This window comes from Saccoglossus kowalevskii, chromosome 11, assembly GCF_978046115.1.
Source record: "Saccoglossus kowalevskii chromosome 11, keSacKowa6.1, whole genome shotgun sequence".
Classification (NCBI taxonomy): Eukaryota; Metazoa; Hemichordata; class Enteropneusta; family Harrimaniidae; genus Saccoglossus; species Saccoglossus kowalevskii.
The window spans coordinates 26,610,810-26,719,836 of NC_140651.1; the positions used below are offsets into that span (position 1 = coordinate 26,610,810).

The following is a 109,027-nucleotide window of genomic DNA, read 5'->3' on the forward strand; positions in this document are numbered from 1 at the left end:
TCGCATGTTACTTTATTTGGTACTTTAAAAAATAAGCATGGCTATTTACGCTAAAAATTTACTATTTTTTTGATTTATTTATTTAATATTTATCACATAGCTTCTACATAAAAAGAAGACTAGATAACCATAACTAGTCAACAGAGATTATCAAAATGAGAGCAACATGCAAGCCAGACAGAGGAATCATTTCCCTAGACCACCCTCCCTTAAGATAACTACAAGAAGTTATAAGGATTGATCACACCACATATTTGAAGTATTCTAATTTACAAAGCATTGCTGACTGGTGTGAATAATGGTCTACATACAACTATAATCACAAGAGTCTCTCACCAGTCACAATTCAGAATTAAACATATACAAATAATTAAAACATTAACTACACTTCAATCCTTTTCATGCCATGGTATATTTATTTACAATAAAACCTTCCTATTAATCATAAATAAATATTTTATAAATCATACTGTAATTGTACAATTTTACCCCCCCCCCTTTTAAAAACAGGACAAAAACCTTCGAATCACCAAAATATCAACTAGAAATATTACAATATATTGTTTTGATTGGGCAGATGTTTCTCTGCCAATCAGGTTACAGAACAACATGGGAATAACATGCATGTATCGACATGTATCGATTGGTTAATGTAACGAAATTCTAATACTTTGAGTGAAAATTGAGAAGTAACAGAAAACCTGATACAAATAAATACTGACATTCTGAGACCACATAACCCCTTTATAAATTGTTGACCATATAAAAGCTTATCACAGTTGTTTAAACATCCTGGTATTTTGGCTCCCTAAAGGTCAAACATCCTGGGATATTGGCTCCCTAAAGGTCAAACATCTTGGTATTTCAGGTCTCTAAAGGTCAAACATCCTGGTATTTTGGCTACCTAAAGGTTAAACATCCTGGTATATTGGCTCCCTAAAGGTAAAACATCTTGGTATTTCAGGTCTCTAAAGGTCAAACATCCTGGTATTTTGGCTACCTAAAGGTTAAACATCCTGGTATTTTGGCTCCCTAAAGGTCAAACATCCTGGTATTTTGGCTCCCCAAAGGTCAAACATCCTGGTATATTGGCTCCCTAAAGGTCAAATATCTTGGCATTTCAGGTCTCTAAAGGTCAAACATCTTGGTATTTTGGCTACCTAAAGGTTAAACATCCTGGTATATTGGCTCCCTAAAGGTCAAACATCCTGGTATTTTGGCTCCCCAAAGGTCAAACATCCTGGTATATTGGCTCCCTAAAGGTCAAATATCTTGGTATTTCAGGTCTCTAAAGGTCAAACATCTTGGTATTTTGGCTACCTAAAGGTTAAACATCCTGGTATATTGGCTCCCTAAAGGTCAAACATCCTGGTATTTTGGCTCCCTAAAGGTCAAACATCCTGGTATTTTGGCTCCCTAAAGGTCAAACATCCTGGTATTTTGGCTCCCTAAAGGTCAAACATCTTGGTATTTCAGGTCTCTAAAGGTCAAAAATCTTGGTATTTTGGCTCCCTAAAGGTCAAACATCCTGGTATTTCAAGTCTCTAAATGTCAAACATCCTGGTACTTCTGGGAATACAAATTCACAATAAATATTATTTTCATAACCATTTTCCTAGTTGTAAGTCAAGTTCAATAATAGTTACACATGGCAACAACTGAGGTATAATTTTCACTGTTATAGAACAATACCGGTACCCCAACGAAACACCAGGATGTGTGACCTTTGTAGATCAAGCATAAATTTAATATTTCGGATGCACATAAATTATGCACAAGCAAAGATAAACTATAATTCCCAAAGATTATAATTATTGTAATGAGTTGAATGACACCTTGTTTGAAAATATATGTCACCATGAACAATCTTAAGATATGATGGAATACTATCACCATAGAAACCAATGTAAAAATAAGTATGCAAGAACAAATCCTACTATTTCCATTTCCACTCTTTTACACGACAGCATTTTATCAGCTCTAGGCAGCAATAATGACCATGTGAACATTTTTTGCTTGAGCTGGCTTTAGTCAATTGTGATAACAATAAACCTGCAGGGTTGTACTATGACAGGACTGATGAGCCCTGACAATTTCAGGTTAAAACAGACTGAACTTAAAACTACATTCTGCTACAAAGTGTATAAATGCACAAGAAATAATCTCCTGTTAATCGGTAAAGCGCAGCAATATTTCAGCTCAGATAAAATGCTGTCGTGTAAAAGTAGCAATTATGTCTATACAGTGCAGCATTTAATGCATCAATAAAATAGTCCTTTTATCATATCCAAGATCTGTCTTATTAAACATCCCTTTAATGACAACCACGTTCATAATCATACAAAGTTAACAACGCAACTCCAACACCTGATTGCTAACATAAACTGAAGATTTTCCAGTCTCTTCTTGTCAATGCTAGTCAGTTACAAGGTGCCAGGCAATAATATGTGTATTATGGATTGAAGTAAAATAGCAAACTTTACATTGTATAGTTTAACTATATACAATGGATGCTAATGCAATCGATAAACATGTGTTGTGTGTTAAATAATATCATCGATATTCTATATTTAGATGCTCTGTTTATTTTATTTTCTTGGATTTTACAAATCATGATACTATTGATCAGAAATCTTGATAATGACTGTAATAACCTGCATTCAGTTAAAACAGTAGACGTTGCCTTTCTGTAATGATAATAGTACCTCCTGTTTATACAGAAAGTGTTTGTTGTAGAAATGAATGCTTGTGTGCATGCATGCATGACTGATATATCAAGGCATACAAAGATTTCTACTAATCAAACCACCCATATACCATATGACAACATGGTAACACACCCTTCTTTTAACTATATTCAAATACCACAGAAAACCAGGCAATGAAACACCTTATCAATGGATGTAATAGGTTTGCTTATACAAATATATCTCTTAGTATTAAATGTCTTTCCATCCAATAAAATGAAATAATCAAAGAAAGCTTAGAAAGAACTCCCATGTGCTGAGAGTATTGGAGACACATTAAATATAATTTGAAATTACTTAGCTGAAAACTAATTATGCAAATCAGAAAATTAACATGAACAGATTTGATTGTAAAACTAATGAGGTCTGCGCAATGTAACAAAAACTCTATGTACCAAGTTTAATTGAAATGTGATTAGAACCAAAAAATTATGAATTATTATGCTAATTGGGGAAATAATATGAACAGAGTTTTACCCCAAACTAATTAGGTTTGTACATTGTCCTAGAGCATCTTTGTACTAAGTTTCATTAAAATGGAAATTAGTACTTTAGATATCAGTGTGAAAGCTTAAAATTGGTTAATTATGCAAATTGGGTAATTAATATGTACAGATTTTAACCCACAATTATCCAGGTCTGTCTATTGTCCTATAGCATCCATGTATAAACATTCATTGATATGTGATGATTACCGATAGTACCCGAGATATCAGTGTGAAAGTTGGAAATTGGTTAATTATGCAAATTAGGTGATTAATATGCACAAATATTTACCAAAAACTAATTGGGTCTCTGCATAATTTTAGATTCATTGAAATGTGATGATTAGTACTTTAGATATCAGTAGAAAAGCTGAAAATTAATTATGCAAATTAGGTAATTAATATGCACAATTATTTACCCTGAAACGAATCAGGTCTCTGCATAGTCCTAAAGGATCTATGTACCAAGTTTCATTGAAATGCGATGATTAGTACTTGAGATACCCGTGGAAAAGCTGAAAATTAACTAATTATGCAAATTAGGTGATTAATATGCACAAATATTTATCCAAAACAATCAATCTCTGCATAGTCCTTGAGTATGTAAGTACCAAGTTTCATTGAAATGTAATGCTCACTACTTATATCAAAAGCTGAAAATTAATTAATTATGCAAATTAGGTAATTACATGTACTAATATTACCATAAAAACTATCAGGTCTGTGCAGTGTCATATGACATCTATGTATCAAGTTTCATTGAAATGTGATGATTAGTACTTGAGATATCAGTGGAAAAACCGAAAATTGACTAATCATTATGCAAATTAGGTAATTAGTATCCACGGATTATTACCAAAAACTAATCAAAACCTAGCATTAATTCAGAAAATCTATGTAAAGAGTTTCATCAATATCCAATGAGTGGTTGTTTAGATATCAGTGGAACAGTCATGGAACCACTAAAAAATAGCTAATTATCATGCAAATTAGGTAATTAACGAGCATGGATTTTAATCAAAACCTAATCAAAACCTAGCATTAGTTCAGAGCATCTATGTATCAAGTTTCATCAAAATCCAATGAGTGGTTCTTTAGATATCAGTGGAACAGTCATAGAACAGCTAAAAATTAGCTAACTATCATGCAAATTAGGTAATTAACGAGCATGGATTTTTACCAAAACCTAATCAAATCTGTGCATTGGCCCAGAGCATCTATGCACCAAGTTTCATCAAAAACCGATGTATGGTTCTTGAGATAGCAGTGGAACAGTCGGACACACATACACACACCCATACACATACACATACACACACACACACACACACACACACACACACACACACACACACACACACGTACAGACACACTAACTGCAAAGACTCCCATTTTGTGCTTCGCACATGGGAGTCAAAAATGTGGTACATGACCAATGCTCTGTTTCTATAGTACACTGGTGATAATGATATTTTTATTTTTTACACAACCCAAAATATCTACTAAAGTTGTAACTTAATGTAAATGTTTTACTGCGTCTCATCTTCTAACATTTGGTTTATTTCATCCTCCCATTGTTCATTATCACCAGTGCCTTCTCCTTCAACAACTTCATATTCCTAGAGATGTGAATGAAGAACAGAGTTGGATTAATAACAAAACTCACATGTCTGGTTTTACAAGTAACTGAGACTTGTCATTAGTGTAAAGTTGTCTTTACAGAAATTATCACAAACACAATTATGTTTGGTCTGATTGACATAATTTTAGTTTATTTATTGCAAATATTTAAATCTGTGAATGTCACATAAACTTTGATTACTATTCACAAAGACGAGCCATGCATGGCACAGTCCCTGTTAGTTAAAAAATTTAAGGTATACAGTTTTGTTTATAGTAATTTAGTTGGAACATAAATTTGGATCCAGAAGAAAATGCTTGATTTCGATGATTTTTTTAACATTAAAATGATTGACATTCAGTCATCTTGTATCTGATCATCAAACGAGTACTTGTCCATATTGACAGATATTGCTCTGGAACATGATTAAAACAAAATGGCCACCGATCGGTCATTTTGAATACATCTGTATATCTATGACATGATGTACAATGAATATACAAAATATATAATTAGTCAAAGCATGTTAGGGAAATGGCACTAGAACCGCATTCATTAAAACAAAATGGCCACCTGTCGGCCATTTTGAATACATCTGTTCATCTATGACATGATGTATAATGAATATATAAAATATATAATCAGTCAAAGCATGTCAGAGAAATGGCACTAGAACCACATTCATTAAAACAAAATGGCCACCAGTCGGCCATTTTGAATACATCTGTTCATCTATGACATGATGTATCTAGAATATATAAAATATATAATCAGTCAAAGCAGAGAAATGGCACTAGAACCACATTCATTAAAACAAAATGGCCACCAGTTGGCCATTTTTAATCCGATCTGAAAAACAAAATGACATACATCAAGGACCATGAAGTACAATGTATGTACCATATTTGAACAAAATCCATCTGTAAACAACCGAGAATGCCAAAAATGCTTTATTTCGGTGATTTTTCAGTACCATGGACGTACTAGAGATGAACGCTGCACAGTATTTACTTGTTTTGATGTAAGTGCGTTGCCGCTCAGTTCATCTTCGTTTTGTTTCAAGCGCCCCAACGATCTGTTGCAACCGTCAAGAGAAAAGAAAATGGCGACGAACAGGCAACAGAGAAAGTTTGGTTTCGGTTGTGATTTTGTTGATCCCGACATTTTAGAACTAGACTATAATGATTTTGATATTGAAGACATTGAAACTGTCGACTCAGCCGTCCCCGAAGAGGACGAACAACAGTATTGTTTCTCGCGAGAGCCCACCATGAACGTGAAAGCTAATGTTAAAGAAGTCCTTGTTTAACATCGAATTATGGCGGCCGAACTTTCCGAAAATTTCAAGCTTTGTGCCATCTGTAAATTTCACTCGAATTGAACATCGCAAAAAAAAATCGTCATCCGTTCACACCGGGTTTACTGGCAATATTAAATTAAAATTGCTAACAAGTGCAGAAGATCGGTACAAACATGCTCGTAAACTTGCCTAGAATATACTTCGTTTCACAACTTAACATTGCACCAGCTCTCGGGCAAGGTCTGTATTTTTTTTTTGGACCCAATATAATATAAAATTTAAGATTCAAATCTTGTCGTGAAATACCAAAACTAAGATCGGGCAGTAACTCAGCCAAGATGAAAGTATGTCTGCCTATTCATAAATTTAAGATGAGTACAATAGAAAGACAATGCGTCTTATCAGGTGTGAATCACCATGCAGCGTCCATCTCTAGTACGTCCATGGTATGACATATGTGTGAAGTTTGAATGTAATCGGTCCTGGCATGTCTAAGATATAGGTCTGAATGGAGACACAGATCAACACATGGACAAATAGACACACACACAAAGACTAATCCATAAATCTCTGTTTTTGGACTGCGTCCCAACAGGGACTACAATTATGCCTGATGACATGAACATAACTTTTTGTTTTCATAGTTTTTTGAATTTTCATTTTGATCTGCAACTAGTAGGAAATTATGTTCATTTGATTCAGCAGTAAAAAGAATTTAGAAACAAAACTTGAAATATTATTTAATTATTATTTAAATTATTTGGAATGGAATGACTGAACTCACTTTGCATTATACATAATTGGGTATTATCAAATAGAGGACAGCGCCCTCAGAAGGCAAACGAGGAGATGTGTTTTCACTTCCAGTAATTTAAACGTTTCACAGATTATTTAAATCAGTCATTGTATGACATAAACATAGTAAACTATTAGGAGTTCTTCGCACTGAATGAATTATGACGATATTAATTCATCTAACCTGCAATTCTTGTTGTAATTCTTTTTCCCATTTCGGCACTTCATCTTCCGCATCTGTGGAAAAATATATTGTATACTGTTACCATATACATTACCCTGGGTAAGCTAGAAACATGTCTAAACCAAACATTTATCGATGTCAGTCCATGTCACCTCCAGGAATTTATTAATCTAGAAACTCTAGCTGTTGGAAAAAATTAGATAACTAGGGACACATCAATTTCCATGTAGAATCCCTAGGTAAGTGTAGAAAGATTCACAGCTAAGTTCACTGGTTTAATCGGTATCACAGTTATTTACAAAAACGGTCAATTTGGAAAAATAAAATGTAAAAAAAATGATAAAATAGTTTTTGGTAACTGAATCTTTATAGTCAGCATATAATGGCCAATTTCCTACATTTCTATTATTAGTAAACCAATGATATCTTGACAAACGACCAAATCAAGAATAAAGACAGTTAAATTGTATTCTTCTACAAACAGTATTAAGAAAAGCAGACGGCTATTAAGTCATTATGGACAGTAGTAGATGGCTAATTAGACTACAACCACCTTCTAATGAAAAACTAGTTGAGACACTCCTGAACAGAGTATCAAGATTACTCTATACATGCAACATAATATAGAAATTCAAATTTGTGCTGAGAGGTGTAAGCTAGTTAACTCACCATTCTGTCCTTCTGTTTTCTCCATTCTGATTTGTATTATTCATTTCTGTATATCACCATTGTCTAGATCAGAGTTGAACACAACACTTAATAAATTCATTTGTAAGGCTGTCTGCTGGTAACATGTGTCTTCTTCCTTATCTGTCTTGCTTTGTTTGTTATCATCACCAACAATGTTAACTGCTTGTGATTGGCTGGAATCTGAACAAATTGAATAACAAAATTAAGCTTCTACAAAGTTTAGCATAGAAAATTCAACAGAACCCTGTAAACCAGAAACTTGTCTAAACAAACACTTTTACTTGTTTCTTCATTCTTTGATAAGCTTATATAAACAAACTTTAAGGACTGAATATCTGTAGACAGAAGTCATATTGGTTTTCAGTTAAGACAGGTTTCACTAAATGTAATAAATATATTTGAATATGAATCTAATACACACATCTTTAGTATATCAGTGAACAGGAAAACATTATTTGATATCAAAACTTTATTGTAGTTACACTGTAATGTCCTTATTTATATGCAGGGTTATCAGTGTATTTAGACTATTCAATGTCATCAAAATGTCACACTCACAAGTTCAAGTGCTGAATTTGACGAGAGCTCATGGCCAATAATCCAACAGCCACACACATTGCATTGTGTGCAATGGAATTGTTTGTTAATTATTTCCACCAATCAGTGCGCCGTTGACCAATATAAAAGATTTGAATGGGATTTATATTGGGCATTGGGTCGGATCTATGTTTGCCATTCACAATTACCAAAACTTTAAAAACTATCAACAAACAAAAAATAGATCAAAATAAAATAAATAAAATAAAATAAAATAAAATAAAATAATAAAATAAAATAAAATAATTAAATTAAATGAAAAAAAGACAAAACTAGGATCTTATTTTAATTAGACTTGTTATTAACGAGACATAAATTTCGGAATATTTTGAGATATCAGTAAAGTGAGTAATGCGAAAACAAAAATACATTGGAATTTCGACGATTCAAAAGTTAAAAAAATTAAAATGAAGAGACGCATTTATAAGTCAAATTAGCATTTGAACTAATACTGATGAGATGAGAACACGATTTTGCTCTATTCCGAACCACCATTCAATTCAGGGCAAAAATTTCGTTCGGGGCGAAATGTCCGCCATTGAAATTTGACATGTCTCCGAAAAAGGTCCCTGTCGTACGACACTTGCAACACTGAAATGTGAACGCCATAAATCATACTACGCGGGTAGATTATATATAACCACATCCATGGACTACCTGTAATAACTGCTGCATAGTATAGTATTGGCACGTCAATAACATCGTACAGTTTGGAGGGACCTCAAGACATTCCAAGCATACTTCGGACTGTGAGGTTTTCATTTTTACTTACCCTAACAAACAGCTCGATCGATTTATTGGAATTATTCATATCACCCATTTTCACTGGTTATAGTCCTAAATATTGTCAGTGAACGTCGAAATATCCAGAAGCAAATCAGCAAAATGTTCCAGATAATTAACCATGTGCAGATATATCGCGCATGCGTCTGCTACGCATCGGGTGTAAAGCTCGCCACCTGAAGACCAAATTCGGAAGTATTTTCTTTTTTCAACAGCAACCGCTCCGATATACAACCGCGGGTCGCTTTCACTTTTTTTTTTAAGTTATCGGAATCGGTATCGGGATCAAGCAGCCCAATACCGAATTTTATGGACGTCGACACTTATTTACTTTACGAGACAGAATTCTTTTTAGTATCAAGATATTGCCATGATATAAAATAATTTAGCCTATGCATTTACGGTAATTTTTGTAGTATAATTCTACGCACAATCACAATGTTATCCTAGTGAACATCGAGGGCAGATCGTACCTTGTACTCAAGTATCGGAGAGCGCTTTCGATTCTGGGGAAAATCATTGTATCAACACAAATGTCCAAAATGTGTGACGCTACGAAGACCTGGTCTAACATTGAATTGGGCAACTTTAATTTCTTCTATTATCACGATTGTAAATGTTACCACAGGGGGTACCAACAGGTGTACTTGTTACGTAACTATGCCAAGTGACTCAAAACTTGCTATATTTTAATAGAGACATTAAGATGCGCATACGAGAACGGAACGAGAACGGATACGTCACTGCTTTGTGCATGTTCTCCGCGCGAACTAATGACGTCATCGGTTGCCTGGTCGTACGACAGTCGTTTTGAACGTGATAAAGGTGACTGACTCGTAGTTGATTTCCGAGAGCTTTTCTCGCTGTCAATTTTGATTAATTTTCACTGACATTGATACAACGTTTTATATTGGAGTGATTTTGTATATTTATGATGAAATAAGAAATATTGGATGTATTTTAGCTGATATTTATACCCACTGAAAACGCATGACATTGATCTGCTGAAAGAGGATTAGGCAAACAGGCCTAGGACCTCAGCAGAGTGGGTGGAAATAGCGAGAGCTCTGTCAAATGTCTTGGAACTAACTACTAATTCAGTTTCCGGACGTGAAATGACATAACAAATTTTATTGGATAGATGGTTGCCAAATGAGAGATGGATTGACATGGTTCTGTTTCAGTTACGTTCTCGTTGTGGACGCTTGTACTTAATCGTTTTCCGACACCCGAGAACGTAACGCAAACGAAATTAGAACAACACGTTACGTTCCCGTTACGTACGCAAATCTTAAACTCTCTATTGTACACAACCATACGCAGCAATATACGCAGCAAGCCAGGCAGACTGTTAGATCACGCGCGCGTCTTTGGAACTCACGTGAGGACGCGCGATATTTTGCGAGACTACGTTATGTTTATTACGTCACGGTTGCTATGATTGACGTTTCATTTGTATCACAAACCTTACTGTTACTCTGTCGCCGAACACTTCATTTGAACTTTCTCCGTCACGATTTAACGTTTAAAATGGGCAGATTGAAAAAAGCGTTTAGAAAACTGCTGTGTTGTAGTACTTTTCAGGATGAAGGTAAGTCAGCAAACATATATAGTTGTACAGTTGTTTCCAAATGTGACTTTTTGGAGAAGGTTCTTAGCAGATGAAGTTGAAACAGACCGTGTAATCAATGTAATGTATTTATTATGTTTGCTAACGTAAGAGTTTATTCGTATATACTGTAACAATGGTAGGCTTCAGTGGAATACATCAACTATACATTCACTTTCCGTTATCAACATTTGATTTGTTTTTGACAAATGAATTCGGAATTATATAACAATATTCATATGTAGAGAAATATATTCCATACGGACACAATAATAATTACCGATTACACTTAAATATTGAAAGAAAAACATGTCATATTTTTGAATTTTAGTGTGTCAGAAACGAAAAGTCTTTATCATAGTAATTTTTTTTGCCATTGTGTGTATTATTCTGTATATTTTTATTTGCTGAGTATGAATACGCTAGCCGATTGAATCGTAAAGAACACATCGTCATTTACCACGGAATACTAAAAGTTTCAAAACCAAATACGTCAAGGTTGGGGTTAGGATAATATATTTTGCTTTTCGTTGTCTTTACAGATCCCATCACTACGACTGGTACAGTCGAAGCATGTACATCAAAGAGATTAGTACCCGCTATTGTGGTTACGCCTCCACCAAAACCCACAACATCAAAGACAGCTATTGACTTTGTCTCTGGAAGGACCATACCATCAATTGTGGTAACGCCTCCACCAAAACCCACAACATCAAAGTCAGACATTGACTTTGTCTCTGGAAGGACCATACCATCAATTGTGGTAACGCCTCCACCAAAACCCGCAACATCAAAGTCAGATATTGACTTTGTCTCTGGAAGCACCATACCATCAATTGTGGTAACGCCTCCACCAAAACCCACAACATCAAAGTCAGACATTGACTTTGTCTCTGGAAGGACCATCCCATCAATTGTGGTAACGCCTCCACCAAAACCCACAACATCAAAGTCAGACATTGACTTTGTCTCTGGAAGGACCATACCATCAATTGTGGTAACGCCTCCACCAAAACCCACAACATCAAAGTCAGACATTGACTTTGTCTCTGGAAGGACCATACCATCAATTGTGGTAACGCCTCCACCAAAACCCACAACATCAAAGTCAGCTATTGACTTTGTCTCTGGAAGGACCATACCATCAATTGTGGTAACGCCTCCACCAAAACCCACAACATCAAAGTCAGCTATTGACTTTGTCTCTGGAAGGATCGTACCATCAATTGTGGTAACGCCTCCACCAAAACCCACAACATCAAAGTCAGCTATTGACTTTGTCTCTGGAAGGATCGTACCATCAATTGTGGTATCGCCCCCACCAAAACCCACAACATCAAAGTCAGATATTGACTTTGTCTCTGGAAGGATCATACCATCAATTGTGGTAACGCCTCCACCAAAACCCACAACATCAATGTCAGCTATTGACTTTGTCTCTGGAAGGACCATACCATCAATTGTGGTAACGCTTCCACCAAAACCCACAACATCAAAGTCAGATATTGACTTTGTCTCTGGAAGGACCATACCATCAATTGTGGTAACGCCTCCACCAAAACCCACAACATCAAAGTCAGATATTGACTTTGTCTCTGGAAGGATCATACCATCAATTGTGGTAACACCTCCACCAAAACCCACAACATCAAAGTCAGATATTGACTTTGTCTTTGGAAGAATTATACCATCAATTGTGGTAACACCTCCATCTCACCACAAAATATCAATGTCACCAATGCTCGTAACTCTTCCTCTTGCTGTTCAGCGACGTGTTACAAGTAAGTTATACATTTATGCGAAACTTTTTTGTTTGTCGCACTCGTGAATATATGTCCCTTGTTACCAAAAATACACCTAAACATTCTCATATTGCTTTGCAGAACCGTCTCACAGAGATAGTTTAGATCAAAAAAGGAAGAGGTTGCAGGAATTGCGCATAAAGAGAGGTGCGTAATTATAATAGTCATTTTTTGGAAGTTTGGGAAATATGTGTTCATGCGACACTAATATATAGGCATGTCATTGTTGTAAACATTTAATTATATATGTGTATTATATTTCACTAAATACTACTTTGCCTCATCATGTTATTTGTTCTCCGTCTTATATAGAGCCAGTCAAGACCAGCACTTCAAGTGTTGTTACAAACACTTGTAATTCAAGTTTCACAATGGAACCTCTTCCTCCGGCAAGCAAGGCCCCTGCTGGAAGTATGTAAAAATTGAGTCTATTGTTTTATGGTGTTTTATATTCTCAGTCAAGATGTCCATTCTTACTGAGTTACGCTTGATATTTGGATTAATTTTTATGCCACGTGACTTTAGATATGACATCATAGATATATATCGCCGTTCGATTTTCGATAGTCATACACTAGTCATACACATTCAGTACATACTTGCCCGACGTACTTCTAGACATATTAGACTGATTCTGGTCGTTTGTATCTTGCAGTATTATCCGCCAGGGATGCCTTGAAGGAAAAGAGGAAGAGGCTGGAAGAGCTGAAGAAAAAAAGAAGTGAGTATTGTCCATCTCCTGGTTAACACAACATATGTATCTAATGAATAAGTGAAAGCTCTGACTAATAATTATAATGACTAATGTAGATTCGTTGTAGTGTTACACAGTTTAAAGTATTTACGTATAGGATGGTTTTCTGTTATCAGTTGATATTTAAAGTAATAATTTCTGTTCGACATTTTGCAGATTTATCGTTGACTGGACCTCCATCTAAAGGTGACTCTGTAAAAACAAAGAAGACGCCCACAAAAACTGCTATAATAGTAGAATCACCAAACATAATTGAGCATCTTCCTGTGCCAGGTAAATTCATTATATTTTATTTTATAGCAACAAAATAAAGTCGCCATTAATATCCAGACAATAATCATATCTTGTGGTGGCCTTTTCACAGCTTATGCACACGTAAAGTGCGCCACGACATGGCAATCCACATATCAAACTTAGCGATTACGTCATTATTAACAACAAGATAAACTACAATTACTGACAAAGTACTGTCATTTTCTTTTTCTTTTCAGCTGCCATTCGGCCAGTGGTTAATTTTGACCTTGACCGAATCCAGATGGATAAGAAGATTGGCGAAGGTAATTTCGCGAATATCCATCTGGCCAAGGTCAAAGGTGAATTGGTGGCAATAAAACACCATAAGCCACCAACCACTGAGTCGGAGAAAGTAAGCGCAAGGAAGATGTTCAAAAATGAAATCAATATAATGACGTAAGTCTAATTATATGTTAATTCCCAATAATATGTAAATAATATAGTTTATGCAAGTGTCGAACCACGTCACGAAGTGTCGGCAAAGCGATTGCAGCTGGGAATAGTAACCCACATGTATTATATGGCTTAACAAACATATATTAGAAAAATATACACACGTTTGTGACAAGTATTCTATTTTGCTTGGCCAACAATAATCATGCTAAAGTTCCCGTATAAAACAATTAACTCTCAGTGATTTTATTTATCAGAATCGTGAATGTAAATATAATGATATCATGTTTAGCTCCATGCACGAATTATCGACACATTACTCAAACATGTACCAATAATTGTTTTTTTTTTCTTACAGTCTACTTCGTACTTCAAGAAGTTCCTGTATACAACTAATAGGTGTTGATGACGTACACAATGCATACGCAATGGACTACTTTCCAGGTCATGATCTCGAAAAACTGGTGTATGCTAATATGGTAAGTACTATTTGACTTGAAACTTGTCATCCATATGTAACCATGGTAACAACTTGATTATCGTCAAGCCTCTTTATCATCTTAGTCGTATTTTATATCCATATTAACGGCGGATTTATTGGTTTTGATATTTATAATTTCATAGACGATAATTAATTGCGATCTTTCATCAACGGTAAAGTTAATATTTCACATTTTTTGTTTTCATTTCACTAGCTAACTAGCCACCAGTTAAAGTTGGCATTATTGGCGACCCTCTCTGGTTTACAAAGATTGCATGATCTGGGAGTAGTCCACAACGACTTCAAGCCATCCAATGTTCTTGTAAGTATATATGTAGTAGTAGATGGACAAATAGTAAATAGACAATTATAGAGTATGCACAATGTTGGGTAGAGCCTGTCAGAAATATACTAATAAATTTTCAATATTTATTACGTTTTTGTACCAAATAACGACCAGTGAATTGAATATAATTTTGATGAGTTCGGGTGGAGTGTTTATTCAAACAATGGCCTCGTTGGATTAGTAGATTTGTTCTGCTTGATGTTTGTAAATAGTATCTCGCACATACAATATGGTTTACATTTGAAACATTATAAATAATATATGCAGAATGGTAGTGGGTAATCGTAGCCCTTGGAAATTATTCCATACAATTAGATGTTTCAGGTAATGGCCCTTTCTCGGAGTAATATCTTATTATAATCTGTGGTTCAAATTTGGTTCCTTTGTTTGATTCACTATATAATGTTCATAACACTCAGTGGGGTAACACTGATTTTTGATTATTTTTTTGTAGGTGAAAATCGAAAATGACGGGAAACCAAGCTGCCGCATAGCTGACTTTGGCGTCAGTGTCACCATCGGAAGCAGTGACTTCTCAGGTGCGGGCACGGTGGTGTACATGGCACCAGAGGTTATTTGCAAAAAACCTCCACCGTGTCCTGCCAAAGACATTTGGGCACTTGGGTGTTCCATGGCTGAGGTGGTGACACTGCAGCTTCCACATCTATGCGGTACGTTAGTTGGTTTCATTAAACGTATAAGAACAGATGTCGCGGCCGGTAAGGTCATCACGCCCATCAACATTAGGCATCTAGGAAGAGGAGTATATAAGGACTTGTGTATGGCTTGTTGTGCTATGGAGCCATCGTCGCGACCAACAGCTGGGGACCTTATTGATGTCATCAGGAACATCTCTCCTGATGACATCATTCAAAAACTGTAATAAATTATGTTAAAACTATAACATTGGTGCAGTGTCTTATATTTTAGTTAATGGTATCCCAGAATACATTGTGATATTTCTCCAAGTAATAAGACTATATAACGAATTATTTATGATATATACACACGACTTTTACGTAATAATGATTTTAATAATGATATAATCGTTATTCGTTTCTAATGGTGAAAACCATAAATTCCTTTTTGTTTTCTATATTTCGTAATCTTCTTAGTTACTCAGGAATAGGTCTCGCATGTGTTCGAGGGATTATCCGGGTATTTTCACCGCCTGGCAACAAACACCTGTGAACTGGAAAACAACCGTCGAAAACCTTCATAACATTTTACTTAGGGCTAGTTGTTGAGAGTCTTTGACTCTTTACATGTGAAACATATATCAATTTGATTATTAGGGATTGTTTAAAAGTTGGAGTGGTGATATTTTCACTGGCTCTTCGGCGGTCGAATAATAAATAAGTTCTTAGACTATATATAATTTTAAATCGTTAAGGGACGAATGTACCATGATATACACAAAAACCAACGAACATTGTCGTGCGATGTATTTACAACTTTATGAAAAAAAAACACATATAGGTAGGGTTCTCCCTTAAGAAGAAATGGGAGTCAAAAGCTGCATGAAAAACCGCACCGCAAGCCATACACAAATGCTGTATGATTACGTAGTGATAGTCGTGATCTGCATTGGAAAATATTTAAGTTATAACAATACATCACCAAATAATAACTTTACCATGTAAAAAATATGACAAGCATGCCAAATCAATTTCTCAAAGATATGTATGTCTTCTAGCTCAGTGATTTTTGACCGTGACCGTAATTTTCATTTTTCTCATCATGATGTTTCTTTTATTCGCCCTCCTGGCTCGTTCTGTCTTTATCTAGGTTTTCAGCGGGGCTGTAAGCAGCATCACAAAATATCGGGAATATAAATTTGCTGCAGTTGACGAAATAACTGACATAATATACATATACGAAGATACACTTTATGATGACGGCCATACACTGTATTAGCAAATCATTCTGATAATTCCCGACGTTGAGGGCGGTGATACAATTGTGGCGAAGTACTGAGACTGGGATGTGGGATTTTTATCAGGCTGTCTTAGGTGATGCCACCTCGTTCTCGCGAAATTCGCTACACAAGCGGGACGGGATTAAATTTGAAATGAAGTAAGATTGACTATGGAAGCAGCACTCGAATTTTGTATTAAAATAATGAACAAGAACAGTTTTGTTCATCTATATATCTTCATTTTTATTCGTAGCAAAATCAACTTTCTCCAAAGTAATTTGAAAAATTAGATACTTTAGAACACACAGTATGTGGTTGTTGTCACATCACAAACAGGGAATCACAGACTGAGGAGTCTGAAATCAGACCGTGAAATTTACTCCCCCAAATTAAATCCAAATCATTCGTTGCGTAAATCTATTATAAAGAACGCCATCACAGGCGAATTATTTACGTTATTTCAAGAAGGGCGTCATCTCAGTTGGACTACATATTAATGTGTCTCTAGAAAATATAGTTATTAATCGCCATAAACCTCACTAAAAATATCAGTATTAAATCTTATAGTTAAAAACTAGTGAATTTAGTGACAAACTATGTCTAACCTGTCACTAATTGCAATGAAAATCGGATCACAGTAACATGTCACAAAATAGGCAAGTAGGAGGGAGGTCATCAAATAAAATCCCGTAATTTTCTAATATTTGCTTCAATGAATGAGAAAAAGTGAGTTGTCGGCCCGTGGTAATAATATCTGTCCAACCAATGGTGAGAAAGTGCACTTGTTTGGTTATAAATGTTACCATGGCAGCCATGCATAACAAATGTATCAGGTCCCTCCTTATTCAAGTCATGCTGGTGTAGAGCAGATTTTCCAAGTTTTTATTTTCACTGTATTTCTCATCGCATGTTACTTTATTTGGTACTTTATATCTTTAAAAAATAAGCATGGCTATTTACGCTAAAAATTTACTATTTTTTTGATTTATTTATTTAATATTTATCACATAGCTTCTACATAAAAAGAAGACTAGATAACCATAACTAGTCAACAGAGATTATCAAAATGAGAGCAACATGCAAGCCAGACAGAGGAATCATTTCCCTAGACCACCCTCCCTTAAGATAACTACAAGAAGTTATAAGGATTGATCACACCACATATTTGAAGTATTCTAATTTACAAAGCATTGCTGACTGGTGGGAATAATGGTCTACATACAAGTATAATCACAAGAGTCTCTCACCAGTCACAATTCAGAATTAAACATATACGAATAATTAAAACATTAACTACACTTCAATCCTTTTCATGCCATGGTATATTTATTTACAATAAAACCTTCCTATTAATCATAAATAAATATTTTATAAATCATACTGTAATTGTACAATTTTACCCCCCCCCCCTTTTAAAAACAAGACAAAAACCTTCGAATCACCAAAATATCAACTAGAAATATTACAATATATTGTTTTGATTGGGCAGATGTTTCTCTGCCAATCAGGTTACAGAATAACATGGGAATAACATGCATGTCGATTGGTTAACGTAATGAAATTCTAATACTTTGAGTGAAAATTGAGAAGTAACAGAAAACCAGATACAAATAAATACTGACATTCTGAGACCACATAACCCCTTTATAAATTGTAGACCATATAAAAGCTTATCACAGTTGTATAAACATCCTGGTATTTTGGCTCCCTAAAGGTCAAACATCCTGGTATATTGGCTCCCTAAAGGTCAAACATCCTGGTATTTTGGCTCCCTAAAGGTCAAACATCTTGGTATTTCAGGTCTCTAAAGGTCAAACATCCTGGTATTTTGGCTACCTAAAGGTTAAACATCCTGGTATATTGGCTCCCTAAAGGTCAAACATCTTGGTATTACAGGCCTCTAAAGGTCAAACATCCTGGTATTTTGGCTACCTAAAGGTCAAACATCCTGGTATTTTGGCTCCCTAAAGGTCAAACATCCTGGTATTTTGGCTCCCCAAAGGTCAAACATCCTGGTATATTGCTCCCTAAAGGTCAAACATCTTGGTATTTCAGGTCTCTAAAGGTCAAACATCTTGGTATTTTGGCTACCTAAAGGTTAAACATCCTGGTATTTTGGCTCCCTAAAGGTCAAACATCCTAGTATATTGGCTCCCTAAAGGTCAAACATCTTGGTATTTTGGCTACCTAAAGGTTAAACATCCTGGTATTTTGGCTCTCTAAAGGTCAAACATCCTGGTATTTCAAGTCTCTAAATGTCAAACATCCTAGTACTTCTGGGAATACAAATTCACAATAAATATGATTTTCATAACCATTTTACTAGTTGTAAGTCAAGTTCAATAATAGTTACACATGGCAACAACTGAGGTATAATTTTCACTGTTATAGAACAATACCCCAACGAAACACCAGGATGTGTGACCTTTGTAGATCAAGCATAAATTTAATATTTCAGATGCACATAAATTATGCACAAGCAAAGATAAACTATAATTCCTAAAGATTATAATTATTATAATGAGTTGAATGACACCTTGTTTGAAAATATATGTCACCATGAACAATCTTAAGAAATGATGGAATACTATCACCATAGAAACCAATGTAAAAATAAGTATGCAAGAACAAATCCTACTATTTCCATTTCCACTCTTTTACACGACAGCATGTTATCAGCTCTAGGCAGCAATAATGACCATGTGAACATGTTTAGCTTGAGCTGGCTTTAGTCAATTGTGGTAACAATAAACCTACAGGGTTGTACTATGACAGGACTGATGAGCCCTGACAATTTCAGGTTAAAACAGACTGAACTTAAAACTACATTCTGCTACAAAGTGTATAAATGCACAAGAAATAATCTCCTGTTAATCGATAAAGCGCAGCAATATTTCAGCTCAGATAAAATGCTGTCGTGTAAAAGTAGCAATTATGTCTATACAGTGCAGCATTTAATGCATCAATAAAATAGTCCTTTTATCATATCCAAGATCTGTCTTATTAAACATCCCTTTAATGACAACCACGTTCATAATCATACAAAGTTAAAAACGCAACTCCAACACCTGATTGCTAACATAAACTGAAGATTTTCCAGTCTCTTCTTGTCATTGCTAGTCAGTTACAAGGTGCCAGGCAATAATATGTGTATTATGGCTTGAAGTAAAATAGCAAACTTTACATTGTATAGTTTAACTATATACAATGGATGCTAATGCAATCGATAAACATGTGTTGTGTGTTAAATAATATCATCAATATTCTATATTTAGATGCTCTGTTTATTTTATTGGATTTTACAAATCATGATACTATTGATCAGAAATCTTGATAATGACTGTAATAACCTGCATTCAGTTAAAACAGCAGACGTTGCCTTTCTGTAATGTTAACAGTACCTCCTGTTTATACAGAAAGTGTTTGTTGTAGAAATGAATGCTTGTGTGCATGCATGCATGACTGATATATCAAGGCATACAAAGATTTCTACTAATCAAACCACCCATATACCATATTAAAACATGGTAACACACCCTTCTTTTAACTACTCTCAAATACCACAGAAAACCAGGCAATGAAACACCTCATCAATGGATGTAATAGGTTCGCTTATACATGTACAAATATATCTTTTTGTATTACTTTCCATCCAATAAAATAAGATGAAATAAAAATGTGGTACATGACCAATGCTCTGTTCCTGTAGTACACTGGTGTGATAATGATATTTTTTCTTTTTTTACACAACCCAAAATATCTATTAAAGTTGTAACTTAATGTAAATGTTTTACTGCGTCTCATCTTCTAACATTTGGTTTATTTCATCCTCCCATTGTTCATTATCACCAGTGTCTTCTCCTTCAACAACTTCATATTCCTAGAGATGTGAATGAAGAACAGAGTTGAAGTAATAACAAAACTCACATGTCTAGGTTCTACAAGTAACTGAGACTTGTCATTAGTGTAAAAATGTCTTTACAGAAATTATCACAAACACAATTAGGTTTGGTCTGATTGACATAATTTTAGTTTATTTATTGCAAATATTTAAATCTGTGAATGTCACATAAACTTTGATTACTATTCACAAAGACGAGCCATGCATGGCACAGTCCCCGTTAGTTAACAAATTTAAGGTATACAGTTTTGTTTATAGTAATTTAGTTGAAACATAAATTTGGATCCAGAAGCTAATGCTTGATTTCGATGATTTTTTTAACATTAAAATGATTGACATTCAGTCATCTTGTATCTGATCATCAAACGAGTACTTGTCCATATTGACAGATATTGCTCTGGAACATGATTAAAACAAAATGGCCATCGATCGGTCATTTTGAATACATCTGTATATCTATGACATGATGTACAATGAATATAAAAAATATATAATTAGTCAAAGCATGTCAGAGAAATGGCACTAGAACCGCATTCATTAAAACAAAATGGCCACCTGTCGGCCATTTTGAATACATCTGTTCATCTATGACATGATGTATCTAGAATATATAAAATATATAATCAGTCAAAGCAGAGAAATGGCACTAGAACCACATTCATTAAAATAAAATGGCCACCAGTTGGCCATTTTTAATCCGATCTGAAAAACAAAATGACATACATCAAGGACCCATGAAGTACAATGTATGTACCATATTTGAACAAAATCCATCTGTAAACAGCCGAGAATGCCAGAAATGCTTTATTTCGATGATTTTTCAGTACCATGGACGTACTAGAGATGAACGCTGCACAGTATTTACTTGTTTTGATGTAAGTGCGTTGCCGCTCAGTTCATCTTCGTTTTGTTCCAAGCGCCCCAACGATCTGTTTGCGATCGTTAAGAGAAAACAAAATGGCGACGGCAACAGAAAATGTTAGGTTTCGGTTGTGATTTTGTTGATCCCGACATTTTAGAACTAGACTATAATGATTTTGATATTGAAGACATTGAAACTGTCGACTCAGCCGTCCCCGAAAAGGACGAACAGCAGTATTGTTTCTCGCGAGAGCCCACCATGAACGTGAAAGCTAATGTTAAAGAAGTCCTTGTTTAACATTGAATTATGGCGGCTGAACATTCCGAAAATTTCAAGCTTTGTGCCATCTGTAAATTTCACTCGAATTGAACATCGAAAAAAAAAATCGTCATCCGCTCACACCGGGTTTACTGGCAATATTAAATTAAAATTGTTAACAAGTGCAGAAGATCGGTACAAACATGCTCGTAAACTTGCCTAGAATATACTTCGTTTTACAACTTAACATTGCACCAGCTCACGGGCAAGGTCTGTATTTTTTTTTGGACCCAATATAATATAAAATTTAAGATTTAAATCTTGTCGTGAAAAATCAAAACTAAGATCGGGCGGCAACTCAGCCAAGATGAAAGTACGTCTGCCTATTCATAAATTTAAGATGAGTACAATAGAAAGACAATGCGTCTTATCAGGTGTGAATCACCATGCAGCGTCCATCTCTAGTACGTCCATGGTATGACATATGTGTGAAGTTTGAATGTAATCGGTCCTGGCATGTCTAAGATATAGGTCTGGATGGAGACACAGATCAACACATGGACAAATAGACACACACACAAAGACTAATCGAAAAATCTCTGTTTTTGGACTGCGTCCCAACAGGGACTACAATTATGCCTGATGACATGAACATAACTTTTTGTTTTCATAGTTTTTTGAATTTTCATTTTGATATGCAACTAGTAGGAAATTATGTTCATTTGATTCAGCAGTAAAAAAGAATTTAGAAACAAAACTTGAAATATTATTTAATTATTATTTAAATTATTTGGAATGGAATGACTGAACTCACTTTGCATTATACATAATTGGGTATTATCAAATAGAGGACAGCGCCCTCAGAAGGCAAACAAGGAGATGTGTTTTCACTTCCAGTAATTTAAACGTTTCACAGATTATTTAAATCAGTCATTGTATGACATAAACATAGTAAACTATTAGGAGTTCTTCGCACTGAATGAATTATGACGATATTAATTCATCTAACCTGCAATTCTTGTTGTAATTCTTTTTCCCATTTCGGCACTTCATCTTCCGCATCTGTGGAAAAATATATTGTATACTGTTACCATATACATTCCCCTGGGTAAGCTAGAAACATGTCTAAACCAAACATTTATTGATGTCAGTCCATGTCACCTCCAGGAATTTATTAATCTGGAAACTCTAGCTGTTGGGAAAAAATTAGATAACTAGGGACACATCAATTTCCATGTAGAATCCCTAGGTAAGTGTAGAAAGATTCACAGCTAAGTTCACTAGTTTAATCGGTATCACAGTTATTTACAAAGACGGTCAATTTGGAAAATTAAAATGTAAAAAAATGATAAAATAGTTTTTGGTGACTGAATCTTTAAAGTCAGCATATAATGGCCAATTTCCTACATTTCTATTAGTAAACCAATGATATCTTGACAAACGACCAAATCAAGAATAAAGACAGTTAAATTGTATTCTTCTACAAACAGTATTAAGAAAAGTAGGCGGCTATTAAGTCATTATGGACAGTAGAAGATGGCTAATTAGACTACAACCACCTTCTAATGAAAAACTAGTTGAGATACTCCTGAACAGAGTATCGAGATTACCCTATACATGCAACATATAGAAATTCAAACTTGTGCTGAGAGGTGTAAGCTAGTTAACTCACCATTCTATCCTTCTGTTTTCTCCATTCTGATTTGTATTATTCATTTCTGTATATCACCATTGTCTAGATCAGAGTTGAACACAACACTTAATAAATTCATTTGTAAGGCTGTCTGCTGGTAACATGTGTCTTCTTCCTTATCTGTCTTGCTTTGTTTGTTATCATCACCAACGATGTTAACTGCTTGTGATTGGCTGGAATCTGAACAAATTGAATAACAAATTTAAGCTTCTACAAAGTTTAGCATAGAAAATTCAACAGAACCCTGTAAACCAGAAACTTGTCTAAACAAAACACTTTTACTTGTTTCTTCATTCTTTGACAAGCTTATATAAACAAACTTTATGGACTGAATATCTGTAGACAGAAGTCATATTGGTTTTCAGTTTAGACAGGTTTCACTAAATGTAAATATATTTGAATATGAATCTAATATACACATCTTTAGTATATCAGTGAACAGGAAAACATTATTTGATATCAAAACTTTATTGTAGTTACACTGTAATGTCCTTATTTATATGCAGGGTTATCAGTGTATTTAGACTATTCAATGTCATCAAAATGTCACACTCACAAGTTCAAGTGCTGAATTTGACGAGAGCTCATGGCCAATAATCCAACAGCCACAGCCACAGCCACAGCCACACACACACACACACACACACACACACACACACACACACACACACACACACACACACACACACACACACACAAAACTAGGGAACTCATCAACAGAGAGCTATTGGTGGATACATTTTTTTTTAAATGGCTGCCATTCGGCCATCTTGAGTCAATTCACCATGAATCAAATGCATGTGATTATATATATATATCTGATATAAAGTTCAAGCCTGATAAGTATAAGCCATAAGTTCATGTTTCCAAGAGAACTAATAACACATCTTACGATATTGTGAGTATAGTACTTGTGTGCAATCTTTCAAATGAGTAAGGTGTCATAATAGTGGGCATCTGAAAAAGACATAAACAAACACTGATAATGCATAGTCCCCATTCAGTATTAGCTGTAGTCGATGTAAATGTTCAGCACAAGTGACATGTAGAAATGAAAGATCCATGTTTTTCTAACACTAACACAGATTATAGATTGTGTCAGTATAGTAACTACATAGAAACTTTTAACTGAATTGTACTATACATGTATCTTACAGAAGAAATAGCATGAAAGAAAAACACAGCCATTGTTGTTCAAGTCTCTTCAAAAGAAATATGACTTGCATTGTAACCTAATTATGCATGATCACCATACAAAGTTGGATTGAAATCGCCCTGTTCATCTCCAAGAAACAGTTTCGGACATGTTACAGAATGATATTTTATGTTTTTTTTGACAAAATGGACACCATTTCAACAAATTTGATCAAATCTCAAGACAAAACATGTTGTTGTGTTACCTTGTAGTATACTACCTCTGTATAAACTTTGAACTGAATCAGGAAAAATATCTTTCAGAGGAATCAGCACAAAAAAGAAAAAACAAAATGGTCGTGAGTCGGTTCAGAGTTAGAAAAAAAGTGTGACGTGCAACTGTAATCCAATATACATGATCGTCATACAAAGTTTGATTGAAATCGCCCTATTCAGCCCTGAGAAACAGTTCCGGACACGTTACAGACTGATTTTGAGATATTAAATAAATGGTAGCCATTTCGACAGATTTGATCAAATCTCAAAACAAAACATGGTGTTGTGTTACCATAAAGTCTAGTACCTATGTACAAAGTTTGAATCTGAATCTGGCCATATCTTTATGGAGAAATCAGCACGAAAAGGGAAAAAAAAAATGGCCGCCAGTCGGCCATCTTGGTCTGAATCTTGAAAAAAAGTAACATGCACTTATAACCAAATATGCATGATCACCATACAAAATTTGATTGAAATCACTCTGTTCAGCTCAGAGAAACAGTTCTGGACACCTTTAAACATCAAAATGGCTGCCAGTCAGCCATATTTAATCATATCATAACGAAAATATGATTACATATGTAGATCATACATTGTCTGTAAGCCAAGTTGGAACAAGATCAGTCAATGGGTGTCTAAAAAATGGCTCTGGACGGACAGACAGATGGAACCCAAATTAATACGGTAGTCCCCGTTTTCCAGTTATTAAACATAGTCAATGGCAAGGAGATTTTTGTCACCATAAATACATTGGAATCGTAAACTCTACGAGTGTGTCAAAGGATTCTTAGTGCATTTAATAGCATTTGCATATTGACCACTCTTCTTTGAATAAAGTTTACTGTCTGATTTGGGGGGAAATCAATATATTTATGGTTTTACAGACACATAATAACATTTTACTAATTATCAATGGATTTTTACACATTTTATGAGAATTTGGCCACCAGTACATTGGGAAAGCCAATCCTATACACTGCTAAGTTTGGATAGGGAGAATAAAAAATAGAAAAGTCTATATATACAAGGAATTGAGATGAACGTCTGAAACTACCAGAATGCAGCACAAACATAATTTAATATTTCCAAATTGTTATTTAAAACAAAATTGCCTAGTCATCATACAAGTGATGTTTTGGTATCTTTGAAGATTATGTCACAATTTTGAAATGAGTTCAACAACCAATCAGATCATCAAATAGCCCATTAGATATTGTAAATTTTTTTTTTTTTTTTTCGTTTGCAATTTATTATTGCTATTTCCGCTGATTGAAAGAATTAGTGAAAATAAATTCCACCAAAAATGTTTTACATTCAACTCAAAATGTATTTTCAGGAAACATGGAAACATGTCCCATGGAACAGACATGATACATGGCATAAACTGTAATATAACACAATTTATTTAAAAAGTGACAAGAAATCATCTAAATATGTATTCTGTTATTAACCAAGCTGATTAAAATCTGCATGGCGTGTATTTTATTTAAAATATTTATTTTACTTTTACTAGTCTTTTTCAATTATTTTGTATTTTTTATGTTTTTTTTCTGTACTTGTGATTCAATATACTTTTAACTATTGCCACATACATCTGAAACAATGCCTATGGAACAAGATTTCAACAAGACCTCCTCTGACTGGTTTAGTCAACGAATCACAGACCTCCTTATATAGCGCACGTGATGACATCACCGGTCAGAATCAGGTCACAAACACACTAAAAAAAATGGTTGATAAAAATGATCGGCTTTTCGCTAAGTTTGTCATTGTCAAATGCAACGAAAGTCATCTATGATTTTTATGTTAATAATGTGGCTTAAATGGTTCCAGTTTAAGTCATTATTTTGCATAATTATTCCGGGAGTGATGATGACGGGTGATGTTTTGTTGACAAACTCATCTACGGTATTGAAGCCATAGCTTTAAGAATTCATCAAAATGTATCAAACTTTTTGTACACAATAACTCTTTATAAGTAATAGAGCTGATGATTTGGACTGGAATAAAATATTTTCTATTTGGAACACATTGCAATTGATGAGGAAATAATTGTTTGCTCCAATATTCTGCATGGACTCCTTGCGCCGGTGACCGGTTTACAATTTAAAATCAGTTTGCATTGTTTACTGTAGCTTTTTACACTGTTTTAATCATTATTTACTTATTTTTCAGTTTCCATTCTACCGGTAGATAATTATGCTCAGTGTTTGGTGTAAAATTGAAGCGATGACTGAATAAACGAACCTTGGCTAGCGAAGATGCATCAGGAAGTGTACACATTTGTTGGATATGAAAAAATATTCAATGTAATTACAATCAAAGAAAGCTTAGAAAGAACTCCCATGTGCTGAGAGTATTGGAGACACATTAAATATAGTTCGAAATTACTTAGCTGAAAACTAATTATGCAAATCAGAAAATTAATATGACCAGATTTGAGTGTAAAACTAATGAGGCCTGCGCAATGTAACAGAAAATCTATGTCTCCAAGTTTAATTGAAATGTGATTAGAACCAAAAAACCAAAAAATTATGAATTATTATGCTTATTAGGAAATTAATATGAACAGATTTTTACCCCAAACTAATTAGGTTTGTACATTGTCCTAGAGCATCTTTGTACTAAGTTTCATTGAAATGGAATAATTATTACCGTGAAAACTCCAAAATTTCGACCCCTCTAAAAATTCGATCGCCTATTTATTTGCCGGGTTTCGGTGTTTTATTTACCTCCAAATTTTCGACTCCACTAAAAATTGCCGACTCATTCTTATTCGAAAATTACGACCAGTTTTAGTTTTCCCCCAAACGAAAAAACACACGATGTGAGCGTTCAAACGGGACCTTCCTCGAAGGCATGAATCCGGGTTTCTGATTGACTGAGAGATTTTTATTTTATTGGTAACGAAAATATATTTTAAATAAACGAAGTTTCAAATAAAAATGAACACAAAAATCTCGGCATGCTGCGTTTCTGAATTGTTGATTATTACTGTACTCAGTAGTGATTATAATAATGTACACAAAATAAATTTGTTGAATGGTTATGAAATACAAATAAAAGTCAACTTAGTTTCATCGTAAGCGAATGATTCCGGTCTCGTATAAACGTTTGATGCTGTAGGATATCCGCCATGTTCTCTTAGGTCAAATAGGTCAAATCGCTAATTAACCAATCAAAAAGCTGGATGATGCCAACGTGTTCAAATTACCATAGCTTATTTAAATATGTTAATGTTATTGAACGCAATGCGGAAGAGATTGATGTTGTAGTACGATATTTTGGCTTGGATTTTGATGCGAAAACGGCATGATTTTTTTTAAATAAAAAAATTAGTTGTTTTTAAAAAATAAACTGGTCATCTGAAGAATAATTTAACATTGTTCACAGTGATAACAGCTCATTCTCGAAAGGAAGCTTACCCGCTCACGCTAGTCACGATAAAAATCATACACGTGTACTCTTGAATAGACAAACGTCAATGACTACGGTAAAACTTAGACTCTATTTTAGCCGGCAGGATTGATTGAAATGTCCGAAAAATGACGCCAAAATACACCTTAAAAGTCCCATTTTATTTTCTTAAATCCCATTTTATTTTTTAATCCAAGGGCGAATTTACGGCAGAATTTGGTCCCTCAAATAACGGACACGTGAGCTTTGATTCTAACCGGATACATTGCACTGGGTCGGGGAGATAGTTTGCTAAACTTCCATGCATCTTTTGTCCAATGGGTACCTGTACTTCGAACATTCGCAAGTTTTTCTAGGTAGTGCGAGACAGCTTTGTCTTTTGACCTATTAGTTTTGTGCTGACCTCTTCTCCGCGTCTTGATGTTTTGTTTTGCTTGTCATAATACTCACTGATTGATGACTTTGTTTAGATTTTGAGTTACAACTCGGCCACGACCTTTGCTTTTTCCGTGAAACATGAGGAAGTTTACGTCAATTGACGGACATTGCATTTTTTAAAAACTAATGAAGCACACTGTCTATCATCCTCATTTTTTCATTTGCTGATTTCTATTCTGAAAAATTCGACCGTCCGAAAATGCACCTTAATTTTGACTCTAAAAACACGTCACATATCTAACACCAATTATTTAAAACCGGTCGAAATTTTGGAGTTTTTACGGTTCTTTAGATATCAGTGTGAAAGCTTAAAATTGGTTAATTATGCAAATTAGGTAATTAATATGTACAGATTTTAACCCACAATTATTCAGGTCTGTCTATTGTCCTACAGCATCCATGTACATTCATTGATATGTGATGTATAGTACCTGAGATATCAGTGTGAAAGTTGGTTAATTATGCAAATTAGGTGATTAATATGCACAAATATTTACCGGAAACTAATTGGGTCTGCATAATTCTAGATTCATTGAAATGTGATGATTAGTACTTTAGATATCAGTAGAAAAGCTGAAAATTAATTATGCAAATTAGGTAATTAATATGCACAATTATTTACCCTAAAACTAATCAGGTCTCTGCATAGTCCTAAAGGATCTATGTACCAAGTTTCATTGAAATGCGATGATTAGTACTTGAGATACCCGTGGAAAAGCTGAAAATTAACTAATTATGCAAATTAGGTGATTAATATGCACAAATATTTATCGAAAACAATCAATCTCTGCATAGTCCTTGAGTATGTAAATACCAAGTTTCATTGAAATGTAATGCTAACTACTTATATCAAATGCTGAAAATTAATTAATTATGCAAATTAGGTAATTAATATGTACTGATATTACCATAAAAACTATCAGGTCTGTGCAGTGTCGTATGACATCTATGTACCAAGTTTCATTGAAATGTGATGATTAGTACTTGAGATATCAGTGGAAAAACCGAAAATTGACTAATCATTATGCAAATTAGGTAATTAGTATCCACGGATTATTACCAAAAACTAATCAAAACCTAGCATTAGTTCAGAGCATCTATGTACCAAGTTTCATCAAAATCCAATGAGTGGTTGTTTAGATATCAGTGGAACAGTCATGGAACCACTAAAAAATAGCTAATTATCATGCAAATTAGGTAATTAATATGCACGGATTTTTACCAAAAATTAATCAAATCTGCGCATATGTTCAGAGCATCTATGTACCAAGTTTCATCAAAATCCAATGAGTGGTTCTTTAGATATCAGTGGAACAGTCATAGAACAGATAAAAATTAGCTAATTATCATGCAAATTAGGTAATTAACGAGCATGGATTTTTAACAAAACCTAATCAAATCTGCGCATTGGCCCAGAGCATCTATGCACCAAGTTTCATCAAAAACCGATGTATGGTTCTTGAGATAGCAGTGGAAAAGTCGGACACACATACACACACACACACATACACACATACACACACACATACACACACACTAACCGCAAAGACTCCCATTTTGTGCTTCGCACATGGGAGTCAAAAATTGTAAAATGCTGTGGAATCACTTTTGTAAATATAAAATATACTTGTAATAATGGTTTATGCAAGTTAATTTATTTAGCCGATTACATGAATTGATGGGCAAAATATAATATATACAGGAAGAGAGCTACACTGAAAAGTATGAAAATACACTACAGCGAGAAACTTTCGTGCACCTCATCTACACTTGATTATTAATTTGTGAGAATTATCAAAGGGCAACAAAGATTTGTAAGAAAATGCATGGGAGAAACAAATTACCACCAACACCGATGAGAACATGAAGTCTTGTCAAACTGCGTAAAGTATGCGCTTTGAGGTGCGAGTGCAAATTAAGTACGCAATAAATTCTTTTTGCCGAAGAAATGAAAATTTTTGGTGTCAATCGTAGCCACCTCCACCATCCCTCAAAAATAATTCCTGCTGAACAGGGCTTTGTGATCAGCAGTCAGCTGCACATTTAGATTGCCGGAGCAATGACGATCCAGAAAGCTACAAAAAAATATTGTCAAGAACACGTCAGCAAACGGAAAAATTAAATAAATTGTCCATCACAGTACACAACAGAACATGATTTTTTAGCTTTCAAAGTCAAATAAAAAATTTATCCAAGTATCTAACCATCTTTTTCCGGGCATTTTCCCTGGCTAACCTTTGATTGGGATGATTGTCTTCAAAATAAAACCCATGCGACGCAATACGATCTTTTATTGTGTGCAATGGAATTGTTTGTTAATTATTTCCACCAATCAGTGCGCCGTTGACCAATATAAAAGATTTGAATGGGATTTATATTGGGCATTGGGTCGGATCTATGTTTGCCATTCACAATTACCAAAACTTTAAAAACTATCAACAAACAAAAAAATAGATCAAAATAAAATAAATAAAATAAAATAAAATAAAATAAAACAAAATAAAATAAAATAATAAAATAAAATAAAATAAAATAAAATAAAATAAAATAAAATAATTAAATTAAATGAAAAAAAGACAAAACTAGGATCTTATTTTAATTAGACTTGTTATTAACGAGACATAAATTTTGGAATATTTTGAGATATCAGTAAAGTGAGTAATGCGAAAACAAAAATACATTGGAATTTCGACGATTCAAAAGTTAAAAAAATTAAAATGAAGAGACGCATTTTTAAGTCAAATTAGCATTTGAACTAATACTGATGAGATGAGAACACGATTTTGCTCTATTCCGAACCACCATTCAATTCAGGGCAAAAATTTCGTTCGGGGAGAAATGTCCGACATTGAAATTTGACATGTCTCCGAAAAAGGTCCCTGTCGTACGACACTTGCAACACTGAAATGTGAACGCCATAAATCATACTACGCGGGTAGATTCATATAACCACATCCATGGACTACCTGTAATAACTGCTGCATAGTATAGTATTGGCACGTCAATAACATCGTACAGTTTGGAGGGACCTCAAGACATTCCAGGCATACTTCGGACTGTGAGGTTTTCATTTTTACTTACCCTCACAAACAGCTCGATCGATTTATTGGAATTATTCATATCACCCATTTTCACTGGTTATAGTCCTAAATATTGTCAGTGAACGTCGAAATATCCAGAAGCAAATCAGCAAAATGTTCCAGATAATTAACCATGTGCAGATATATCGCGCATGCGTCTGCTACGCCTCGGGTGTAAAGCCCGCCACCTGAAGCCCAAATTCGGAAGTATTTTCTTTTTTCAACAGCAACCGGCAACCGCTCCGATATACAACCGCGGGTCGCTTTCACTTTTTTTTTAAGTTATCGGAATGGGTATCGGGATCAAACAGCCCAATACCGAATTTTATGGACGTCGACACTTATTTACTTTACAAGACAGAATTTTTTTTAGTATTAAGATATTGCCATGATGTAAAATAATTTAGCCTATGCATTTACGGTAATTTTTGTAGTATAATTCTACGCACAATCACAATGTTATCCTAGTGAACATCGAGGGCAGATCGTAACTTGTACTCAAGTATCGGAGAGCGCTTTCGATTCTGGAGAAAATCATTGTATCAACACAAATGTCCAAAATGTGTGACGCTACGAAGACCTGGTCTAACATTGTCATTGAATTGGGCAACTTTAATTTCTTCTATTATCACGATTGTAAATGTTACCACAGGGGGTACCAACAGGTGTACTTGTTACGTAACTATGCCAAGTGCCTCAAAACTTGCTATATTTTATTGTACACAACCATACGCAGCAAGCCAGGCAGACTGTTAGATCACGCGCGCGTCTTTGGAACTCACGTGAGGACGCGCGATATTTTGCGAGACTACGTTATGTTTATTACGTCACGGTTGCTATGATTGACGTTTCATTTGTATCACAAACCTTACTGTTACTCTGTCGCCGAACACTTCATTTGAACTTTCGCCGTCACGATGAAACGTTTAAAATGGGCAGATTGAAAAAAGCGTTTAGAAAACTGCTGTGTTGTAGTACTTTTCAGGATGAAGGTAAGATAGCAAACATATATTGTTGTACAGTTGTTTCCAAATGTGACTTTTTGGAGACGGTTCTTAGCAGATGAAGTTGAAACAGACCGTGTAATCAATGTAATGTATTTATTATGTTTGCTAACGTAAGAGTTTATTCGTATATACTTGTACTGTAACAATGGTAGGCTTCAGTGGAATACATCAACTATACATTCACTTTCCGTTATCAACATTTGATTTGTTTTTGACAAATGAATTCGGAATTATATAACAATATTCATATGTAGAGAAATATATTCCATACGGACACAATAATAATTACCGATTACACTTAAATATTGAAAGAAAAACATGTCATATTTTTGAATTTTATAGTGTCAGAAACGAAAAGTCTTTATCATAGTAATTTTTTTTTGCCATTGTGTGTATTATTCTGTATATTTTTATTTGCTGAGTATGAATACGCTAGCCGATTGAATCGTAAAGAACACATCGTCATTTACCACGGAATGCTAAAAGTTTCAAAACCAAATACGTCAAGGTTGGGGTTAGGATAATATATTTTGCTTTTCGTTGTCTTTACAGATCCCATCACTACGACTGGTACAGTCGAAGCATGTACATCAAAGAGATTAGTACCCGCTATTGTGGTTACGCCTCCACCAAAACCCACAACATCAAAGTCAGCTATTGACTTTGTCTCTGGAAGCACCATACCATCAATTGTGGTAACGCCTCCACCAAAACCCACAACATCAAAGTCAGACATTGACTTTGTCTCTGGAAGGACGATACCATCAATTGTGGTAACGCCTCCACCAAAACCCACAACATCAAAGTCAGACATTGACTTTGTCTTTGGAAGGACCATACCATCAATTGTGGTAACGCCTCCACCAAAACCCACAACATCAAAGTCAGCTATTGACTTTGTCTCTGGAAGGACCATACCATCAATTGTGGTAACGCCTCCACCAAAACCCACAACATCAAAGTCAGCTATTGACTTTGTCTCTGGAAGGATCATACCATCAATTGTGGTAATGCCTCCACCAAAACCCACAACATCAAAGTCAGATATTGACTTTGTCTCTGGAAGGACCATACCATCAATTGTGGTAACGCCCCCACCAAAACCCACAACATCAAAGTCAGCTATTGACTTTGTCTCTGGAAGGACCATACCATCAATTGTGGTAACGCCTCCACCAAAACCCACAACATCAAAGTCAGCTATTGACTTTGTCTCTGGAAGGATCATACCATCAATTGTGGTAACGCCTCCACCAAAACCCACAACATCAAAGTCAGATATTGACTTTGTCTCTGGAAGGACCATACCATCAATTGTGGTAACGCCACCACCAAAACCCACAACATCAAAGTCAGCTATTGACTTTGTCTCTGGAAGGACCATACCATCAATTGTGGTAACGCCTCCACCAAAACCCACAACATCAAAGTCAGCTATTGACTTTGTCTCTGGAAGGATCATACCATCAATTGTGGTAACGCCTCCACCAAAACCCACAACATCAAAGTCAGATATTGACTTTGTCTCTGGAAGGACCATACCATCAATTGTGGTAACGCCCCCACCAAAACCCACAACATCAAAGTCAGATATTGACTTTGTCTTTGGAAGAATTATACCATCAATTGTGGTAACACCTCCATCTCACCACAAAATATCAGTGTCACCAATGCTCGTAACTCTTCCTCTTGCTGTTCAGCGACGTGTTACAAGTAAGTTATACATTTATGCGAAACTTTTTTGTTTGTCGCACTCGTGAATATATGTCCCTTGTTACCAAAAATACACCTAAACATTCTCATATTGCTTTGCAGAACCGTCTCACAGAGATATTTTAGATCAAAAGAAGAAGAGGTTGCAGGAATTGCGCATAAAGAGAGGTGCGTAACTATAATAGTCATTATTTGGAAGTTTGGGAAATATGTGTTCATGCGACACTAATATATAGGCATGTCATTGTTGTAAACATTTAATTATATATGTGTATTATATTTTAATAAATACTACTTTGTCTCATCATGTTATTTGTTCTCCATCTTATATAGAGCCAGTCAAGACCAGCACTTCAAGTGTTGTTACAAACACTTGTAATTCAAGTTTCACAATGGAACCTCTTCCTCCGGCAAGCAAGGCCCCTGCTGGAAGTATGTAAAAATTGAGTCTATTGTTTTATGGTGTTTCATATTCTCAGTCAAGATGTCCATTCTTACTGAGTTACGCTTGATATTTGGATTAATTTTTATGCCACGTGACTTTAGATATGACATCACCGTTCGATTTTCGATAGTCATACACTAGTCATACACATTCAGTACATACTTGCCCGACGTACTTCTAGACATATTAGACTGATTCTGGTCGTTTGTATCTTGCAGTATTATCCGCCAGGGATGCCTTGAAGGAAAAGAGGAAGAGGCTGGAAGAGCTGAAGAAAAAAAGAAGTGAGTATTGTCCATCTCCTGGTTAACACAACATATGTATCTAATGAATAAGTGAAAGCTCTGACTAATAATTAAAATGACTAATGTAGATTCGTTGTAGTGTTACACAGTTTAAAGTATTTACGTATAGGATGGTTTTCTGTTATCAGTTGATATTTAAAGTAATAATTTCTGTTCGACATTTTGCAGATTTATCGTTGACTGGACCTCCATCTAAAGGTGACTCTGTAAAAACAAAGAAGACGCCCACAAAAACTGCTATAATAGTAGAATCACCAAACATAATTGAGCATCTTCCTGTGCCAGGTAAATTCATTATATTTTATTTTATAGCAACAAAATAAAGTCGCCATTAATATCCAGACAATAATCATATCTTGTGGTGGCCTTTTCACAGCTTATGCACACGTAAAGTGCGCCACGACATGGCAATCCACATATCAAACTTAGCGATTACGTCATTATTAACAACAAGATAAACTACAATTACTGACAAAGTACTGTCATTTTCTTTTTCTTTTCAGCTGCCATTCGGCCAGTGGTTAATTTTGACCTTGACCGAATCCAGATGGATAAGAAGATTGGCGAAGGTAATTTCGCGAATATCCATCTGGCCAAGGTCAAAGGTGAATTGGTGGCAATAAAACACCATAAGCCACCAACCACTGAGTCGGAGAAAGTAAGCGCAAGGAAGATGTTCAAAAATGAAATCAATATAATGACGTAAGTCTAATTATATGTTAATTCCCAATAATATGTAAATAATATAGTTTATGCAAGTGTCGAACCACGTCACGAAGTGTCGGCAAAGCGATTGCAGCTGGGAATAGTAACCCACATGTATTATATGGCTTAACAAACATATATTAGAAAAATATACACACGTTTGTGACAAGTATTCTATTTTGCTTGGCCAACAATAATCATGCTAAAGTTCCCGTATAAAACAATTAACTCTCAGTGATTTTATTTATCAGAATCGTGAATGTAAATATAATGATAGCATGTTTAGCTCCATGCACGAATTATCGACACATTACTCAAACATGTACCAATAATTGTTTTTTTTTTCTTACAGTCTACTTCGTACTTCAAGAAGTTCCTGTATACAACTAATAGGTGTTGATGACGTACACAATGCATACGCAATGGACTACTTTCCAGGTCATGATCTCGAAAAACTGGTGTATGCTAATATGGTAAGTACTATTTGACTTGAAACTTGTCATCCATATGTAACCATGGTAACAACTTGATTATCGTCAAGCCTCTTTATCATCTTAGTCGTATTTTATATCCATATTAACGGCGGATTTATTGGTTTTGATATTTATAATTTCATAGACGATAATTAATTGCGATCTTTCATCAACGGTAAAGTTAATATTTCACATTTTTTGTTTTCATTTCACTAGCTAACTAGCCACCAGTTAAAGTTGGCATTATTGGCGACCCTCTCTGGTTTACAAAGATTGCATGATCTGGGAGTAGTCCACAACGACTTCAAGCCATCCAATGTTCTTGTAAGTATATATGTAGTAGTAGATGGACAAATAGTAAATAGACAATTATAGAGTATGCACAATGTTGGGTAGAGCCTGTCAGAAATATACTAATAAATTTTCAATATTTATTACGTTTTTGTACCAAATAACGACCAGTGAATTGAATATAATTTTGATGAGTTCGGGTGGAGTGTTTATTCAAACAATGGCCTCGTTGGATTAGTAGATTTGTTCTGCTTGATGTTTGTAAATAGTATCTCGCACATACAATATGGTTTACATTTGAAACATTATAAATAATATATGCAGAATGGTAGTGGGTAATCGTAGCCCTTGGAAATTATTCCATACAATTAGATGTTTCAGGTAATGGCCCTTTCTCGGAGTAATATCTTATTATAATCTGTGGTTCAAATTTGGTTCCTTTGTTTGATTCACTATATAATGTTCATAACACTCAGTGGGGTAACACTGATTTTTGATTATTTTTTTGTAGGTGAAAATCGAAAATGACGGGAAACCAAGCTGCCGCATAGCTGACTTTGGCGTCAGTGTCACCATCGGAAGCAGTGACTTCTCAGGTGCGGGCACGGTGGTGTACATGGCACCAGAGGTTATTTGCAAAAAACCTCCACCGTGTCCCGCCAAAGACATTTGGGCACTGGGGTGTTCCATGGCTGAGGTGGTGACACTGCAGCTTCCACATCTATGCGGTACGTTAGTTGGTTTCATTAAACGTATAAGAACAGATGTCGCGGTTGGCAAGGTCATCACGCCCATCAACATTAGGCACCTAGGAAGAGGAGTATATAAGGACTTGTGTATGGCTTGTTGTGCTATGGAGCCATCGTCGCGACCAACAGCTGGGGACCTCATTGATGTCATCAGGAACATCTCTCCTGATGACATCATTCAAAAACTGTAATAAATTATGTTAAAACTATAACATTGGTGCAGTGTCTTATATTTTAGTTAATGGTATCCCAGAATACATTGTGATATTTCTCCAAGTAATAAGAATATATAACGAATTATTAATGATATATACACACGACCTTTACGTAATAATGATTTTAATAATGATGTAATCGTTATTCGTTTCTAATGGTGAAAACCACAAATTCCTTTTTGTTTTCTATATTTCGTGATCTTCTTTGTTAGTCAGGAATAGGTGCTCGGACGAATATCCGGGTATTTTCACCGCCTGGCAACAAACTCCCGGTGAACTTGAAACTTGAACTTGAAAGGGTTAGTTGTTGAGACTCTTTGACTCTTTACATGTGAAACATATATCAATTTGGTTTTTAGGGATTGTTTCAATGTTGGATTTGTGATTTGCTCTTCAACCGGCGGTCGAATAATAAATAAATACTATATTTTAAATCGTTAAGGGACGAATGTACCGTGATAAACACAAGAAACCAACGAGCATTGTCGTGCGATGTATTCCCAAGTTTATAACAAAAAAATAGGTAAGCTTCTCCCTTGAGAAGAAAGGAGAGTCAAAGCTGCATGAAAAACCGCACCGTAAGCTGTACAAAAATGCTGTATGATTACGTGATGATAGTCGTGATCTGCGTTAGAAAATAAATGTAAAACTTTTTCTAGTTATAACAATACATCACCAAATAATAACTGTACCATGTAAAGAGTGGGACAAGCATGCCAAATCAATTTCCAAATCAAATCAATTTTGTCTTCCTCAGTGATTTTTTGACCGTTCCATAATTTTCATTTTTCCCATCACGATGTTTCTTTTATTCGCCCTCCTGGCTCGGTGTGTTTTTATCTAGGTTTTCAGCAGGGCTGGAAGCAGCATCACAAAATATCGGGAATATAAAGTAAGTACTGACTCTGGGAGGTGGGATTTTTATCATGCTGTCTCTGGCGATGCCATCTCGTTCTCCCGAAAGTCGCTACACAAGCGCGACGGGATGAAATTGAACATAAAATAATGAATAAGAACGGTTTTGTACATCTATATATCTTCATATTTATTCGTAGCAAAAATTAGAGAACAGTGTGTGGTTGCTGTCACATCACGAACAGGGAATCACAGTCTGTGAAATCAGACCGTGAAATTTACCACCCCAATTTACATCCAAATCATTCGTTGCGTAAATCTATTATATAGAACGCCATCACAGGCGAATTATTTACGTTATTTCAAGAAGGGCGCCATCTCAGTTGGGCTACATATTAAAATATTTGTGACCAGAAAATATAGTTATTAATCGCCATAAACCTAACTAAAAATATCAGTAGTAAATCTTATAGTTAAAAACTAGTGAATTTAGTGACAAACTATGCCTAACCTGTCACTAATTGCAATGAAAATCGGATCACAGTAACATGTCACAAAATAGGCAAGTAGGAGGGAGGTCATCAAATAAAATCCCGTAATTTCATAGTATTTGCTCCAATGAATGAGAAAAAGTGAGTTGTCGGCCCGTGGTAATAATATCTGTCCAACCAATGGTGAGAAAGAGCACTTGTTTGGTTATGAATATGTTACCATGGCAGCCATGCATAACAAATATATATCAGGTCCCTCCTTATTCAAGTCATGCTGGTATGGAGCAGATTTTCCAACATTTGATTTTCACTGTATGTTTCATTGCATGTTACTTTATTTGGTACTTTATACCTTTAAAAAATGAACCTGACTATTTCAGTTGAATTTTTACTATTTTTTTTGGTTTATTTATTTAATATCAAATAAAAAGAAGACAGGACAATCATAACTATTCAATTGAGATTAGCAAAATGAGAGCAACATGCAAGCCAGACAGAGGAATTTTTTCCCTTGACCACCCTCCCTTAAGATAACTACAAGAAGTTATAAGGATTGATCACACCACATATTTGAAGTATTCTAATTTACAAAGCATTGCTGACTGGTGTGAATAATGGTCTACATACAACTATAATCACAAGAGTCTCTCACCAGTCACAATTCAGAATTAAACATATACGAATAATTAAAACATTAACTACACTTCAATCCTTTTCATGCCATGGTATATTTATTTACAATAAAACCTCTTCATCATAAATAAATATTTTCTAAATCATACTGTAATTGTACAATTTTACCCCCCCCCCCTTTTAAAAACAAGACAAAAACCTTTGAATCACCAAACTATCAACTAGAAATGTTACAATATATTGTTTTGATTGGGCAGATGTTTCTCTGCCAATCAGGTACTGTGTTACAGAACAAAGTGGGAATAACATGCATGTTGATTGGTTAACGCAATAATCCATTAATCCTTCCTTCATACATTCAGCATAACAGTACATCCTCTACATGGAGGTGTGTGTATTTGCAATATTTGTGGCCATGTTGGAAGCTTGTCAAAGGTTTACTATTGAAATAATATGTAGAATATGATACCCTCAATACGCAACAAGTAAAAGGTCTATTTCACATTAATGTTGATTTATTCATCAAGCCTCATGCAAGAACTCTTCTCTCCCGCCTCCCCTAATCATCAAATATCCTGGTATTTTGGCTCCCTAAAGGTCAAACAACCTGGTATTTTGGCTCCCTAAAGGTCAAACATCCTGGTATTTTGGCTCCCTAAAGGTCAAACATCCTGGTATTTTGGCTCCCTAAAGGTCAAACATCCTGGTATTTTGGCTCCCTAAAGGTCAAACAAACATCCTGGTATTTTGGCTCCCTAAAGGTCAAACATTCTGGCATTTCCAAGTTGTCATTCAAGTTCAATAATAGTTTAACATGGCAACAACTGAGGTATAATATTATCACTGTTATAAAACAATACCCCAACGAAACACCAGGATGTGTGACCTTTGTAGATCAAGCATAAATTTAATATTTCAGATGCACATAAATTATGCACAAGCAAAGATAAACTATAATTCCCAAAGATTATAATTATTGTAATGAGTTGAATGACACCTTGTTTGAAAATATATGTCACCATGAACAATCTTAAGAAATAATGGAATACCATCACCATAGAAACCAATGAAACAAATCCTACCATTTCCATTGAAATTCGAAAAAATTCTTGTCTGATAACCCCATAATTAGTTTTCATTTCATATTCTGTATCTCAATAACATTAAATTTGGTCCAAACTCTTTTACACGACAGCATTTTATCAGCTCTAGGCAACAATAATGACCATGTGAACATGTTTAGCTTGAGCTGGCTTTAGTCAATTGTGGTAACAATAAACCTGCAGGGTTGTACTATGACAGGACTGATGAGCCCTGACATGATCCCAGTCGTGTAAACAGGAACCCCAATGTCAAGGGCAAAAGCACTACCCATATACCATATGACAACATGGTAATAAACCCTTCTTTTAACTACTCTCAAATACCACAGAAAACCAGGCAATGAAACACCCCATCAATGGATGTAATAGGTTCACTTATACAAATATATCTCTTAGTATTAAATGTCTTTCCATCCAATAAAATAAAATGAAATAAAAATGTGGTACATGACCAATGCTCTGTTCCTATAGTACACTGGTGATAATGATATTTTTCTTTTTTTACACAACCCAAAATATCTACTAAAGTTGTAACTTAATGTAAATGTTTTACTGCGTCTCGTCTTCTAACATTTGGTTTATTTCATCCTCCCATTGTTCATTATCACCAGTGCCTTCTCCTTCAACAACTTCATATTCCTAGAGATGTGAATGAAGAACAGAGTTGAATTAATAACAAAACTCAAATGTCTGGGTTTACAAGTAACTGAGACTTGTTATTAGTTGTATTACAGAAATTATCACAAACACAATTAGGTTTGGTCTGATTGACATAATTTTAGTTTATTTATTGTAAATAATTAATATTTTTTGTCAATGCTCAACAAAGTCAACAGCAGAGTTAACAAGTCATTGTCAATGACACGTCCCCGTTCCGTTCATATTTGAGTGACATATACATTCAAAGCAGATCATGACCGAAATGCACCTGCATATGTACAACTCATTGTACTAAATCTGAACAAAATCCAACCATGCATGACTGAGATCCGGTTCCGGAATTGTGAAAATACGTGATTTTGATGCATTTCGGCCTTAAAATGGCCACCATTCAGCTATTGTTAAGCGGATCATGAAACAAATGCACATATCTATTTGTGACATGATGTACCATGTGTGTGTGAAGTTTTAACTTGATCAATCCAGACATGTCTTGGATACGCATCCAGAACTGAATTCTTTAACAAAATGGCCACCAGTCGGCTATTTCGAACTTGATCCGAAAAAAAAAAGACGTACATCAAGGTCCTATTATGTTTAATGTATGTACTAAATTTGAACAAAATCCGTCCATGCATAACTGAGATCCGGGTTCGGAATGGTGAAAATGTGCGATTTCAATGCATTTTCGGCCTTAAAGCGCTCCATTTGGCTATCGTTAATGAGATCATGAAACAAATGCACATACATATTTGTGACATGATGTACCATGTGTGTGTGAAGTTTGAACTTGATCAATCCAGACATGTCTCGGATACGGATTCAGAACTGAATTCTTTAAAACAAAATGGCCGCCAATTAGCCATTTTAGGGCCGAAAAAAAAAATGACGTGCATCAAGGTCCTATTATGTTCAATGTATGTACCAAATTTGAACGAAATCCGTCCATGCATAACTGAGATCCGGGTTCGGAATGGTGAAAATGTGCGATTTTGATGCATTTTCGGCCTTAAAATGGCCGCTATTCGGCTATCGTTAATCGGATCATGAAAAAAATACATGTGCATATGTCCCATATAATGTGTGATGTATGAGTGAAGTTTGAACTCAATCGGTCCATGCATGTTCGAGATACAGGTGATCACGGACGCACGCACGGACGGACGCACACAGGGCAAAACATAAGTCCCCGTTTTCGGACTACGCCCGAACGGGGACTAATAAAGTAATTAATTAAATATGTACAGTCATTCAATGACATAAGTTTATAAAACTTGAAAGGTCAGTGCCCTCAAACAGAAAAACAGAAAAATGCGGTCTCATCTCCTCTATTAAAAATTCTAATAGGTTAATAAATCCAAATGCTTCATAGATTATTCAAATCAGTTATTACATGTATATGATAGAAACATGGAAAACTATTAAGTTTTTCCCATTGAATGAATTTTTATTAATTATGATCATATGATCAAAACTAACCTGCAATTCTTGTTGTAATTCTTTTTCCCATTCCGGCACTTCATCTTCCGCATCTGTGGGAAAATATATTATACACTGTTATCACATACATTACCCTGGGTAAGCTAGAAACATGTCTAAACCAAACATTTATCTATGTCAGTCCATTCTCCACACTTTTTCCTATATTCCTAAAGTGAACACTATACAAGTGGTCTGACGATTGAGTAAAAGAGTAGGTAGTTTTCAAGATGAAGTCAAAAACAGCATTTTTTTACTAAAAATGACAAAAAATATTTGCCAAAAATAATTAATTAATTAAAGATATTGTCATGATATGAACAAATCTGAATGAGGTTTGCCCATAATACCTACATAACAGGCATCAAAACAGTTGAGCTTGTAATTGTCAAAAAGAATATGATAATGTAATTATTGACACTTTCTTGAACAACTCCACTCTGTCATCTACAATGACAACAGAGCAAAAAACAGAACACCTCCATGAACAATCTTGAGTTATACTAGGGACACATCAATTTCCTTGTAAAACGGTAAGAACCCCTAGGTAAGTGTAGAAAGATTCACAGTTGAGTTCACTAGTTCAATCATTGATCAAGACAATTTGGAAAAACAAAAAGTAGATAAAATAATTAAATTAGCAATGATGTTGACACACTTTGAGGCTGTGAATCACATTTCACCTTTAGTTATATGGTCTCTTTCAAGTTAGCCTCTAATGGCCAATTACCAACACTTCTACCAGTATTATAAGTAAACCAATGATATCTTGACAAACGACCAAATCAAGAATAAAGACAGTTAAATTGTATTCTTTTACACACAGTATTAAGAAAAGCAGGCGGCTATTAAGTCATTATGGAGTAAATGTCTAATTCACCTCCACCTACATTGTACCTTGTAATGAAAGCCTACATAGTGATTTGGTTAGATTATTTTGTTTGCTAACACAACAGTGAGACCTTTGTTTGCCCTGTTTTTTATGTTAAATTTTGGGCATACATATAACACATTATCTTGCAGTGAACATAAATTGGCTATAAAAAACATACATACATATAAACTAAATATAGATATGGTGAAAAAAATGTAACAATACAATATTTAGACTGAGCAAGCATAATAAAGAAAATAAGGTACATTGTCAACTTTTCGTAATTTTATTTGTCATGTTGACCAGTACTAGATGGATGGGCGGAACCATTATATTATTGCAGGGGTATATATTTGTTAACTCACCATTCTGACCATCTGTTTTCTCCATTCCGAGTTGTTTCATCCCCTTCTGTATATCATCATGGTCTAGATCAGAGTTGAATGCATCACTAACAAATTCATTTGTAGGGCTGTCTGGTGGTAACATGTCATCTTCCTCATCCTTCTTGTTTTGTTTTTTATCATCACCGGCGATGTTAACTGCTTGTGATTGGCTGGAATCTGAACAAACCAAAAAGCGTAAAGTTTCTACAATGTTCTTAGCCTTAAAGTAGAGTCTACATGTAACTCTGAACTGCCCTGTCATGCTGTGGTCCTGGTGATTTTGGTATGAAAACAGAGTGTTTTTTACGTATCTGTCAATCAAGACATGACATGTTTCCTCATGTCCTAAATACATTATTGAACATTTGCTGTATTTAAAATACATATAAAGTTTGTTTGCATGCAGCAGGTGTACAAATTATGTATATCTCGTCTTGTATGTCCACACAAAATGAACAACTTTGTTCTGTTTCTGTCCAGAAAAAGTAGGAATCATCTTTAATGCATCTGTTTCGACCAAGTGGGTTTATCATGTATTGGTTGCAAGGCTAGCTTGATCTTTGTTATTGTCTTACTGTTTTAATATTTTGCATTTTTATCTAGTTTGTGTATTAAAGAATAAAAAGTTGCATTGACAAGGGATTATTTATATTTCATATTCACCGCTTTTTTCACTTTTGTTTTAACTGCCTTTGTTCCAATCTAACATTGATTTATTTAGAAGCGTTGATTCTTATGATGTGTAGTGTTTCCCCCTTCAAAAATTGACAAATATTGATTGGTAGAGTGGATACAGACAATAATCCAACCTGAACCAAGGGCAAGTACAAGTGTAAACCATACATAATGCTAATTGTATTTACCTTTGTCAGTAGAGGATCTTCTAGAACTTGATCTACTTGTACTTTCACCTGTAATGATGACATGAAGAAGTTTGAATTATTTTGACAAAGTATGCATTTGGACACTTGGCTTATTTTGGTAACTTTCAAATACTCTATGTACACTGTGAATAAAATAAATGATTTTTTGCCAAAAATCTGGTTGCAGAAGCCCTGATTCCTATAGCTATGGATGTGGACATTCTACATTCTTCACTTTACCACTGTGTGAATGCAATCCTGGGATGAAATGCAATTTTAATGATATCACAAGATGTAATATGTTCATTAAACTTGTGTTTATAGACTGTGCTGATGATGTGGTCATGTTGTACCGGTCCCTCAAAAATGTATGTGGTAGATTTTTGTTTGAGATTGGGAATCAGCTTTGCTGATAACTAAGCAGTATTGATAGGTACTGTAAAATACTTTATTTTCGCTTGGAATTAATTTTCGCTATTTTCACTGAAGGAATGATTCTGTGAAAATAAAATCCAGCGAATATACCTTTTTTCCTGTATTTCACATTCAACAAAAATCAGTGGAAATAAATTCCATACAAAGCACCAAAAATGTCTTTTCAGCGAAAATTAATTCCAGCTAAAATAAAGTATTTTAGAATAATTCGTAGTACTGGTGTCTCAAACTCACAGGCATCCAATGTAAAACCTGTGGAGATGGTAAACTTACCTGATTCAGCAGCGATTGAAGTCAACTGCGATGACTGTTTTATAAGAGATACCCTGTAGAAATAGTTTTTCCAGAAATTGTGTTCTTTAATCCTTTAAGAAAATGAAACCGCTGCTTGAGACATGGGATGCAAACACGTATACAAGTAAATTTCTTTCACACAAGATAAAAGTACTGTTGATGACATGCAGTTGACACAGGAAGTCTCTGGACATTGCTGTTGATGCGTAAGTGAGAATGCCTAAGTTTGGGCGTATCCAGTGGCTAAATCCAAAGGCTCATCATAATCTTTTGCTAATGTGTTGGTATCCTGTGCAATTAAAACAACACAACTTTCCTCAGCTCCTATCATCAACAACAAGCCACAAGGAATAGCTTTTCAAGAGCCGACATTGACACACTTGCACAAATTACATGGGAGTACATAGTTTTGCATATAATTTGGGGAATATTTTAATGTTTCATCCTGAATAAATTACATTTATCTACACAGCCCAGCTGTTATATTTGTATGACAATTGTAGTAAAGCTGGCCACAGAGTGAAAATAAAACCCCAATCATGTGACTGATATTTAGGGGCCCAAGCCCGAAGGGCGAGGCCCCTATTCTTATTGTTCGGTTTTTTCTTCTTTCTTCTTTCTTTCTTTCTTCCGTAACTTTTTTCGTCAAGCCGTTTGAGAAAACCGCTGAACGGAATGGTCTGATAATGTGCTATACTGATAGTCCCTAATGTGAATTGGTGCAACATGCTTTCAGAATTTTGATTGGTCAATTAGTTGGCAGCCATATTGGATTGAAATAAAACCGGAAGTGGCTGTTTGACCACTTTTTGAGGGTCTAGGCGTCTAGATTTTTTTATGGTATATAGTACAACTCATGTGTAATAAATATCAGCAATAAAAACTTTAGCGGTCATGTGACTTTTCCCGCCATTTTGTTTTTCCTAAAAACGGCAAAAAACACTTAAAAATCTCCTTCTTCAGAACCACCAAGTAGAATGCTCTCATATGTAGTATTTAGCTTCTATATATGAATCCCATTTATGTTTGAACATTTTTTTTACGATTGGTCACGTGGTTTGGCCACCATTTTGGATTTCTTCTAAACAGGAAGTAGTTTTTTTACTCTGGCAACACTTGAGGGATTATTTTCAATTTTGCTTCATGGCATCTGTGTATCAAACCCTTTCAGAAATCTAAAAAAAAATTCAGATCAGTCACATGGTTTGGCCGCCATTTTGGATATTAAGCAAAATTGACAAAAAGTTTGGGTATTTGTTTCTCAGAGACGATTCAACCAATCTACTAGATGTTTTTATATTTACCATGCCTGCCCTTAGCTCCATATGAGAAAAATAATATTATTTTGATCAGTCACATGGTTTGGCCGCCATCTTGGATTTTGTGAAAATAGATATTATGCAACTACATGTTTTGTATTAGTCTGATTTCTTTCAAATTTTGTCTGTGCATTTATGTCATTAGATGCATCATTTTGCCACAATAGCACACTGCTTGGCCACGTGGCTGGGCACCCATGGGGTGGGGGTTTCTAACCTCATCAATATGCATAACTGTTATAATTTAAGCACTGTTGTAGTTAGGATGATGAATCCTGTGTTATTATGACAACAGTGAACAAGATATTTGATTAAAATAACAGATGACCATATATGGTCATGTGAACTCATTAATATGCATAACCATTATATCTTAAACACTGTTGCAGTTAGGAAGATGAATCCTGTGTTATTATGACAACAGTGAACAAGAGATTTGATTAAAATAACAAATGACCATATATGGTCATGTGACCTCATTAATATGCATAGTAGTCATATCTAAAACACTGTCGCGGAGTTGGACATGTAACTAGTGTCATTATGAAGACATTGAATGAAAGATGTAACTGACTTTAGAAATGGCTATATATGATTATGTAATCTCATTATTGTGCATAAGAACATGGCTCATTATATATCCTGAAAACCATATTTCGATAACCAAAGCAGGTAAATACATGGTACCAACTTTATTTCGACCTCATGTTACTGATAATAAGAGCTACCTGATTGTCTAACATGTGACCTCATTAATTATGAAACAGAATCTTATCAGCTTGGGCCCCGGTGACGCCGCTTGCGGCTTTAATTTCATTTGAAACACTGCAGTAACATTTGATATTTTCATTCCTATAGTAACAGAAATCAGTGGATAACATGCTCGCATGCAGTGTGCTCATAAAAATAATATACAGTATCCGTCAAACTGCATAACAATATAATGTGTTAATGATTTATATTGTATTTATTGTTATGCTAAATTAGTTCTATTGTTTATACAAAATTAAACAGTTGGGAATCCCTACTCTATAATGCCCTGGGAAGGACCCTGGCATGTATGATAATTACCAGTACATAACCCTTCAATCCCTTCAAGTACCCATTCTCTACTTACTGTTTTGGTACAAGTTCAAATCTCATCCTCTCCAGGTTCGGATCCTCAGCTAAGGTAGCCATGGCAACTGGATACGAGCTGTCAAAGTCAAAATTGTATTGGACACCGGCAGGTGGATTTCGTAGAAAATTCCTTTTGTCCTGAAGTTGGTGGAATGGAAAGAGGTGGTAATATATAAATGTGGTGCTATTGAGCACATTACATTTGTACTCATAATAGATAATTTGTATGCTTGGTGATTCTCTTAACAGATATGCCTTGTTATGTACATAAAAGTACTACAGACACTACAAAATGTTATCCCATTGCATGTGTGTATGTATATAATTTATTCATTTTTACAAATTTAATAAACATTTAGTAATCAAAAGTAACTTAAATGCCTACAATGAAAAATCAACATGTTTGGTGAAAAAAAAAATGGCATATTAAATTATTAACCAAAAACAAATTAATGTATTTCTGATCAACCCATATTTGCTTATATAAAATTTGTGTTGTTGTATTCATGATAACAATAGAATCGTGGACACTGCGATTACTCCAGTGAGGTAATCCACAATGAGTTTTTGCACCCCTGCTTGTTAAATTCAATAGTTTATTTGTTTAGTAACCCCCAGCTGTTAAGAGCTAAAGTACACTGCATTGTAGATTACAAAGAGCAGACACCACTGACATGAATATATAATAATATATCTGTCTATAGTGGATCTAGTAGAAATTTATGTGATAATTCACATGTAATAATGCCATTATCTGGTAGCATATAATTCACCTGTGATAATGCCATTATCTGGTATATGTAGCACATAATTTACCTGTGATAATGCCATTATCTGGTAAATGTAGCATATAATTTACCTGTGATAATGGCATTATCTGGTACATGTAGCATATAATTCACCTGTGATCATGCCATTATTTGGTACATGTAGCATATAATTTACCTGTGATAATGCCATTATTTGGTACATGTAGCATATAATTCACCTGTGATAATGCCATTATTTGGTACATGTAGCATATAATTTACCTGTGATAATGCCATTATTTGGTACATGTAGCATATAATTCACCTGTGATAATGCCATTATCTGGTATATGTAGCATATAATTTACCTGTGATAATGCCATTATCTGGTACATGTAGCATATAATTCACCTGTGATAATGCCATTATTTGGTAGCATATAATTCACCTGTGATAATGCCATTATTTGTTACATGTTGCATATAATTTACTTGTGATAATGCCATTATCTGGTATATGTAGCATATAATTTACCTGTGATAATGCCATTATCTGGTACATGTAGCATATAATTCACCTGTGATCATGCCATTATTTGGTACATGTAGCATATAATTCACCTGTGATAATGCCATTATTTGGTACATGTAGCATATAATTTACCTGTGATAATGCCATTATCTGGTACATGTAGCATATAATTCACCTGTGATAATGCCGTTATTTGGTAGCATATAATTCACCTGTGATCATGCCATTATTTGGTACATGTAGCATATAATTTACTTGTGATAATGCCATTATTTGGTATATGTAGCATATAATTCACCTGTGATAATGCCATTATTTGGTACATGTAGCATATAGTTTACCTGTGATAATGCCATTATTTGGTACATGTAGCATATAATTCACCTGTGATAATGCCATTATCTGGTATATGTAGCATATAATTTACCTGTGATAATGCCATTATCTGGTACATGTAGCATATAATTCACCTGTGATAATGCCATTATTTGGTAGCATATAATTCATCTGTGATAATGCCATTATTTGGTACATGTAGCATATAATTCACCTGTGATAATGCCATTATTTGGTAGCATATAATTCACCTGTGATAATGCCACTATCTGGTACAATATAATTCACCTGTGATAATGCCATTATTTGGTACATGTAGCATATAATTTACCTGTGATAATGCCATTATTTGGTACATGTAGCATATAATTCACCTGTGATAATGCCATTATCTGGTATATGTAGCATATAATTTACCTGTGATAATGCCATTATCTGGTACATGTAGCATATAATTCACCTGTGATAATGCCATTATTTGGTAGCATATAATTCATCTGTGATAATGCCATTATTTGGTACATGTAGCATATAATTCACCTGTGATAATGCCATTATTTGGTAGCATATAATTCACCTGTGATAATGCCATTATTTGGTACATGTAGCATATAATTCACCTGCGATAATGCCATTATCTGGTATATGTAGCATATAATTTACCTGTGATAATGCCATTACCTGGTACATGTAGCATATAATTCACCTGTGATAATGCCATTATTTGGTACATGTAGCATATAATTTACCTGTGATAATGCCATTATTTGGTACAAGCAGCATATAATTCACATGTGATAATGCCATTATCTGGTATATGTAGCATATAATTTACCTGTGATAATGCCATTATTTGATACATGTAGCATATAATTCACCTGTGATAATGCCATTATCTGGTATATGTAGCATATAATTTACCTGTGATAATGCCATTATCTGGTACATGTAGCATATAATTCACCTGTGATAATGCCATTATTTGGTAGCATATAATTCACCTGTGATAATGCCATTATTTGTTACATGTCGCATATAATTTACTTGTGATAATGCCATTATCTGGTATATGTAGCATATAATTTACCTGTGATAATGCCATTATCTGGTACATGTAGCATATAATTCACCTGTGATCATGCCATTATTTGGTACATGTAGCATATAATTCACCTGTGATAATGCCATTATTTGGTACATGTAGCATATAATTTACCTGTGATAATGCCATTATCTGGTACATGTAGCATATAATTCACCTGTGATAATGCCATTATTTGGTAGCATATAATTCACCTGTGATCATGCCATTATTTGGTACATGTAGCATATAATTTACTTGTGATAATGCCATTATTTGGTACATGTAGCATATAATTCACCTGTGATAATGCCATTATTTGGTACATGTAGCATATAATTTACCTGTGATAAAGCCATTATTTGGTACATGTAGCATATAATTCACCTGTGATAATGCCATTATCTGGTATATGTAGCATATAATTTACCTGTGATAATGCCATTATCTGGTACATGTAGCATATAATTCACCTGTGATAATGCCATTATTTGGTAGCATATAATTCATCTGTGATAATGCCATTATTTGGTACATGTAGCATATAATTCACCTGTGATAATGCCATTATTTGGTAGCATATAATTCACCTGTGATAATGCCACTATCTGGTACAATATAATTCACCTGTGATAATGCCATTATTTGGTACATGTAGCATATAATTCACCTGTGATAATGCCATTATCTGGTATATGTAGCATATAATTTACCTGTGATAATGCCATTATCTGGTACATGTAGCATATAATTCACCTGTGATAATGCCATTATTTGGTAGCATATAATTCATCTGTGATAATGCCATTATTTGGTACATGTAGCATATAATTCACCTGTGATAATGCCACTATCTGGTACAATATAATTCACCTGTGATAATGCCATTATTTGGTACATGTAGCATATAATTCACCTGTGATAATGCCATTATCTGGTATATGTAGCATATAATTTACCTGTGATAATGCCATTACCTGGTACATGTAGCATATAATTCACCTGTGATAATGCCATTATTTGGTACATGTAGCATATAATTTACCTGTGATAATGCCATTATTTGGTACATGCAGCATATAATTCACCTGTGATAATGCCATTATCTGGTATATGTAGCATATAATTTACCTGTGATAATGCCATTATCTGGTACATGGAGCATATAATTCACCTGTGATAATGCCATTATTTGGTAGCATATAATTCACCTGTGATAATGCCATTATTTATTACATGTAGCATATAATTTACTTGTGATAATGCCATTATTTGGTATATGTAGCATATAATTTACCTGTGATAATGCCATTATCTGGTACATGTAGCATATAATTCACCTGTGATCATGCCATTATTTGGTACATGTAGCATATAATTCACCTGTGATAATGCCATTATTTGGTACATGTAGCATATAATTTACCTGTGATAATGCCATTATCTGGTACATGTAGCATATAATTCACCTGTGATAATGCCATTATTTGGTAGCATATAATTCACCTGTGATAATGCCATTATTTGGTAGCATATAATTCACCTGTGATAATGCCATTATTTGGTAGAATATATAATTCACCTGCGATAATGCCATTATTTGGTACAATATAACTCACCTGTGATAATGCCATTATCTGCTAGCATATAATTCACCTGTGATAATGCCACTATCTGGTAGCATATAATTCACCTGTGATAATTACACTATCTGGTACAATATAATTCACCTGTGATAATGCCATTATCTTCTTGCATATAATTTACCTGCAATAATGCTATTATATGGTACATGTAGCATATAATTCACCTGTGACAATGCCATTATCTGGTAGCATATAATTCATCTGTGATAATGCCATTATCTGTAGCATATAATTCACCTGTGATAAAGCCATTATCTGACAGCATATTTACCTGTGACAGCGCCATTATCTGGCACCTTATTTACCTGTGACAATGCCATTATCTGGTAGCATATAATTCATCTGTGATAATGCCATTATCTGTAGCATATAATTCACCTGTGATAAAGCCATTATCTGACAGCATATAATTCACCTGTAATAATGCCATTATCTGACAGCATATTTACCTGTGACAGCGCCATTATCTGGCACCTTATTTACCTGTGACAATGCCATTATCTGGCAGCTTATTTACCTGTGACAGCGCCATTATTTGGCAGTATATATACCTGTGAAAATGCCATTATCATGTAGCATATTTACCTGTGACAGGGCCATTATCTGCTTCTTCATCTGCTCTTCTTCGTTATATCCAACCCATGGTGGTACAGCAGCATCAGAGCGCTTCTGAGCATTTTCTTTAACAAACTTATTTTGTTCTTTGTGGAAATCACCCAGAATGGTCTATGAATGGCAACATAAGAATCACAGTACAATACATATACATGTGTACATCTGTACAAAATTACTGTAATATAATACTACACATTTGAATCGATTCATTCACTGAGCATCTTATAGGGAACTGATGAGAGCAAGTCAATCCACTAGCAGAGTAATTAACATATAGAATGTGCATGATATGAATATTTGTTAACTAGTGATCAAGAACTGGACTACACTTGAGGCAGTACTTGCATTTGTATACAAATTTAGTAAATAAATATATTCCAATTGATACCAGTGTTATTTTAAATCTGATTCATGTTGAACAGGTTGTTGATTGTTGGGCATCAATGAATGAAAACATGACCTTATGGGGGTCATGTAGCATAGTGGAACCAAAATACAACACGAGAAGACTGGTACATTTTTGTAAGTTTTGTTCAAAATTCAACCTTCAATGCAATTTACACTTTCATTCCAATACTGCTGTATGTTAATTTCAATATTTTCTGGGGAGAAATGTTTGCCAGACATATATTGTCTGGCTGCAGGTGATACTAATTTGAATTAAATGGCTCATTGACAGTAAATAAAGATAGGTAATCAAAAGAAACATTTAGATTGTTATTGCTGTTGACAAATCAACTTTTTTCAAAATTTAACATAAATAGTGAAATTGTGAAAGTTCTACAGTTGGCAGTTAGCGATAGAAATTATACTGAATAAATAAATAGAAATTGAACACGTACAGTATTTTGGACAAACTTTAAAAAGGGAACACAACTACAAAATTATACCAGATTTGGAATATGCAAGTCTCTGAAAGAGACATCCTTCATGTGCAACACAATCACAGAACTGAGCAACAAAACAGGCTGCAGGTTGACTATGACCAGCAAAGTGATGTTTTAACCATTATTATTATAGACACTTTGTTTTTTCTTGAGGAGCATACCTCTGTTTTGACCACGATATATCTGAATGGGAGTGGTTTTAACAGTATTTTTGCTTTCAAATTAAAGATCTTCTGTATCATCAGAAAGTGTTAACATACAAACAATGAGGTGCTATATTTCACGAAATTGACTTGTTTATAAACCGCTAGCACACTAGGCAACTACAGGTAGGTACATTGTTTACAAATTCTAATTCACCACTGCCAGGATGCGTGCCGGTCACTGCATAATTATAATAACAATAGGACAATTGTCCTGGTCGGAAGCATTTCCGTGCAGGACTCTAATTTTGTGTTCCAGTCGAGGACGACCACCGACCAGTTGTAGTGGCGAGATACAAGATTCTATCAGGGCAATAATGAAGTGAAAGTTAATTTTTGCCGGTTTCATATTTTGTACAGTTGGAAACTCACACACACTGGCAGACGATGCATCATACTATAACAATTGGTGGTTTTACCAATTGAAATCAAAAGCATGCAAACTGCAAACTGTGCAAAGAGAAATATTTTTTCCATCTGAAAATCAGTTTTTACTGAGTAACACCAACAAATGTTCAACAAACCAAGGCTACGTTGTTACGTAACTGCAGTTTAGTTAAGTAATTCAATCATATGCAAAACTAAAATTAGAGACAATCAAATAACAAGACATAATGCAGATGACGAGAATGTCGAGAAAACAATGTACAGAAGTAACTGCGCAATAGCTTCCATAATACTTTGTTTACATCTACCTATGTCAGCTGTTTCTATATCTAACCTTCAATTGCTATTATTATAATATTAATATTTTTCACAGCTGTGTACAACCAGGCACATGACATGAATATTAACAAGATTATTCAAATGAGCAAGCTGTATCCTCATGTGATCACAGAATGATATACATGTATATATATGCAGACAGGTCGAATCTGCAAATCAGGACAAACTACGCAGTTGTAAATTAATTTTCAAAATATTATGCGCACAGGTGGTATGAATCAGAGAGACTACGCAGTTGTAAATAAAGACTTTTTTTCCAAACAGACAGTAGCGACCGCATATTTTAGAATTTTTCATCTATAGTATAGGTCAGTTTTAAGTAAAAACAAAGAAATTGTACACAAATATTCAGAGCAGGTTATATCATCAGGTAATCAACTGCAAATATACATGTATTCTGTATTGGAGCAGTTTGAGTTTTACGAGTACGGCAGAATATGGGAAAACTTTGTAGCTAAGAAAATGTGAAAGAGTAAGAGTAAGCTGAGTAGTCAAAGTGTGTTTTGTGAAATTCAGTTCTTGCGAAATATCTTCAAAATTGTCAAACTGCAAAAGTTTCGAACATGTTGTTGATTCAAATTATTTGTATCTAAATTCTGTACAATGAAGCTCAAATACACATGCATTCACGGCAATCATGTGTTTATGTATTTACTGTTTTTTAAAAGCAATTGAACCGTGAAACATAAAAGAAATTGTTATATTACCTTCTCCTCCACTGTATCCTTTAAAAATCCAGCTGTTTTTGTTGCAGTGTCGGTGACGATCTTAGATCCCTCTTTTGCATACGTGAACAGGTATGCTAACAATAAAAAGAAAATAATAAATATTAGGTTTTCCAGCCAAACTGCAATGTATTATGTGTCATTACTTAGTGCTAGTTTCTCAAAAAAACTTTGAACTTAGATTTTTAGTAATTAAACTTAAACTTTAATTTAATTATTCAAATAATGAAGAAAACATAGATGGGGAAGAGTTTTTTCTACATCATAACCAACACGCTTCAAACAGGGTGAAGTAAAATAACACAAAACACAGCATTAGTTATAGCGTTAGTCATCGACAAAATTGAAACCATGTTGCAAACTATATCAACGTCGTATCGGCCACGTCTGGTTGCGAATGATTTTAATGTGCAATACTTACATCCCCATTCCTTTGCACTGTTCAATGCCACCTCTATATTTGCATCTATGTTTTCAATTGTTTTCCCGAAAGCATCTTTCTCATTTTCAGCATTTCCCGTGCGCTCTTCTGTCGCCGATTCTGATTTCTCTCCTTCGGCGACCTCTTCTCGCTTATCAGAATTCTCTGGTTTATCGGCCTCGCCCTCCTTCGTCGTTTCTGTGCCTGTTGGCTTCGCGGATCCATAACCAAACCAGCTTCCCATTTGAAACATATTGGCTAATTTCAAAATGCTTAAGCGTTTGGGAAAATAAATGCTGAGCAATGGAGTAAAAAAGTTATTTTTTTAGGAGCGATTGCGTATACGATTACTCAGTGGCAAACGTTCGCCATCTTTGTTGTGTACTCCTCAGGTTTTTGAAAATAAAGACTAATACGAAATCAAATTTTGTTTTCGAATTAAATGCTAAATTATGCTCTTTTCTAATTCATCAAAATATTTAATAATATATTTTAGGCAATATTTTTTACACACATACAAAAAATAACTAATACAAAAGCAACATTTCCTAAAAAATCAATGAATATGCTTATTCACACTCACCTAAGTAGCTTAATAACATCATTCCGGAAGCGAAGTGTCGCAAAGAATTGTGGGGTTCGGTCTCTTCTTTCAAAGCTTCCACCATGGTGAGTTTACATGTTTCGTCGAATGAAATAAAATCCACAACCATCTGCTATCTGGGGAACGTCTAACCAAATGGAACATGGTCATCATTGTTTCAGTTTCACAGTGTATATATTTGCCACCCTAATTTGTCATTTCACTTGGCCAATTTCTTTATTTTGAGTGATTTTGTCGTCCAAGATGCAACCTTTCCCCGTGGTTCAAAATGGCCGGTGTTGTTGGGTATTTTTACGTGAATACGTAACATTTCGACTGAAACGGGAAATTCATTCTAGGTAGGAGAGGCGCAGGCATTAAAAGCCTAATTTTACTAATCAACTCAAGTAAGCAGCGACTACTTGTTGACACTTCGTACATGTTTAATGTTTACTTGCACTGCTTCAATATCTAAAAATGAATGCAGTTTGTTTTTTGTCTGGTTCCTCGAATACTGTTTGAGAAATTACATACTTCTAGTTTAACTGTTTAAACTAATTTCTCTGTTTTTATTCTAACAAACAATACTGATCCATACTTTTATCGGTGTCTATGTACATGTATTAGTATTCAGACCACTAATGATTAGAGGTCTGATATTAGTATGTAGTTTCATATTATAGGTCAACAAATCCATGCATGTGTCATGTATTCTAATTTACATGTAGGCCTCACTTTAGCAAAATGTTGTTTATCTGACCTCTAAGTTAGTAATTTTAGTTTTTTTTTCATAGTTGTTGATGACTTGCATGAAGTGCTAAATACTAATTCAGTGCTCAGTTTGCAAAATTACCAAATTCTTTCTATTTAAAAATGTATCAATTTCTGTCGAAATTGATGTCGCAAGACCAGTGTGCTCTCCAAAAGACCCAATCCTTCATACACATACACAAATGCAGTTGAGCCACCTTGACTGCTGGGAGATCCGCCTTTTGAAAAAAAATTGTATGTGATGGTGAAATGGTGAAAGTGTCTTGAGGCACACATAAAATGCCTTCCTTCGATTTTAATATTTCAAATAAATCATACAACCATAACTAATAATTTAAGGGGTGTTTTAACATCCTGTATTTTATTGCTACTTGAGATTTTTAGACATGGCAGTCATTAACTTGTATTTCTGTACAGTCAGTAATAAATGCTTTGTTTTTTGTTTACAGGCACGTGGGCCCAAAAAGCACTTGAAGCGTCTCAATGCTCCAAAGCATTGGATGCTTGATAAATTGACTGGAAAGTTTGCCCCCAGACCATCAACCGGACCTCACAAGCTCCGAGAATGTCTGCCTCTTATCATCTTTCTGAGGAATAGGCTCAAGTATGCTTTGACCTGTGATGAAACCAAAAAGATTGTTATGCAGCGTCTGATCAAGATTGACGGCAAAGTCAGAACTGATATAACATATCCAGCGGGTTTCATGGGCAAGTAAACAAGTGACAAACTTTTGTCATTTTAGAAAAGCACTCCATATTTTTGACTGGCTAAATTTCATCAATCCTTTCATTTTAGATTGGTATGGACACGGTTGAGCACCCTCCTTAGAGAATCATAAAATGCAATTTCACTATAGTTGCAACAAATGCTATAATATAAAGGGCGGTGGTCGTCGCACTGCCCATGCATAGCATTTGTGTTGATAAACATTGATTTTCCCATAATCCAATGCGCTCTTCTAATTGAAATCTCAAGTATGAGGTTTGACCTAGGCATGACTTGCACTAATTACTGCCGGTTACTTCTTCGATACCTTCCAATCAGCTAAAAAATACTAGTACTAGTACCTAATTAAAGCTTGGTAACATCTCAGTTTGTACTCGTTAATCTGCGTTATAGCCAAAGTCGCCATCTTTGTTTATAAGAGACCCATATATCTCGCGCATGTGTGGCACGATGACTACCACCCTTTAATTATTGGTAAACTTAAACCATGTCCAATGACCCATTTTCATGACTATACAGTACAGTCTGAGTATTATGTTTGATATTGGGTGCTATACTGTGCCTGAACCCAAACATAGTGGAAGGTTGGTGGGTGCAGTTGAATATGGTAAAATATTTTCATTGAAGTTGTGATTTCGATTTTTAGGTCATTATAAAATGTACAATAAGGAATTTCTAAAAGCAGAAACAGAATCTGGCCTTATCGAAGCCATGCTAACATTCTGTGGTTAGCTATGGTCTAAACTGGCCAATATTAATAAATTCTCGATACGGTCGCTATTTGGCCATTTAATGTCATTATAGCATCACCCATGAGAAGAACAGATTAAATTGTGATTCTGAGTTATATAATGAAACATTGAAAGTTTTGGCAGTGTAAGAGCACTCAATTTAATTTTGCTCACGTGCCTCTTGTATTGTTTTCTCCAGATGTAATCACTATTGAAAAGACAGGTGAAAACTTCAGACTGATCTTTGATGTGAAAGGACGGTTTACTACCCATAGAATAACAAACGAGGAAGCCAAGGTTAGTATTACAATGACTGTCTTGTCGATAAACGAATTTAGAATTACACCCAGCATCTAAACATATTGACAGCCACTTGAATTTTACTTGATATATTATTAGAAGCAGTCTGCTACGGATGTCAATTTGTGACAAGAGATGATATTGTTGACATGGGAGAGAACTGTGTTTCAAAAAATGACAAGCCTAAACTAAAATAAACTAGCTTAAACCTGCCAAGAATTCATCCTCTGCAATGGTATTAATGATTTTACATGTACATAGTTGAATTTTTTTTTTTTACATTGCAGTATAAATTGTGCAAAGTTAAGAAAGTGGGTATTGCACCTAAAGGAGTTCCATACCTCGTAACCCATGATGCCAGAACAATCCGCTACCCAGACCCATTGATTAAAGTCAATGACACCACCAAAGTGGATATCAGCACAGGAAAAATTACAGATTTCATCAAGTTTGACAGTGGTAAGTCTTGCAGCTGAGAAAGGGCTGGGGGAACCTATTTTTATTCATGCTAGTGGCATTATTGTTTGACTTGAATGTTGCATTTAAAAGGGCTTAATTTGATAAATTGTCTTGGTACATAGAATTAACAGAATATCAAAGAACACCAAGGCAAACCTGTCTTTAACCCTTTGCGCCCCAATGCGGCCATATACGGCCGCTTATTTCTGACCAAAGATAACCCAATTCGGCCGTAAAAGGCCACCCGTTAATGCACTGTCAAAATCCCAATGCGGCCGTAAACGGCCGGTATTTCATAGATTGAAACAGAAGTTGATTCTGATCTCCCATGATCTTTGCATGAAAAAATAAATTGTTGATGAAAATAATTAGAAATACAGGTACGTTCAGACTGAAAATTATATACGAATTGTCCTCGTACTTTTCTTGTACAACGGGTTTTTCGGACGGTGTCTGTGAAGAGCTGTGACAATTTGCATAAATAAACAAACACAGCGGCATGTTTGGTGAAAGTTCATTTATTCTACCGCAGTTTTTATCCAAAATAAACGCATAATACATATAAAATTTATATTCATCTGAACTGGAAACATTATTTAAATAAATTACCTATATAAAATGTTGTTTTTCCTTGTCGGCGAGTTTTTAATGTCGAAAAATCAGACTGTCATCGCAATCAGTCTTGCGTGCCAGCAGAGGTCAACACGTGAAAATTGCCGTAGTCGCTGGTTCCGTAAAAAAGGCATCCCAGTTTCGTTGCTATTTTTCACTGCAAGTCCTTATTTCGCCTCTGTTGTATTTCCACTGGATATCCATGTATTTTTTTCATTCACAGTGTTCAAATATCGCTTTAAAATGGGGGTTTTAAACGGGAATATCCAATGACCTCTGTAGGCCAAACGACACTGTCATCAATTACCGTTGGTTTGAATATTTAAACACGATCACTGTGTCGTTGCCCCGGCAATTCCCGCCCTACTGTTCCATATGTATATTCCTAATAAAGAATCCTGCCAAATAAGGAATACTTCTTCCGAATATATGAATAAATTACACACTAATTTGACTGTGGCGGGAATATGCAAGGTTTTTCAGTGGTTGACAGACACGATCATTCAGTTGACCTCCACTGCGTATTTGCATTTGTTTGTAAACACAGCTGACTTGTAATCGAACGAATTAAATTCCTGTAGAGTATTTTTGGATTTTTTATGCAATTATTCACAACTATTTGTGTGATACGTTTAAAGTTTTAACTCAGTGATGAATTTCCAAACTGTGAGCGAACAGCAGACTGCGGGCCCCAGTACCGGGATGCCACAACAACCGGCCGACTCGGAGCTGTCATCGCAAACTGATCGTGACGCAATTCTGAGATTTTTCGATGAGTCTGATTCAGACACTGAGTTTGAAGGCTTTACAGTGGAAGAAATAGACGAAGGGAGATTGAGATGTGAATTGCTATGTCAAAATACCAACTGTGGCAGTGGCAGTGACATCGATTCTAATGAACTGTTAGACTTGCTGAATGCCGATGCCGACAGTGACTCGGACTCTGATGCCGATGACATCGCCGATACACCAAACATCTGGTCAAATGAAAGGACCGACGTGAACATTCCAGCACATAACGACCAGTTTTCAGGACCAAGACATGGTGTTTGTTTCGACGGGGAACCACTGGATTTTTTTAAATTATATTTTACGGACGATTTTTTGGATTTGTTGGTCGGGGAAACAAATAAATACGCTAGACATAGACAGGAAGTTACCGGGCGCGTAGACCGGCATTGGTATGAAACGGACAGAGATGAAATGAGTGCCTATTTCGGTGTTATCATAAATTAGAAACCAAGTGAATTGTAAATAAAATGTTTGTTTTTTTTTAAATGAAATGAAACTACAGTGTCCTAGTCTTCTTTTCCCTGTGTACATGTCAACCTACCTGGCTCACACTGAATTGGTAAAAAGTTTTGGGTAATGGGAGTACAAATATGCAAATTAGTAATGGGCCCTGCAACATTGTTGCAACAAAGTATCTATGGTGTGCAAAGGGTTAATGTCGATGTGAAGTTCAATCCCAGCTCGTACATTCATTATGTAAGAAACTGTCAACTAGCCAATTATCTATTGTACCGTACTTCTAATGTACGTATATGTACCGTATAAGCCCAAAGGCCTGGACATGTAAAATCGGTAAAATTACGGGGTGAGCTTGTACTCGAGGACCACCTGAGAAACAATTTTTTGGTGGATTTAAAATGGTCACATCTTTCCAACCACAAAAAATATCCAAATTACATTTTTCGTTCACAGCGCCGGCCTCAGGGGAAATTATTGCGTATTTTTGAGAGAAAAAATGTGAAATGAGTCACCATTGATTTCCATAACACTTGTTACAATGAAGAAACAAACGTGTCCATAAAAATGCACACATTTTATTACAATACGGGTTACATGAATTTCCGGTGCAAAAATGGGTAGGGTCTGTGGGTGATTTTTTTTTTTTTCCTTCCCTAAAAGCTGTTGATTCGCAATTTTTGAAAGGTAAACTGAGGATAGAAGATGGTCACAAGTTGTTGAAAAAAAGTATGCTCGTTCACATTTTGGCTTTTTGAAAACTATTACTCGAAAGAAATGTGGATTACTACAGTATATCAACATTGGGGTTCATCCTGAGTAAATAACAGAATATAAAATGTGTGTTCGTCCGCCATGATTTTTATGCAATGAATTGCACTTTTTTACATGCATATTTTACGCCCGGTAAAAACACCCTGAGCCTATACTCAGGGATGCCCTCAACTCGTTAAATGTCTAAAAATAGAGGGGTGGGCTTATACTTGGGAAAGGGCTTATGCTCGGGGGAAATGCGGTATATCAGTCCATAGTGTTGTCTAATTTCTCCTAGCCTGATCGAAGCCATACTCTCAATTTCTGTGCTGAGCTGTGGTCAAACTGGGCTTATATTAAAAAATTCTCAATACGGTCGCTTGGTGACAATGTCATATCATCAGAGCATCACCAATGAGAAAAACAATACATCGTTTCAAATACAGAATCTTGTCAAATAATTATAATTTCATCATGTAATGAATAAATTAATTTCATTTGCCAGGTAATGTGTGTATGATCACCGGAGGTCGTAACTTGGGGAGAGTGGGTCTGATCACACATCGAGAGCGTCATCCAGGATCCTTTGATATTGTCCATGTTAAAGATAATCTAGGTAATTTTATTAATTATTGCACATGCTGTGTACTTAATTCTGTGTATTCCAACTCTGCTGTCCCCATATATTCTAAGAATAGGATGGCTGTAAGTGCAAGTAATGCTATGTCATGCGATTTTTACCTAAGTAACAAATTAAAAACATTTTACTGTATTTTTCCTCCCAACCAACACTGTCTTGTATTCAATGTTTGACTGACCTGTTTGTGTTTATATTTTAGGACATACTTTTGCCACACGTCTCACCAATGTGTTTGTGATCGGCAAGGGAAACAAACCATGGATATCACTAGCCAAAGGAAAGGGTATTCGTCTCACAATTGCAGAAGAACGTGATAAGAGGATTGCCACAAAACAGGCATAATGAACTGTATAAAGATACTGAGTAATTAAATTGTGCTTGTGATGTAAAGTCTTTGGTGGCATTACTTAGTGCATGAACTCCTGTGTGCTGAAAGTCTGTTCATTGTATCACATATATTTGTGTACACATCTAATCCATCAATAATCCCCTGATATGTTACACTGACAAAGAGTCAATAGCAAATTACTTTTAGAATTCACTGCTTGAACTCTGAGGCATGACCCACAGTTCCCTGTAAAAAATACTGACAATTCTCTATATTCAGAAACACCAAGGCAAGGTGACCCTCTAAAACTCTGTTGAGATTTGGCTTCACCCATTTGTCATTCCCACCACCATTGGTCAAGAAGAATTTCAAAGTATTCTCTGAGTTTGTATAGGATGAAACTCCACTAGAGGATATATAGTGAGAGGACTTTATATATCAGAAAGACCATCATAAAACCATTGCCCCAAACTGCCTATAGGTATTTTGTACAAATTTTTGTAGGCCTTGTAATTGGAAAGGGAACATGCCTAAAATCTCAAAATGTGCCATAAATGTCCTTGAACGTTTGTTGCCCAATGCCTAAAAGCAGTACATGCATGCATTCGTCAATCATATCTGAAAGATGTGCAATAGTATCTCATTACGAATATTCAGTAACCCCAAAATACATGGAGGGAAATGAGCCAACGATAACATAGAAATCTAGATAGCTCAATTAGCAGTGTTGTGTGATGGATAAAGAAGCACTCCACGAATTGAATTCTAATGTTGCAGTAACACGTTTCAATTGGCAACTTCGATTGAAACTATGGTCTTTCATGTAATCTGCTCCCAGTTCAGAGTGGCTAACAAGCGGTTATTCATTACAATTGGCAGTGTACTGGTATAAATGCAAAAATAGTCTAAGCATTGCAGTGGTGCTTGTCAAGCCAAAGAAAATAGAGAAACTTAAAACTGACAGATTAAACTGTTCTTTGGTATATACTACACAAAATTATTGGCATCAAATAGGTTTGGGCAATGTTATTCACCAGCAATATTCATAACACAACCCTGCTCAGGATGCCAGACCTGTCTAAATTGTTCAACCCATTAAAGGATAGCTGGTGTCCAGACAATATTAAAGATTGTTTACTGTCGTGTATCCCTGGAAATCGTCTGTTGCATGCCTGCTCAAATTTTTCTTTTGGGGTATAACAGATTTCATAGGCAATTTATTTTCAAGGTTGGTACATTAAGATGCATATTGATTAGGTGAACACATTGCCCATTGCATGACCGCTCAAAACCCAGGTCCGGTCATCCACTTGCTGCAACATGCCCCTGCTAAGGGTCACAACCTCCTCATCTCAACACTGAACTATGCAGGACAATCAGAGCAGCAACTCGTACCGAACTGTTTGAGGGAGGGAAATGTTCGACCAGTTCTGACATGATGCCACAGCTGCTTGTTTATCCTGGGTTTGACATGTCATTCACTTTGTAGAAAAAAATGATGCCTTGGTGAACGCTTCAGACAGCACAACCTGTTTGATGGTGGCAACATCTGGGTACGAGGTAGCTTTAGCTACCATTACAGGACCCTCCTTCCAAAGTTATTGATGCCAACTCGATAGGGATGTAACATGCAAAACTTTATTTCATTACATTGTATATTTCAACTTGGGTAATTGACAAGGCATGGTTGACTTCAGAATATTCCACTAAATTGCTTTTATATAGGTGAATATTCACAGCTATGTCACATGGTCCCAAATGTGAATTACATGTACACGTTTTCTAGATGTGGCAAAACAAATGAAAACTGATTCAGTTTTGAGATTGTCACGTGGCACAAAAAATATTTAAAAATTGGAAATGTAACCTGTTTAGCCAGGTGTACAGAAAACATTACATGATAGTTCTGGTATTGATACAAGATCATATGATGGAATACAATTATTCGAATTGAGCCCATATATTTTAACTTTTCATCAGTAACGAATGCCCAAATAAAGATACCTTCTTCATTAACCAATACAGTCAACCCACCCATTCCACCAACTCGTGTATGTTACACAGTTAACAGCTGATTCCTGGACACTTTCATCTCAAGGATAATTCATCGCTCTTGTTGCCATGGTGACAGATTTGTTCACCTGCGCCCGTGAGAAATCAAAATAATAAATAACTCATTGGGTATTATCTTGGGACAGTTGAGTTATTTATTTATCAGTGTAAAGGTAGGGAATTCAGTGTCTTATTGTGTATGTATGCGTTCAAATTCAGAGGGAAAAACAAATGCAGACTTAGCACGAAAGTTTGAAATGTCACTCGTCTGACACAGCCACTTTTTGGAGACTAGTTCAAGGTCACTGTGAACCAAGTGATTATTTGTCGCCAAATACGAGAGGAGAATAACGCTATGGAATGGAGCATCTACTGGAGTAAGTAAGATGTTTATTACTCAACTGCTAGGCCTGCAACTGAGCCCAAGTCCTCACTACATGATGAATTGTCCTAGTTATGAACATTGAGTTACAAAAACATCAAGTTCCAAAAATGACCACATCCATATCTCGGAAACCATGCCTACTTTCGCGAAACCATGTACAAATTGTAATTCAATATGTTCAATTCAGTTAACAGAGCTTCGAGTTAAGGGCAACCTATATTTTTGTTTTTGTTGAACGTCCACATTTAGTAACTCAAACTTTAATTTACAGGCAAAATATAATTTTTGTTTTGTTTAACTTTGTATATTTCCTTTTATTCAAAGTTCTGTTAAGTGATAATGGAAACTCGAGTAACTAAATGTGGATGTTTAACAAAAATATATGTTGCCCGTACCTCGAAGTTCTGTAAATTGTTAATTGGACATCAAGTTACAATTTGGGTGCGGTTTTGCAAAAGTGGGCGTGGTAGTTTTTGTACCTGTATGTTCTCGATATCCGTAACTCTAACAATTCAGCATCTCGTCCTCGCGAGATATTCCATGGTATTATGCAAGTAACTAAACTTATAAATAACAATAAGATTCACATAATTGAGATGTTTCATTTAATATGTAGAAAAAAACGGTAATCTTTGCTTATATAACATAATTTGGAAAGAAATTGAGATGAATGGTTACTTTTTTATTTGTTTATCTTCTAAAATACATCGTACAAATAGTCAAAGATATAAAATGCAACAGAAAAAGAAGGTGTCATAATTGTTTAAATAGTCGAACATATAACCTGAATACTAGTATTTCAACGTATATTCTTATTACTTTAATAGAGAAATACCACAATGAACTCTGGGATACCATTAACTAAAATATAAGACACTACACCAATGTTATAGTTTTAACATAATTTATTACAGTTTTTGAATGATGTCATCAGGAGAGATGTTCCTGATGACATTAATAAGGTCCCCAGCTGCTGGTCGCAACGATGGCTCCATAGCACAACAAGCCATACACAAGTCCTTATATACTCCTCTTCCTAGATGCCTAATGTTAATGGGCGTGATGACCTTGCCAACCGCGACATCTGTTCTTATACGTTTAATGAAACCAACTAACGTACCGCATAGATGTGGAAGCTGCAGTGTCACCACCTCAGCCATGGAACACCCAAGTGCCCAAATGTCTTTGGCGGGACACGGTGGAGGTTTTTTGCAAATAACCTCTGGTGCCATGTACACCACCGTGCCCGCGCCTGAGAAGTCACTGCTTCCGATGGTGACACTGACGCCAAAGTCAGCTATGCGGCAGCTTGGTTTCCCGTCATTTTCGATTTTCACCTACAACAAAAAAACAATAAATAAATAAATGAGTGTTAATCCACTGAGTGTTATGAACATTATATAGTGAATCAAACAAATTAACCAAATTTGAACCACAGATTATAATAAGATATTACTCTGAGAAAGGACCTGAAACATCTAATTGTATGGAATAACATCCAAGGGCTACGATTACCCACTACCATTCTGCATATATTATTTATAATGTTTAAAATGTAAACCATATTGTATATGCGAGATACTATTTACAAACATCAAGCAGAACAAATCTACTAATCCAACGAGGCCATTGTTTGAATAAACAATTCACCCAAACTCATCAAAATTATATTCAATTCACTGGTCGTTATTTGGTACAAAAACGTAATAAATATTGGAAATTTATTAGTGTATTTCTGACAGGCTCTACCCAACATTGTGCATACTCTAATTGTCTATTTACTATTTGTCCATCTACTACTACATATATACTTACAAGAACATTGGATGGCTTGAAGTCGTTATGGACTACTCCCAGATCATGCAATCTTTGTAAACCAGAGAGGGTTGCCAATAATGCCAACTTTAACTGGTGACTAGTTAGCTAGTGAAATGAAAACAAAAAATGAGAAATATTAACTTTACCGTTGTTTGATGTAAGATCGCAATTAATTATCGTCTATGAAATTATAAATATCAAAACCAATAAATCCACCGTTAATATGGATATAAAATACGACTAAGATGATAAAGTAGCTTGACGATAATCAAGTTGTTACCATGGTTACATATGGATGATAAGTTTCAGGTCAAATAGTACTTACCATATTAGCATACACCAGTTTTTCGAGATCATGACCTGGAAAGTAGTCCATTGCGTATGCATTGCGTACGTCATCAACACCTATTAGTTGTATACAGGAACTTCTTGAAGTACGAAGTAGACTGTAAGAAAAAAAACGATTAATGGTACATGTTTGAGAAATGTGTCGATAATTCGTGCGTCGAGCTAAACATGATATTATATTTACATTCACGATTCTGATAAATAAAATCTCTGAGAATTAATTGTTTTATACAGAAACATTAGCATAATGTTTGTTGGCCGAGCAAAATAGAATACTTGTCACAAACGTGTGTATATTTTTCTAATATATGTTTGTTAAGCCATATAATACATGTGGGTTACTATTCCCAGCTGCAATCGCTTTGCCGACACTTCGTGACGTCGTTCGACACTTGCATAAACTATATTATTTACATATTATTGGGAATTAACATATAAGTAGACTTACGTCATTATATTGATTTCATTTTTGAACATCTTCCTTGCGCTTACTTTCTCCGACGCAGTGGTTGGTGGCTTATGGTGTTTTATTGCCACCAAATGACCTTTGACCTTGGCCAGATGGATATTCGCGAAATTACCTTCGCCAATCTTCTTATCCATCTGGATTCGGTCAAGGTCAAAATTAACCACTGGCCGAGTGGCAGCTGAAAAGAAAAAGAAAATGACAGTACTTTGTCAGTAATTGTAGTTTATCTTGTTGTTAATAATGACGTAATCGCTAGGTTTGATATGTGGATTGCCATGTTGTGTGGTGGCGCACTTTACGTGTGCATAAGCTGTGAAAAGGCCACCACAAGATATGATTATTGTCTGGATATTAATGGAGTCTTTATTTTGTTGCTATAAAATAAAATATAATGAATCTACCTGGCACAGGAAGATGCTCAATTATGTTTGGTGATTCTACTATTATCATAGCAGTTTTTGTGGGCGTCTTCTTTGTTTCTACAGAGTCACCTTCAGATGAAGGTACAGTCAGCGATAAATCTGCAAAATGTCCAAGAGAATTAAAATACTGCTTTAAATATCAATTGATAACAGAAAACCATCCTATACGTAAATACTTTGAACTGTGTCACACTACAACAAACCTCCATCAGTTATTATATCTATTAGTCAGAGCTTTCACTTATTCATTAGATACATATGTTGTGTTAACCAGGAGATGGACAATACTCACTTCTTTTTTTCTTCAGCTCTTCCAACCTCTTCCTCTTTTCCTTCAAGGCATCCCTGGCGGATAATACTGCAAGATACAAACGACCAGAATCAGTCCAATATGTCTAGAAGTACGTCGGGCAAGCATGTACTGACTGTTTATGACTAGTGTATGACTATCGAAAATCGAACGGTGATATATATTGAGTCTATTGTTTTATTGTGTTTCATATTCTCATTTATGATGTATATGTATGATATATATATAAGTGTGATGTCTTATCTAAAGTCACGTGACAAAATAAGTTAATCCAAATATCAAGCGTAACTCAGTAAGAATGGACATCTTGACTGAGAATATAAAACACCATAAAACAATAGACTCAATTTTTACATACTTCCAGCAGGGGCCTTGCTTGCCGGAGGAAGAGGTCCCATTGTCAAATTAGAATTACAAGTGTTTGTAACAACACTTGAAGTGCTGGTCTTGACTGGCTCTATATAAGATGGAGAACAAATAACATGATAAGACAAAGTGGTATGTAGTAAAATTTAATGCACATATATAACAATGACATGCCTATATATTAGTGTCACATGAACACATATTTCCCAAACTTCCAAATTATAATCGCCAATAATGACTATTATAATTACGCACCTCTCTTTATGCGCAATTCCTGCAACCTCTTCTTCTTTTGATCTAAAATATCTCTGTGAGACGGTTCTGCAAAGCAATATGAGAATGTTTAGGTGTATTTTTGGTAACAAGGGACATATATTCACGAGTGCAACGAATAAAAAGGTTTCACATAAATGTATAACTTACTTGTAACACGTCGCTGAACAGCAAGAGGAAGAGTTACAAGCATTGGTGACATTGATATTGTGTGGTGAGATGGAGGCGTTACCACAATTGATGGTATGATCCTTGATTGAGACATTGCCAATGTCTGAGAGTGATGTTGTGGGTTGGGGTGGAGGCGTTACCACTATTGATGGTATAATGTTGATTGAGACATTGCCAATGTCTGAGAGTGATGTTGTGGGTTGGGGTGGGGGCGTTACCACAATTGATGGTATAATGTTGATTGAGACATTGCCAATGTCTGAGAGTGATGTTGTGGGTTTGGGTGGGGGCGTTACCACAATTGATGGTATGATGTTGATTGAGACATTGCCAATGTCTGAGAGTGATGTTGTGGGTTGGGGTGGGGGCGTTACCACTATTGATGGTATAATGTTGATTGAGACATTGCCAATGTCTGAGAGTGATGTTGTGGGTTTGGGTGGGGGCGTTACCACAATTGATGGTATGATGTTGATTGAGACATTGCCAATGTCTGAGAGTGATGTTGTGGGTTGGGGTGGGGGCGTTACCACTATTGATGGTATGATGTTGATTGAGACATTGCCAATGTCTGAGAGTGATGTTGTGGGTTTGGGTGGGGGCGTTACCACAATTGATGGTATGATGTTGATTGAGACATTGCCAATGTCTGAGAGTGATGTTGTGGGTTTGGGTGGGGGCGTTACCACAATTGATGGTATGATGTTGATTGAGACATTGCCAATGTCTGAGAGTGATGTTGTGGGTTTGGGTGGGGGCGTTACCACTATTGATGGTATGATGTTGATTGAGACATTGCCAATGTCTGAGAGTGATGTTGTGGGTTGGGGTGGGGGCGTTACCACTATTGATGGTATGATGTTGATTGAGACATTGCCAATGTCTGAGAGTGATGTTGTGGGTTGGGGTGGGGGCGTTACCACAATTGATGGTATAATGTTGATTGAGACATTGCCAATGTCTGAGAGTGATGTTGTGGGTTGGGGTGGGGGCGTTACCACTATTGATGGTATGATGTTGATTGAGACATTGCCAATGTCTGAGAGTGATGTTGTGGGTTGGGGTGGGGGCGTTACCACAATTGATGGTATGATGTTGATTGAGACATTGCCAATGTCTGAGAGTGATGTTGTGGGTTGGGGTGGGGGCGTTACCACTATTGATGGTATGATGTTGATTGAGACATTGCCAATGTCTGAGAGTGATGTTGTGGGTTGGGGTGGGGGCGTTACCACAATTGATGGTATGATGTTGATTGAGACATTGCCAATGTCTGAGAGTGATGTTGTGGGTTGGGGTGGGGGCGTTACCACAATTGATGGTATGATGTTGATTGAGACATTGCCAATGTCTGAGAGTGATGTTGTGGGTTGGGGTGGGGGCGTTACCACAATTGATGGTATGATGTTGATTGAGACATTGCCAATGTCTGAGAGTGATGTTGTGGGTTTGGGTGGGGGCGTTACCACAATTGATGGTATGATGTTGATTGAGACATTGCCAATGTCTGAGAGTGATGTTGTGGGTTGGGGTGGGGGCGTTACCACAATTGATGGTATAATGTTGATTGAGACATTGCCAATGTCTGAGAGTGATGTTGTGGGTTTGGGTGGGGGCGTTACCACAATTGATGGTATGATGTTGATTGAGACATTGCCAATGTCTGAGAGTGATGTTGTGGGTTGGGGTGGGGGCGTTACCACAATTGATGGTATGATGTTGATTGAGACATTGCCAATGTCTGAGAGTGATGTTGTGGGTTGGGGTGGGGGCGTTACCACAATTGATGGTATGATGTTGATTGAGACATTGCCAATGTCTGAGAGTGATGTTGTGGGTTTGGGTGGGGGCGTTACCACAATTGATGGTATGATGTTGATTGAGACATTGCCAATGTCTGAGAGTGATGTTGTGGGTTTGGGTGGGGGCGTTACCACAATTGATGGTATGATGTTGATTGAGACATTGCCAATGTCTGAGAGTGATGTTGTGGGTTGGGGTGGGGGCGTTACCACAATTGATGGTATGATGTTGATTGAGACATTGCCAATGTCTGAGAGTGATGTTGTGGGTTGGGGTGGGGGCGTTACCACAATTGATGGTATGATGTTGATTGAGACATTGCCAATGTCTGAGAGTGATGTTGTGGGTTTGGGTGGGGGCGTTACCACTATTGATGGTATGATGTTGATTGAGACATTGCCAATGTCTGAGAGTGATGTTGTGGGTTTTGGTGGAGGCGTAACCACAATAGCGGGTACTAATCTCTTCGATGTACATGCTTCGACTGTACCAGTCGTAATGCCGGGATCTGTAAAGACAATGAAACGCAAAATATATTATCCTAACCCCAACCTTGACGTATTTGGTTTTGAAACTTTTAGCATTCCGTGGTAAATGACGATGTCCGTGTTATTTACTCACAATGACAAGAAAAATTACTGCGATAAAGACTTTTCGTTTCTGACACTATAAGATTAAAAATATGACAAATTATCTTTTGCTTTCAATATTTAAGTGTAATTGGTAATTATTATTGTGTCCGTATGGAATACATTTCGCTACATATGAATATTGTTATATAATTCCGAATTCATTTGTCAAAAAGAACGGAAAGTTGTACCGTTGATGTATTTCACTAAAGCCTACCATTGTTACAGTATATACGAATAAACTCTTACACTCTTACGTTAGAAAACATAATAAATACATTACATTGATTACAAAACACGGTCTGTTTAAACTGCATCTGCTAAGAACCGGACCCAAAAAGTCACATTTGAAAACAACTGTACAACAATATGTTTGCTGACTTACCTTCATCCTGAAAAGTACTACAACACAGAAGTTTTCTAAACGCTTTTTTCAATCTGCCCATTTTAAACGTTAAATCGTGACGGAGAAAGTTCAAATGAAGTGTTCGGCGACAGAGTAACAGTAAGGTTTGTGATACAAATGAAACGTCAATCATAGCAACCGTGACGTAATAAACATAACGTAGTCTCGCAAAATATCGCGCGTCCTCGCGTGAGTTCCAAAGACGCGCGCGTGATCTAATAGTCAGCCTGGCTTGCTGCGTATGGTTGTGTACAATAAAATATAGCAAGTTTTGAGTCACTTGGCATAGTTACGTAACAAGTACACCTGTTGGTACCCCCTGTGGTAACATTTACAATCGTGATAATAGAAGAAATTAAAGTTGCCCAATTCAATGACAATGTTAGACCAGGTCTTCGTAGCGTCACACATTTTGGACATTTGTGTTGATACAATGATTTTCCCCAGAATCGAAAGCGCTCTCCGATACTTGAGTACAAGTTACGATCTGCCCTCGATGTTCACTAGGATAACATTGTGATTGTGCGTAGAATTATACTACAAACATTACCGTAAATGCGAATAACATAAATGCATAGGCTAAATTATTTTACACCATGGCAATATCTTGATACTAAAAAAAATTCTGTCTCGTAAAGTAAATAAGTGTCGACGTCCATAAAATTCGGTATTGGGCTGCTTGATCCCGATACCGATTCCGATAACTTAAAAAAATGTGAAAGCCAGTGCCGCCCTCGTATCTCAAAGCGGTTGCTGTTGAAAAAAGAAAATACTTCCTAATTTGGTCTTCAGGTGGCGAGCTTTACACCCGAGGCGTAGCAGACGCATGCGCGACATATCTACACATGGTTAGGATATTTGTAACATTTTGCTGATTTGCTTCTGGATATTTCGGCGTTCACTGACAATATTGAGGACTATAACCAGCGAAAATGGGTGATATGAATAATTACAATGAATCGATCGAGCTGTTTGTGAGGGTAAGTAAAAATGAAAACCTCACAGTCCGAAGTATGCCTGGAATGTCTTGAGGTCCCTCCAAACTGTACGATGTTATTGACGTGCCAATACTATACTATGCAGCAGTTATTACAGGTAGTCCATGGATGTGGTTATATATAATCTACCCGCGTAGTATGATTTATGGCGTTCACATTTCAGTGTTGCAAGTGTCGTACGACGGGGACCTTTTTTCGGAGACATGTCAAATTTCAATGGCGGACATTTCGCCCCGAACGAAATCTTTGCCCTGAATTGAATGGTGGTTCGGAATAGAGCAAAATCGTGTTCTCATCTCATGAGTATTAGTTCAAATGCTAATTTGACTTATAAAGGCGTCTCTTCATTTTAATTTAATTTAATTTAATTTAATTTAATTTAATTTAATTTAATTTAATTTTATTTTATTTTATTTTATTTTATTTTATTTTATTTTATTTTATTTTATTTGGATCTATTATTTGTTTGTTGATAGTTTTTAAAAGTTTTGGTAATTGTGAATGGCAAACATAGATCCGACCCAATGCCCAATATAAATCCAGTTCAAATCTTTTATATTGGTTGACAGTGCACTGGTGGTCAAAATCATTAACAATTCCATTGCACACAATAAAAGACTGTGTTGTGTCGCATGGGTTTCATTTTGAAGCCAATCATCTCAATCAAAGGTTAGCCAGGGGGAAAATTGTCAGAAAAGGTGGTTAGATACTTGGGTCAATTTTTTATTTGACTTTGAAAGCTAAAAAATCATGTTCTGTCGTGTACTGTGACTGACAATTTATTTAATTTTTCCTTTTACTGATTTGTTCTTGACCATACTTTCTTGTAAGTTGCACAAAACACTGCCAGACATGCACCATCTTGAGCGTTATTGCTCCGGCAATCTAAATGTGCAGTTGACTGCCGATCACAAAGCCCTGTTCAGCAGGAATTATTTTTGAGAGATGGTGCAGGTGGCTACGATTGACACAAAAATACAACTGCAAATTTTAAATTTCTTCCCAGGGCTGCTACCTCCTTTCAACAATATGATTATCGAGACAATTACGTGATACAGGCAATGCTAACCCCTTAGGGCAGAGAGCAGAGACACCAGGAACATATTGATGCCACGGCCATGTATTTAAAATGCGAGCATGCAGACGGGCGATATTTCTGGGAACGCGCGCTCGAAAAAATGAGCAATGAACTACTTTCCAGGTCATGATCGTGAAAAAATGGTGTATGCTAATATGGTAAGTACTATATTTTTATTATTATAATATTTTTTGAGCCAGACGACAGTTCCGGACATTGAATGTCACTGTTTCTGGTGCTATCCTGGCGTCAACCAGGCTCGGTCGAACACAAGCACCTGAGGACCTTAACCAAGGTTCCCCCAAAGTCGCATTTGTTAGTGAATGAATCTCGGCCATTGAGTCTGTGGCACACTCACCCAGGGTAGGGGTTGACCCTTTTGGTGTTCAGACTGAGGTAGTAATTCAACTTGGGTCTACCGATCATGAGTCTGATGCGACAACCACTATGCTACCAGTGAACGGCGGATTTATTGGTTTTGATATTTATAATTGCATAGACGATAATTAATTCAGATTATATCAAACAACGGTAAAGTTAATGTTTCACATTTTTTTTGTTTTCATTTCACTAGCTAACTAGCCACCAGTTGAAGTTAGCATTATTAGTGATCCTCTCTGGTTTACAAAGATTACATGATCTGGGAGTAGTCCATAACGACTTTAAACCATCCAATGTTCTTGTAAGTATTACGTATGTAGTAATAGATGGACAAATAGTAAAAAGACAATTATAGAATTATACAGTATGTACAATGTTGAGTAGAGGCTGTCAGAAATACACTAATAAATTTCCAATATTTATTACGTTTTTGTACCAAATAACAACCAGTGAATTGAATATAACTTTGATGAGTTCAGGTGGAGTGTTTATTCAAGCAATGGCCTCGTTAGATTAGTAGATTTGTTCTGCTTGATCTTTGTAAATAGTATCTCGCACATACAATCTGGTTTACATTTGAAACATTATAAATAATATATGCAGACTGGTAGTGGGTAATCGTAGCCCTTGGAAATTGTTCCGTACAATTAGATGTTTCAGGTAATGTCCCTTTCTCGGAGTAATATCTTATTATATTCTGTCGTTCAAATTTGGTTAATTTGTTTGATTCACTATATAATGTTCATAATACTCAGTAAATTAACACTGATTTATTTATTTATTGTTTTTTTTAATTTTGTTGTAGGTGAAAATCGAAAATGATGGGAAACCAAGCTGCCGCATAGCTGACTTTGGAGTCAGTGTCACCATCAGAATCAGTGACTTCTCCGGTGCGGGCACGGTGGTGTACATGGCACCAGAGGTTATTTGTAAGAAACCTCCACTGTGTCCTGCCAAAGACATTTGGGCACTGGGGTGTTCCATGGCTGAGGTGGTGACACTGCAGCTTCCACAGCTATGCGGTTCATTGATAAGTTTTATCAAAAGAATACGGACAGATGTAGCGGCTGGCAAGGTCATCACGCCCATTAACATAAGACATCTCGGGAGGGGGATCTATAAAGACTTGTGTCTGGCTTGTTGTGCTATGGACCCATCATCACGACCAGCAGCTAGGGACCTCATTGATGTCATCAGAAATATCTCTCCTTCATAACACTTTACTTCGGGCCAGTTGTTGAGACCTATCGCTGAAAGCTCTGTTAATTTGCAATCAACATTTAAAAATTTATTTATATGCATTTGTTCAGATTTCTACTGTTTACCCATGTTGTATCTTGTTTATTGATATAATGTTAGGTGTTGGTCTTCCCTTTTTCTATAACCTTTGACCTCATCGGAGAAGTCACTGCTACCAATGGTGACACTGATGCCAAAATCAGCTATGCAACAGCATGGTTTCCGTCATTTTCGATTTTCACCTACAACAAAATTAAAAAACAAACAAATAAAAAAATAAATAAATCAGTGTTAATCCACTGAGTGTTTTGGACATTATATAGTGAATTAAACAAATTAACCAACTTTGAACTACAGATTATTATAAGATATTACTCCAAGAAAGGGCCATTACCTGAAACATCTAATTATATGGAATAATATCCAATTACTATTTACCATGCTACATAAATTATTTATAATGTTTCAAATGTAAAGCATTTTGTATATGCGAGATACTATTTACAAACATCAAGCAGAACAAATCTAATCCAACGAGGCCAATGTTTGAATAAACACTACTACTAAACCATCTACTACTACATTTGTAATACTTACAAGATCATTAGATGCCTTAAAGTCGTTATGGACTACTACCAGATCATGTAATCTTTGTAAACCAGAGAGGGTCGCTATTATTGCTAATTTCAACTGATGACTAGTTTGCTAGAGAAATGAAAACAAAAAATGTAAAGTAGTAGATTTACCGTTGTTTGATGTATTATAAATCTGAATTAAATGTAACTGGAAATATCAAAACTGGAAGTATCAATGATACCCAGTGCTTATACAGATGTACAATACGACTAAAATAACAAAGGCCTGACGAAAATCAAATTGTCACCATGGTTACACATGGTTGATAATTATCAAAGGAAATAGTACATCGCATCTGCATTGTGTATGTCATCAACACCTATGAGATATATAGTGGAACCTCTCGAAGTACGAAGTAGACTGTAAGAAAAAAAAAAACGATTATTGCTACATGTTTGAGTAATGTGTCGATAATTCGTGTGTCGAGCTAAAACTTAATTTCATAAACTATATTAAATTAACATAGGAGGCGTTACCACAATCGATTTGTATCATTATGTCTGATACATAGCCAATGTCTGAGAGTGATGTTGTGGGTTGGGGTGGAGGTGTTACCACTAATGATGGTATGTTTCTGTCTGATACATAGCCAATATCTGACTTTGATGTTGTGGGTTTTGGTGGGGGCGTTACCACAATTGATGGTATGGTCCTTCCAGAGACAAAGTCAATATCTGATTTTGATGTTGTGAGTTTTGGTGGAGGAATTACCACAATTAATGGTATGGTGCTTCCAGAGACAAAGTCAATATCTGACTTTGATGTTGTGGGTTTTGGTGGGGGCATTACCACAATTGATGGTATGATCCTTTCAGAGACGAAGTCAATATCTGATTTGATGTTGTGGGTTTTGGTGGGGGCGTTACCACAATTGATGGTATGATCCTTTCAGAGACGAAGTCAATATCTGACTTTGATATTGTGGGTTTTGGTGGGGGCGTTACCACAATTAATGGTATGGTCCTTCTAAAGACAAAGTCAATATATGACTTTGATGTTGTGGGTTTTGGTGGAGGCGTTACCACAATTGATGGTATAATTCTTCCAGAGACAAAGTCAATAGCTGATTTTGATGTTGTGGGTTTTGGTGGAGGCGTTACCACAATTGATGGTATAATTCTTCCAGAGACAAAGTCAATAGCTGACTTTGATGTTGTGGGTTTTGGTGGAGGCGTTACCACAATTGATGGTATAATTCTTCCAGAGACAAAGTCAATGTCTGATTTTGATGTTGTGGGTTTTGGTGGAGGCGTTACCACAATTGATGGTATGGTGCTTCCAGAAACAAAGTCAATACCTGACTTTGATGTTGTGGATTTTGGTGGAGGAGTTATCACAATTGATGGGATGATCCTTCCAGAGACAAAGTCAATATCTGACTTTGATGTTGTGGGTTTTGGTGGAGGCGTTACCACAGTTGATGGTATAATTCTTCCAGAAATAAAGTCAATGTCTGATTTTGCTGTTGTGGGTTTTGGTGGAGGCGTTACCACAATTGATGGTATGGTCCTTCCAGAGACAAAGTCAATATCTGACTTTGATGTTGTGGGTTTTGGTGGAGGAGTTACCACAATTGATGGTATAATTCTTCCAGAGACAAAGTGAATGTCTGACTTTGATGTTGTGGGTTTTGGTGGAGGCGTTACCACAATTGATGGTATAATTCTTCCAGAGACAAAGTCAATACCTGACTTTGATGTTGTGGGTTTTGGTGGAGACGTTACCACAGTTGATGGTATAATTCTTCTAGAGACAAAGTCAATACCTGACTTTGATGTTGTGGGTTTTGGTGGAGGCGATACCACAATTGATGGTATGATCCTTCCAGAGACAAAGTCAATGTCTGACTTTGATGTTGTGGGTTTTGGTGGGAACGTTACCACAATTGATGGTATAATTCTTCCAGAGACAAAGTCAATGTCTGATTTTGATGTTGTGGGTTTTGGTGGAGGCGTTACCACAATTGATGGTACGATCCTTCCAGAGACAAAGTGAATGTCTGACTTTGATGTTGTGGGTTTTGGTGGAGGAGTTACCACAATTGATGGTATAATTCTTCCAGAGACGAAGTGAATGTCTGACTTTGATGTTGTGGGTTTTGGTGGAGGCGTTACCACAATTGATGGTATGGTCCTTCCAGAGACAAAGTCAATGTCTGACTTTGATGTTGTGGGTTTTGATGGAGGCGTTACCACAATTGATGGTACGATCCTTCCAGAGACAAAGTCAATATCTGACTTTGATGTTGTGGCTTTTGGTGGAGGCGTTACCACAATGGATGGTATGGTCCTTCCAGAGACAAAGTCATTATCTGACTTTGATGTTGTGGGTTTTGGTGGGGGCATTACCACAATTGATGGTATGGTCCTTCCAGAGACAAAGTCAATATCTGACTTTGATGTTGTGGGTTTTGGTGGGGGCATTACCACAATTGATGGTATGGTCCTTCCAGAAACAAAGTCAATATCTGACTTTGATGTTGTGGGTTTTGGTGGGGGCATTACCACAATTGATGGTATGGTCCTTCCAGAGACAAAGTCAATATCTGACTTTGATGTTGTGGGTTTGGGTGGAGGCTTTACCACAATTGATGGTATGGTCCTTCCAGAGACAAAGTCAATATCTGACTTTGATGTTGTGGGTTTGGTGGGGGAATTACCACAATTGATGGTATGGTCCTTCCAGAAACAAAGTCAATATCTGACTTTGATGTTGTGGGTTTTGATGGGGGCATTACCACAATTGATGGTATGGTCCTTCCAGAAACAAAGTCAATATCTGACTTTGATGTTGTGGGTTTTGGTGGGGGCATTACCACAATTGATGGTATGGTCCTTCCAGAAACAAAGTCAATATCTGACTTTGATGTTGTGGGTTTTGGTGGGGGCATTACCACAATTGATGGTATGTTTCTGTCTGATACATTGCCAATGTCTGAGAGTGATGTTGTGGTTTTGTGTTACTACAATAGTGGGTACTATTCTCGTAGTGATGGGATCTCCAAAGACAAGGAAAGTATTATCCTAACCCCAACCTTAACGTATATTCTATTGAAACATTTTTGGAATTTATGGTAAATGACAATGTGTTATTTACTATTTAACCTTCTAGCATATTCATATTTTTTCAATTATATTAAATTCAGTGTTTACAAATGTTTTACCCATTGACTTTTATATCAATTATGCAAGTATGACATTTCCTTGATTTATTCAAGATTATGTTGAACCATAGTTCAAATTTTGAATAACCATTTTCTTCCAAATTATATATGTTCATGCAACAAAATGCTGACCAGGAGTTTTTGAAGTCGTGTACATCTGTAATTTGAAATTCAATGATGAAAACATGTTTTAAGGGACGAAATCACATGATTTCTCGCGCATTGAACTTGACATGACGCGTACTTTCCCCCAACTTTTCGTCTAAATAACACAGTTCGAAAGTTGTGTACAGGCCCACACATTGTTATTGATTGTCTTCCCATACCATATCTAGGGGGATATTTCACGAATAATATTACTTTTAAAACCCCATTGTAAAAAAAACGGATCTCAAAATAACCACTTTATAACAGAATGCTGATATTTGAAAATTTTTGTTAAAAATTTGCTTGAAAATAGCTCGAGCTCGTTTATTATTCAAAGAAAATCACTCATTAACTTTCACCACAATTTGAAGTTCATAGACATGAGAATGTTATGATTCTCTGAAATGTTATAACTCTCTGCAATATTATAACTCCCTGCAATTTTATAACCCCCTGCAATTTTATAACTCCCTTCAATTTTATGTCTCCCTGCAATATTATGACTCCCTGCAATTTTATAACTCCCTGCAATTTTATAACTCCCTGCAACTGTATAACTACCTGCAACTGTATAACTCCCTGCAACTGTATAACTCCCTGCAATTTTATAACTCCCTGCAATTTTATAACACCCTGCAATTGTACAACTCTCTACAATTTTATAACTCCTTGCAATTGTATAAGTCTCTGCAATATAACTCCCTGCAACTGTATAACTTCCTGCAAGATTATAACAATCTGCAATTTTATGACTCCCTGCTATATTCTAACTCCCTGCAATTTTATAACTCCCTGCAATTTTATAATTCCCTGCAATTTTATAACACCCTGCAATTGTACAACTCTCTACAATAGTATGACTCCCTGCAATTTTATATCTCCCTTCAATTTTATATCTTCCTGCAATATTATGACTCCCTGCAATATTATGACTCTCTGCAATTTTATAATTCTCTGCAATTTTATAACTCTCTGCAATTTTATAACTCTCTGCAATTTTATAACTCCCTGCAATTTTATAACTCTCTGCAATTTTATAACTCCCTGCAATTTTATAACTCCCTGCAATTTTATAACTCCCTGCAATTTTATAACTCTCTGCAATTTTATAACTCCCTGCAATTTTATAACACCCTGCAATTGTACAACTCTCTACAATTTTATAACTCCTTGCAATGTTATAAGTCTCTGCAATATAACTCCCTGCAACTGTATAACTTCCTGCAAGATTATAACAATCTGGAATTTTATGACTCCTTGCTATATTCTAACTCCCTGCAATTGTATAACTCTTGCAATATTATAACTCCCTGCAATTGTACAACTCTCTGCAATATTATAACTCTCTGCAATTTTATAACTTCCTGCAATTTTATAACTCTCTGCAATTTTATAACTCCCTGCAATATTATGACTCCCTGCAATTTTATAACTCTCTGCAATTTTATAATTCCCTGCAATTTTATAACACCCTGCAATTGTACAACTCTCTACTATAGTATGACTCCCTGCTATTTTATGACTCCCTGCAATATTATAACTCCCTGCAATTGTACAACTCTCTACAATAGTATGACTCTCTACAATATTATAACTCCCTGCAATTTTATAACTCTCTGCAATTTTATAACTCCCTGCAATTGTATAACTCCCTGAAATTTTATAACTCTCTGCAATTTTATAATTCCCTGCAATTGTATAACACCCTGCAATTGTACAACTCTCTACTATAGTATGACTCCCTGCTATTTTATGACTCCCTGCAATATTATAACTCCCTGCAATTGTACAACTCTCTACAATATTATAACTCCCTGCAATGTTATAACTCTCTGCAATTTTATAATTCCCTGCAATTTTATAACTCTCTGCAATTTTATAATTCCCTGCAATTTTATAACACCCTGCAATTGTACAACTCTCTACTATAGTATGACTCCCTGCTATTTTATGACTCCCTGCAATATTATAACTCCCTGCAATTGTACAACTCTCTACAATAGTATGACTCTCTACAATATTATAACTCCCTGCAATTTTATAACTCTCTGCAATTTTATAACTCCCTGCAATTGTATAACTCCCTGAAATTTTATAACTCTCTGCAATTTTATAATTCCCTGCAATTGTATAACACCCTGCAATTGTACAACTCTCTACTATAGTATGACTCCCTGCTATTTTATGACTCCCTGCAATATTATAACTCCCTGCAATTGTACAACTCTCTACAATATTATAACTCCCTGCAATGTTATAACTCTCTGCAATTTTATAATTCCCTGCAATTTTATAACTCTCTGCAATTTTATAATTCCCTGCAATTTTATAACACCCTGCAATTGTACAACTCTCCACTATAGTATGACTCCCTGCTATTTTATGACTCCCTGCAATATTATAACTCCCTGCAATTGTACAACTCTCTACAATAGTATGACTCTCTACAATATTATAACTCCCTGCAATTTTATAACTCTCTGCAATTTTATAACTCTCTGCAATTTTATAATTCCCTGCAATTTTATAACACCCTGCAATTGTACAACTCTCTGCTATAGTATGACTCCCTGCTATTTTATGACTCCCTGCAATATTATAACTCCCTGCAATTGTACAACTCTCTACAATAGTATGACTCTCTACAATATTATAACTCCCTGCAATATTATAACTCCCTGCAATTTTATAACTCCCTGCAATTTTATAACTCCTTGCAATTTTATAACTCTCTGCAATTTTATAACTCCCTGCAATTTTATAACTCTCTGCAATTTTATAACTCCCTACAATTTTATAACTCTCTGCAATTTTATAACTCCCTGCAATATTATGACTCCCTGCAATTTTATAACTCTCTGCAATTTTATAATTCCCTGCAATTTTATAACACCCTGCAATTGTACAACTCTCTACTATAGTATGACTCCCTGCTATTTTATGACTCCCTGCAATATTATAACTCCCTGCAATTGTACAACTCTCTACAATAGTATGACTCCCTGCAATATTATAACTCCCTGCAATTGTACAACTCTCTACAATAGTATGACTCTCTACAATATTATAACTCCCTGCAATTTTATAACTCTCTGCAATATTATAACTCCCTGCAATTTTATAACTCCTTGCAATTTTATAACTCTCTGCAATTTTATAACTCCCTGCAATTTTATAACTCTCTGCAATTTTATAACTCCCTACAATTTTATAACTCTCTGCAATTTTATAACTCCCTGCAATATTATGACTCCCTGCAATTTTATAACTCTCTGCAATTTTATAATTCCCTGCAATTTTATAACACCCTGCAATTGTACAACTCTCTACTATAGTATGACTCCCTGCTATTTTATGACTCCCTGCAATATTATAACTCCCTGCAATTGTACAACTCTCTACAATAGTATGACTCTCTACAATATTATAACTCCCTGCAATTTTATAACTCTCTGCAATTTTATAACTCCCTGCAATTGTATAACTCCCTGAAATTTTATAACTCTCTGCAATTTTATAATTCCCTGCAATTGTATAACACCCTGCAATTGTACAACTCTCTACTATAGTATGACTCCCTGCTATTTTATGACTCCCTGCAATATTATAACTCCCTGCAATTGTACAACTCTCTACAATATTATAACTCCCTGCAATGTTATAACTCTCTGCAATTTTATAATTCCCTGCAATTTTATAACTCTCTGCAATTTTATAATTCCCTGCAATTTTATAACACCCTGCAATTGTACAACTCTCCACTATAGTATGACTCCCTGCTATTTTATGACTCCCTGCAATATTATAACTCCATGCAATTGTACAACTCTCTACAATAGTATGACTCTCTACAATATTATAACTCCCTGCAATTTTATAACTCTCTGCAATATTATAACTCCCTGCAATTTTATAACTCCTTGCAATTTTATAACTCTCTGCAATTTTATAACTCCCTGCAATTTTATAACTCTCTGCAATTTTATAACTCCCTACAATTTTATAACTCTCTGCAATTTTATAATTCCCTGCAATTTTATAACTCTCTGCAATTTTATAACTCTCTGCAATTTTATAACTCCCTGCAATATTATAACTCTCTGCAATTTTATAACTCCCTGCAATTTTATAACTTCCTGCAATTTTATAACTCTCTGCAATTTTATAACTCTGTGCATAACTCCCTGCAATATTATGACTCCCTGCAATTTTATAACCGCTTAAATTTTATAACTTCCTGCAGTTTTTTTTTTTTACATCAGACCGACCAAGTGCATATCTGTTTCTCGCATAATGCAATGTCTCTAAAGTAAATATGAATCCATACACCTTTCAGGAAAATAACGTTTTAACTAAATCGCTAAAATCGTATTGGCTTAGACCAATACTGCAGACATTTTGCATGTTAACAAGTTTAAAGAGTGTGGTCGTTATGCATGCATGAGTTATGGGTTATACACAAAGATGGCGACTTTGACTGTTGCGTCGACCAACGAGTACATACTGAGACGTTACCATGCCAACTCGGTAATTTCTTTGTTCGTCGGAAGGTCATCACCGGCGGTAATTAGTGCGCGTTTCACACAGGTCAAAAATCGTACTCACGATTTTCATTAGAAGAGCACATTGGATTGTGCGAAAATCAATGTTTGTCAACACAAATATCGCACATGCGCGGCGCGATGACCACCGCCCTTTAATCAGGTATGCTGCCCGCAACGATGGAAACTTCGAATGCTGAGCACCGCCAACGTCGAGAAACTGTCCGATACTTTGTGTCAAGGCGACTCCACCAGCTGACTAACTTGAATAGCGTATGATGTTTATGTTACCTTTTTACTTTTTACACCAAGTACCTCAGGTATGTTAACTAACCAATACACGTCTTCGTACCAAGTACCTCAGGTATGTTAACTAACCAATACACGTCTTCGTTTTATGATTGGGACATACACAATCGATTATTGTTTTAAGTAACCGTGGTGCCGTCAAGAAATGTCAAATAATATTTCATTGGTTGAATTTTACTGTTATGTCTTTATGTACGACTAAGGCGAGAGTGAATGCATGTATATCGGAAATACGGTAACAGGCAACCTGTGTCTTTATACCGTGCTATTAAATGCGACCGTCGTTTGTAGGTCTGAGTTAACCTTGCGTGCTTTCTAGTGACCTCGGAAATAACCCTCACCCGTATCACCCCAATGTCTGTTTTGTGTTGTTAAAAAATAAACTCCTTTTTTGTATATAACCTCATACATGTTTACGGTTATCGCTTTATTTAGAATTTAGCTTGGCAGATTAATACATGACTATTATACTTCCATTTACGTTAGTCCATGTATTGCGAATATTCAACGTAACTACTAGTATCACACATGATAATTAGTTTTTTGTCGCCTAGATAAAACATGAGTAGGTAATCTAAGTTACGTAAATCAGTTCAAAACGGTATCCATTAATTCAGTAACTTGATAATCTTACGCCAAAGTTGCTGCTAAACGACTGTGGTGTCGATCGCTGAAAAAGATGTTTGTTTGCCCCCACCGGGGGTCACTCTATATGTGTTACTGCCCCGTGTGCGTTCCAAATTTAGTGGGAAAGGGGTGTGTTTTTTACCTTCTAAGCGGGCCCGCGCGGGAGGAAAATATCTGCAATAGGCCCCCAGGAATAAACTCACAGGATTGTTGCCCCCGCTGTAGGCCCGCTCTTGCAACAACCACTCCCATACACCGCCCTATGCCCCGAATTATCAAACCAATAGCCCCGACCAGGCCCCAAACGTCCGCCCGAACTTTCCCACCGGGACTTTCACGCCACTTCCAACACGAGCATACCGTGACGGAAAGTCATCCCCGGGGTCATCCATACGTCCGAAACTCCTTTCGCGCCTCGTCCTCATTATGATGTTATCAATATATGTCTGCAATAGGGGGTGTTTTTTCTTCAATATGTCTGCTCTAAGGGGTACTAAATTTACACTGCGTCCTCAATAGGGGCATGGTTTGCCCATGGAACTATAAATAGTTCCATGGTTTGCCGATGTGCTGCCAGCCATAGTGGGGCTATTATTTTTTTTTAGCAAGATGGCACATGGTGTAAGGTTTTAATATAGAGTGACACCCGGGGTTTAAACAGCTCACATAACTATCGCTGCAGGCCAAGTACATCATGAAAAATGTCCTGCATGATGGTCACGTTTTGGAACAGTAAGACGAACATCGAACTCTTTTATAGAACAAAGTTGAAGAAATTAGTCAAAGATTGAGCTTTAAATCATGAGTGCATCCATCCTTGTGCCATTGTTGCGGAACCAAAGCAAGTAAATACACCACTCGGTAAAAGTTTTTACATTGGCCTTTTATTGTCAACCCCTAATTACAGCAGCTATGTCGAACAATATTAATGACATTGGACAGCGAGCAGCAGCCTTCATGCAATTCTCATAATAGCTCAGTTTATGCATGGAACTATTATGGGTTTATAGTTCCATGGTTTATGTAAAACAAATATTTTGTCGCCCCATATTAAGCCCATTGATGATAAACATCTGTTCAACGTGTTGTTTACTACGACGAACGTGTTATTTGAATTATATGTAGTAATTTGAAACGCGTGTTTATGATCTACATAGTCAAATGTAACATATCTCAACAATGTTTCTATAAAAGCACATATTATGCTCGCCTGACAATAAAATGGTGATATATATATATATATATATATATATATATATATATATCGTTTTTTGAAAGATTGTAACTCAGTGAAAGTCAACCCATATCTGCACAGGTTTATTAAGATACATTGATATCAATGGAATAAAACGTGGAATCATTCGGCGTAAAAAATACGAATACGGTTTAATACAAACGGTATATAGGATCGAACTATAAATTAATAGTGTGGGAATTGTTATACGATGTTATGCCAAAAGTATCGTTCAATGGTTAAACTTTCAATAAGCCTATGTACAGATATGCATAGGCCGTGGGTCACCCCCAAGTTATGGGTCGTTTACCGAGTCTGAGGTCACGAGGAGACATACTTAAAATTGTTGCCCAAATAAGGTCATTCATTAGGCGTGTTATAACATACCCAATTCATTAACCCGTTATTAGGTTCATTGTTTGCGACGAAACTTTGCAGGAATAAACTGTAATTTCATGAGAGTGATTCATTGTTGAAGTGGTCTGCTGCTGAGTTGAAAGCGATAACCGTGCTTACATTTGGTCGTATAGTGTTCAATTCCTATTCGAGAACTTTTTCTTGCTAGTTAGGTCATGTGAGGAGCAGTTCAATATTTTTTCTCACGTGCCCACGGAATGACCAATCGTGTGTCGACAACTAAAGCGAACGAAACGCACGCATGTTAAATGCTATGCACACGTATTATACATATGCTACATATGAGAGCGTCGTGGCTTTAGTTCGCTTGGCAGATAACATGTACACTTACCCTGCAGAGGTACTGGGTGATTCGACAATCACAATTACAATGTTGCCCAAATTCTAAAGCGCGAGTAAACATAAACGAATGGCTGCAGCCGTTGATCACATGATTACCAGGAATCTAATGTGGTTAAAGCATTGTAATGCATAATTCTCTCAACAAAACAATAAGTGTATAATGTGTTTATGAAATACTTGTTACATATGTTTATATTATATCTTAAACATGAAAGCTCTTGGTTTAAAGCGCGGCAGTCGTCGCGCAGCGCGTGTTCGATTTTCATGTAAATAAACAATGTATTTTACACGCGTTGTAAACGTCGCTATGAATCCCATATCGAACGGGACGACGACTGCCGCCCTTTAAAGCATTGCGTAGTTTTGTCGACAAAACACAATCAGTGTATAATTTGTTTATAAAATATATGGTACGCTTTAATATAGATCTATATATTGTTGTAGGTTGATCATAAGTGATTTTGTAACATCATTTGGAAGCAAAGTTTCTACGTAATGTCACTATGGTAACACTGGTATCATTGCAAACCTTAAAAAACACTCGGAGAGCCCATACTCGTGAACCAGTTCATGTCCAATAATATCTGACTTACACCTACACGGCAACAAAATTCACATCTCCAACATTTAATGATTGATCATTGCAGTCAAATAAATTTCTTCATAATAAGTTTAGTTATAAATGGAAAATAACTCTAGAAATCGTTGTTACCATGTCAACCATTTCCAAAATCTCAGAAAATATATACGAGTCTGTCCATAATTTGTTTTATTTATAAATAAAAAAAAACATTCCCAAAATGTCAGTTGCCATGTCAACTGTATTGACACCAGTACAGAAATCGAATTGACTGCTCCATCTTGATAATGTCACGAGAGTCCACCAATAAATATTTCAGTTATAAATAAAAAAAAACATTCCCCAAATTGTTTATTCATGGCAACCGTACGTTATTTGTACGATAATTTATTGCGTTCGTGTATGTATTAAAGGCAAGCCCTCCTAGAAGGTGCATAGAAAACCATCATTAACCTCTCGAGTTATGAATGAAAACATTATTCCTGACATTGTTGTTTTCATGGTCACAATAGCTGTACCAAAATGTAATAGTTTCGTGATTTTATCAAGGGCAACTGCGAAAGTAATAACTAATGAATGTCCATATTTTCTCTTCACAGGCGATTCATTGATGAGATGGTTCAGTATGATGATCTTTTGACTGACATTGTGGGCGAGTTTGGCACATTTCAGAAGATATGTTTCATTCTATTAGGAATAGCGTGCATACCATGGGGATCTATTCAACTGTCTCCTGTCTTCTTGTTTGCGACGACTGACTCTTGGTGCAAAGTACCGCATGCTGGCGAGATAGGTCAACAGTTCTGCTTGGCCAACATGACAAGTAACTGCGAAGAACTAGTGAAAAATCTCACTATTCCGAAAGAACAGATAGACATTGGATGTGGAATAACCTGGAGGTTTGAACAATGTTACCGATATGATTATGCAAACGCATCATCTGTTATGCATGATGGCAACAGTAAAAGTTACTGGAACATCACTGGCAAAGTAAAATGTGATCATGGATGGGATTACGATAGGTCAGAATATAAATCGACAGTGTCTCAGGAAGTGAGTTGAATTATTGTAATTATTTCACCTAGAGACATTATTAAATATTTGTTCAACACACTAAAGAATGGAATGAGAGCACAGAACTATCAGATTAATATCCGTCACATTTAACAGTGGAAATATTGAAACATTATTTATTGCTTTGAACAAAAAATCAACCGTTCTAAATCAATGTAATTAAGGAGAAAACTGTACACAAAATAATCGTTATATTAAAAATGATTTTGATTTTTAATGATGGAATATATATATATATCACTCTACAAGTTTTTAATTCATTTATACAATAATAACAATGGAATATAATTACAAATATCGTCGTTATGTTGAGATGCTTTCTCTGTTTTTCATTCCACAGTTTGATTTAGTTTGCGATCGATTTTACATGAATGCATTGGCGTCTACAATCTTTATGTTTGGATTCACCATTGGTTCCGTTATGGTGGGATGGATATTTGACAGGTACGGAAAGGAAACAAGCAATCATGTGTTTACATTAAGAATAACGCATATGAATTCAGAACACATAGTGAAAACACAGCCGGCCAATCTGTACGCCGTTTCATTTTATTTTCACTGAAACTGACGATGTTATGAATTTATTTTTCATTGTACATGCACGTCTGCAAAATGTAGTACAGTTCTACTCGAGTGTACGCGGTACTTTAGAACGGGATACACACACTTATATAAATATATCATTTTCGTTGTGCACTTATAACGCTTCAGTCGCCACGTATCAAACTTAGCGAAATTAATGAATGTTAAATGCGTTATAAGCGTATGTTAGGAATCACAACGAACAACTTTGCTTGGAAAAATGCGAAAACCCTCCTATATGAGGCTGACATTAGTGTCGTTCAGGATGTATATACTCATTTTCAAGGCAAATACTGAATAACAGCTGTTTTTTTTTATTTAATGGCTTTTTTCCAAGCATTGGTCGTAGAAAAGGTTTCATGGTCACATGGTCCGCCACCATAGTTTTTGGTATTATTGAAGCCTTTGCTCCAAACTATATTGTCTTTGTGATTGTACGCTTCTTTATGGCAGCAACTGGATTTGGTTTGTATCTTGCCGGATGTATTCTAGGTTAGTAACACCAGTAACTGATATGTAAAGGAAACTCAGAGCCAGCATCTTCGGGGAGGGGGATAGTCGGCAGCCTAAGGCTCAAATTGTTCGTTTTTTTTGACAGAAAAGACAAACCGCATTTAATAGTTACACGTGACAATTACCCATCGAAAAATGCGCGTTGTTGAGTTGATTGATTGTAAATCTCGAGGTATGAGCCTTTAAAGTCAAACAATGACGTAATTATGTCAATTAGTTAATATTCAGGTCAAGAAAATGAACCAACTTCAAAAACATCATGTAGTTTTATATGATAAAAAAAGTATTTTTATGTAAAATTATGGAATACAAATTATAGATCGGAGCAAGCGATATACATGCTATTGTTAGAAAAGTTGATACATTTTTGACTTGTTTCATGAATTAGTAAAAAACAATTATGTACTTTATTCACACTATACCAACATTAACGCGTTACGATATGAGTTTATATACGAGTTTATATTTAGAAGATGTAATTATATTGATACAAGGGTAAATGGGCTACATAAGGTTACAATACAACCGCTCTACATTTCTTTGATATTGGTATTTTTAGGTCTCTTGTATATATAAAGTATAGAAACATTAACGAATTGAATATGTATTCGTATATAGGACAATAGAGAATGTATATTAATATATGCAACACTTAGAAATAGTTACGCATCTATTCCCGAAGTCAATAACTTACTAACAAGATTCTTGTCCTAACATTCGTAGGTTAATCTGACTGGAAACTGAATCATTACGCCGCATATCGTTATTGCTTGATTACACTACAATATACCCTGTTATGCTTTGCTGTCGAATTCTGCTTTGGTATTGTGCCAAACACAGCTAAACGAGGAATTACGTAATGTTCTATGTTTGCAGTCGTAGCATCAGTAAAATAGACTTCCTATATATTCAAAGAGAAGAGCTATAATGTAGATAATGAAACAACTCAAACATTTTATATGCAATTGAGACCAATCTTCAATAACAATGTTTCGTATTGAATATTGATTTTGTAATACATATTCGAACATCGAACAGAGAATCTGTAATTCGTCAATTTGATCACACCGAGGATGATGACAAATCACAAACGAATTTTTCTATTGGTAAGGTAAATAACACAGCTGCTGCATTTATTACAGTATCCTTATCACGTAAACTTCAAACTAAATTTATTAATAATTTATGGCATGGTATTAATTAAATATTTTAAAACAAGTCACATTGATCATAATTAATATTTTCAAAACATTTTACTTATTGCATTGCAAAATTCTATTCTATGTTATAATAACAAATTAAAACAATTACGTGTTTTTGGAGTTTAAAGGCTCACACCACAAGGTCTAATATCAACCCAGCTTCACAACATGCATTTTAGTACGGAAAATAATGTCGCGTCTAACTATGAAATGTGGTGTACCTTTTCACACAGGGAAGTGCTACAAAACGACGATATTACTTTATATATTCTCACAGTTTTGAATAAATGAACTGATGTACTGATGTATCACCGAACTTTGTAAAACATTTAAGTTATAGATTTTGTCCTGCTTATTGGTGTTTATTAAACACACACCTTTTTAACAATTGAGTGAAACTCGAATGCATGCATGTGTTACATTCTCTCACAACGCACTACGTAACGCAGTCAGTAGTGTGAGTGTATCATGGCTTGGGTGATCAAACCAGACCCAGAGTTATGGGAAACCAAAATTGCAATTGCATATTACAGCGTATGAAATGGTGGGAGTGTGTACAAATCCTCAGCAGTCGCTGGGTTGGTGTGGCTTGTTAGCTGTTGTCTATATCTGGTAGCGTGGCTTATGTGTGGGCTTTGAATACAAAAACAACATTCAGCACCATCAATGTGTTGAAACCGCATTGACTGCGCTGAATGGTACGTTGCATGGAGCGTAAACTTCAATTGACCTCACTGTGACGATGTGTGCGTTGGAATACGGGAAAAAGAGCCCGAAGCATGCGCACTGCGTACACAATGTGCTAATAACCTTTAACGAGGTTATGACGTAGACATATCTCATGAATATTATTTGAAGTGAAATTATTAATAGAAAGCATTTAGTATGAAACTCCGTATGTTCGGTCTTGTTTCCTACTCTATCTATTGTGGTTATTTGAAGACTGTAAACGCTTTCTATCATACTCACCAAATTTAACAACTGCTTTTACGTTTTACACTGTCAAATCTATATGAGCTACGGCAAGCCTAAATAGGTGTCGATTGTATACAGCACCCCCAGTGGCTTGGGTCTTGCTTCTGGGAAAACATTTTCTTTTAAAATCGAGAAAGAAGTTGTACTCTGAATTTCGAATCAAAGACGAACATAATATACAATTCCAATGTTACCAGACGTTGTAACATGGGCTAAGCATGTAATATTGGATATACAATGTATTCCATGAGGTAACTGTTTCCATATATGATGATTTACCCTAGGATGTGAATATGTCGGACCATCTTGGCGTAATGTGACTGGAATGATATATCCTATGTTCTTTTCTGTTGGCATCATGGTTCTGGCTCCACAAGCCTACTTAATACGTCAATGGTGGAGTCTGCAGCTAGCAATCATTGTGCCTTGTGTCCTGCTACTGTGTTACTGGTGGTAAGTTATTAGTAAAAATTTGCGGTATTCGAGGTGGTATAATAGCACAAGTTGTCATTGATAAATGCAGACATATGTTTGTTCTGGTTTCCAAATTACAGGATTATTCCAGAGTCTCCAAGGTGGCTGATATCAAAAGGAAGAATCGATGAAGCTGAAAGTATTATCAGAAGATGTTGTAGAATCAATAAAGTGGCATTTTCAGAGGAAAAATTCTCTGAAGCTATGAGAAACATTGTAAAATCAAGAAATGTAAGAATTTTTACTTATCACTGGTAAATATTTTGAAAGTCCGAACTTTGACATTAGTTTCTATTGTTTGATTATCATTTCATGTCTCATATGTGCTTCCTTGCAACTTCGGATGAATTATTTTTTAATACACGTTAATATTGTTAAAATATTTCAAAAGCATTGCATATAAAATGCATTGCATATATATGTGCAGTATAATATTATGTCGTGCAAAATGCGTCTCAAACCGCCTCAAAGAGAGGTAAGTTAAACATGTTAATTACTTGTCTCACACGTTTTAGAAATGTTGTGGATTCAATTTCACAGAACTCATTAAAATAATTAATTAATCAATCAATCACCTCACAACATCAGTAAAATTTCTTCTACTCTGTATCTGTATTGTAATTCAGGAGTGCTTAGAAGCTGGGGACAAAGCTAATCACAGTTTACTTAGCTTGTTTCGATATCCAAACATGCGAAAGAAAACATTAATATTATTCTTCAACTGGTAAGTAAAGATCTGACAAACGAATATATTTGACTCTTCTTAACAATAAATGGTTTTTCATATGTCATCTGTTAATACCATCACACCAGTGTAAAACTGATGTGGTTGGTAAAAGAATACTGACATGCGAATTATATTTATTACAGGGTGACTATTTGTATTGTTTATTATGGAATATCTTTCGACACATCTAGTCTGGGTGGTAATCCGTACGTTAATATGCTCATCTCAGGGGCTGTCGAGATCCCAGCAGGAGTATGTGGACTTTTTCTGATCGATCATCCGAAATTTGGACGATGGGGAACGATGATCCTCGTGATGATCTCCGGTGGTGTGGCCTGTATCATTTTAACGTTTGTCCCTCCGTGTGAGTTTAAATATATGTAATTGTACAGCACCACTATATATATATTTCAAATATTAGTCTTTGAAATACCTTGCACAAAAAATACATTTATGTCAATTACATGCATTGATTCACCACCAAATGGGTCATATTATTAAATATGTATGTTTATAGAGTGTTTCTGCTTTGACAAATACAATCAAATATACAATTACTCTGAGCTGCACTAAATTGGTTTGTCATGGTTTGAATATTAGACATCTAGTATAATACACTAAGTAATATAACTTATGCAGTAATGTTATCCCGGAATTATCCATGTGCATTGCAGTAAATAACTCTATGTACGTGTCAGAATATGTACTTTTGGTTACTTTGTTTTTATCACAAACTGAGCTGTTCAATTGCACCATATGTTGCTAGGTGGCGATTATGTTTGGATTGGAATAACTTTAGCTATGACAGGCAAGTTATTCATCACTGCAGGGTTCTCCATCATCTACCTGTACTCGGCCGAGTTATTCCCGACACCATTAAGGTACGTCACATCTTATATCATTTACGGGTACTCTACTGAGTTATTACTGAGTTCTAACTCAATGTATGTTTTTACATATCTGGTCACTAATGATGTATAAACTGACCACCAGGTACACTACTGATTCAATAGCGTCCTCATCGACAACATGCATTCATGACATATATATTGAACAAGCGACTACACAAAGTTATTTGATACTGTTGCATAATGTTAAATAACTTCATTTATTTATAATATAGGTCAACTGGTGTAGGCATGTGCTCTTCTATTGCCCGTGTAGGTGCTATGATAGCACCCCAATTAATATTCATGAGCACAATATGGGAGCCGCTTTTTTCAGTTGTGTCTGGTATTACATCTATTGTAGCAGGATTGTTAATAATACCACTACCTGAAACCAGGGGGAGGAAATTACCCGAAACGTTGATGGAAGCTGAGGAGTTCGAAAAGTAAGTATCTAGTAGAAGTGGAATAAAAGTAGTGTAATTAATAATCACAATCGTAATAAAACATATAAATGCGACAAACATCAAAGATATTTATACAGGTTTTCGTTGAAATACTTAATGTCACCTGATTATAGATTCTTTAATTTTCTAACACTTATCATTGTATGTGTAATTCTATTTTTGTACAGGAAGCATAAACCGAATTGCTCTTATCAGGGGTATGGGGAAATTCGAAAAGTGGAAGTAAACGATATATATGAGATGAATGGTATTTGAAATCTTAGTGGTGCTGAGCGATGAATTGTGGACTGAAAACAATAAAAGCGTTTGGTGAATCTCAACGATAGATTGAGTTTAAAACCTGCTTAAACTTAAAGAACATAATTTCACATCTTTCTTCTTCAAATGAACATTGTTATATATAATCATTTGTATATTCATATCCATGGAGATATTGAAATTACGTTAGACGGGGTCATTGGAGGTCGCGTGAGTTGCCAAGCTGTAGCTGAACAGTATATGTTATGTATACGCAATTTAATATTCGGAAATGGAGCTCCCGTGTGCCAATATATGAATCAATCAATCAATCAAATATTTATTTTACCTAATAATGTACACATGCAGATAGTGGCACGTGACCAGCGCTATAATGAAGGTATCTGCAATGTGATATGACTAATGTATCAGATGACTATATATGGTAATGTGACCTCATTAATATGCATAACTTTAATATCTTAAGTAATGTTGCAGATACGGAAATGCAACTGGTGCCATAATTTTGTTGTCTGACAAGATATGTGAGCAAAATATCAAGTGATCATATATGGTCAGTACTCATTAAATATTCATAACTGTAAAACCAAAGCTACTTGGAACCACTGTAATCACTGCTTTCAATTATATTTTTTAATGCTGTATTTGCTCTATTAGAAGTATGTATTACAAAGACATGTCTATGGTCAAAATAAGCTTTCTTTGATTTCTTATTGCGATTTGGTGTGAGAGACGCATAAGTTTTCATGGAAGTATTTCGTTGACACTATGAAAATGGCGCTGCAGTGTTCTCTTCGCGCATTAGGAGAACTGAGGATTTTCGCGTCAAATTAATATCGAATTGTTGTTGTTTTTATTTCACCAGAAAATATATAATAAATAATATACACAATAATAATAATAATAGTAATTCGATTGTGGACCACAGACACAGTTAATACAAACTAGTCTAGTCTGTGGCCCACAATACTGATGTTATTAATTAAATGCATAGCACACTTAACTTGAAGATAAATGAAAAATAATTATATACAGACTTTTGAACATGGCACATTTACTGATTTATGAGATACAGGTTTAACTTATTTTTAAATATGTATCTGCTTTTGAGTTCCAGTTTTTTGCTGCTGTATAGGTGATACTGTGTTGATTAGTAGTAAGATTCATTCTAGGAATATAATGATTGGAACTAGTAACTTGACGTGTTGCATAGTTATGAGAAAAAGATTTTAAGTAGTGGTCAACATTATGGGCAAACGAATTTTTATTAAGATCAAAAACAAACAGACAGGTGTGGAACTTAATGAGTTTTTGGATGTCTAAAATATTTAGTTTTTTTTTAAATAGGAGGGCCGTGGGGGCTCGAAAATCTGAAAACGTTATCAAGCGAACAATTTTTTTCTGGAGTAGTATAATTTTGTCAATTTTGTAGGTGTTACACCATATTTCAACACAGTAAGTAATATGTGGTAATATGAGAGAGTTGTAAAGCAGGATAAAAATAGATCGTGGGACAAAATGACGGATTTTAGACAAAATACCAATTTTAGGTGAAATAGTTTACAATTTTTTTCTATGTGTTCTTTCCATTAAATGTATTATCAATTGTCACACCCAGGTACTTTGTAGATGAGACGCCCTCTATAGTTTTATTTTAGACCTTAACGTTACCACAAGTATGAATTGCTCTCTGGGGTGTTTTAATTAACATATAATTAGTTTTGTATGTGTTGATGATTAATTTATTTGCAGTACACCAATTGCACACCTGGAATTCAATGTTAATGTTGTTGAGATCAATAACATTATTTCTAAAAACTTTGAAAAGATTTGTGTCATCCGCAAAAAGGCGGAAATTGAAGACGCTAGAAGAGTTAGGAATATCATTTATATACAAATGAAATAAAATTGGGCCGAGAATTGATTCCTGTGGAACACCGCAGGATATATTTCTGGGGGACGAATTACAACATACTGTTTGCGATCGGAGAGATAGTTTGTAAACCACTGTAGTACTATACCCCTAAATCCATAGTTTTCGAATTTACTGGTTTACTTTTTTTAGGTCAATAAATATACCAATAGTGATATATCCACTGTCGAGATTTGTAGCTATGTCTTTGATCAAGTCAGCCAGGGCCAGTTTATTATTGTGTTTTTTCCGAAAACCATACTGTAATTTTTGGAGTATTTCATATTTGTCTAAGTAATTAGTTATTTGTTTTCCGACAATTGTCTCAAAAACTTTGCTAATGAAGGAAGAATGCAAATAGGCCTGTAGTTTCCCACATATGTTCTGGATCCTTGTTTAAATACTGGAGTAATCCTGGCTATTTTTAGCCTATCTGAGAAAATACCTTTTATAAATGAGCAGTTAATGATGTGAGCAAGGGGAGCTGAGATAATGAAAGATGACTGAATTACAAGTTTTGAGTGGATTTGGTCGTAACCAACAGACTTTTTTGGGTCTAAATGATTGATCTCGTGGAAAACGTCATACTCAGAAACAGGATGGAAAAAGAATGAATTAGACTGGCATCTATTGAGATATGTGTGATGATCACCGTTGTTAGTTACGTTAGCAGCTAGATTTGGTCCAATATTAGTAAAGAATTCGACAAATTTCTCGGCGATATCAGTGTTGTTAGTTAGTCACACAATGGCCACTACTGGTAGAAGAAGAGCACCAGCTCATTCGACGGATCGGCCTGTACAGAGATGATGGCTTAGCCGCTGTAGACAATAAACCCAAAGAATCTGAAAAAATAAAAAAAGCCATCTGTCGTATTTTCAAACTACACGGTCTGAAAGTCATAATCGAAGCCAATAAAAATATTGTTAACTTCCTGGACGTCACATTCAACCTCACTGACAGCTCTTACAAACCATATATTAAACCCAACAGCCACCCACTATACGTACATAGAGAGAGCAACCACCACAAAGAATATACCGGCAGGAATCAACAAACGATTGTCATATCATTCATCAGACGAGAAACACTTTTATCTAGCCGCGCCACCTTACCAGACAGATCTAAATCAAAGTGGATATGATTACCACCTCAAATTCGAACCTCCCCCCCCCCACAACGGAAAGAAGAAGAACAAACAGACCCCGTAACAACATCCTCTGGTTTAAACCCCCCCCCCCCCTTCAGTAAAAATGTGACTAACAGCGTCGGGAGAAGATTCCTCGCCCTGGTTGACAAGTGTTTTCAACAGGGAAACAAACTCAGGAAAATTTTCAGCCGTAACACCATCAAATTGAGCTACAGTTGTACGAATAACGTGAAGCAAATAATCTGCAATCAAAACAAACAACAATTTACAGCGGCCAACACCAATACACCCAGTACCGAAATCAACAGATTATGTAACTGCCGTAAGAAATCTGAATGCCCCTTAGACGGAAATTGTTTACAATCGGCCTTGGTTTACCAAGTTAATATCAGACGGCAAGACAACAACAAGTGTGAAACATATGTGGGACTAATAGGAAATGAATTTAAAACCCGGTACAGAAACCACACTGCATCGCTACGCAACCAATCATTAAGAAACGCAACAGAGCTCAGTAAATACGCTTGGTCATTAAAAGACAATAACATCGATTATGACATCAAATGGAGAGTGCTATCGCGTGCTGCACCATATAATACTTCAAGCAAACGTTGCAACTTATGTATTAGAGAGAAATATATTATAATTTTCCAACCACATTACTGTAGTTTAAATAAAAGAAATGAGCTTTTTTCTTCCTGTAGACACAGAGCCAAATCGCCATGCAACAACTAGTTTTAATATCGTAAACCCACTCCATTGTTATGCAAATCTGTAGCGCTTATAACGTAGTCTGTTCGGTGGTTTATTTAATAAAGTCTTAACTCCTGATGAGTGAGGTACTCCATGTACCTTACACGGTGGTTAAAAAGTTGAATGATTGGCACACACACAAAAAAGAGCTTCTTTATAGCAAAAAGGGACATATCAGGTGACAAATTGTTAGTTAGTCTTTATTCATTGCTGGTGTGCATGTACGTATATTTTTGGTTTGTCTATTTGATTTTCTAAGGACAAAATCTCCGCACACACAATTTATATTCACAACTGCCACATACATGTATGTCTAATTTGGGGCTATGAAGTTACATAAAAACCAATGAAAAATAATTTGACAGAAGCTTTATAGGAAATGTTTACGACAGTTAATTCCTCTTTGGCCTTTAAGACACTCGTTATGTGTTATAAATTGTAGTAAACATTATACTGTGTAAAAACATTGACAATTCCCCCCCTACTCGTATTCCAGCTCTTTCATGCTATCAAGGGTATACATTTCATATGAGTTGTTCCTTCTAGCAATAAACCTTTGTAGACATTGATGAGTGAAAGAATCATCATTTACATCGATGATATCAAAATAATATACACCGTATTTGATAGTTTTTTTTAAATGAAATACTCTGATTGCTGTGAATGACATTGATTTTGCCCATTTACATGTACGTCATTTTTGCGCCACATTGTGTATCCTCACTAGAAAGATAAAAGACGGTAAAACTGCAATACAAAATCAAAATAATTTGATGATTTACATATAAAGCCATACAGCACTGTTTCTTTTTTCATCTTGTGAAAAATATACTTCTGTCTCCTTTCACATGATTTTGTCAACCCCTGCAGCAAATGAGAAATTGTGCTAATTTGGATTGAAATTAACAAAAAAAGAATACCATAATTGCCAGATACCATGCCATTTAGGGCAAGTGTTTGCTACAATCTTTTGACTATCTTTGTCATCATTCTTTCATAGCCTAAATATTATCATTCGTTTTCGCAAATTGAAAATGTGTTATTATATAAAAATAAAAAGAATATTTGCAGTAAAAATTGTTGTGTTAAACAGTTTAATAAGAACCTCAGTGGAACGATCCCTCCCTCCAAATTTGGTGATTTTCTGTGACTAGTGAAATTCATGAAAAAATTGTTACACTAATATTGCAGTGTCCCATCAATGCAGATGTGATGAAAGACCTCACCGACCTTTCCTATAAGCCAATCAAATGTAACTGGCATTCGTCAGCTCATAAACGTATTGATTTCTATATTCCGACAATTGACTTTTATGTAATTGAATTCTACTACATCTCGCGTCATTCTTATGTAAACTTATGTCAGTGTAATATATAAACCTAATCATAGTCTTCGTTTTGAAAATTAATTATTACTAAACTTACTTCAATAAAGTCTGGTATTGTTACATTCTGCACCAATTATATAAAATATAAAACTGACTTTTGTTATATTTACATGTAGCCTTGCGTCAACTGAAACATTACGTGTACATACTGTAAATTAATTATTCATGCGATCGTTAAATTACGACAAACGAAAAATAAATTAATGTCAGTAAAGGCAGGGTTTTCTAGTTTAGGTTGCAGAGGATGACATTTGCTGCATTGCATTGTGGGGAATAGATTTTAGTGGAAGTACATTAACCTCTGCTATCGATAAGTCATCTTCGCCAGCCAAGGTTAATTTATTCAGCCATCTTCTTAACATTATACCTTGGCAGAATTCCCCCTATAAAACCATCCACTGTTCAATAATGAAAACAAAATGGTGTGTGCTCTCGTGTGTTTCCATGGTAAAGGAAACGAAAAGTTGTATTTTGTATGTATGCATTTCCATGGGAAATCGAACACAAAGTAGTGTGAGTATGTTAGTTTTAAGCTATGAAGTACAAGACAAGACAGCAAAATCCATTGGTTCAAATTTAAAATTTATGTGAGTTGCCGTTACATGAACTCTGATTGACGGATTTCTGCATTTTATGTGATATTAGCTTTGTGCAGGGTCACTTTGCCCATGCAATTGTCTCTAATGATTTTAGTAAGATTTGATCATCTCTATGTGGTTTTATTTCCATTTAATACATCTCCTGCTGACTCGTTTCTTGAAGATACACTGGATTTTATTTTGCAGTTATTAAAATACCGTGGCACTGTGTGTATTTGTATGTATATGTGCAAATTTTGCTCTCAGTCCAAAAATTACGGTAGTATTGGATAATTAGTGCATATCAATTAGTTTACATATACATATTGTTTTCCTAGTTTCTGACGTCACACCAATTACTACCACAATTTGTTTAAGTTAGATATTTGGCCTTACTACTTCCAGCCAAGCATCTACCCAAGAGCCTTTGCGTCTTTAGCGTGCGTTGTTATCGTCGTCTGGGACTCAATTCCCGAGCGTACGCAGGGGAAGCCCCCTCTGCTTTAAGTGCGTTTACAGTAGTAGCACGATAGAAACAATGTATTTTACTACTCAATGGCGCTGTTTCCATCAACGTGCGCGCTCCTTTCGACGTCAAGAAATGAAATTCAGAAGCGCTTACAATGTGCCGTGACTCTATTGAGATTGTTGTACATGCACGGTAGTGTAATTTATGTGAACGAGAACGCAATGTGTATATCTACGTGATATGTGGTCGTCTAACACCTAACGTGGGTGTATCAAATAAGTCAAACACTGACGTATGTATAATTTGGAAGATGTGTTTATGATAAGAAATGAATAATTTTCTAGTTCAAAAAAACAAATTTGTTCGACTGTATTGCTTAGAAAATCACGTGTTCGAGTGGTTAATTTGGTGCGTAACTTACAGACAGAAACACGTTTTTCAGACAAAACAAAAATGACGTTATCATTGACATTTTGATTGGAGAGTATTCGCGTAGTAGTCAGGTAGGTGGTTTCCATGGTTGGAAAATTCTTTTATGTAACAAAATATCACTCCCAATTCTGAGTAATCTATTTTTTTTTCGGAAATTAGTTTTCCGCCTCCGTGGATACTTAAAACGATGCAACGCTGGTGTGCGATTTCCATGTCGGATTTTGGACATCAGATATAACTCATCTTCAACTGCAGATTTCATGAAGCTAGTTTACAGATGTAATTAGTCTACTTCATCTACTGAACTCCGCGGTACGATCTAATATCTATCAAATATTGTTCAAACTAAACAAAATTAGGATTTATCAATTTCACACTATTGTCATGTTCAAGAAATTAATACTTCAGGTTTCTCTATAATTTTGTTAAAAACTGACAAAATAAGATATTTACAATTCTTGTGGAACATTTAGGCTGCTTTACACTTTGGTGAATGGTTTTACATTGGTCTTCGGGTTTAACCACCACTGATATCTCAAGAACCAATTATCAGATTTTAATGACACTTTAATGCTCTGGGATAATGCTCAGACCTGATTAGTTTTTGGTTGAAATCCGTGCATATTAATTAACTACTTAGTATAAATAGTTTTATGTGGTTAATATGTATAACTATAATGTACTAAGCACTGCCGCAGATAGTGGCACATGACCAGCGCTACAATGAAGGTATATGACCAATGTATCAGATGACTGTATATCTTCAGTACAGTTGCAGATAGGGACATGCATCTGTAGGTTTATGATCATTATTTCATTTTTAAATGCTGTATTTGAAGCATGTGTACTTACTGTGAATATAAAGGTTAAGTCTGTGGTCAAAATAAGTCACCGTGACATTTCAACGATTTTGCATGTAATAAACACATTCAGTTTGACGTTGTATAATTTGAGTAATAACGTCACAGGTTGTCTCCAAATATTTTCAATAATTTGCAATGAATAACCAAAGTTCATTAATATCTTCTGAACCCATTGTGGTAGGCTTGCCAAGATTATAGGCATCACTTGGCCATACATTACTGCATTGCCAACACTTCTAAGACGTTGCATATTATTTCAAACATGCAATTATTTCATCGCCGTATGTAGTAGAAGTTGTGTGAGTATGACTGGCTGATTGTTGTGAATTGCGTGAAACATTACAATTTGTTGAGCTGTATTTGTGTGGGTATAGCTGACAGTTTGCTGGACATTGTGTGAAACATAGCAATTTGTTGAGGTGTATTTGTGTGAGTATGACTATGGCCTTTTGGTGAAAATTGTGTGAAACATTATAATTTGTTGAGGTGTATTTGTGTGAGTATGACTGTCTGATTGGTGTGAATTGCGTGAAACATTATAATTTGTTGAGGTGTATTTGTGTGAGTATGACTGATTGGTGTGAATTGTGTGAAACATTACAATTTGTTGAGGTGTATTTGTGTGAGTATGACTGATTGGTGTGAATTGTGTGAAACATTATAATTTGTTGAGGTGTATTTGTGTGAGTATGACTGTCTGATTGGTGTGAATTGCGTGAAACATTACAATTTGTTGAGGTGTATTTGTGTGAGTATGACTGATTGGTGTGAATTGTGTGAAACATTACAATTTGTTGAGGTGTATTTGTGTGAGTATGACTGATTAGTGTGAATTGTGTGAAACATTACAATTTGTTGAGGTGTATTTGTGTGAGTATGACTGTCTGATTGGTGTGAATTGTGTGAAACATTATAATTTGTTGAGGTGTATTTGTGTGAGTATGACTGATTGGTGTGAATTGTGTGAAACATTATAATTTGTTGAGGTGTATTTGTGTGAGTATGACTGTCTGATTGGTGTGAATTGTGTGAAACATTATAATTTGTTGAGGTGTATTTGTGTGAGTATGACTGGCTGATTAGTGTGAATTGTGTGAAACATTACAATTTGTTGAGGTGTATTTGTGTGAGTATGTCTGATTGGTGTGAATTGTGTGAAACATTACAATTTGTTGAGGTGTATTTGTGTGAGTATGACTGTCTGATTGGTGTGAATTGTGTGAAACATTACAATTTGTTGAGGTGTATTTGTGTGAGTATGACTGGCTGATTGTTGTGAATTGCGTGAAACATTACAATTTGTTGAGGTGTATTTGTGTGAGTATGACTGTCTGATTGGTGTGAATTGTGTGAAACATTATAATTTGTTGAGGTGTATTTGTGTGAGTATGACTGTCTGATTGGTGTGAATTGTGTGAAACATTATAATTTGTTGAGGTGTATTTGTGTGAGTATGACTGGCTGATTGGTGTGAATTGTGTGAAACATTACAATTTGTTGAGGTGTATTTGTGTGAGTATGACTGTCTGATTGGTGTGAATTGTGTGAAACATTATAATTTGTTGAGGTGTATTTGTGTGAGTATGACTGTCTGATTGGTGTGAATTGTGTGAAACATTATAATTTGTTGAGGTGTATTTGTGTGAGTATGACTGGCTGATTGGTGTGAATTGTGTGAAACATTATAATTTGTTGAGGTGTATTTGTGTGAGTATGACTGTCTGATTGGTGTGAATTGTGTGAAACATTATAATTTGTTGAGGTGTATTTGTGTGAGTATGACTGGCTGATTAGTGTGAATTGTGTGAAACATTACAATTTGTTGAGGTGTATTTGTGTGAGTATGACTGTCTGATTAGTGTGAATTGCGTGAAACATTACAATTTGTTGAGGTGTATTTGTGTGAGTATGACTGGCTGATTAGTGTGAATTGTGTGAAACATTATAATTTGTTGAGGTGTATTTGTGTGAGTATGACTGTCTGATTAGTGTGAATTGCGTGAAACATTACAATTTGTTGAGGTGTATTTGTGTGAGTATGACTGGCTGATTAGTGTGAATTGTGTGAAACATTATAATTTGTTGAGGTGTATTTGTGTGAGTATGACTGGCTGATTAGTGTGAATTGTGTGAAACATTACAATTTGTTGAGGTGTATTTGTGTGAGTATGACTGTCTGATTAGTGTGAATTGCGTGAAACATTACAATTTGTTGAGGTGTATTTGTGTGAGTATGACTGTCTGATTGGTGTGAATTGTGTGAAACATTATAATTTGTTGAGGTGTATTTGTGTGAGTATGACTGTCTGATTGGTGTGAATTGTGTGAAACATTATAATTTGTTGAGGTGTATTTGTGTGGGTATGACTGGCTGATTGGTGTGAATTGTGTGAAACATTATAATTTGTTGAGGTGTATTTGTGTGAGTATGACTGATTGGTGTGAATTGTGTGAAACATTACAATTTGTTGAGGTGTATTTGTGTGAGTATGACTATGGCCTTTTGGTGAAAATTGTGTGAAACATTACAATTTGTTGAGGTGTATTTGTGTGAGTATGACTGTCTGATTGGTGTGAATTGTGTGAAACATTATAATTTGTTGAGGTGTATTTGTGTGAGTATGACTGGCTGATTGGTGTGAATTGTGTGAAACATTATAATTTGTTGAGGTGTATTTGTGTGAGTATGACTGGCTGATTGGTGTGAATTGCGTGAAACATTATAATTTGTTGAGGTGTATTTGTGTGAGTATGACTGTCTGATTGGTGTGAATTGCGTGAAACATTACAATTTGTTGAGGTGTATTTGTGTGAGTATGACTGTCTGATTGGTGTGAATTGTGTGAAACATTATAATTTGTTGAGGTGTATTTGTGTGAGTATGACTGTCTGATTGGTGTGAATTGCGTGAAACATTATAATTTGTTGAGGTGTATTTGTGTGAGTATGACTGTCTGATTGGTGTGAATTGCGTGAAACATTATAATTTGTTGAGGTGTATTTGTGTGGGTATGACTGGCTGATTGGTGTGAATTGTGTGAAACATTATAATTTGTTGAGGTGTATTTGTGTGAGTATGACTGATTGGTGTGAATTGTGTGAAACATTACAATTTGTTGAGGTGTATTTGTGTGAGTATGACTGGCTGATTGGTGTGAATTGTGTGAAACATTATAATTTGTTGAGGTGTATTTGTGTGGGTATGACTGGCTGATTGGTGTGAATTGTGTGAAACATTATAATTTGTTGAGGTGTATTTGTGTGAGTATGACTGATTGGTGTGAATTGTGTGAAACATTACAATTTGTTGAGGTGTATTTGTGTGAGTATGACTGTCTGATTGGTGTGAATTGTGTGAAACATTACAATTTGTTGAGGTGTATTTGTGTGAGTATGACTGTCTGATTAGTGTGAATTGTGTGAAACATTATAATTTGTTGAGGTGTATTTGTGTGGGTATGACTGGCTGATTGGTGTGAATTGTGTGAAACATTATAATTTGTTGAGGTGTATTTGTGTGAGTATGTCTGATTGGTGTGAATTGTGTGAAACATTACAATTTGTTGAGGTGTATTTGTGTGAGTATGACTGTCTGATTGGTGTGAATTGTGTGAAACATTATAATTTGTTGAGGTGTATTTGTGTGAGTATGACTGTCTGATTGGTGTGAATTGTGTGAAACATTATAATTTGTTGAGGTGTATTTGTGTGGGTATGACTGGCTGATTGGTGTGAATTGTGTGAAACATTATAATTTGTTGAGGTGTATTTGTGTGAGTATGACTGATTGGTGTGAATTGTGTGAAACATTACAATTTGTTGAGGTGTATTTGTGTGAGTATGACTGTCTGATTGGTGTGAATTGTGTGAAACATTATAATTTGTTGAGGTGTATTTGTGTGAGTATGACTGTCTGATTGGTGTGAATTGTGTGAAACATTATAATTTGTTGAGGTGTATTTGTGTGAGTATGACTGTCTGATTGGTGTGAATTGTGTGAAACATTATAATTTGTTGAGGTGTATTTGTGTGAGTATGACTGTCTGATTGGTGTGAATTGTGTGAAACATTATAATTTGTTGAGGTGTATTTGTGTGAGTATGACTGTCTGATTGGTGTGAATTGTGTGAAACATTATAATTTGTTGAGGTGTATTTGTGTGAGTATGACTGTCTGATTGGTGTGAATTGTGTGAAACATTATAATTTGTTGAGGTGTATTTGTGTGACTATGACTGTCTGATTGGTGTGAATTGTGTGAAACATTATAATTTGTTGAGGTGTATTTGTGTGAGTATGACTGTCTGATTGGTGTGAATTGTGTGAAACATTATAATTTGTTGAGGTGTATTTGTGTGACTATGACTGTCTGATTGGTGTGAATTGTGTGAAACATTATAATTTGTTGAGGTGTATTTGTGTGACTATGACTGTCTGATTGGTGTGAATTGTGTGAAACATTATAATTTGTTGAGGTGTATTTGTGTGAGTATGACTGTCTGATTGGTGTGAATTGTGTGAAACATTATAATTTGTTGAGGTGTATTTGTGTGAGTATGACTGGCTGATTGGTGTGAATTGTGTGAAACATTACAATTTGTTGAGGTGTATTTGTGTGAGTATGACTGTCTGATTAGTGTGAATTGTGTGAAACATTACAATTTGTTGAGGTGTATTTGTGTGAGTATGACTGTCTGATTGGTGTGAATTGTGTGAAACATTATAATTTGTTGAGGTGTATTTGTGTGAGTATGACTGATTGGTGTGAATTGTGTGAAACATTACAATTTGTTGAGGTGTATTTGTGTGAGTATGACTGTCTGATTGGTGTGAATTGTGTGAAACATTATAATTTGTTGAGGTGTATTTGTGTGAGTATGACTGATTGGTGTGAATTGCGTGAAACATTACAATTTGTTGAGGTGTATTTGTGTGAGTATGACTGGCTGATTGTTGTGAATTGTGTGAAACATTACAATTTGTTGAGGTGTATTTGTGTGAGTATGACTATGGCCTTTTGGTGAAAATTGTGTGAAACATTACAATTTGTTGAGGTGTATTTGTGTGGGTATGACGGGCTGTTTGGTGGAATTTGTGTGAAACATTTCAATTTTCTGAGGTGTATTTGTGTGAGTATGACGGGCTGTTGTGGAATTTGTATGAAACATTTCAATTTGCTGAGGTGTATTTGTGTGAGTATGACGGGTTGTTTGGTGAAAATTGTGTGAAACATTACAATTTGTTGAGGTGTATTTGTGTGGGTATGATGGGCTGTTTGGTGAAAATTGTGTGAAACATTGCAATTTGTTAATGTGTATTTGTGTGAGTATGACTATGGCTGTTTGTTGGAAATTGTGTGAAACATTGCAATTTGGTCTGGTGTATTTGTGTGAGTATGACTATGGCCTTTTGGTGAAAATTGTATGAAACATTGCAATTTGTTAATGTGTATTTGTATGAGTATGACTATGGCTGTTTGGTAGAAATTGTGTGAAACATTGCAATTTGTTAATGTGTATTTGTGTGAGTATGACTATGGCTGTTTGTTGGAAATTGTGTGAAACATTGCAATTTGGTCTGGTGTATTTGTGTGAGTATGGCTATGGCTGTTTGGTGTGAAATTGTGTGAAACATTGCAATTTGTTAATGTGTATTTGTGTGAGTATGACTATGGCTGTTTGTTGGAAATTGTGTGAAACATTGCAATTTGGTCTGGTGTATTTGTGTGAGTATGGCTATGAATGGTTGGAGAAAATTGTGTGAAACACTGCAATTTGCGTGGTTTACTCGTATTAATTAATTACTTAAAATGAGCATTGGATGTGGGTAACGGAAGT

At 35.6% G+C, this 109,027-nt stretch overlaps 6 protein-coding genes, 3 long non-coding RNA genes and 1 other non-coding gene across 14 annotated transcripts; 5 read left to right on the forward strand and 5 right to left on the reverse strand.

The window, feature by feature from the left end:
- Positions 1-4,702: 4,702 nt before the first annotated feature.
- On the reverse strand, positions 4,703-7,841 carry LOC146736587 (uncharacterized). The gene is made up of 3 exons (XR_014930856.1): positions 7,802-7,841; positions 7,133-7,185; positions 4,703-4,851 (listed from the first exon to the last, which is right to left on the reverse strand). It is a non-coding gene; the product is annotated as an uncharacterized LOC146736587 (long non-coding RNA).
- Positions 7,842-20,634: 12,793 nt separating this feature from the next.
- LOC102801728 (uncharacterized) lies at positions 20,635-32,020 on the reverse strand. Its single transcript, XR_014930955.1, has 4 exons — positions 31,860-32,020; positions 23,493-23,693; positions 22,830-22,882; positions 20,635-20,679 (listed from the first exon to the last, which is right to left on the reverse strand). It is a non-coding gene; the product is annotated as an uncharacterized LOC102801728 (long non-coding RNA).
- Positions 32,021-34,970: 2,950 nt separating this feature from the next.
- LOC146736588 (cyclin-dependent kinase 2-like) lies at positions 34,971-37,737 on the forward strand. Its single transcript, XM_085505323.1, has 7 exons — positions 34,971-35,010; positions 35,242-35,307; positions 35,497-35,613; positions 35,832-36,030; positions 36,386-36,506; positions 36,723-36,830; positions 37,309-37,737. The coding sequence occupies exons 1-7, from the start codon at positions 34,971-34,973 to the stop codon at positions 37,735-37,737; spliced, it is 1,080 nt and encodes a 359-aa protein (XP_085361449.1).
- A 3,596-nt stretch (positions 37,738-41,333) lies between these two features.
- Positions 41,334-56,561, reverse strand: LOC102809011 (synapse-associated protein 1-like). Its single transcript, XM_085505080.1, has 9 exons — positions 56,193-56,561; positions 55,754-55,848; positions 53,201-53,341; positions 48,271-48,410; positions 45,814-45,905; positions 45,106-45,153; positions 44,222-44,419; positions 42,983-43,035; positions 41,334-41,482 (listed from the first exon to the last, which is right to left on the reverse strand). Exons 1-9 carry the CDS (start codon positions 56,443-56,445, stop codon positions 41,393-41,395), a joined length of 1,110 nt encoding a protein of 369 aa, XP_085361206.1. The 5' UTR covers positions 56,446-56,561; the 3' UTR covers positions 41,334-41,392.
- A 227-nt stretch (positions 56,562-56,788) lies between these two features.
- Positions 56,789-63,406, forward strand: LOC100371488 (small ribosomal subunit protein eS4). The gene is made up of 6 exons (XM_006822895.3): positions 56,789-56,861; positions 57,996-58,254; positions 59,204-59,301; positions 59,592-59,763; positions 62,882-62,992; positions 63,216-63,406. The coding sequence occupies exons 1-6, from the start codon at positions 56,859-56,861 to the stop codon at positions 63,356-63,358; spliced, it is 786 nt and encodes a 261-aa protein (XP_006822958.1). The 5' UTR covers positions 56,789-56,858; the 3' UTR covers positions 63,359-63,406.
- Positions 58,966-59,100, forward strand: LOC144361760 (small nucleolar RNA SNORA16B/SNORA16A family). The gene has a single exon (XR_013422439.1). It is a non-coding gene; the product is annotated as a small nucleolar RNA SNORA16B/SNORA16A family (small nucleolar RNA).
- A 3,262-nt stretch (positions 63,407-66,668) lies between the features above and the next one.
- LOC146736589 (uncharacterized) lies at positions 66,669-70,052 on the reverse strand. Its single transcript, XM_085505324.1, has 9 exons — positions 69,938-70,052; positions 69,770-69,835; positions 69,507-69,605; positions 69,131-69,196; positions 68,818-68,937; positions 68,396-68,594; positions 67,925-68,045; positions 67,597-67,704; positions 66,669-67,118 (listed from the first exon to the last, which is right to left on the reverse strand). The coding sequence occupies exons 1-9, from the start codon at positions 70,050-70,052 to the stop codon at positions 66,690-66,692; spliced, it is 1,323 nt and encodes a 440-aa protein (XP_085361450.1). The 3' UTR covers positions 66,669-66,689.
- Positions 70,053-73,728: 3,676 nt separating this feature from the next.
- LOC146736590 (putative mitogen-activated protein kinase 14C) lies at positions 73,729-76,469 on the forward strand. Its single transcript, XM_085505325.1, has 3 exons — positions 73,729-73,776; positions 75,447-75,554; positions 76,059-76,469. Exons 1-3 carry the CDS (start codon positions 73,729-73,731, stop codon positions 76,467-76,469), a joined length of 567 nt encoding a protein of 188 aa, XP_085361451.1.
- A 95-nt stretch (positions 76,470-76,564) lies between these two features.
- On the reverse strand, positions 76,565-87,981 carry LOC144361757 (uncharacterized). Its single transcript, XR_013422435.2, has 3 exons — positions 87,898-87,981; positions 77,090-77,197; positions 76,565-76,734 (listed from the first exon to the last, which is right to left on the reverse strand). It is a non-coding gene; the product is annotated as an uncharacterized LOC144361757 (long non-coding RNA).
- Positions 85,206-96,342, forward strand: LOC100371643 (organic cation transporter protein-like). 5 transcript variants are annotated; one of them, XM_085505081.1, is made up of 11 exons: positions 85,206-85,343; positions 89,088-89,541; positions 89,903-90,006; positions 90,482-90,636; positions 93,119-93,287; positions 93,389-93,539; positions 93,935-94,032; positions 94,179-94,399; positions 94,802-94,916; positions 95,159-95,368; positions 95,557-96,342. In XM_085505081.1, the coding sequence occupies exons 2-11, from the start codon at positions 89,104-89,106 to the stop codon at positions 95,642-95,644; spliced, it is 1,749 nt and encodes a 582-aa protein (XP_085361207.1). In that variant the 5' UTR covers positions 85,206-85,343; positions 89,088-89,103; the 3' UTR covers positions 95,645-96,342. The 5 variants fall into 5 exon arrangements, with proteins under 5 accessions (XP_085361207.1, XP_006822963.3, XP_085361208.1 ...); XM_006822900.3 differs by having other exon boundaries at positions 85,206-85,299; XM_085505082.1 differs by having other exon boundaries at positions 85,206-85,299; positions 94,865-94,916.
- Positions 96,343-109,027: the final 12,685 nt, after the last annotated feature.

Coding starts and splice junctions, on each gene's coding strand:
- LOC146736588 (XM_085505323.1), top strand. CDS start 34,971: ATGGAACCTCTTCCTCCGGCAAGCAAGGCCCCTGCTGGAA. Junction 36,031..36,385: donor AATGAAATCAATATAATGAC/GTAAGTCTAATT, acceptor TTTTTCTTACAG/TCTACTTCGTACTTCAAGAA. Junction 36,507..36,722: donor AACTGGTGTATGCTAATATG/GTAAGTACTATT, acceptor TCATTTCACTAG/CTAACTAGCCACCAGTTAAA.
- LOC102809011 (XM_085505080.1), bottom strand. CDS start 56,445: ATGTTTCAAATGGGAAGCTGGTTTGGTTATGGATCCGCGAAGCCAACA. Junction 45,154..45,813: donor TTCAATCGCTGCTGAATCAG/GTAAGTTTACCA, acceptor TCATCATTACAG/GTGAAAGTACAAGTAGATCA. Junction 44,420..45,105: donor AAGATCCTCTACTGACAAAG/GTAAATACAATT, acceptor TGGTTTGTTCAG/ATTCCAGCCAATCACAAGCA.
- LOC100371488 (XM_006822895.3), top strand. Junction 58,255..59,203: donor ATATCCAGCGGGTTTCATGG/GCAAGTAAACAA, acceptor TGTTTTCTCCAG/ATGTAATCACTATTGAAAAG. Junction 59,302..59,591: donor TAACAAACGAGGAAGCCAAG/GTTAGTATTACA, acceptor TTTACATTGCAG/TATAAATTGTGCAAAGTTAA.
- LOC146736589 (XM_085505324.1), bottom strand. CDS start 70,052: ATGTCTCAATCAAGGATCATACCATCAATTGTGGTAACGCCTCCATCT. Junction 69,197..69,506: donor AAGCAAGGCCCCTGCTGGAA/GTATGTAAAAAT, acceptor TGTATCTTGCAG/TATTATCCGCCAGGGATGCC. Junction 67,119..67,596: donor TCAAGCCATCCAATGTTCTT/GTAAGTATATAT, acceptor TTTTTGTTGTAG/GTGAAAATCGAAAATGACGG.
- LOC146736590 (XM_085505325.1), top strand. CDS start 73,729: ATGGGTGATATGAATAATTACAATGAATCGATCGAGCTGTTTGTGAGG. Junction 73,777..75,446: donor CGATCGAGCTGTTTGTGAGG/GTAAGTAAAAAT, acceptor TCATTTCACTAG/CTAACTAGCCACCAGTTGAA. Junction 75,555..76,058: donor TTAAACCATCCAATGTTCTT/GTAAGTATTACG, acceptor ATTTTGTTGTAG/GTGAAAATCGAAAATGATGG.
- LOC100371643 (XM_085505081.1), top strand. CDS start 89,104: ATGGTTCAGTATGATGATCTTTTGACTGACATTGTGGGCGAGTTTGGC. Junction 93,540..93,934: donor ACATTGTAAAATCAAGAAAT/GTAAGAATTTTT, acceptor ATTGTAATTCAG/GAGTGCTTAGAAGCTGGGGA. Junction 94,917..95,158: donor TTATTCCCGACACCATTAAG/GTACGTCACATC, acceptor TTTATAATATAG/GTCAACTGGTGTAGGCATGT.